The sequence below is a fragment of the Macaca mulatta genome, chromosome 3 (assembly GCF_049350105.2).
Source record: "Macaca mulatta isolate MMU2019108-1 chromosome 3, T2T-MMU8v2.0, whole genome shotgun sequence".
Lineage (NCBI taxonomy): Eukaryota > Metazoa > Chordata > Mammalia > Primates > Cercopithecidae > Macaca > Macaca mulatta.
The window spans coordinates 103047891-103182913 of NC_133408.1; the positions used below are offsets into that span (position 1 = coordinate 103047891).

Below are 135023 nucleotides of genomic sequence, written 5' to 3' on the forward strand. Positions count from 1 at the left end.
TGCGCACACACACACACACACACACACACACACACACCCCTTCCCTTCGTCATGCAATCATTTCGTTCCCCGATTTAGGTCCCAGAGAAACAAAATCTACCTAGTTTTAATCTCCTGTAGCAATCCATTCAAATATTATCCCTAAGTATTCAGGGTTTATTTTGTCATTGTAATCTAGACTGGAGAATAGATTATCCAAACACGTGCAAACTCTTCTTTTCAAGCATTCTAATTTGTAAGCAGTGAACGGGGTGGATGAGGGAGACGGAATCTTGAGTAATAACAGAAAATTTCATGGAAATCCCCAGACGTTGCAGGGAGCAAATACGAAATATAATCAACTCAAGCAACAAACAGGATTTACTGGGAGAACAAAGGTTATGAGAAAGGCTGCACTTATTTTTCATGATACAAACAATTCTATTGACTCTTTAAGTTTTCATTCCAAGACCTTTCAATATCATTCAGTATTTGATGAAGATAAAATGTAACAGGGTCACATGTCATGTCACTTATGATAACTTAGCATTATGGTTGGTTGGGAAATAACACCAGGCATATTAGGCTCACAAATTTGCTTGCTATAAATCCCCAGCACCTGTTTATAATGCACCTTTACTGAGAAAATAGCTCCAATAACATTATATAGCATGGTTCATGAATGCTATTAACCATCCCTATTGCATGTAACAAATTTAAAAGGTTTTTAACTTTACAGAGAATCCATAGGTTTATGAATTGAAAGCCACTAATATAAATCATCCTTGGTAATGAAAAGCGAAAAAAGGCATGATATAATTTCTATTTGTCAAGGTATAATGATGTCACCATCCATTTATCCTCTGCACTTAAAGGTTGAAGCTATTCAACAAATCTCTCCTCAGCCAAATACATCTGGTACCTTAATGGAGGCCACAGCACAGGCTTCTGATTAGTTCACACATCACTCACCAATTAGAATAGAAGGTAAAACTTTTTTTTCTTATCTTGAGCAATTCATTAGAACAATAACCTTTAATGTAGTGACTAATAGTGGGAACGTAAAAAAATAACTGTGTTATGGCTTTAAAATGATCTTTTTGAAGGTCATGCTTATACACTGCTGGTAGGAATGTAAATTAGTACAACCTCCATGGAAAACACTATGGAGGTTTCTTTAAAAACTAAAAGTAGACCTACCTTTTGATCTAGCAATCCCACTACAGGGTATCTACCCAAAGGAAACGAAGTCATTATATCAAAAAGACACCTGCACACATATGTTTATTGCAACACAATTCACAATTGCAAAGATATGGAACCAACCTGAGTGTCCATTGATCGATACTATTCAGCCATAAAAAAGAATAATATAATGTCTTTTGCAGCAACTTTGATGGAGCAGGAGGCCGTTTTATTCTAAGTGAAGTAATCCAAAAATGGAAAACCAAAGACTGTCTGTTCATACCTATAAGTGGGAGCTAAACTATGGGCACACAAAATCATACAGAGTGGTATAATGGACACTGGAGACTCAGAAGGGGGAGGTGGGAGGTGGGTGAGAGATTTTTTTAAAACCACATATTGGGTACAACGTTCACTACTTGCATAACGGGTGAACTAAAATCTCAGACTTCACCACCCTACAGTTCATCCATGTAACCGAAAACTACTTGTATCCCCAAAACTATTGAAATTTAAAAATAAATAAACAAAATTATCTTTTTGAGTAGTTTATAAACTGCTTTGCTTCTGGAGGTGCAATTTTTATCTCAGTCACTGCTTTAATTTATTGTTTCTTTAACCAATAATTCAATTCATCACTAAAAAGACAAAATATGGGATAAGGGGCTCCTGGCGAAGTTTTACCTTAAGGATAGCATATACTTATAGGGCTGTCATGAACAGCTGGGAAGGTTGTTCTCTGTTCAAGCAAAGGCCAAGCTGAAGGGCCAGTATGAGTTGAAATACAGCCATTAATCCAGTCAACAATCCTCAGGCCCTGACATGTGTTCCATTTTCTAGGAGAATGGGGCACACGATATCACATAGATCAGTGGTAGACTTTGTTCTTATGGGGTTCTAGATATCGAGTAATCTTAGGGAAAGCTGTCTTAATTCTGCCTTTATGGCTGCTGACTGTCACAGGAGAATGGCTATTTGCTCTGGGGAATACCAGGCCACTCCAATTCCTCACCTAGGGCTCAATGATGGTTAATTGTGAATCAAACATGCCAAAGGACCCGGGGAAGGACCTAGCATCCTTTAAGTTCTGTCATCTGGTGGAGAAGGTCACTCCTAGCACTCCCCTGGGACATCCATCTATTCTGGTTAGGAAAGTGTTTGAGAAGTGGTTGGGGTAAAAGTAGAGTCCAAGAACTCGAATCTTCAGAAAAAGGGAAATGTTACTCCAGACATTTGAAGGGGAAAATGGGAGTGCAGCTGGAAGAGGAGGAAGGAGAAGTTCTAAAAGGAAAACAGTTAGAAAAGAGAAGGGGGAGCAACATGGCAAATGCTTTATATAGTGCAATGCCACCCACTCCTATAATATCTCCCAAACATCAGTAAAGACTGGAAAAATCACGATACTTGGTACAATAGGGTTCTTGCAAAAAAACAAATACAATAAAGTGATTGAATTCTGCTTCCAGGTCAAGCTAGACCCAGAAAATGAGTCTGCAGGGGCCAGAAAAACTCCAGGGATGTGCCTTTGATTTTTCCAGCCATGAAATCTGCAGTCTGAAAGCAGTCTTAGAACAGGACAGCCCCTACCCCAACATTTGCATTACACTTCCTTGTACTAAAGACAATTGCAACATAAAAATAAACCCTAAGAACTATACATGCACCATCTCACTTACTCCTCCGGGCAATATCACCAGGCAGATGGAATTATTCATCCCATTTTGCACCTGAGGAAACTCAGGCTTATGCACCGCAGACACCAGCTTTAATTTGCCAAATGTAATGTGCCCAGAGTGACACAGTTCATAAGAAGTAGAGCTGGAATTGGTATCCAGTCCTTTCTAAATCTAGAAACCCCATTTTTTAAAAAATTGTAGTAAAATCTACATAACATAAAAGTCACCATTTTAACCATTTTAGAGTGTACAATTCATTGGCGTTTAGTACATTCACACTGTTGTGTATCCATTACCACCATCTAGATCCAGAATCTTTTCGTCATCCCAAAAGAAATAAGCAGCTCTTCTCCATTATCCCCTTCCCCAGCCCCTGGTAACCATTAATCTGCTTTCAATCCCTATGGATTTGCAGAGGTCCTGTCCTTACCCATGTGCTCTATTGCACCCGGCACCGTGATGAAATATGGAAGAGGCCTTAGGGTGCTTGTAGCCATCCTGAACTGAATGAGAGGGACTGAGACAGAGCCAGGCAGAAAGAATATGAAGAGTAATGTGTCGCAAGAGAGGCACTTCTGATAGCTTTACTTGTGAAACCTACATTTTCAATGCCTCGGTCTCCTAGCAACATGCAGGTTAATTTAAGGATGTGAGGGAAGTAGAAAGTATCCATATCCTTAGGTTATGGAAAAGAATGATAAGATTCCCATGTATCTAGTTTGGCAAGCCATGGAGGTGAAGAAATGGAAAAATGATTAAGTGAATGTGAACATACATAGAAAGGCTTGCGAGGGAAAAGAGATGCCCTCCAGGTTATGGAAAATTATTCATGAAAGTGAGAACTTCTAAGGAACACACATGATTAAAAAGTTTTTTTTTTCAAAACATCATTTTGCTTCCCATACTGTTTGGTTGTCTTAAAACTCAGAATCCACTGCCCTCCTGGCTGCAGGAGGGGCACAGGCTCACAGGCTGTGTGCTTGTGGGTGAGCAAGCAAGGGTCCCAGACACTTGGCGGACAGCCCCCCTAAATACAACAAGATGAGAAGGCGCCGCAGCCAGGGCTTTCGACTCTTCACAATTTGCAAAACTACTGGAATTTTGAAAGCGAAGAAATTCTCTCTCTCTCTCTCTCTCTCTCTCTCTCTCTCTCTCTGCCCCTCCCGAACTCCCCCAGGTTCATGGATGGCTTTTGTGGTGGTCATCTCCACTGGGACCGCTATTCAGGTCACTCCAAGAGTTACTCTATATAAGTTTGTGTAAAGTTGAAGCACAAGCAGACATCTTATTCTTGACCCAAGTAAAAAGCTCTCCCAGCACTTACTTGATTCCCAAAAACTCTGGTCCCCTTACTTTTCCCCACGGTTTTACTCTCGGTTCAAACTAAGCTACATTCTTAGGACACAGGTTTTCAACTTCTCTAAAAGAATACGACCCTCTGATTCCACCTTCCATGTCTTCATTGTCTTCTGCCCAACACACAGAAATCCCCGGGTCTCGCATGTCTTTGGTCCCTTCAGCTGTGGCTGCCTGCCCTCCAATGCTGCAAATCAGCCTAGGAACAGCTTCCACCTAGGAGTGAGAGAAGAGAGGAGCATCAGTTCCAGATGGGGTGTAGGAAGTTGGGAGGAAGAAAAGAAAAGGCAGCTTTTGTATGTGGTTACTCAGCACTCAGTGCTTACCTCTGCACAGGCAGGAGAGTGGACTTGATGGTGGCAGGGCCACTGTGTGGCACATAAGCAGGCTTCTGCCAGGGAAGACCTGAATGCCCAGTGATGAAGCCCGCCCTCCTTCTGCATTACACTATCATGTGTGCCTTGTGACCCTGAGCCCTGTCCACAGTGCTTGGCTTGGCTTCCCCCTTTGCTCTGCCAGCTCTCATACACACTTTCTTTATTTCTGTAATGCATTTACAGGCTATAAACAAGGACTCATCATGGGAAACCATTTCAAATCAGAAAGTCTTGATTCAAGTCCAACTCTGCCCGTTACCACGTGACCTCGAGTGACCCTTGTAATCTCTCTTTTAAAAATACAGACAGCAACACTTGTCCCCTCCATTTACGGCACTATAAGCATCTGATGGGATCACACATATGAAAATACATCATAAAACATACATGAACATATAGTGTCTAGTTATCAAGAGTCCAGGTTCTGTGTCTTCCAATGAAGTTGTGATTTCCTTACCAATATTAATTAATTAATTAATTTTTAAAAATAAACAATGACATCTCTTTCTAAACTAGTTTTTAAGCCAAACTATTTACTTTATCCCTTTGCTGTAAATAAAATTTTAAATGCCAACTTGAGTATGCCAAATAATTAAATGTAGGCAATTCTTTTCAGACGTCTGTCTTATTAGCCTCATCCTAAGAACCAAATTCTGACTTATCCATGATGCTATGTGGGAAAAAACCACACCCAACATGGAATTTGTATGGTTAGACAGAAACTGGAATGAGTGTATCTCTTAGAGGGTTAAAGCAGGCTAAAGGCTGCAAAACAACTCAGACTGAAAAGATTGCAGAAAAAAAAGATGTTTATATCACTAAAGAGAACAAAATTCTTGAGCCTTCTGGAAATGCCTTTTTATATACAATTTGTATGCTAATTATAAATCATTAGAATATATTAGATAAAGCAGTTTCCCTCAGGACCTAGTATTTGGTAAAATTTGCTCTTGAAAAACACAAAGTCAGTGAAGTATTATAAAAGCCAAAGTCTTTGCAATGGTCTCAAGAGCTTACATAGTCTGCCCCTACATGCCTTGCAATGTTCTTCCTCGTTGGGTCAGTTCTAGCCACATCAGCCGGGAATCCCTGGTGCTCCTTGATCAGATTCACCTGGAGGCCTTGGCAATGGTTGTTTCCTCCCCTTGGGGTGCTCTATCCATGGACACCCACATGGCTGAATGCTTCCCTTCCTTCAAGTCTTTGCCCACACCCCTTCTCAACTAGGCCTACTCTGAACACACTTGTTGAATTTGCAGCTCTCCATCCTACATTCCATTTGTCTGCTCAATTTCCCATAGTACTTATCACTTTCTAACATACTAAATGATATTTCCTTATTAAATATCTCTCTCCTTGGTAGAATGTAAGCTCCACAGGGCAGAGACTTTTGTCTGTATGGTTTACTACTGTACCCCAGCACCTAGAACAGTACATAGTACGTAGACACTCAATAAATTGTTTTGAATAAAAAGATGCTAAAAATCTTTGGTGTTTGTAACATGGGACTTCAGGGAACTATCTGGAAAGAGAGGTTTCCAGGGACATTACAAAGATCTTCTAGTAAGAAAATGAAAAACAACAGAACAGAAAAATAATGGGACAGAAAAAATAGAACAGAGAAAATGAAAAACAGTTATGGAGACAAAGAAATGGAAGCAGAACTGAGGAGGAAGATACAGCTGAGTCCCCTTTCCCTCATGGAGCCCAAGAAGGCTTTCTCCACATGCTCTATCACGACCAAGTTCAAGGTTGTTCTTTTTCAGTTTTGCTTTCTTCTAGGCTGACTGACAAGGAACTGAGAGTAGAGCTAAAAAGATCTGAAGACTTCTGAGTTGCCTGTTGATTTCTGGAGGTCAGGGAGTGGAATAAATTGGTCAAGAGCCCAGAAGGGACCCGGTAGTGAAAGCCAAACTGGAGAAAATTCTCTCATCATCGTCAAGAGGAGGGCACCTTCACCCCAAAACAGAAAAGGATGGGAGAGGGAAGGGACTGGCTGGCTCTTTGAAGCAGTCACAATGTTCACAGTAAACACCTTTGGGTTAATTTGGCTTATTAATATGAACCCCATCCCATGGGGCTTGCAAAGAAGATGTGTGTAGGTTTGGTAGAAGGAGGAAAGGTACAGAAAGGGGGACTGGGTTGAATGTAACTGACATTCCTTTTTTTAACTCATTCCTAGCAGAATTGGATATTCAAAGTCTTTATCTGGACCACTGTGTTCTTCATGAGTGGACGCAGAAGTGGTACTTTTTAAACAATCTATAATTCAGCATGCCAATGCACAGGTGAGTCTAGTTGGTAAAACTTGAGCATACCTTGATCCAAAATGTAAGCATGACCTTGGAGAAAAATGAAGGAATTAGGTTCCCTCACTTCAAATTGTATAAAGTTCCTTCTTAATCATTAAGATATATGTTAACTTCTTATTTTTCTCTATAAACGTAATCTATTTCCTAAAGCATCCTAATTCATTTCCCTGGGGAGGGAAGAAAAGAGGGCAGGAAGAAGGACAGGGAAAAGGGAAAGAAGGATAAAGAAGCAGGGAAAGAAGGAAGGAAAGAAAGGAAAAATATCATCTATTTTGTTCCTTTGTAATACCACCTTCCCTTGGCCAGGTGTAATACCACCTTCCCTTGGCCAGCTTCCTGCAGGGGTATGAAGCCACCTCTGCAGCAACCTGGCTTCCGCCACAGCCTAGGGCAAAGCTTCAAAACGGAATTGAAACTGTTAGGAAGACTCTGTATCAGTTGTATTTCTCAAAAGAGAATTTAGCAAGATTTACAGACTCACATTCCGCTAATACTTAGCAACTGCCCTCAGGTCAAAAAAATGATCCCAAATAGTTGGGGTGTGAGGCTGATATTTTCTTTGATCAAACACAGCAAGAGACATGCTGTTTCCTTATTTCTTGATACTCTCCGGTCTCATCCACTCCCAATAAGGTAAGCTTAATCCTGTTACACGTTATGGAAGTAGGTTTTCCAAAAGGAATTGTGTTACTATTGATTGCCAGCCAATGAAATTCTCATTGCTCACTACAAGCCTCTAAGATGCTTCTTATGCCACTGCTCTGGGTGACATGGTGGACACCTATGTTCTTTCGGGAGAGGCCACACATTGTAATATAGTCGCTGAAGTTTTTATCTTTTCCTATTAAGCAGGAGTTATTTCATTTCAACAAGCTCCCCCTGGAAAGAGAATATGACAAGTTAAACGACAGTCTGTCCTGGGCTTTTGGGAGCTCCTATCACAACGACTAGAGTTTCTTCAAGCACAGGCCTCTCTATAGATTAAAACATATATCTTAAGCGCCAATGTTAAAGTTAATGCAAAAGTTCAGAGGTGCAAAATAATTTAAATGTGCCCAAGTGGTAGCAATAACATCTCTAAAATCTCAGCAGTGAATTATGGATATTTGGAATATTAAAAATGCAAAGCTAACTCAATTTGCATTTGCAATGCCCCCTAGCTGTTACTGGGGAGGAGGAAATTGCTTTCTGCTGAATTCAAGGGCACACTACTTAGTGCTGTATTTAAGTCAAGGAGGAAAATTACTCATTTTTATTCTACCACTTAACTTGTGCTTATGTAATCTGTCTGGCACTGGAGTCAGTTGTTTGATATTATTTTCAATCACAGAAAGAGAATATATAATTCAGTCATTACACCTTTATTTTCACTTGCTTGGCAATCTCGCAGAGCCTTATTACCACCAGTAAATCCTAGCCTGTCATCAATCAGCGCTCAGCTGCAGGACTCTTCCTGACAGATAGCACCAGCCATCAGTATTATTATTTTTATTTTGGTTAAGGGGTCTGAGGGAAGGGCAGGGCTACATTTGCCCTATCAAAGGGGGCAGATAATGCATTCCTTTACCAGGGACCTCCCCACCATTTGCCATCTCTAGGCCACCTTTCCCCAGCAGGTAAGTTTTCATGTATGCAAAGTAGTAACTAATATATGGCAAAGCAGAAACCCACTGTCAACTGTGTATCTTCTCCCACATTGTTCTTCCTCTTTTCCAACTTGTCCTTCCTCCGACTGCTCCTTTTTGTCTTCCCTGCACACTTACCTTAGTCCATCGCTGGTAAACAAACAGGCATTACCTACACTGCCCATTGGGGCATGACACTGACGTTACTGCCACCACTCCTTGGCAAAAAGACCCTCAAAGAACAGCTCTCCAGCCGAAGAGGCAGCGATTAAAGTTTCTTATGATGGAAACCCAAAAAGAAAGACAATGTGAAGGGCTAGAGTCTGGTAAAGAGGGAATCAGAGGAAGGCACAAATAATGTGGGGCCCCTGGTTACAGGGCAAAGGAGAGGCCACACAGCTAGAGGACCAGGTTGGCCAGAAATTCTATTTCAGAGATGACTCCGTGCTGTTGGTCCATGTCTGCCTGATCTCTGTGATTATGTGTGATAGCCGTGTTGATCATAAGCTGCTTTGTTTCCCTCTCTTCACATTTCCTTGTATTGATCACTTTATCAGGGATCAGTCTTCTTTTTCACTTATCCCTAATAGATGTCATATGATCTATTGCAGTGGCTCTTAAACCCCAGCATTATAAGAACTGTGTAGGCCTCATACTCAGAAATTCTGACTCATTAGATCTGGGGAGGAGCCTAAGGATCTGCATTTTTAATAAGAACTCCTACCCACACCCACCAAGTGGTTCTATGTGTAGTTCAGCATTACTCTTTGTAAAAATGGCGTTTTTTTTTTTTTAAGATGGAGTCTTGCCCTGTCGCCCAGGCTGGAGTGCAGTGGCGCAATCTTGGCTCACTGCATCCTGAACCTCCTGGGTTCAAGCGATTCTCTTACCTCAGCCTCCCGAGTAGCTAGGATTACAGGCACGCACCACCATGTCCAGCTAATTTTTGTATTTTTAGTAGAGACAGGGTTTCACCATGTTGGCCAGGCTGGTCTCAAACTCCTGACCTCAAGTGATCTGCCCACCTCAACTTCCCAAAGTGCTGGGATTACAGGCTTGAGCCACCGCCCCCTGCCAAAAATGGCTTTTTGAAAGCTGCAGAAAAGGAGAATACTGTTGTGTAGCCTAGTCTAAGCATCTTTCCCCTTGCCTCCTTTTTCTTCTCCTTCCTGTCTCTCTCACTCACACACACACACACACACACACACATGCATTCACACACACACACACACACACATGCAAACACTCACTTGCTTTGGTCAATGTGACTAAAAGGTCAAGGTTATCTCTTGGTTGCTGCCTTAAGAAATCAAATATCTTTTTGGCAGAGTGTCATAATCGGCTAAAAACATTACCTCTACTTCCACAAAGAGAAAGAAATTACTCCCAAACATCAAAGATGAGGCACAGGGGATGCCTAGACAGTAGCCCATAAAAAACCGAATTATAGATCAAGACCAGCTTCATAAAAACAATTCCCTTGTTTTTCTAACAAATGAACCATCCTTGGATTTGGTGGTTTGGGACTTGGTAGTTCTATATAGAGCTCTCAGTAAGATGAATACTTGTAATTTAGGGTTATTTTCAAAAGCCATGGAATTTCCTTATATATTTATAATGCATATGAGTGGTGAGACAGAATAATTAGGAGTATCTTAGACAACAGAAAGCTCATTTGGTCCTTGGAATTTCAAGCAGTCTCTGGTCAGATAAGATTTTTAAAAACAGAATTCAGGCTATTGTTTTGAAAAATACATCAGATGGAAATGAGAGTGGACAAATGAGAGATTTATAATCCCACGGCACACAGTTTATAAATTGGCTGCCCTTTTATCTCTGCAGAAAAAGAAATGAAGAAATTCTGCAAACCCCAGAAGAAACAGGCAGGATGTCTAAGTTAAGAATGCAAGGGGAAGGGGACTCCCTATTAAAGCAAAATACTACCCCCTTTGCCCTGCACATATCATAACTTATCTGTTTTATTCCATTTCTAGCTGGGCTTTGCTAGGTGATTTAGTAGTTAGTCTAAATGTGGCCCTAGAAGGAGGGGCAACTACGAAGTGGCTCCCAGCTGTGCACTTCATGAATTTTACTTTCCTCTTGAAAATATTGTCCATATTGTGTCTCAAGATACAAGCGGCTTCCATTGGAGTTATGTAAATCAATTATTGACGAAAAGCACCTGATTTTAGCACAACTGAAATCAAACTCTGCCCCCACCAAAAAAAAAAAAAAAAAAAAAATTGTATAATAAGGGGCTGCCTTAGTTCAAACCCACAGCCACCTTTGAGCCAGCGGCCTCTGTTCCTTCTGCTAGGTCCAGTCTGCCTGTTCCCAAAGCTACTGGTGGCGCTTCTACTTCTTCAGGTGAGAAATTATCCTCTGCTTCTTGGAAGGTCATTGCCCCCATGGGTCTAACGATATACCTATCCTGTAGCAATATAATATCATGCCATCCATACAACAGAAATAATTAATACATACACAAATAGGCTGGTCATTCCACTGCAAGGAAAAAGAAAAGGTTTAGGTGCATGATATAGCTTGGGATGATTCATCACAGAATGTCACTAACGATAGGGCAGTATAATATGGAAGCTGGCCCACGGAGAAATTGTTACGACGTAGGTAACACTGGGTTAAAGCTACAGAAAAATGAAAAAGGAAAAATCAAGCTGTTTAAACATTAAACATTTGTTTAAATATTAAAGTAAAGTTAGCCTGACAGCAAAATCAATATTAAATCAGGCCTGGAAACTGTTTTACGACCTCAAACACCGGGCTTCTTAACTGCCAGTGTCATAAATGATGTCACTTTGCAGCATGATCGTGGCTGCCAGCAGCAGGTCAGAAATGCCAGCTTTAATTTTAAAATGTTAATTTGTAGTGTAATTTACAGTTTGCTCCCAGGGACAAATGTCGCTCTCTGGGCATGAGCCTCCCAAAGTGCTGTTGTAAGCAAAAGGCGTTCTCCTTCTTGATTTCCTCCTATCTTTAACAGCAGGGTTTCACAGGGGCCTGCAGATTCTCCTGGGTTTGAATAAAGTGTAGGAGGACAGTAATAAATGGGTCAAGGTTCTTTTCCAGTCAGTGAAAACATTTTCAAGGAAACACTTCTGGGGTAAAAGGAAAAAAAAAAGCCATAGAAAGCTGTACCTGCTGCAGAACATTCCATGCACAGGCTGGAATTTGCTGCCAACAATATGGCCAGAGTGGGGTTGCAGCAGAGGAAACAACTTCGAGAGGCTTCCTGAACCATGTGACTTGCTGGGCTTATGGACAAAGATTTCCTTTATTCCCCGCCTCGGCCTCCATTCTCCATTCTCCCACCTGAACCTGTCCTCTCTCTCCCAACATACTCCCCTGTTGGCCTTGTCACAAAAGCAGAAATGTCTATGTTACTGACTTCTTTAGTTTGAGACACTGAGGGACTAAAATAAGCTTTGCCAGTGTGCCCTGTAGAAGCCGCTGGCTTCCCCAAAGTGGCACTGCCTGCCATGGGGACACTGCCTTCAGTAAGAAGGGGTGCACTTAGTTTACATTCCCCAGGTGTGGGTTGAGCAGATACAGCATGGGGTCCTTTGCTTATGGTGATCTGGTCACAGCTGGGAGCTTTGCAGTTTAGATGGTTGCCGATGAAGGCCGGGATACAAAGGACCATGGGAAAGCTGAAGTTTGGTGAGTGTGTGTTTGGAGGAGTGGTGATGACGAGAGATTGTGTTTGTCTGCTAGGGCTGCCATAGCAATGTACCACAGATTCAGTGGCCTAAACAGAACATATTGTCTTATAGTTCTGGCACTGGAAGCCTGAGATCAAGGTGTTGGCAGGGCCACATTTCCCCTCAAGGCTCTCTGGAAGCTTCTGTTCCAGGCCACCTCTCCAAGCTTTGAAAGGTGGGAGTCTAACCCCAGCCTCTGCATGGTGTCCTCGGTGTGTCTGTCTCCATGTCCAAATGTCCCCCTTGTGTAAGGATGCCAGCCATATTGAAATAGGAGCTCACCCTACTCCAGTAGGACCTCATCTTAAATTAATTAATTGTGTTTGCAACAGCCTTATTTCCAAATGAGTTTACATTTTGAAGAAGTGTGGGCTAGGATGTCAACACTGAATTTGGAAGCACTGTAACTGAACTTATAACAGTGACAAGCAGAGGTAGGAATCAGGAGGGGTCCAGATAAGGAAACCTGCAGAGATGAGTCCCAAGCAAGAAGGAAGTGTTGGTTGTCCAATAAGCAGGAGACTCAAAGGCAAGACCTAGCTCAGGAAGGAATGCTGCTTGGAACAGAATTCCATCTGCCCATCCTCTTGTGGCAGGCCCTGAGATACCAGTGAACACTCCTCAAACAATGTAGTCATTTATGTTATAATCGTATTTTCTACTGAAATTGGATTGGCATTCATCTTTGTCTTCTGAAAAAAATCAAAGGACCATGAGGAAAAAAAAAACTGAAATATTTGGGAAAGAGATTGGGGTCAATTTATATTCCCCTCCAGAGGCAGAAGAAAGCACAAAAAAAAGTATATGTGAGACCGAGAACCATGCAAGATATGGCACTGTGGTTGCGGCACCGCCACTCGGGAGCACCTCTTCCAGCAAATACACTGTCTTGACCCGAGGTGAGGACATGCCCAGGATGGGAGCCAGGTCAGTGGGAAGCCACGGACCTCCAAACAACTACAGAGAAGAAGGCAAACAAAAGAAGTCGTTAGACACTACATTTGGAATTATGGAAGCTCAGTTGTTACACTCTTGGAAGCAGTTCAGATTTCCACAAATAGCATGGAGTCGCTACATGATAATTTTTTAAGTCACAAAATTCATCTCAGCCCAAAATTTCTAGACTTGAAATTTCTTTCTATAATTTTTATCCATTTGATTTTCTACACAGCTTAGAATAGGCTCCTCTGTCCCCCACTCCCCAGTAGATTTTCCTACACCTCTGCTCCTCCATAAACTTATGGACACCATCCTTCCTGTGAAAGAGATGTACAAGTTCCTACAAATATTGATTGTAATAAATGCCTGTTTTCCGTCTGCCCCAGTTCTGTCAAATTTGTGTTCACAAAGAGAGGTAGACAAGAAAATTATTCAAGAAAGACACAATTTTTAATTAGAACAGAATAAAACAAAACACGGCCTTGTTTTACAGGTGAAAAGCAATGTCTTCAATTCATGTTCTATCCAAACAGTCCCCTGGAGAACATGCTGTTTTGATGAGCATATCTGAAATATGAATGACCGATGTTTTGCTTTGGGGGTAGCAGTGGGGGGATCCTTGCAGAGGGGTTATGGGAAAGGGTAGCCTCTAAAGACTTTTGTAAGAAAACAAAAAATAAAGTTTGGTTTTGGGTTTTTGTTTCTTTAAGTGTATGCTCCTTGACGGCTTCCAGTACAACAAGGAAAGGCTATTCTGCAAACAAAAGGTGATTTTGCATTCAGGCTTACAAAAGCAAAAATGCTTATAAACAGTTTTAAGAGTAAACAGTGTGGTGAACTCCTATGGTCACATCACACTCAAACGCTTCCAGGTAACTCTGACAAAGGATTTAGTGTCTGCTCTGTGGAAATAATTATTTATGTGAAGTGTAGCTTAACCACTGTTAATACAGTGGTCTATTTTCACATTGCTATGAAGGATGCCACCTGAGACTGGGTCATTTATAAACAAAAGAGGTTTAATTGACTTACAGTTCCACATCACCGGGGAGGCCTCAGGAAACTTACAATCATAGTGGAAAGGTAAGCAGGCATGTCTCACATCGCAGCAGGTGAGAGAGAGGGCATGTAAAGGGGGAAGAGCCCCTCGTAAAGCCATCAGGTCTCATGAGAACTCACTCACTATCACAAGAACAGAATGGGGGAACCATCCCCATGAGCCAACTACCTCCCTCCCTCCACATGTGAGGACTACAATTTGAGATGAGATTGGGTGGAGACACAGAGCCAAACAGTATCAACCACTTTTGTCAACACTTACTAGATCCTATTTTAGTTTACATGGAGGTTAAGGCAAATAAGAAGATTTATTTCATCTAGGAATCTAACGTATCAGGCTTTGCTTCTGAGAAGATCCAATGCTTTGCAAAATAAAGGTTATAATGCAAATTAGTGTAAATGTTTCTTTTTCTGATGATGCTAACTGAATCAGCTTGTATTAGTCATAGATGAGATACATGGTAACTCCTGGCCTTAGAAGGAGCTACAGGTATGCGAATCAAGAGGAAGCCACTCATTGCTCATTGAACGGGCATGTGAAATAACACCAACTGCATACAGAAGAGCATTAACAGGACTGGGATCCAGTGTGTTCCAAATGGATTGCGGTGACCTGTGCTCTGGATGAGCCCATTGAAGAGAGGAATCACCTGCTAATTATAGGCAACAGTGTCCATTCTGGTTTTATAAGTTTGGTACTTAAGTGGATTACCTTACCTGGGCTCTACTGTAATAAAACCAAATGTCCATTTATTAATTGAGTTGCCTTTACTTATAAGTCACTGAAAACCCAACCAAACCTGCTCAAAGAGCAAAGAATGCATGTTAGCCTAGGTAACTGAAAAGTCCAGAAAGGTAGAGTGGCTGTAGATGTGGATTCCCACTAAATCAAAGCACTCCTAGTGAGCCTGAAGCAGCCTTAGGACAGAAGCATCACCCTGGAGCATGTGATCATCCAGGCAGTTTGTGAGTGGCAGCTGTTGCCAAGATACTTGCCAAAGGTCCTCCTCTCCTTTTTAGCTGGAATAGCAGAGGCGTTCACTAAAGCAGCAGCTGGGTCTAATGAACCCGCACAGAGCAATAGCAGCAAATTTCCATGGCCTTACCAAAACCCTGGTGAATCATTGTTTTACTCAAGAACATTTATTTTCAGCAGTCTGGGTTTCTAGTTTTCAAAATTTTCAAAGATAGCATTTGACATAGCGAAGTAACACCCAACATGATAATAACAAATTTGCAAAAATTGGGTTGGAATTCAGGTTGCCCTTGGACCACTCAAGAAATCCACCCAATCTCTATTCAGACAGAAGAATCTGGGACCCCTAAGAAGGTTCCAGGTCCCCACTGTGCCCCATCTTAACTGCCCATCGGAATGAACACGGCCCTGCTGGCAACAGTGAATAATCATATTCATCTCAACTGTGCAGAGATGGCTTAGTGTCCCTCCAAGAACCCACAATGGCCTCTTCTGTTATCACATCCATGAGGATGCTAGTTTCCAATTTCAGATGTCAAAGGTCTCATATGGTTGAAACTAGAGGCTGAGTGGAGAAGGCTTCCAGGAAAGAAGATAGAACCTGCGAAGTAGAGATAGATAACTCTACTTTGTAAGGACATTGAGTAAAAGGATCAATGCCCCCACCAAGCTGGCCTCTCAATCTCCTTGGCCCCTAAATAAGAAGAAGAAAAGACAGGGAACAGTTTCATACTTTGGCGGAGACATGGGGCTGGAGATTTTTATGGATGAAAGGTATTTGTCCCCCCGGCCAAGCCACTCACAGCTCAAGTCCCCTTCTCTGAACCCAAGTAATACTGAGTGACTATAAAATACCCCTTTGCTCAAAAGCACCTGGTTTGCATTGTATCCTAATGCAGACTGTCATGCATTCTCCACTTTGGTGTATCTGGTGCCCAAGAATTTTTGTTTTTAACAAATTCCCAGATGGTGCTGATGCTGCTGGTTCAGGGACCGCACCTTAGGGACCACTGCCCTATATTGGAGTATGCATCATGAATTGCACATTGGAATCATCTGGGGAATTTAAACCCCTGATGCCTAGGTTCAACTCCCAGAGATTCTAACTGGATATTGGAATTTATTTTAAAAATACAGTACTTTTAGGCATAGAGGGTTATGACTGAAACCGTTGTGATTTAGGGTGACAAAGTCATTCTCTGTATACGCAAGATTTCTTCTCAAGGGTAGATCATAGAGGGAAGGAAAGAAACAGGTCATTTTCATTAGCCATCCACCCCCACCCAAAGAAAAACCCTAGAAGCTGTTTTCTGGTGAGGATGACTACATTGGCCTAATGAGCCAAAGCATTTTTTCTTGGCTACCTTTGAGATCCACAGGAAAAGAAATCGCTACTATAGTAACAGGAATGCTTGTACACAGTCAGTCATGGGGGGCAGTGGGATGAATAAATACTTCTGTTTGCACTATAACCCCACGGCCTTTTCTCAGCCATTCAATGTGAGGGGACACTCCCCTACTTTGTAACCTCAGAAACAGAGAGACTTATGCCTGCTGGCTTGCCATGGTAACCAGCAGGAAAGAATTGAGGTTTCTGTTCATCCAGGGCAAGAGACTCTGGATTAGCTAGACAGAAGCTGGGCTATAAAAACCATTAATATAGTGTGGAAAAGGCTAATCATTATGCCTCTTGTCAGACTCTAGGATAGAGGCCGTGTGAAAAAAGAAGTTTAACTAGCTGTGGCCTTTACTTTATTTGATAAAGTGTAGTTTACTTTCTACTTGAGGTTTTTATTGACCATAATAATTCTAATTGAAATAAACATTTTGATTACAGCTCTGTTCTGCAACTGCTTAATAGGGAACTAAAATAACTTTCAATAATCATTTTGTGCAAATGGGATTCATTTAGCCTGACAGTTATTCCAGGCATTTATTGGCATGCGGCAGGCTGGGAGGGTTTCCGAGCATAATTACGGGAACATTTTACACTGGGGTTAACCTTACCAAAATGACAGACTGAAAAGTGGTGTAAAGGAGCAAATAAAACCCATAATCTGCCATAGAAACTCATAAATGAATCCCCTTTCTCTACTGTTTCTGATGCCCAGGACTCTAGTTAAAATTAAAAGGAGTTTTCTTTTGAAACTGACAGTCTGGCCACAGGAGCACACTTTAATGAGGGTACAATGCAAACCTGGCACTTTGGGGTAAAGGGATATTTTATAGTCACTCACTCAGTATTATTTGGGTTCAGCAGAGGAGACCTGAGCTGTGGGTGGCTTAGGGGTACAAACACCTTTTGTCCAGGAAAAGCTCCAGGACCCTTGTCTCAGCCAAAATGTAAAACTGTTCCCTGTCTTCTCTTCTTCTTAGTTAGCAGTCAAAAAGATTGAGATGCCAGCTTGGTGAGGGCATTGACCCTTTTACTCAATGTTCTTACAAAGTAGAGTTACCTATCTCTACTTTGCAGGTTCTATCTTCTTTCATGGAAGCCTTCTCCACCCAGCCTCTAGCCCCCGCCACATGAAACCTTGGAGATCTGAAGCATCCTCATGGATGGGATAACAGAAGAGATCATTGTGAATTCTTAGAGGACTACTGAGCCATCCCTGCACAACTGAGATGAATATGATCACTCATCATTGCCAGCAGGGCTGTGTTCATTCTGGTGTGCAGTTAAGATAGGACACAACACTGATCTGGAACCTCCTTAAGGGCCCCGGTTCTTCTGTCTGAATGGATATCAGATGAAATCTTTGAGCAGTCCAAAGACAATCTTAAGTGCAACACAATTTGAGCAAGTTGATTATTTTCATGGCACTGGCTGATCTGCGTTTTAACAAGCCTCCAGGTAAGTCCAATGCATGCTCAGGTTTGAGAACCACTACTGTAAGAGATTGTCCTTAAAGAGGAGGAAAATAGAGCAAAGATGTTTGTAAGTAACTCACCTGTTAAGAGAAGCCAGCATTAACCCCTAATGGAACAGATGCAAGATTATATGCCAACAATGTCCACTGACTGTCTGAATAGTAAGACAAAGGACATAAGAGAAGAGGTGGTAAGAATATCGCTTAACTCTTACCTAGATGAGTGAGAAGGATCTCTGTAAATCATCATCATAAAAGCTGGCACTGGTTGAATAACAAGAAAATTATAAGAAATAATGAGTTAATAATAATGGCATATTATCTCATGATATAATATATATAATGTAATTATTTAATAATAATGGCATATTATTAACTCATTCTTATAATTTTCTTATTATTCAACCAGTGCTGAATTAATATTAGCATGAGTTAATAATAAAATAATAATCAGCTAATAATCATAAAAATAGCAAGTTCACAGAAGCTGGAATGGATACGCTAAGAGGCAGAGCTGGCTCAAAAGCAAAAGCTTGAGTCAGGCAAACGTTTGCTTCCCCTTTCCTCCCTACCCTGTGTCAGTTCTTCTGATGCCTACTTCTAGGTTCCCAAGGTCCCCATGATTCCCAGAGATTCTCAGAACAGAGAAAGGAATTCATTTATGCTAAGATCTAAATGACTAACAACTTTGTGTTCTAACTTTCCTTGAAGTATTTGAATTTTACAGTTCCATGTTCAGAATCCTGTGCTGAACTTGGAGACCTATGCAGCATTTCCCAAAGGCCAGGCCCTTTACATATATTAACTCCTTCACATCCATAACAATACTATGAGATTGGTACTGGTTTACAGCATTTCACAGGTGGAGAAACTGAGGCATGGAGCTGTTAAGCAGTTCTCTCAGGGTCACGCAGCTGAAGCATGACTTCGAACTTCGGTAGTCTGGCTCTAAATTATAAGCTCTTAACTATTATGTTCAACATCCTCTCAAACAAGCGGACTCCTGGTTTAGGAAGATTTGGGAAGGAGACGCTCTGGGAGAGCTACTCACTCCACACCTTGTGAATACTGCCAATTCTACCTACATATAAAGTCAGTTTTGGTCATGTGTCAATTTGGGATATTATTCTGTCTTGGAAAATACGTGTGTCACCCTTGCCTTCATAAACTTTTCCTGTCCCTACTATTTCCATGAATATTTGCCTAATACAAATAAAAATCCTGAATTGTTTTTAAAGGATTTGTTTTTCTTATTCAAAAAAAAAAAAAATATGACCCAAGTCAATGTAGTGCTTCCAAGATGTGTTTCTTCAAACTCTCAAGCATCCTAGAAATCGCAGGTTGTATAAGTTTCTCTGAGAGGTCCAACATCAGGACCGAACTCCAGCTTTTGGAGAGAGCTCTGTGGCCCAAATGGAAGGGGGCTCAGACAAGGTTGGAACTTTTTTCCTCCCACATTTTCTCCCCAAGTCTTTGTCAAAGCCTCTTTCTACATAAAGTCTTGAATTTGATGAAGGCATCATGCTCTGGCTTCTGGCAAGTCTGTCCAAAATAGACTCTCATCCCATTTCAGTGTCATCTCACATCTAAAGACCACGGAATAGAGTGGCTCTGTGTTAGCCCATAAAGGACTTACTAAATATTACACATCTGAATCTTCTTGGCAAAGGCCTTCTCCAGTTGGCTGGGTAGGGGTGGAGTGGCAGCTCTGAGTAATCCTCAATTCTCATCCCTTGACACTTTAATTAAAGTAATTTAACAGCCTGTTAGGCACGATGTGCAGAATTTCCTGCTAGGAGCCAATGAAGAAAGAGTTGGGGCAACAGGAAGATATGTGTGAGGATGGAAAACCAGGCAGCCTAGGGATGGAGGAAATCCTGGTTATTACTCAGCCCAGTGGCTGTGACTTTCCCAAGGACACACAATTAATTAGTAGCCTCCCTGGATCCCATACTGGATGAGGAGCTGTGGGATGTTAAATAGGACTATATAGGCGTAACCGATTATGAATACTTTTCTAGAAAAGTACAGAGTCTGGGCTTCTCAGAAATTAATGGTCAGCCTAAGAGGACCCTTGAGGTCTGAGAAAGGCTGGCAATAATATCAATGACTCAAGATCCTGTGTTTCTTCAGAGTGAGAAGTTGGCCAGTTGCAGCCAGAGATCCTTCTCATCCATCTCCTAGTGATATGTCATGGGTACCCTGGAGACATGCTGGGGAGTCCCTATGCCTCTCCTTGTTAGGTAGTTAAGAAAACTGCCTCCTAGTCAGGCTGGTGCAATCACAAATAGCACCCATGCCATTAATCCTTTTAATCAAGGAGCACTGTCCAGCTCTGACATTCAAAAATGTTATTCTTTGGCTAGACTTTTTTTCCAAGACCCTAATGATCTTATTTTTTAATTCCACCATTTGAAAATAAGAAGTTTTAGGCTGACAGATAATATGCATTTCATTCTAAAAGTGGATAACACTTTTAGTGGATACCCTGTTCTCCAGAAAGTATACCCATTAGTATATCCATGTATGCTGAGCATGAATCAGGATTCAACTGGATTACTTCCAGCTTGATTAGTCTGATGCATGTGTGTGTGTGTGTGTGTGTGTGTATGCATGTATATGTAATCCCTATATATGTATGCATGCATATGTATAATATGTATATGTAAAATATGTATGCATATATATGTATACATATATAGGGATTACATGCACATACATATATATATATATATATGCAGCAGACCAATCAAGCTGGAAATAATCCTATATATATATGAGATATACATATGAATAGGGATTTAATATATATATATATGCATATATATGTATCGAAGGGATTATATATATAATCCATCATGTCAAATGATGGATTTCAAATAGGCTTGTAACATACTGAGGACTTCATAATGTAAACTCTCAGATTCTGGGTATCACTCGCTCCTCCTTTCACATTTGAGAGTCAAGACAAAGGAGAGGACAGTTGCAGGCTGAGAGGCCAAGCCTGATGAAGGCCAGGAGCAGAGTCGGCCAGTGGAGGCTGCTGGAGGGGGATATGCTGGGGAAGTGGAAGAATCATTAGTTCTGGCTTATTTTGCAGGCAAATGATCCATGGCTTTAAACATTTCCTGATTCTATCATAGCTAGGAAAAAAAAATGCAGTGAAGGAAAGAAATGTGTGCAAAGTCATGAACGTGCAAAAGCAAAAGGGACTTCAGGTCACTGAGAAGCTCAGTTAGATGAGGTTGCTGGCTGGGAGGTGGATGGTGGGAAGAGGCAATCAGAGTGTGATGAGAAAGAAGTGAAGCAAACTGGGTTTGGATCGTGACAGTCCCCCTCCTCCCTCAAGCTTTCTCTGGCTACACAGGCACAGAGTCACATCTTCCTGGGAAACCTCCAGCCTGTATTATTGGAATCTTAAACCTGAAAGGGATATGAAAGGTCACTAATACTTAGTCATATGTGACAGATTCCATACTCTTACTCAACTCTGTACTTTGTGTTCTGTGTCTGTAGTTTGACTCTTTAAGTACATTATCAACAATTTCATGGGAGGAACCTTCCCTTAATATTAACTAATTAGGAACAGGCACAGTGACTTAATCAGCAACAGTTGTTAAAGCATTTCTACATGCCAAGAGCTCCCTATGTATTATATTTAATCCTCAAAATAATTCTGAGGCACATATTATAATTATTTCCATTTTATAAATGGGTAAACTAAGTCAGGAGAGCTTAGGTAATCTGCCCAAGATCACAGAGCTCATAAATGGAGGAATCAGGATTTGAAACCAGGTTGTCTCATCCTGGAGTTTGTGTTTTTAAACCTCAGTACTCTGCCTGCTTCCCTGGTAAACACTTAAGAAGGTTTTGCTGAATGAATAGAATAAGTGGATGTCATAATTATTTTTTAATTGAATACTTGTTAATTGAAATACTCTTAGTACATTATTGAATTCTTCAACAACTAAGCGATTTCCTTTATCAAGTCACCAGTGGGCTTCATAGTCAAAGAACGTAAAAAGCCTACCAGTGTTTCTCAGAGGTCTGTGACAGACAAGCTGCTTCATTAGCTGGCAAAGCACCAACTCTGTCCAGACCACTGGGTTCTTTTCTCTAATACACATGAAAGCTCCCTGAGTGTTGAAGTTCCTCTCTTTCAGGGTGTTAGGCAATCATATTACTCTACATCTCAGAAGTGTCTCAATCTTAAAAGCAAGAAAGCAAGCAAGATCAAGAGAGGGCTTGGGAGTGTACATCACTGGCAGTTGATGGTGGTGAAGGATCAGACAACTCTCAAATTCAGAGAATAGCCTGGGTGGGGCCCTCATCTCCGGCCATCACCCAGAAACCACTAGGAGCCAGGAAACTCTGAGGGAAGGACACAGCTAAGATTTCTATTTGAACCCTAAAATAGGAGGAGTGAGGGTAAAACGATTGCCCACTGCTATTTCAGAGCCAAATGCAGGCACTTGGGAATTTAAACCCATTATTACTTATCCTTGGCTGGGAAACGGGATGACCGAAAAAATGAAGGTGCTGACAGCTCTGTTTTCAGACAAGTACCAGAGCAAAATCAAAGACAGGACAAGCATCAAAAGAATGCAAGCAATGTGACATTCTTGCATTATTTAGGGATGTGAAGAGAAGGGGAGGCTGTTCTCCTGAGGAAGGAAAAGCCCTCTCTCTCCTAACATTGGCCAAGAGGAGATGCCTTGCCATGCAATTCCCCTTCTGCAGAGCAGCTGTGCAGGAAAAGCGCCCTCCTTTCCCATGATTCTCATGTGTTTTGACTGATGCTTGTGGAATAGTTTAAACTCAGGCTTTCAAAGGTTGGCCAAACAAATCTTGGACAGAACTGTCAACCTTCAACAAACTATCATGTCCGATGTCTCAATTTCAGCTCAGTGTTTAGACTGGAAGGAAAGCAGATGAATAAAACAAACAATTTTGTGTTTACATACATACATATTTGATAACCACGAAAATGACCTATTGCCAGATCACCAATGGATATAGGTCACAACAGAAGCACGTGGAAGGTACAACTACAAAGCAATGAGACTTTAATAAGTATGCCATAGTTCATCATATGAATGAAAAATGTTGTCCTTGAGAATCACCATGGAAACCAGTCACTTATTCTAACAATAGTGCCATTGGTAAAACATAGGGAGAGTTTGTGAAACATACACAACAAAGTATTGCTTTACAATGCTGAAAAGCTCAAACTCCATTCTGTCACCAACTAGCTGTGTGACCTTGGAAAATGTACTTAACCATACTCTTTCATATTTTTATTGATAAAATGTGAACATTAATTCCTTTGATGCCTGAATAAAATACAGCTGTACATACATTTTTGACATCATTAATGATGTCAAAAATATCATCATTAATGATGATAATCAGGAACAGGAATCAGCCACAGGAATCAGCCATTTAAAAGCTATGGAAACTTGAGCAAGTGCCTCAACCTCTCTGATCCTCAGTTTACTCATTTAAAAAGCAGTTAGAGACTGGGCATGGTGGCTCCCGCCTTTAATCCCAGCACTTTGGAAGGCCGAGGCAGGCCTCCACTTGATGTCAGGAGTTCGAGACGAGCCTGGCCAACATGGCGAAACCCCATTTCTACTAAAAATATGAACATTAGCTGGGCGTGGGTGCTACTCAGGAGGCTGAGGCAGGAGAATCACTTGAACCCAGGAGGCGGAGGTTGCAGTGAGCTGAGATTGTGCCACTATACTCCAGCCTGGGCAACAGAGCAAGACTCTGTCTCAAAAAAAAAAAAAAAGGCGCTGTGGGGGGCTTATAAAAAGAAGGTATAATAACATTTCATAGGGTTAATAGAGAGATAAATGTGAACATATGCAAAGCATCTAACATAGTCTCAGCTACATATTTGATGCTTAATACAAATTCTCCTTTTTAGTGACACTTTATAGAGCATGATATGGTATTTACTCTGCAAATTAAACAAAAGTCAGAATAATGTATCAAATCCAGTTTTCTCCAGAAACTATTTATCTTGCTGTTTAAAACCTTATTCTAATCTATTTGAAACTAAAAGTAAAAATTAAATCCTAGTACAGATTAAATTTGTAATTGGAAACACAACAGATAATAAAAACATCTTCTTGTGTGTTACATTTACAATGCAAGCTAAATAAAACACCTATGAGTAGTAAGATATGAGAACATGGATCTTAAAGATGATAATCATGGGAGTTTATAAGACCTTATATTCAAGTTATTACATAAATGTAGTGCTCTTATTTCAGCAGGGAGGCTATAAAAGATGCAAATAACTACCAAAAAAAAAAATCCAGGCTTTCACTTAGAGTGCAGGATGATCAGGAATGCTAGAAAGAATGAATAAGTCTGTCTTCATTAACTAAGAGTCTAATAAAATAAAGTCCCCTATGGCTATGAAAAAGATCAAAAGATTTTGAAAGTCCTCTTCAAAAGCTTTTGACACCAACCTAGTGTGAAATTCTAAAGTATGTTTCAGTCGTCCACACTCTGGAGTGTTTTAATTCTAGGTTAAATCAAGTGATATTTTCAAAATAGAAGCTAGAGGTAGAGGTAGATACGGCAGTAATGGGAATGGATCAAGACTGGGAATGAAGGACTCAATTGAACCTACTACTCAGTGATCATTTAAATGTTCTATTTTCTTAGACATGAATACCACAATGTTTTAATATGTAATGAATTTTTTATTATACAATTTTAGGAAATCCTTGAGAATACTAGTTTCTCAATTAACTAAGTTTACTGTTAGTAACTAAGCCTATCTGTTTAGATAATTAGGCAATCAATCCAAATTATAGAGAGCACATGGGAGAAAGTAGCCTCTTGATTGCTGAGTGTGTAAATTCAAACACATAAATTGTCCTCAATATAGGAGATACAGCATCAGTATCACCGGTAGGGTGTTTTCAAACTGCATGCACATGTGTGCACACACACAACACACCCTACCCACCCTCCCTCAGAGATTCTGGCCACCTATCTAGATACTATGTAATTTCCTCTGGGAAGGAGAGTGGTTTGTAGGTTAGGAAGAAAAAACCACACAGATGATTCTGATATAGTCCCTCTTCCCACCAGAGACCTACTGCTAAAAATTGATGGCACATGTCACGGTTATTTTGTGTATATTTCCGAAGAATCAACATATTTGCTGTTATTGTAACAGACTCTTATTCCAGGAAAGGCTGTAGAGATACAATTGAAATGATGGTAATTGACTTTTTCAACCAAACACCCTGTCATTCTCTTAGCAGAAAAAGCCCAACCCGACGATTTCATGTTCTTAGGCAGGGGCATCTGCAAAGCATGTGTCTGACCAAAAGTTGGTCACTTGAAGAAATACATGAGCAAGTTAAAATATAATTCATAGCATGCTTCTCACTACACATGGATCTGCTCTGTGGTGTTTCTACCCTAGCCCCAAGTTCATAATGCCTAGGATACCAGAAAGAGTTTTAGGAGGATGTTGTCAGGTCAAAAGCAGCAGAAAAAATGTTGAATTTCTTTTATATCAACTATTTCAGTATATTAGCACAAAAAAGTATGAGGGTCTACTAGAGATTTTTCATGCATACATCTTTTCTTTCAGTCTTGATGTGCAATCTGTCAGCAAACTTTGCTTTGCTTTATTAGGCCTCCTTCTTGTTATCACTTCATTGTCTCACAGCTTTCTGCCCATTTCTGTTGTGATTAAGTTCTTCTTGCGTGCCTGTATGCCTGGTTTGGGAAATGATGCTATTCACATTTTGAACTGTTAGTATTTTGTCATAATGAATTTAAATGAAATGTAATAAGAAACCACATACCCTGAAAAGTAAATGATGCTCAGAACCAGACAGGCTGGAGAGAGATGCTTGTGGTATGGAAGTCTTATCAGAAACCAGTTTTATTTCTATTTTAAAAATGTATTTGCCTAAAGAATAGCTATGGTACACTCTAGATGTGCCCATCACTAAGACTAAGGCCAAGTAAATCCATTCAGTTTCTAACGTGTTTTCCTTCTGACACTACATTCTTGCACTCTCTTCTGAGCCCATGTTTTCTCCCTAATATATTAGTAGGAGCAAAGACTTTCTAAGGAACAAAATGGATCCACTTTTGGAAGTTTAGCACTGAAAACTATTTAATCTGATGCCATAATGAGAAACTATTGCCCAACATTTTTTTCTTTCTTTTGAGACGGGGTCTTACTCTGTCACCCAGGCTGGAGTACCATGACATGATCTAGGCTCATTGCAACCTCCATCTTCCAGGCTCAAGTGATCTTCCACCTCAGCCTCCCGAGTAGCTGGGACGACAGGCGTGTGCCACCATGCCCGGCTAATTTTTTGTATGCTCAACATTTTAATAAGAGCTTTGATCACTGATTTAAGAAAAATTAAAGTGGTAGTATTTGTAGAATAGCAAAATAACTGGTTGAAGAGATACATTTCTAGCCATAATTATCTCCTAGCCAGTCACTCCTTTAAACTCTCAATTTACACGGGTTTTCAGTGTGCAGTTCTAACTGTTGTTATAATAATTATTTTAACAAGGTTTGTAAAAATAATTTTCAGTTATTGGTAAGTCCCAATTGCCTGATTGGCTAAAAACTCTCAGCCAAATTTCAACCTTGCAGAAAGCAAAAGTCATAGTTTCATATTCTGATGTGATAGTCAGATAGGTAACAAAGACAACGATCAAATACAAAATGTCATACTTCAGAGGCATTTCAGGCACTCAAAACAGCCTCTTCATACCCAGGAATTTTCAAAACGTTATGAGTGTGGCTTTCTCCACAACTCTACAGCAGTCCATATGGAGTATAAAATGTGCTTCATGCATGGACTTTGAACTTTTTAACGAACCATTTATAGCAAAGGTGCTAAAGTTATGCTGGAATTTAAGACAAGAGTAATTGATCAGGCTGGAGTTACAAATACAAATGTCCTCAGCGCTTGGATAGTTTCATCACCAAAATGTCTCCATTGGAGTGGAATTACACCTAAAAATCAGTTAGGAGACAAATAATGAACTGACTTGAGATTTTTTCTATAATGCTTCATATTTGCAACGCCTATTGCAAAGTCTTCATATTTAGAGCATCAACACATCTGGTCTGCACAATAAACCTTTTAGCATGAACAAATATGCAGGGCCGTAATTCAAATATATAAAATATTAGACTCAGTTCTGCTCCCTCTTAATCACAGTCCCGTGGTAAACTCTTCGGAAATGCTGATGGCTGAAAACCTCTCCTTCAGCTCCGTCCTGGTTTTCCAATGTGGTTATGCCTGTGATGGCAGCCTCTGCGGGGGACACAGTGGTAAGTGAAAAGAGTGAAATAAGTGTGCTCATAAAAGATAGTAAAAGAAGGTGTTGTACACAATGTTCTTACCTCTTAATAGTATTAATTATGTTTATTGGAATCACTCCTGATTATAAAGTAATTATAGGCTCTTTGTGGGAAATATGAGGCAAGCATTTTTTTTTAACCTCATCTACTTAAAAAAAAAAATGCTTCTAAGGCCAGGAGTGGTGGCTCACGCCTGTAATCCCAGCACTTTGGGAGGCCGAGGCTGGTGGATCACCTGAGGTCAGGAGTTTGAGACCTGCCTGACAAGTATGGAGAAACCCTGTCTCTATTAAAAATACAAAATTAGTCAGGCATGGTGGCGCATGCCTGTAATCCCAGCTACTCAGGAGGCTGAGGCAAGAGAATCACTTGAACCCGGGAGGCAGAGGTTGCAGTCAGCCGAGATCGCTCCACTGCACTCCAGCCTGGGCAACAAGAGCAAAACTCTGTCTCAAAAAAAAAAAGAAAAGAAAGGAAAAAAATACTTTTAAGGTATATTTTCCAACTCACTCATCATACCAAAGTTTAGGAACTGGCCAAAAATGAGGTCTCCCAGAATGCAGGTCTAAGTTAACCCTGGGGGACTCCTATGCAAAATGTTGACTGACCTAAACATAAATCTTCTTTTGTCCTTACCCTTGTATTTTCTCTGAACCACAAATGCTAGCAGAAATAGGTGCCTTAAACCCTTCGAGCAGGATGCCCAATAAAAGCTAGGTAAGGAAGAAAAGAAAAAGATTCCATGTGTTCTGGCAACAGCTTCCATGACCACCGCTCGTGATAAGTTCTAATGGCTTACGGCTGTCAGTGACGGCTAGAGATCCATGATGTCTATCCTTATAGGAAGATGGGCTTATACGGGAGGTTGACATTGGTACTATCCCTTTGCCTATCTCCTGCTTGAGCAAAAACTAGTACAATGAAAATTGGAAGCAGGACAGGGAAAGACATAATAAACAGTTATATTACCTAACATTCTAACTGTCAAAGGGTACATCATTTTCATCTTAAAATAAAATCTAAAACCTTTGTGACAATTTGAACATAAAATGAAGACTCCCTTCATAAACCAAACCTCCCTTCTTTGACATTTCTATTATCACTAATTTTCAATAATGTACAGTAGATCTTGCTAAGCAATAATAAAACCACCCGTGTTACAAGTTTAGTTTTATGTAACACTCCATATGGTGGATTCATAATAAATTTCTACTGGGAATACAATCATAAACCACTAGTTTCTGCTATAAAAAACCATTAAAGCACAGACATGCACAAACAAGGTAATCTGCAATAAATTTGGAAATGTTAAAATACTACAAATGTAAATGTATTCTGCCCCATTGCAATGCGTGTAATTTCCATAGCTTTATTAGAAATCTTGCCTTAGCAGTGGTTTGGCCGATATGTTATAAATATAGTAGGAATGAGTCAGCATGCAAATCCCTTCTGTGAAAAAACAATTTGAAAGGTTTTATAGCCCAAAGCTGTTTATTATTTTGTAGGAATAGTAATGCAAGTTTCTGTTTGGAACCCGCTGAGAAGAGAATTCTCGAAACATCTTGTTTATAAAACAGCAAGGGGGAAACATCGGCAAATTTAAAATAAAAAAGAACATGATTTATGTAAGGCCATAGAGATAGGATTTCCCAAATAAAGTCTGTAACTGATGGAGAGTGCACACATTAGGGTTACACAAGAGGTAATCAACATATCCCACCGCAAAGAGGAGAGCAGCATTAACCTGGAACATTTGAATCCTGGGCAGATAGGTAAATGTCTCTGGAGATGGGAGGAGATGAGGTTGCAGAGGTGAGGAATTGAGAAGTGAATTAAGGAAAGAACTGTCAGGAGCAACTGTAGGACAGCATGGCATGAGGAAGAGAAATTGGCAGAGCAGGGGGTCATCGTGATACAAAGAATCTGAGACCAACACAAGGGCTCTGAAGAGAGCAGCAAACTATAAAAAAGTTTATAGCCAGTGAAGGGGACAAGACCAAAGATGCAAGAGACAGAAGGCATTCCCAACAGGGTGTGAGGTTCAGGCGGGACAAGGAGGAGGTAGGCTCAAAGACGGAGAGGGAGGGATTCCTTAAGACAGGAGGTGGAGCTCATTTTCTTAGAAAGGACAAAACTACCAAAGATAAAATCTGCAGAGAGTAAGGAAAGAAGTTGGTGGAACTGAGGCCCGATGACTTTGGACGACTTCAGAAAACCAAGAGGCAAACTCATCTTACGACTTTCTTAAAGGTATAAGTTCTTTTTGGGGTGAACATAAAGAGGGTTTGTGTGTATGTTGTCAAGGAGTCAAAGACTATAAAAGATTCCAAACCATCTAAGCACATATGTGCATGCACGTACACCCACACAGCAGAAATGCGAGCCCTTCCCAAAACTAGGTAGCCCTGCTTATTGAACTGCTCATAGAACCAACTTATGACCCTTTCCCAATTTCTCCTTTCCCCTTGAGAGGCTCTTTCTAGAAAACTCCTGCCCATCTCAAGCAAGACAGAGCTGAGCACCAGCCACATACAGAAGTGCATAAGAATCAGCACTTGTCTGCATACCAGGGCCAGGAAAGGACCTACTTAGCTCAAATTAGTTGTGGAAGGCCAGACATTTTTAAAGAATTGGAAAAAACAATGTTAAAAGAAAGACAGAGAAACAAATTTTACCTCATCAAATGAAAAAAATTGGTGCACTTTCTAATCTAATTGTATGAAAAGAAGAGGACAGTGTGAACATGACCAGAAGGATATATGGGGATACTATTTCAGAATTCTGACCAAAAAAAATTAACATTCTTTTATATTAAGAGGAAATTGGAGAGGACTGCAAGGGTATACACAAAAATACCTAGAGCTCTTTACTTAAAGGGAATTTAGAAGAAATTAATTAGAAGAAAACAAAGTGGTGATGTGGGTGAGCACAGAAAATTATTTAGGGAAGGGAAGAGTCAAAAGCATGAGCAAAAAGGTAACCAGAACTCACAGAGCTATTTTGAGCATGAAAACCAAGTGAAAAATATCAAGTATAAGATTATTCTTATTTGACATTTTTATACAGCAGCAACTTATAAAAACATCAAACACTGACATAATCCTTCCTCTAGCATTTTAACACATCATTATATTGTTAACAACGTCAAATGGCTGTAGCTATTCATGTGACTTTTTAATAGATTACTTTTATCATAAAAACGTCATTTTTAGGATAATCTGCATTCTCACATTTTTATGTTCAGCTACGGTCTTAAAATGTCAAGTATGGGAGATATCTGTGTCTGCAACTCTTGAAGTTGTCCTCGAGATCTTGAGACTATCAGTATAAAACAAGCCTTAATCTGATGTGGCTGCTGTACTCAAATTATTTTTTTCTACAGTTTTTCTCCTTTTAAAAATAATTACAAGGTACAAGGATTTGGTAAAGATGAGATTGTAGGTTAAAACCAGAATAGGCTGGAAATTAAGCCTACTTTGGCCCACATCTTATAACATGTCCAATCATCCAGGGTTACATTCCCATAGGCGTGATTATATACGCAGCATTTGACCCTCTTGCTCCGTTAGCAATGATGGTAATGTATCATTTCACTTCCAGGGGCTAACGTGTGCCAAATGTCCAACCAAGTTTCTTTGACCATTCTTCTTAAATGTGAGGAAAACAAAGCAATTAAATAATGTATCAAAGATTAGGCAGCAAGTCGGCCACAGAAGGGAGATTAGAACTCAGCTGAGTCAATAGTCTAGTGCAAAGATTGGCAAACGTTTTCAGGAAAGGGTGAACAGTCAGCTTTTTAGATGTTGCAGGCCAAACACACTCTATCACAGATACTCAACCCTGATGCTGTAGCACAAAAGACAGTAGGGACTGTACATAAACAAATGGGTGTGACTGTGTTCCAATAAAACTTCATTGACAAAAGCAAGCAGTGGACTGGATTTGGCCCATGGGCTGTAGTTTGCTGACCTCTGATCTCGTGGACTTATCTATACACTCTGTCAAAGATTACAGCTCAATCCTAAGCAAACAATAACTTCCTTTAGATTCAATAACAATATCTAACATTACTGAGATCTTATCAAATGCCAAGCACCATGCTAGGTACTTTATACAAATTATCTCATTTTCTCCTATTTCACTAGGTACTGTTACTATTCTCACTTTGCAGATGAGGAAATTCAAGTTCAGAGAGATTATATGAATTGCAGAGGGTCACTCAGCTTAAGTAATACAGACAGAATTTGAAACTGGGCATCTGGATCAAAGCCTAGGTTCTAACCACCCACTGCTGTTCAATGCATGTAACTTATAGGTGTGAAGAAAATACGAAGCCATAGAAAATATAAGCATTTTCCCAAAAGAGGATCGTGATGTGAAGTGACCTGTCCTCTTTAAACTGACAGAGCTAGACAGGAAACACTCTTACTGTCTAGGCATCTTGAGTTGGCCCCATCCTGATCTCCCTAATCATGACTGTGCTACGTTAAGCCCAAAAACACCACACTGGAAAACAAGACCCTCCACAAGTTGAATTCTGCAGCCAGCTGATGCCCAGGTCAGTAGATGCTCTCAGCTGCCACTAGAAAGAGGCTGTTGACTAGGGCAGCAAGAAAAAACACAGTAATAAGTTTAAATAACAAACAAAACTGGGGAAGAACATAACCCAGTACAGATACCTACAGAAAGGTTTGTGTACTAGATCTCTCACTTCATCCTCCACCACTCCATAGCCCTATGGAGATAAATGAAAGACTCTCCACATAACTGACAACCAGTATGTGCGGTTTCCAGCACCTATTCATCTAGCACATTCCTAACTCACAACACCCTCTGAAGCTGGCAAGTTTTATTTTAGCATTGTATTACAGATGGAATAAGAGGGGTCATTACGATTGAGTGAACTGCTTAAGGACACATGATAAGAAAAGACTCAATCCTAACCTTCTAAGTCAGTTTCGGGCCTCTTTCCACTCAGACTGCCTTCTCACCTTCCAAGGTGTCCCACGGTGATAATTCGGAAAGGCCAACCATATCAAAAATCAAACGGCATTATACAAACATGGATATTTGTTCTTGTTCTTGAATTGAAAACACTGAAAAGACATGCAGAGTAATCCAAATCTTAGGTAATCCCCTCATCATGGTGAATTTCAGGCAGACTGTCCATCATAATGAATTAAGGAGGGGGGATCTCTGGTTAAACTGAGCCCCAGAGGCCCGGAATGCACAACATCAGCTCTCAACCCTTTTCACCCAAAAATACTCCTGGGATCAGGGCGACCTTAGTTGCCTTGGTCATGTCATGTCCAAGCCAGTGTTTGAGTTGGAGGTCATAGGAGGAGGAGGGGAGCACCTCCACTCAGCCTCCCTGCATCTTTCCCATCATCACAGGAATTTACTCTTTGCCCACCTTCCCCAGCAACTCACTTCACTCCCAGACCCAAGGCGAAGAACACAAAACATCAAAGCAAGATCTACCTTTTGTCAACTAGATTATTTGACTATTCCTTCAAACACTGAGACAAGCCTCTAGTCTAAGCAAAGTTAGTGGGAGCTGCATATAAATAGCTGAGGACAAAGCTTGTCCCTATTTATACAAGATAAAAACTGTTTATCATTTCTCCTTAAAGCAGATGTGGGTGCTCTTTACATGCACACAGAGGCATTGCTTTTTCAAGTTTCCTTATTGAAGAACAAAATGCCTAATTTACATGTACAGCCCACAAATTATATCCATGCCAGACAAGTAAGCAGATGAAGATTGTGATTGATATTCCAAAATTTCCATCCTGATTCCCCCATCCTCAGAATTAGCCACTCTATAAATCAAACCGACATATGAACATCTGATGTCAAAACCAATAGGTCACATCTGCAAAAAGCATCAGAAACAAAGAACTAGATTATGTTCCTTTGAGTCCAAAGACTACTCCTACTATCCCCACCACCATTTCCAACATTACCTTAAAATATCCTGTCTCTTCTCAGGAAATATAGGTTTTCATATGTATATGGGTATAAACAATGGCCATTTTTTTTTCCTTCCTTGGTGAGCAGAAAACTGGGATTGGCACTATTTTCCAAGGTAAACCTGAATGAAACCTCAGCTGTTTCTAGGTAAACAACCAGTAGTGAAACACACATGTATATTGTTGACCAGTAACCTAACAGAGATGAAAATCCTCATCTATTATTATTTGGTAACAAACATTGCCTATTTCCCGTTAGACTATGGATTCAATCTCTGAGGTCTATGAACTTTGACCCCTACTAACTGTGGAAATTCCTCATTTTTCAAGAGCATTTCTGCTGACCTGGATAGTGAAGTATTTTAAAGTTAAAGGCACAGACTACAAATACAGGAGCGTCCCCTTAGGAAACTCACTTAGTGATTCTGAGCATCAGGTCTTCTCTCTCTAGAGGCTTTAAGCATGGAAAGCTGGGCTGTTTCTCCTGCATGAGCACAAATTGCTGACCTGCCATCCTCAGAGCATGTGTTCTGAGCTCTTTTCCAGTAGCGGTGATGGGTTTATAATAATAAAATTTTTAAATTTCGGTCCTCTTTCCACTCCAACTGCCTTCTCACCTTCCAAAGTGTCCCACAGTGATAATTCGGAAAGGTAAACCACATCAAAAATCAAATGGCATTACACAAACATACTCACAGACCATCACAACCAACTTTCTCATTTACAGCTATGGAATCTGAGCTATGAAGAAGGTGATTTCAAGGTCATCTACCTTGTAGTCAAGCCACCCAGGTCTCCTGATGTCCAAGTTCCATTCTTCCTCTCCTCTTTCTCCATTTTCAGCTGAGTTATCTGCACACTCACAAGGCCTCCTTGATGACCTTGGCACACACTTGCCAAATGGCTGGTAAGGATGAAAACAAGCTTTGGTCTTTCTAAAGCTAACTAGCCCCCGAAGCATCATGAGGTGGTCCATGGCGCACTCTTACTGCCTGACCCAAATGACTATAGCATGATGCACATGGTGTGAACCCAGTAAATACTCGTTCAGTAAATAAAATAAGCTGGTTAGCCCGGACCATAGAGCCTGATGGTTTATTTGGTGGTTATAAAGAGGCCAATGTATTAGTTTGTTCTCATGCTGCTAATAAAGACATACCCAAGTCTGGGTAATTTATAAAGGAAAAAGGTTTAATGGACTCACAGTTCTACATGGCTGGGGAGGCCTCACAATTATGATGGAAGGCAAAGAAGTAAAGGCATGTCTTACATGGCAGCAGGCAAAACAGCATGTGCAGGGGAACTGCCCTTTTATAAAACCATCAGATCTCATGAGACTTACTATCACAACAACAGCACAGGAAATCCTGCCCCCATGATTCAATTACCTCCCACCAGGTCCCTCCCATGACATGTGGGGATTATAGGAGCTACAATTCAAGATGAGATTTGGGTAGGAACACAGCTAAACCATATCAGCCAATACATTGTATTAGAGCACATTGTAGAAATGAATACACCTTTCCCCACATTGGGTTGGCTGTGTAGGAGCCATCACCAACTTCAGGGCCACAGAGGTCCTTGCTTTCTCATTTTATGGCTAAAGTTTCACATGTTATGGGAGAATTTCTCAAATGCTGCACCTTTTTCTGTAGTCTTACTGATTTACCAGAGCCTTCTGCTTATTGACCCTACATGACTTCAGTCCTCTATCTGAAAGACTCATCTTTTTTAATATGTATATCTTATGTTGACCTGCAATGTAAGTGTTGTCCAACCAGATCATCCCAATCAACCTAGTGATGGATGGAGTAACATCTTGCATCTAAATTGTTCTCATGATCCATTGGTTTGCTAACTGGCTTAAATTTTTTTTTAAGTAGAGAAAAAAATCCTACAGAAATAAGGTCAAGTAGGAAAGAACATTCTCGTGTTTGAGAAAAAAGTTGGCAGTGTGGCGTCAGCAACCTGGGCTGCAGTGCCAACTCTATTAGGTAGTAATTAATAACAACAGCCAAGCAGAATGAGTGTGATGACAGGTGGCTTCATTTATTGCGTATTACTTACATGCCAGGCTACATTCTTAGTGCTTTACACACAATCTCCTTTAATCATAGTTTTCAATGTAAGCAAATTGGTCTGATGCCTTTCTCTTTCTAAGGCTTTGAGTCTCGGATCTGTCATGCTGAAATAGTAGTCACATCACAAGATGGTTGTGAAAATTAAGTGAGATAGTACAGACAAATGCAATTATTAAACGCTAAAGTGCCTTAAAATATTCCTTAGTGTTATCTTTATTATTAGAAAGGTTCCATTTCTTCCGGGAACGTTCAAATATAAAGTCCGCAAGCCACCGCTGAGTTCTGACCGAGTGTAGAGATCTTTGGGTTACATGTCTCCTGGCAGTGGGCCTTGTACCCTCAAACACAAACCAAGGAGGCCAAGTACCATATTTGAAAAACCAGCTTTCACAACATTTGACAGAAGCTTCTGAACTGATCATTCTAACATCAAGATTGGAAAAGTCAGTCTTCCAACGATGACGCTAAAAGAATCTGCCTTGGTTTTGGTCCCCAGTAGATGTTTCCATGACAGTAGGAGGAGATACCAGCATCCAAGTGGGCTTTGCTCTCTGGAAACATTCCCAGACTGACCATGCCCTGGAAACCTGCTCCCTCCCACAGACTCCCTCCAGCAGGGAAGGGTCTCTTAAAGAGGCTTCAGACCTGAGTGCTTCTCTCTGGGCTGCTTGCTCCAGAATAGAGTGTCCTGGTACGGAAATACACCTTGTTTTTGAAACTGTTTTTAATGGATTTTTTTTCCCTGCTAGTTATGATTTTAAGTGTTTTCCCAGGATTTATTTTTAAAAATAATCCCCTGTCCCTTCAAGAGCTGAATTGAAAACTTTCACATTTTGCCTTGTTCCTCCCAGCACTGAGTTCCTGAGAAAGTGCCAGACTGAGTGGTGCAGTCCTGCCCGAAGAGACCCTGCACGGCGCTGTGTTCTCAAAGGAAGGAATGCGTTTCACATGTCTACACCTCTGCAACTTGGGAGAGTGTAGCTTTCCTATGTAAGTTGCCTGTTTAGGTAAAATTATTCACTTGAAGACATCAAGCCATATGCTCTACTCTGTTGGATTTTCAAGAGGCCTCGTGACCACCCCCTTAAAGCACTGAACACCATCAACTGTGGTGGAGAAAAAGTGTTGGTCCCCCGACCAACAAATAAAATACCACACAGAAGTATGATATTCTGCCACCATGATACTGATAGGGCAGAAGAAGACCTTAGAGATATATTGTTTTTAAGGGGGAGGGGACTCTGGGTTTGAATCCCAGTTTCACTCCTTATTAGCTGTGTGACCTTGGGCCAGCTATTTAACTAACCTCTCTGAGCCTGAGTTTTCTAACCTGTAAAATGGAAACAATGACAGTACCTACTTCATCACATGGTCATTAAGAACAAAATAATGAATGTAAAAGTTATTTAGGATTGCAATAAATATTAGTGCTGCTGCTATACCCACTGTATTAGGTTCCCGTGGCTGCTATAACAGATTATCACAGACTAGGTGGCTTAAAGCAACAGAAACTTAGTCTCTCACAGTTCTGAAGGCCAGAAGTTCAAAATCAAGATGTTGTCAAGATTGGTTCCCTCTGGAGGCCCTGTGGACTGCCCCCAGGCCCCACAGTTGTAAGATCACCCCCACCCAGTTCTATAAGCCCATGGGGGAGGCCAACATGTTTCACACCTTACTCTATGCCCCTGGTTAATTCTAAAGGTCACACTGATTTGGCCATAATGGGGTTCAGAATGCATTACCCCAAAATATGGCACTTTGACATTTGAGAAGCAGAAAGAACTCTCTGACCTCCTCCTGCCCCTCTCCCATGAAGCAGGCCATAAAACCTAGAAAGAGTCTTCCGACCATCTCCTAAAGTAGGTAGGTGAGAGGTACCTGTTAAAAGAAAAACTTTAGCCAAATTAAATTTAAAAGAGTTTAACTGAGGAGGGGCACAGTGGCTCACACCTATAATCCCAGCACTTTGGTAGGCCGATGCAGGTGGATCGCTTGAGCCCAGGAGTTCCAACAAGACTGGGAAACATAGGGAGACTTCGTCTCTTTAAAAAAAAAAAAGAGTTTAGTTGAGCAAAGAACCAGGCAGCCTCCTGAGCCAGAGTAGGCTCAGCTACTCCAGTGTGCAGCCATGTGGTGGGAGAAGATGATTTATGGACAGAAAAAGGAACATGACAAACAGAAAACGGAAGTGAGGTACAGAAATAGCTGGATTGGTTGCAGTTTGGTGTCTGTCTTATTTGAACAGGGTTTGAACAGTGGCCACCTTTGATCCACCAAACCTCAGTGGATCTTGGCGGGAGAGTAGGCTACGGTCTGTATACAACTCCATTTAGGTTATAGTTCATGATGTATAGAGAAGCCTTTAGGCCAAACTTAAAATATGTAAGGAGGCAGCCTTAGGCTAAACTTGATTTAACGTACCCATCTTATACAGAGAGGAAAGGAACATTCTTATCTCTGAAGACACAGAGACAGAAGAATCTGAATTGGCCACAATTCCTCTCCTCCACCCCAGTTTATTACCATTAGATCATGCTCCTTTTGCCCAATCCTACTTCTCCACAACTATCCACTTTTTCATCAAACAGCGTGGAAATGCACAGGTTTCCCTATTTCTTTGGGTCCTCATTTCTGAAGGCTTTTGCGTCACATAAAACTTGTATCAGATAAATGTGTATGCTTTTCTCTTGTTAATGTGTCTTTTGTTCTAAGTGAGAAAAATAAACATTTTTCATCCTCTACAGTTTCTGGCACCCAGCGAGGGACAGTGGAGACACCCCATTCACTCCAGGTTCTGCAGATGAGATCTGGGACAACTGACAAAAAGCTGGAGAAAGGTAAGAATTCTTGCCAAAGTCAGCTCTACTGGATCTTTATCTGTGGCACCCCATGGAAGAAGAAGTTTAAAAAAATTTTTTTGTCCCCTACTTCCCAAATTCTGATGATCAAGAGAAAATCATTTGTTTGAATTGTGACTCCTATGTAAATGTGATTTGGGGTACCCATTCATTATTGATCCTTTCCCTCCCAGGGACAGCTATAACTTTCCTATTTGTCTTGTGTCCTGAGAGCGTAGCTTGACTTTCTACCTGTCAGGGCATGCAAATTGTTGGCTTTGTAGTCCATAAAATTAAGCTGTAAATAGCTAAAGTTAGACCAGCCAGGATGTCAATCAACTTCTGCTTTGCTTTGCTTTTCTGCATTTTGGGGTACATGGAGAAAGTCTGGAAGATGCTGCCCTGTCTACATAAGGACATTACAATCTTGTAACCTCATCTGAATCTTTGGCCCTATAGTCTCTCATATTCTGAAGATTCACCTGGTACCCCAACTGTTTGAAACTCAAATACTCTGTTCTCTTGAATCGATGTTAACCATGAGTAAGTTACTAGGCTACAGGCCTTACAAAACCATAATGACAAAAAAGAAATCAATATGAACAATAAATAATCATAGAAGGAAAATTTAAATTAAATTAGAAAGTTAATTCCTTTATTAATTTGCCTGGAATATTAGCTTGAGGAAAAATGGACTTAATGAAAGGAATATGAGGTGGAAGGAGCTCTGGATAAAGCAGATGAGGACTTCTGGGTATTTTCAAGGCTTTAAAGGTCAATTTTATTCTATTCCATTTTGAATTTATAGATTTTTTTCCAAATGAAGAAACATTTTATAGCTCTTTACATTTTTTAAACTGCGTTCAACATGAAGTTTCATTTATGAGAGCAACCAAATGAGTGGAGATTTTATAGAGCAACCACACTAGTTGAATTCCAGCAACTGATAAATTGGCAGTTGGGAAGAGATTACTGCTGCCCTAGCTCAAAACCTCACTACCCAGAGTTGGTCAGGGGCATCAGCATCACCTAGGATCTGGTTAACAATGCAGAATTGCAGCTCCTGGTCCTAGGGAATCAAAATCTGCATTTAACAAGATCCCAAAGGGGTTCACAGGCAGTTTGAGAAGCAGTGCTTCTGCCACTGAACAAGGGTGTCTTATGAAATAAAATGTCTAACCAAGGGAAAGTGCTCTTAAAGAATATACACTTGATTTTCATTTCCAACAACAACATCGCAAATTGAGCTAAGATCCTCTTGACAAAGATACTAGAGGTGTAGATAAACTATTAAGTGTTTTCTAAAAGCCAAACTCAAAAGACAAAGGGAAATTTCCATATACCCCCCAAAACACAATGAAATTCATAGCACATGAACTAATGCAGCAGAATCCCAGGGGGAATCAGACATGGTGAGAGGCTCTAACAGCAAGGGACTAGAATAATGAAATCCCCATGAAAATCAGAGATGAGGCCTTGAACCCAAGTGTGAGCTAGAACTCACACAATGCCTGCTTTGTGTAAGGGGAACAGGAGAACTTCCCAAGAGGGCCCAGGGTAGAAGCAAAGATGCTTCTTTGGGGTCTGGTGGTCCCCAAAGCCCTAGTGTGTGCCACATAATCAAATAAATATCATCCACATGGTGTTGGAATCTTAAACTCATAAAATACTGCAAAAATTCATCCTAGACAAATGAAACCCTTGGGATACCCAGCCATGGCAAATATAAAACCTCTAAAGATATTTCCACAGAACTGAACATACATGATTCACACAAATCAAAAATAATTCCAGTTGAGAATGAGCCCACACGCAAAAATTAAAGCCACATAAAAAAGGGATTCATTATAAGGGGACACTATCAGGTACTACAAGCAGTGGATTAGCATACCCCAGAATATGAGATAATAGAACAATTCAAAAGGGACTATAGTTTGAGTTTAGCTTCAAAGCAATTTACTAGCAGACAATTGATAATTTTTTTTTAAAACGTGAGGCTAATGGATAGCTTACAGATGAGGAAATTGAAGCTGAGAGAGACAGAGTGCTAATAAGGATTGAGAACTTATAATAAATTTAGTCCCAGTGCCTTTTCTACCATATCACATTATCTGTTTGTTTGTTTGTTTGTTTGTTTCTGTCTTGTTTCATTTTTTATTTATTTATTTTGTAGATACAGGAACTCACTATGTTGCCCAGGCAGGTCTTGAACTCCTGACCTCAAACCACTCTCCCTCCTGGGCATCCCAAAGGGCATTACAAGTGTGAGTCACCATGCTGTGACACATTATTTGTTTCTAATAAATGTGTAACTCATACCTACCAGTTGAGTCAACTCTTTGACTTGTGTAAAACAAAAGAGAGAAGTGATTCTTAAATGTAGAAAGGAGAATTCTCATCCAGTTTATTTGGTCTCCATCGGTTCTATTTCATATACACAGAAAGCAAACAAATAAGTAGGAATCTTTGTGTGCCCAAGAATTTTTGTTGAGAGAAAAAGGAGGTGACAACAATTTTGAGACAATTGAACAAAATGGGAGGTAATAGGTAAATAGACAGCTGAATGTCCAGGATGTTTAAACGACAAGGATTTAGACTTAGGAGTTGCTTTTATTTTTCCAAAGCAGAGTGTCAGGTAATCGCTGTAACCTGAGCTGAGCTGAGCTGAGCTTTTGCCTTTACTTCCAGAGCATTGGCATAGTGTCTCTGAAAACCTACTGCAAGCAGCAGCTCTGACCCACCAACCGTCACACAGGGTGCTAAGGAATTGTTGTACAGCTCAGGCATTGTCGCAAAGTTGTAATTTCTCATTTCTTACCCCTTCACTAAATTATAATTTAAATTCCATCATTCAAAACTGCCTGATCTTGGGCCAGATGCATATATCACAAAAAGGCATTAAAATCTGACCTTTTATATCCCCAATAAGAAATGTCATGAGTCCATCACAGAATCATAACTCCCTCTCGAATTAGAGCTAAGAAAGATTTGAACTTCAAAGGGGAGCTCTTCAATTACAGGCAAATCTGAGGACTTTTCTGGTAACCTCTTAAAATTCTGAATTCAAAAAAAAAAAAAAAAAAGAAGAAGATGATTTGTATTTCAGAGCAAAAGCAACCGTGAGTAAATAGCAGTCTGTCAAAGGATGCTACATGTGAAAGCGAGAAAGGAGTTCATTGGTGCATTTATTTGAAGTCCGTCCCAGGATAACTGGCAAGTCAAAAATCAGTAACATTTCAGCAGAGGCCCTAAAACCCAAAACAATTATCCGCAGGCTCTTCTGCTGGCTAAGATTTACATCTAGTGGGTTCATCAGGACAGATACCACAGAGGCTCTGCAAAGAGTACCATGGGGCTTAGTGACTTCAGAGCTTGCTCTTGGAATATTTATCATTTTAGCTCAGTCAATAGCTAGTCCTTTGCCAGTGGGGAGATAAGCAAGCAGTCTTATCAGTCTTGATCCTTTCAAAAGATTTTTGTTCCACAGAACACTGGGGAGCAACCATCTTCCCTCCAATGCCTATCCAAGCCTGGGAGAGTGAACGGGAGACATTTTAGACCTTCATAAAAATGATTCACTTAAATAAGAAAGAAAAATCTTAACTAAATAGGAAGACATCAGGATAGAAAGCATCCAGAGAGACAGGTTTAAGAGCAGTACCAGTTTGTTTTGGCATGATGGACAACAAGGCGGCTTGTTCTAATTGCAACTTGTGGGGCAGTTCTAGTTGAGGAAGGTAGACCGAGGCACTTCCACCTACAGCCACATAAAAGCAGAGCTGGTGTCCAAGGGAAAACTATGACGGAGCAGGATCATTTCTCACAATGCATTTTTGTCTTCATTCATTTAATAAATAAAGCTCCAACTCTGTATGGATTCATCTCTGACATATACAAAATAATATTTGAGCTAAGCTTTAAAGCATAGGTAAGATTTGGACATACAGACAGACTACTAGAAAGTACACTATTTTTCTCTGTACAACAAACTAGAAGCCAACTAAATCATTGGGCTAGAGTGTTTGCCACCTTCACTGCATCTATGAATCCCCTGGGGAGAATGTTTAAAAACCAATGCTTGGGCCCCACCCTCAGCTATTTTGGTCTAATTAATCGGGGATGAGACCCACGAGTAGTTTCATTTTTTTGAGGACTGCCCAGGTGATTCTAATGTACAGCCAGCACTGAGCATCTTGAGCTAGAACATAGCAAGCATGGAACCAGTATTTACCTTTGGAAGTCAATATGTTCCTACTAAAACTTAACAAGAATCCAACTGCCAGTGTGCCATGGCTCATGAATTGACACAGTTTCCTTATAGATAAGAGTAGGGGGAGAGACAATAATAAAACACTGACTTCAACATAGCCAAAGTCCTCTGCGAGTTCCATCTCTCAGAAGAGGGAATAACACAGAAAGTTAATGGACACCATTTGGTGCTCCGGTGGACTTGCCGCCAGAACAGCTCCTAGTGAGAGGAGCTGAGGGAGGAACTGGCCACGTGGAGTTACAGTGGGCAAGCTCAGGGTGTGCACATGCTGCTTTGAAACCAGAGTCAGGAGCACCTGATGGTCTCATCATTGCGATGGCCTCTGTGACAATTTAATAATGAAAACATGGGATTTTCTCAGTGAGAAGGAATCTTTCGAAGTTTGAACTTTAAGAGGTTATAATGTTCCAATCTTAAATGAGTCGAGTGCTTGCACTGGGCAACCACAGCGAGTCTTATGTGTGAGGCTTGGGACCATGTCTGCAATGGATTCACATTGCTTTCAAGTGGCCTCCTACTATAAATAGGGTAACTTGTGTTCTAGTTATCTATTGCTACATAACCATCCACCCCAAACATTCGGTGGCTTACTATGTTGTTCTCTCTGAGTTCTGTGAGTTGCCTGGCTCAGTCGGCTAGTTCTCCCTTGGTTCTGTTACACAGCTGTGGTCAAATAGTGGCTACAGTCTTCTGAACCCTCAACTGGACTGGACATCCAAGATGAAGCACTCACATGGCTGGTTAGCCATTAGCTGGGAACTCAGTGAGAACTGTCCACTGTAGTGCCCATGTGAAGCCTCTTTATGTGACTCAGTTCCAAGAGACAGGAAGTAGAAGCTTCCAGTCTCTGAAATCCTAGGCTCAGAAACTGGCAAATACTGCTTCCACCATATTTTATTGGTCAAAGCAGTCACAGAGCCTGCCCATATTTACAAAGAAGAAATGAGACATAGACCCCATGTCTCAAGGGTGAAATGTCAAAAAACGTATAGCAGTCTTCAATTCTCCACAACTTGTGAGTAGATTAGCCCTTCTTATTCTCAACACTGTATATTTGAGCTTTAAAAAGATATTTTTACATGGTTCTCTGATAGCAACTCCCACAGCAAATATAAAAGGGCAATAACTATACTATTACTCATTGCAGATGCATTGCCTGTAAGTTTGAGTTGTTTTTTCCAGCAGTCAGGATGAGTTGGTGTCAAGCATCTCTTCTCTCTGTTCAGTCCCCTTGGTGGCCAAAAGCAAACGTATGCAAAGACAGGTAACCAGGGTGAGAAACAGTCAGTGAACCACGGCACAGGTCAGAGCCACACACAAGGGCCAAACCCATAGCTTGGGCCTTATAGCCACTCTAGAATTTTTCCACAAATTGTGACTGTTGGAATTCTGCCAACGTCAGCCCCACAGTCCGTAATGATCCAGTGCCCAACAGTTTCTGCATCACTAAATGTTTGTGGGCTCAGAAATCAATATTTAATCACACTTAGCCAGAGCCCAATATTCTGTGCACTCAGCAGTGTGTGTTTTTGGTTGCTGGGTATATAAAAGTTAACATGAGAAGCAGAACATTCGTTAGAATGAGCTGCATTAAAAATATTACCACTGTGGTACAAATCACTGTTAATGACATTTATTGAGTGCTCATTTTACAAGGGTCCCACTCAACCAAGAGTTTTAAGATGGTACAAAGGAAATGGAAGACAGTTTTTTTTAACCTCAGAAGCTAATGTTTCTCCTTTTTTCCCTCAGCCCTTCACTAGAAACATAACAGCTGGATTACTTCCCAAAATCTTTGTCAGTTTTAAAATCCTGTTCAGAGTAATGGGAATATCAGCTACACCTGATTTCCTGGTAGGCAATTGCTAGTTCGGCGAGGAGCGCATTGAGAGACCAAATAGGCTTTCTCAATACTCAAATCTTCTGAACTGTTTGAAAATCACAAAGATCTAAGAATCCTGATATTACAGTCCGGTCCAGGGCTGGTTGGCATGGGTGTTTTAGGCAACATGCTAATGAGGTAAGTCCAGTCTTCAAGTGCCTTAATCCAAAATTCACATAGCAGGTCCTATAGTTAAAACATAAATGAGGGGAGTCTATGTGAGGAAGTGAGAGTAATTAGTACAAGGGCTCCACTGCGCATAGCAAACCCACCCAAAATTCACACTGCCCAACTGCAGATATTGACATGGAGGTCGGTGGAAACACACACACTCACAACTGTGGAAGTTATATTCTGCAACTTTGCCTTGTTTCTCTACATAAATTCATCCTGAGGAAGAGAAAAGTAGGTCTCCAACATCCCAGGAGATAAACTAGTATGATTGGGTAGGGCTTGACCTTCTCCTGTTGACCATAAACAATTTCACAGGAAATCAACATCAGACAAGACCACTCCATGGCCATGTTAGAACAAGATGAAACAGGACCACTCGGTAACTACATCTGAACAAAACCAAACCATAAATACCAAAAATCCCTCTCTCCCTGCTTACGTGAGTGAGTTCTGCTCTGTTCCCAGTTAGAGCTTTAGCTTTGCTGCTCTCCCTCAAGATTTACTGATGAACGTCCAATTCAGAGTGAACTTCCAATCCTTGGATCCTCCCCAAGTTACCCAACTAAAGCCCAGATCCTACAAATCATTTCCAACATTCTCTTACTGAAGCTTGCCAGGCTCCCCGTGGAGAGATGAGTAATAAACACAACTTTTTCAAGTACAGGTGTGGTCCTTCACCAGAGAGCATTGACAAGAAATATAGATTTGGAGTGAAGGTTGGAAAAGTAGGACCATGGATGTCTTGCCTTTGGGGCAAGACACGATGGGGCACTATTAATAGTGTAGCATAGCTGGTGCTTTAGTCAGGGTTCCCCAGAAAAATAGAACCTATAGGATACATAGTGAAATATCAAAGGGGGCTTATTAGGGGAATGGACTCACTTGATTATGAAGGCTGAGAAATCCCATGATAGGCCATATGTAAGGTGGAAAACCAAGAAAGCCAGTAGCATGGCTCAGTTCAGGTCTGAAAGCCTCAGAACCAGGGAAGCTGGTGGTGAAAGTTTCAGTCCAAGGCTGGAGGTCTTTTGATGCAAGTCCCAGAGTCCAAAGACCAAAGAACCTGAAGAGTTTACATTCAAGTGAGGAAGGTCATCCCAGTCTGGCAGAAAAATAAAGTTCACCCTTCTTCTGCCTGCCTTTTTGTTCCATCTGAGCCCTCAGCTGTTTGGATGGTGCCTGCCCACATTGAGGACATATCTTCCCCACTCAGTCCACCAACTCACACATCAATCTCTTCTAAAACACCTACACAGGCACACTTGGGGCAGCCCAGTCATTCTAATCTAATGCAAAGCACCCTGGTTTCCCTTTCAGCAGAAGTATGGGCTCAGTGCCTACTGAGTATTGGGAATAATTATTGCTTTACCAGCTATTTGAGTATTCCTTAACCCAGCCAAGGAGGCATGCAAAATCAACCACCACAACTGGAAAAGTGGCTATGTAGCCATTTTCTTCCAGGTTGCCATTTTACAACTGCATAAAAACATCAGTACTACCATTGATACAATCTGTATGAGTCTATGTAAACATTGGCTGTGCAGTTGGAATCTGCCTTCACCCCTTAAAAAGTAGATGTTCTCTTCAGTCCAAATTGGGTTTCTTTACACGTATAATCTCCACACCTTACATGCTATGATGTATCTTTATACTCAAAGACTTCTATATTTTTCATTTTGAATACAAAATAATGACACCCAGACTCTCATTTGAAGATTTGTGGCAGACTAGAGCACCACCTGTTCTTGATTTTTTTTCCCAATTAAGCATTTAAATTGTTTCTCATCTAAATTGAATTTGTCTTTTTTTAAAATCCTTTTTCTTTCCCACAGCCATCAGCCATATCTTTGTAAACAACTGTTTAATATGCCTAAGAAACAAAAGTGTAGTTGTAGGGAGGTGGAAATTAGAGACGATAGGATAGAATGGTGAAGAAAAACTGTAACCTAGTACTAGACCTGGAACTCACCTTGTATAAGGTGAGCTTGGACAGGACCCTTCGCCTCTTTGGACTTTAGTTTCCTCCTCCATAAAATGAGGTGAAGATGAGGTCACTAAACTTTCACAAGGTAAAATTGTCACTGTACTCTCATTGCCCACTTTCACTTCCTCATGTCTCAGAAGAAGAGCAGGAGCTCCTTCTTCATTCTAAGACTTTCCCTTCCATTTAAGACCCAAGTTCATCCTCCCTGGCTTCCATCATGATGTTGTTCTTTCTTTGAATCTTTAATTCCTTTTTTTTTTTAATTAGCTTCTTCCCTTTTTCTACCAAAAGCCCAGCTTCCAATTCACTATCAAGAACCACTAACCACACCTGTGGTCTGTGGCGCACACCTGTAATCTCAGCAGTCATCCAAGCTGAGGTGGGCAGATAACTTGAGGTCAGAAGTTTGAGACCTGCCTGACCAACATGGCAAAAAATTCACCAGGTGTGGTGGCACATGACTGTAATCCCAGCTATTTGGGAGGCTGAGGCATAAGAATCACTTGAACCCAGGAGGCAGATGTTGCAGTGAGCCAAGATCGCACCGTTGCATTCCAGCCTGGGCAACAGAGGGAGACTCTGTCAAAAAAAAAAAAAAAAAAAAGCAACCAATAACAGTTGACTTCTATGGCTTCTTTCTCCACAATTCAACTAGTAGATTGCCCACTGGTTCCACATTCCTTCCTTCACAGCAGATCCATTTGAAATCACCCCAGTTTTTAAGTGACTGGGAAAACAGGAATCAGAGATTCTGATGGCTCAATTTAGACTCAAGGAAACATTTTCTTTTCAAATGCACATGTGTTGGAAATGAATTAACACAGCAGCATTACAAGGTATAATAATCAATATATAATTGTGTTCAATTACTTGTTTGAAGCAGACCATATTTCTATTTTTCCATTAAATTAATTAGAAGCTTTAATGAAAACCTGTTTGGAACACATAATTTGCACGAATTCAATTTTTAAAATTGAATTGGCATTTAAGCAAGCGGTTTTTTTTTTCAACCAGCTAGCAATTCATTTCTCTTGGTTTATGGTTTCATTTATGGTCGATTTTGTTAGACTAGAAAATTATGGTAATTTAGCTCTTCCCTAAAAGAAGCTAGATGGAACTTACAAGGCCTATGCTGGTGAAAGATAACAGAAAATCCAGTTTTTTGTAATTTTCTTTAAGATAGAAAGTATGGCATTTACCCATACCTATATTTTGGGTGTTATCCAAAATAACAGGTAAGGAAACTCTAGGTTTGTCTCCTCTGCTCCCACACTAACCAAGCCCTGGATCTACTTTCCTGACAATACTCAGAACTACGGAATTGGCAATGAACAGGACTGGCCAAAGCTGTAGCAGCTTTCAAATTGCTTTTAGTAAATAATCTCATTCTATCCTCATCACCCTGGGTAATCAAAAGGGGCAGATAAGCAATCGATTTTCTCTTCCCAGTTTCCTAGTATCATATAAAAGATCATCTTCCTCACCTTCATTCATGAATTCCAAAGACATTTATTGTGCATTTACTGTATGCCAGCAGCTGTTCCAGGTCAGTGGTTCTCAAAGTGTGGTCCCCAGACCAACACCATCAACAATACCTGGGAACTTGTTAGGCACATTTTCAGCCCTACCCCATATGCCAGACTTTGAGAATGGCTATTCTAGACTTTCAGATACAAAGATGAGTACTCATGTCGTGGCTTCAAAAGATAGACAAGTGAATAAATCACTGCAGTATAATGAGCTACATCCACAGTAATAAGAACATAGAAGAAAAGCAAAGTGAGACAACCAATGGCATTCAAGAGAAGGCCCAGCGACCTAAAGCATGCCCTGTGAAGACCACAAAAAAAGGAGTAGAACAAGCAAAAGCTCTCTAACCACGTGTGGGGTCTCAGGTAGACATCTACCTCCCTGGGTCCCAGGGTGCTCACCAAGGAAGCGATGACCACATCAAAGGTGCTGAAGCAGAATCTAGTCCAGATAGATAATCTATGAAGCTTCTTCCATGTTCTGTGACTCTCTGCCCCCATTTCCAAGGAGATTATGGTCAAATCTGAAGTCAAACATCAAGAATACATGAAAGGATAAATGAAGAGGTTGTTGTGGTTCATTTTCTTTGGGGAAATTCTCTGTGTGGATGGAAAATGAGAACCAGAAGAGCCTTTCACTTTGTTCAATACCAGTCCCTTATAACACCAACAGCTTCCTATTGGGTAAAAATGCAGTGACCATCCTCATCTTTCTGACCTTGGCTATGAGAAAAGGGGCCTGAAGACCTTTCTGTAGTGTTCCTCCACACGGACTTCCTGGTGGGACACTCCGTGCAAACGTAAACACATATTCCTTAGGAACAGCTGCCATCTGGATAGTGCTTTTCCATTTTTTTATGCTTATCAACAGTCCTGTGATCCAAATATCTCTTTCATTTCTCACTAAGAAGAAAACTAAAAAAACTCTGAAGGAGTGGTGTTATGAGTTCAATTGTGCCACCCCCTCCAAAAAAAATCATTCATATGGGGAAGTTGTAACCCCCAATGCCTCAGAATGTGACTGTATTTGGAAAAATGGTCATTGCAGATATAATTAGTTAAGATGAGGTCATATGGAGTAGGGCGAGCTCCTAATTCAATGTGGCTGGTGTCTTTATAAAAGGGAAGATTTGAGCACATATGTGCACACAGGCAAAATGCTATGTGACAGATGATGGCAGGGATGGAGATGATGTTTCTGCAAGCCAAGGAATGCCAAAGATGGCCCGCAAACCACCAGGACTGAGGCAAGAAACATAGGTCAGATTCTTCTTCACAGCCCTCAGAACGCATCCTGCCCACTCCTTCATGTTGGACTTTGTTCCTCCAGAAGTGTGAAATGATAAAGTTCTGTAGTTTAAGCCACCCAGGTTGTGGTACTTAGTTACGGCAGCCTTCACAAACTAACACAAGCAGATTCACCAAAACCTCTGAGGGGCATTGGGCACCAATGGCTTTCATGCTGCCCCATTGGAGAAGACACAAAGAAGAATCAGTGCCCCCCAACTCTGCTGCAGGCCACATGAAGCTCCCGTGTCTCAGGGACTCCTGTCATGAGCAGTGATGCCCAGGCTCATACTCAAAGGAAACAGCAGAACTGGCTGGCACACTGGGGTGCTTGAGGGACCTAGCAGTACCCAAGAAGGAAGAATCCAAGTTGAAGGGAAGAGGGAGCGCTGAGGCTGCCACTTGTCTGGGAAGGTGTGTGACAACCTCATGCCCCATGGGAGTCCCATGAACATATTTGGGGGTCGTTACCTAGCAGGAAGCACAATTTCCCCATCAATAAATAGACTAAAAGTCACTGAAACAACCAGTTTAATCTGATCAACATTTTAATTAGGAAAATGACCCACAACTGTGAGTTCTCTGCTGGGATTGCTCTGTTCATCTTGGGAAAAGCAGTATAATCTCACTTCCTATATCATTAACAGAAAGTTGTTAACCGGAATCTTTTTGCGTCTGGAGAACACGGCAGTTTGGCAGGATTGCAGAGAGGATGGGAGGAAATGCGTTCTGAAAACATTAACAACTTCAGTCAGCTATTTTGACCACCAGTCAAGTATAGCTTATACAACTATTTCAAGATGAAAAATGGGAAATAAAATGAGAAAAGGAAAAAAGAAAAACTAAAACAAAATTATGATGTAAAAATATTGAGTCAGTCACTTGCAATTTTCTATGTTTCCTAAATAAAATGTATGCTTCATTGCCAGGTAGGGCATTTTTTAATAATGCAAGATCTTGTTCCTTTTATAGAGTCTTAGAGCAGGGCCATAAAAAGGAGTGTGGGAAACATTCAGAGGGAAGCAACAGGCTGGATAACTAAGCTGTCAATAAACGTAAAATATATTATGTACGTATGTAAATTCAGGGCCCCCCAAATCAGTTTGTGATCAGAGGCTCTCATGGAGCACTTGAGAATATTAACTTAAGTTCACAGCAGACACACGGAGAATGGAGATTCTGGTGGTTTAAAAGAAGATATAATTTACAAATATTATTAAAAGTATAACATTTCAGGGTGTGTATTAATTATATAGTTTTAAAAGATATTTGAGGCCGGGCGCGGTGGCTCAAGCCTGTAATCCCAGCACTTTGGGAGGCCGAGACGGGCGGATCATGAGGTCAGGAGATCGAGACCATCCTGGCTAACACGGTGAAACCCCGTCTCTACTAAAAAATACAAAAACTAGCCGGGCGAGGTGGCGGGTGCCTGTAGTCCCAGCTACTTGGGAGGCTGAGGCAGGAGAATGGCGTGAACCCAGGAGGTGGAGCTTGCAGTGAGCTGAGATCGCGCCACTGCACTCCAGCCTGGGCGGAAGAGCGAGACTCCGTCTCAAAAAAAAAAAAGATATTTGAAATTATTTAATTATAATTATGTAATACTATAAGAAATAAATATCATAGAGGTTTTCATAACCCAGTACTGAAAACTTGCTAAAAACTATCAATTCTGGGTGTTAGAAATATTTGTTGCTTATATTATTCTTTGCCATTTTCTGTTTTTAAAAACGTATCTCTAAAGCATTTTTATAAAGATCTCTTATCCTCCTGTCTAACAAACATTCTGACTGCAGATCTGTCATTTACTAGCATTGTGAGTTGGGGCAAATGTTTTACTCTTTCAGCATTGGTTCTTCAACCACAAAGTGAGGTTCATGATAGTGTAAGGTTACTATGAGGATTAGAAATGTTGTATATAAAGAGGTGATGGGAATAGCAAGCATGCCCCAAATAGTGATTACTCTTATTCCTGAATCTCCTCCCCAGTGTATAGTCATTCAGCCCAGCCAGGAACACTTTGAACTCTGATGAGAAAACCTCACCTTCTAGGCCAGTCTGTTACGTTTTTACATTCTTCATTGTCAGAAAGTCCATTTACTGGTCTTCCTATAACTGTCACCAATGGTCCTTGGGGTTACAAAATTCTTCCACTCAACATTCTTTTGGCATTAACTTCAGCTAAGAACCTTGCACTCCCCTATACCTTTCCCTATCTCCAAAGCTTCTCTTTTCCAGGTTAAAATGTCTTAATATCTTTATCATCTTAAAAGACATTTAATTTTTTTTTTTTTTTTTGAGACAGAGTCTCGCTGTGTCTCCCAGGCTGGAGTGCAGTGGCGTAATCTCGGCTCACTGCAAGCTCCGCCTCCCGGGTTCACGCCATTCTGCCGCCTCAGCCTCCCAAGTAGCTGAGACTACAGGCGCCCGCCACCACGCCCGGCTAGTTTTTTGTATTTTTAGTAGAGACGGGGTTTCACCATGTTAGCCAGGATAGTCTCGATTTCCTGACCTCGTGATCCACCCGCCTCGGCCTCCCAAAGTGTTAATTTTGAGTTCCTGTACCATCATGGTGAGTTTCCTCCAAGCATACTTTCTCTGACCTTTATCTCTTTAAATTGCAACACCTGGAGCTCAGAATGAAGCTGAACTTGCCTCTCCGTCCCATATCTTTACTCTCAATCATGGATGGGCAAACATTTTTTATAAAGGGCCAGATAGTAAATACCTTCAGCTTTCCCACCCATACAGTCCCTATTAAATTACTCAACTTTGCCATTGTAATGCAAAAGCAGCCATACCCTGATACATGGGCATGACTATGCTTCAATAAAAGGTTTTTTTTTTGTTTTTTTTTTTTTTTTGCAAAAACAGTAGGCAGGCCATATTTGACCAACAGGTCATAATTTGCTGACCTCTGTGTTTGATGATATTCTCCCATAAAGAAGGAGTCCCTGTGGCCTTTTTCAATAGCTTCATCACACTATCATATCTTTTGTCATACTTGCCACTGAGCTATGTCTCCAACAACATGGCATCAATCTGAGCGCACTTCTAGGTGCAAAGAAGGACATAGATAAAAGAATAAGAGTTCGCCAACCTCATTGTTGTTACATGTAGCAGAGAGGAGCATGTCAGAACACTGCAGAACAGATCCTTACTGCCAGTTTCTGCACAGATACAGCAGCAACTAGTCTGCACATATCCATCCAGATGCCACCATAACTGAGCTTAACACAGACAGAAGTTAATGAAAGTTTTCTACAGATATGCAGGAGATTTGGAGATCACAAATGGAGACCTTGCCTTCATCTGTTACACATTATCTTGATAGATTCAGTTCACCTCTCCAAACTGTTGGGTCGTTCTTGGATAATCATTTTATTATCTAAATGTGTAGAGTCACATCTGTTCTTCTCTGTTGTTTATAAATTATTTTCTTCATTATTCATAAGTTGTTTGCATCATTCAGGTATTTACATGGTAGTAATTAATTAGTTGCTAATGAGGCACAAAAAGTCATCCAATTCCTTTCAGCAGTAGCTCATAATTCAATCCAATATTTTTTGTTTACTCAGACTCAAGAATGCCCTTAATTAAGATTTGCTGTAATTTCCTACCTAGATGATTCAGCTTCTATAGCGTCACCACCCTATTACCAGCACGCAAGTGAAAAGAACACTGGAGTGTGAGTCAGAATGCAAATACCAGTCCCATGTCCGTTATTTTTTAATTGGAGAGCTTAAGTAAGCTAATTAAGTTCTCTTCAACTGTATCTCTTCATGCATAAAATAGGGAAAATAATACTTTCCCTTCCTTCCTCACAAGGTTAATTTAATTGTCAAACACGGACATGGATTTGAAGGTTATTTTCTCCGTATATGTAATGTGCTTATTATATAGAAAGATACTTACATATACTGTTAGCAGAGAAAGTAGGTCACAGACCAGTATTACCATATAATCTCAATTTTTCTAGAAAGAACCACAAAAAAATGTTAATAATGGTCATCTCTCTGTAGTAGAATCATGAGTGAAATTTATCTTGCTGCATTTTGCTTATTTGTAATTTCTGTTTTTCTACAATGAGAAATTACTGCTTGTATAAAAATAAAAAATCAAATTTTAGAACTGTTTATTGAATTATGAAATAACACATGTTAATTCTATAACATTAGCAAAATACAGAATTGTATAAAAAATCACAGATATTAAAATGCCCTTGCTGGACTGTTTATACAACCCAGAAAGGAGTTGCAGTAAGCCATCTCTAAGGCTGAGTTCTTACATCCCACAGTTCTTGATACTTGGTGAGTTATCCTAAGCAGCTGAATAACTATATGCATCAGTCAACATTTCTGGTAAATTTCCACGGCAATTTAAATAAGGAATTAAAACTACCATGGCCCATATAATTAGAGTTGAATCATAGAGAGCTATTTGGGTTGGCACTGCTAAAACTTCTGTTGTGATGCTCTTAAAATGAACAACAAATAAAAAGGTTGGTTTTTGGAGGACCTACATTTTAAATAATTTGGAATAAATAAATTTAAATATATAAAGAATATATTTTTAAAAACCAGAGTAAACAAGACACTAATTCCCTTAAAGAGAAGTGAGTTAAAGGTAAACTGAAAAAGTCAGATCTTACATTCTGTGCTGGAATTTTTTCAAATGGCTTTTAAAGCCTAGCTATTCCATCAGAGTCACAGTCACAAAGTCTAGCTATTCCATCAGAGTCACTCTAAATCAGTTTCTAAGATTAAATATGGATAAAAACACTAAGGCTAACGCAGAGTAATAGGAGCTTATATATGGTACAAACAAATTTCCTCTCCCTCTTGTATTATCACCAAATGGGGAACAGAATGAAATTTGTGATTGAATTTTTTAATAGAAGAAGTGCACTTTTCATTCTCCTTACACCAAAAATCCCTGAATGGAAGAATTACATTGTGATCATAAATGCAGATAGAATCACAGCATTTTTTTTCTTTAATTCTTTTCAGAAGCCTTTCTGCATTAGTTAAAGCTATTAACTAAAAATAAATCCAAAGGGAGAAAATATTTGCAAATTATGTACCTGATAACAAACTTGTGTTTAGGTAGGGTGCATTAAGAAAACCCTTATAACTCAATAAGAACACAAATAACTCAATTTTAAAATGAGCAAAGGATCTGAATAGACATTTCTCTAAAGAATATATACAAATGGCCAGTAAGCACACAAAAGGATGTTCAGCATCATTGCCCATCAGGGAAATACAAATTGAAACCACAGTAAGACACTACTTTATATCCACTGGATGGCAATAATCAGTAATATGGAGAATATCATGTTGGCAAAGATGTGGAGAAATTAGAACCTGCATACTCTGCTTGTCAGAATGTAAAATGGTACAACCACTTTGGAGAACAGTCTGGCAGTGCCTCAGAAGATTAAACATAGAGTTACTATCTGACCCAGCAATTCCCCTTTTAGGTATTTACCCCAGAAAAATAAAAACTTATGTCTGCACAAAAATATGTCCATGAATAGCAGCATTACCCACAGTAGCCAAAAAGTGTAAACAACTCCATCAAGTGATGAATGGATAATATGTATAGCCATACAATGGAATATTAGTCTGACACTAAAAAGAACAATGTACTGATCTATGCTACGACATGAATAAACCTTGGAAATGTGCTAAGTGAAAGAAGCCAGTCACAAAAACTACATATTGTATGATCCCATTCACATAAAATGTCCAGAATTCACGCCATTGCACTCCAGCCTGGGAAACAAGAGTGAAACTCCGTCCAAAAAAAAAAAGTAAAATGTCCAGGATAAGAAAATCTGTAGAGACAAAAAAAATTAGTGATTGCCTAGGGCTGGGAATTTTCTTTTTTTTGAAACGGAGTCTCATTCTGTTGCCCAGGCTGGAGTGCAGTGGCACAATCTCGGCTCACTCCAACCTCCGCCTCCTGGGTTCAAGAGATTCTCCTGCCTCAGCCTCCTGAGTAGCTGGGATTACAGACACCTGCCATCATGCCCGGCTAATTTTTGTATTTTTAGTAGAGATGAGGTTTCACCATGTTAGTCAGGTTGGTCTTCAACTCCTGACCTCGTGATCTGCCCACCTCAGCCTCCCAAAAGTGCTGGGATTACAAGTGTGAGCCACCACACCTGGCACTATACAGAAATCGTCTAACTTCTTTCCCTATCTTTATTCCCATTCTCCATACTCAAAAGTTCCACCTCACTTACCAACTATAGAGTCTTCAGGACCCACTCACTGAGGAGCTGGCTTCCTCTCAATCCTCAGTCTAAGGGATTTGAGATAACCCCGTCTCTGTTCCCATGGAAATACAGACTTCTTTTTGAGAAAGGAAAATGTCATTTGGATCTAAAATTAAGTATTTTGCTCATTCAGACACTGTGCTATAAATCCACCATCTGAGTTTATAAAGAAGCCATATTTATGATTGAGGAATCTCAGCAAAGACTAAGGTCAAGGTTTCAAGTAAGATTAAATTGAACACTCTGCTCTATCTTACGTGGCAAATTTTCCCTGTTACATATCCCTGTAAAGAGATTTGGATTCCCCTATGGCAAATTATTTTACTACGGAACTTATGTTTACCCATTTGAAATGTAAACCTTTATGTTTATATGAACATCCATGTCAAGATTTGTATCTACTGCTATAAACAGTAATAGCACAGGAACTGCTTTTTAATGTGCATGTAAGGTGTTACTGAACTTACAGGTTTATTAAATTATTATTATTATTATTATTATTCATTTCCTACCTAGCCCTAAGCCCTTTGCTTTTTAATACTATAAAAGCCCCTACACATCTTCTGGTTTTTGAAATGACTGTTTTAAAACTGTTAACTGTCTGCTGAAGCATTTTGCTAAAGTTTGAATCAAAAGTGCTTCTGATATTGCTGAAGCTAAAATAGGAGGGGGAACTTCATCTTTTCTCCTACTCCAGTGGCCTTCAGCCCCTCTTCTCTGCAGACTGTCATGCCCATAGTCATACCTTAGACTCTCCTCTTGCTGCTAGATGTTGGAGAGAGCTGTCCATGCTATAGAGAAGATATTTACCAACAACTTGTGGTCTTGGCCACCCTTCCCCAAACTCTGTGAAACAAATATCTTGGGTTGGGCTACAGCATGAGGAGCACCTTTTCCCCATGATCTAGTAAGCCTCACATTAAAGCAGAGTATGAGGCCCAATCTGCATCTTGGATCTCTCCACACCCCAGGCAGCTACAAAGAAGAAAAAGACAGAGTGTGAGCCCACAGTGTTAACCTTTTTAAGTTGCATAGACAAGAAAGAGAGATGAAGAAAAGATGGGCAATGGTCCTACAGAATAAACCCTGGTCAGCTAACCACTTTGGTCACTTGGGTAGAAGAGAGAAGAGAGTAAGTCATATCCATGAACTGACATCTTTTTTCAAATTGACTTCACCCTGAGTAAATGTGGCCTCATCAGTACCCTGGAATCTGCCGAATAGATTAGCATGTTTTCTACCTTGAGGAAAGGAAGAAGGGCAGGGCATAATGGAGCCTCCCCTCTCCTAGAGGTCTATGATTTAGAATATTCAACTTCTGAAATCCAATGAAACCAATAAATCCAATAGATCACTAACCTCCTTCAACACCTCCATTTCACTTCCACCATTCTTTCCCAGCGTTCTTGCCCCTTTGTCTCTCCATCTGACCTACCTTGGAATCCCCAGCCTTTGTGAAGACAAACAAACAGCTGAGCCGAGCTGTAGGAGACCACATTGCACAGATCGGCGACTCAGAGACACGTTGCACCACTTCTTTTCAGATTAACACCTTCTTCCATTCCACACAGATGTTTTTCCAACTCTCCAACACTCTTATGAGCCTTCTTCCTTTTTTTCTATCCACCACATTTTCCCCTAGCAGATGTGCTTTACTCCCTCTCTACAGCAGAAATAGGCCTGTGAAGGAAAAGCTGGTGAAGTTGATGAAATTCTTGTATCTGAACCAGTTGTGCTTTCTTCCCTCCAGTCTTGCAGAAGAAGCTCCTCTTCAAACCACTAAGCAATATCCATGTTGTCTCTGAGTAGCATCTACTTATGCTTTTGTGATGTTGCTAAAAATAGAAGTCCTGATCTTACTGTATGTTTGATGTGCACTTCTTTTACTATGAAGGAGGACAAGCATCTTTTAAATGGTTTTATGTACATTGAATCTTCTTTACGAATTCCTTCCAACCAGCATTTTTCTCTCATTCTTTTTCACATTCTTTTTCTTTCCTTGTTATTTTTCTTCCTTTCTCAGTTGGCCCTCTATGTTCTTTGCTATATTTGAGCACTGTCTATTCTCATTTGCTTTCTTTCCACTTTTGCCTTCATTTCTGTGATGGTTTTACCTTTTTCTTACATTTCTTTGTTGAGTTCTTCCAGCTTACATTTTATCATCTCCTATGTCTCACTACCTTTTCCTTGGGCTCTTACATATCTGAAGTTCCTGTTTCATAAAAGCAGTTGCTTTATTGATTATTTTTAATTCACACAATATATATGCAGTGTTTATCTGCTTCAAGGCAGTATTTTTCTCATGAGTATTTCTTGTCTAACACTTTTTCTGTTCCTTCTTCCCTTTCCCTGTGGTGCATAGTTAGGTGGATTTTCACTTTTTGATTCTTCATTATTGAAAGAGATAAATTTTTTCAGACCAATTCTTTGCAGGTGCTTTCTGGGAAGAGACCAGTGCCAGGCTCCAACCTGGCTAGAATTCCTCATCCCCCAGGGTTTTTTGAATGGTGATGATGGGCAGCGGTGGTGCTTTCTCACGATAACAACTTTCTCTTCTCCCCTGATGTCATAGAGATGGTCCATTTTCTCTACATACAACCTTTCTGTGTGACTTCTCATTTGGCTCTGCTTTCTCCAATTTTTAAAGGCAAATAGTGTGCAGAAGCACCTCTGCCCCTTATCTGTGTACCCTGTTGCAGTGAGGGTTTGGAGTTTTGCGCCTCAAGGAGTATTCCTTTTACCTTTGATGGCTCTTTGAGATCTGCAATCTCTACATTCTCTCTCTCCATTCTTATCAATTCTTACCTTCTCTGTTATTGCTTTGGGAATTTACAGCTCCTTACTTTAATCATAGTGGAGTTCATATTTTTGGTTTTCGCATTCATTTTTTGCCTTTGGATGATTTTTAGGAAAAGCTAGAGGAAATGCCAAATATGTGCTTTAATATCTAAGGCAGGTCTGTCCTTTTATACTTTCTCTGAAACCTCACTCTGTGTATATTTTCAAGCTCTTCTATTTTTTTCTCAAGTTTATGTAAGGAAATAAAAAGTCTCCCTGGTATCCCTTGTACTTAATGTCCTTATCTACCACTGTGTCTCCTCTCATTCACTAAATATTTATTAAATGCCTACTATGGATTGGGCATAGCAGCTGGTATTAGGGTTTTAATGTTGATCAAGGTCAATGTCACCTCTGCTTCCTCTGAGCTTTTAATCTAGGAGAGAGGCAGCTGAGAATCAAACAAGCAATACAAATACTTTAAATTCACTCTCCCACCTTTCATTTACTTTCCAGTTCTCTGTAATCAAGCGTCTGTCCCTCAACTCTGCTAATATTGTTCAGACAAAGGCACCAGAGAAAATTCCATTAACAAATCCAGTGGAAGATCTTCAGTCTTCAGCTCACCTTTCTCCTCCATGGGGCAGTTCACCATTCCTCTCTCATTGAAACGTACCCCAGATTTCCGTGACCTCTCATGCTCTTTGCCCTTGTCATCTGCCCTTGATTTCTCTGTCTACTGACAGCTCCTCCTGCTTCTCATTAGCAGCGGGTATTCTAGGAGCACTGCACTAGCCAGCATGGAGGGACATGGAGATTCTGAGCTGACCCCCAGCTGCAGCAGGCTGCGCCCCGGTAGTGTTCACAGCAGCTGTGCTCCCTCACAGGCCCTTCAAGGGTGGCTGGATGGGCACCCACACTAAGTATTTAGAAATGATGGAATGAGGGACAGGAGATGACATCCAAGTTTATACAGCATTCTTGGTTTACCTGGACCTCATGGAGAGTAAAAGTTAGCGTGAAGTCAATTGTGTGTGGGAATGGCAGAACTGCAGCTCATCTGCCTTGCACTGAGCTAGAAGGGGAGGGGCTGCAGATTGCAGTGTCTACCCCCTTCACTGCTTCCCTCAGCCATAACCACTCAAGGGAGATCTTGAAGGCATCTTGGAACACAAAGATGTTCCAAGTGGCATTACTTTTAATAGCCCAAAATATAAACCACCTAAAAATTTAGGTCAGGAGTCAGCAAACTTTTTCTATAAACGATCAGAAAATAAATATTTTAGGGTTTGCAGGCCATACTGTCTCAGTCATAACTTGTCAACACTGCCGTATGTAACACAAAGCAGCCACAGACAATATGTAAACAATATGGGTATGGCTGTGTCCCAATAAAACTATTTATAAATGTGGTACCGTTGTTTGCCATCCTCTGGTCCAGGAAACAGTCAATAAAAGGATATATATGAATGGTACATTAAGTACTCTTTGAAAATTAGTAATGAATATTATTTAAAACATGAGAAAATGTTATATTAAATAAAAATTGCAAGATACAAAAGCGTATGAATGGCTGTAATCATGACTGAAATAACACATCCAGCACAGGATAAAAAGATGACAAAGTCAATCAAATTACTCACTGTGGTTGTAGTAGGATGGCAGGACAGTAAATAGATAACTTTGTCTTTTCTCAATATTTGTTTTCATTTGTATTACTTTTATAATAAGAATTTTTTACCTTAAAAAAATTGTTTTAAGTGGGTATGCACTCCAGAGCTTTGTTCTTGGTCCTTTTCCCTTTGCATTCTGTGTGTCTTCCCTAGATATCTTCCTGCACCCTTACAGTTTACTCTACTTTCTATGACAAACAACGGTCAAATCTATGTCTTTAGCTCAGGCTTTTCTTCTGAGCTCCAGATTCATATTTTAGCCACTTACTAGACCTCGATACCAGGGTGTCCCTCCTTCAATTCCAACTAGACAGATATAAAACTTCAAAAGTAATAATATTTGAAGTAATAACTCTGAAGTAATATCTCCAAAACGATTACTAAGCCAATATCCCCCTGTCTGGTTTAGTGATTTTTCTGTATTCTGCTTTGCCCAAAACTAAAGCCAAGCATTTACTCTAAATCCTTGCCATTTTCTGATAACTTTATATGTATTTTATTTATTTTTCCTTTTTTCTTCTTTTTTTAACTGGAACCACTCCACCTGGATTCTCCCCTTCTTCCTCACCCAAAGGAAGAGGAGAACGACCATCAGTGGCAAGTGGCAGTAGCAGCAAAGCAACTCCACTAGCCAGCTTCACACTCAGGATCACCCTGCACCTTCTCCTTGTGGGTTCTGCTGCTCTTCTGCAGCTCTGTACTCATTCAGAGAAACTTCCCTAGTAACAAACTATAGAATTGATCCATGAAGTATAATCTCTCAATGTATTTTAATTCTGCTCCCTGGCCTCCAAGCCCACTTTGACTGCCCTGGTCCAATCCCTGGTTGTTCCAGGCCCAGACAACTGCCATCGCCTCTCAGCTGGTCTTCCTGACTCAGTCTCACTCTCTTCCAGGCAATATTTCCACCAATCTCAGGGTGATCTTCCTAAAATCCAAATTGAATCACAACAGACTCCTATTTAAATCCTTTAATTCCCCCTGCTCCTTCTTCTGGATAAAATATAAACTCTTATCATAATTTTAAAAACCTTGTATGATCTGGCCTCTGCCTACCATCCCAGAGTGATGTCCTGCTGCTCCCCTCTGTCCCCTGCCCTATACCTTACGTGCTACTATGCCTCATTACTCCTTCTCAAACCCACCATGACAGTTCAGCCCTGTACCATCCAACATGCTTTTTCCTGGGATACACTTCCTGAAATATTTCTTTTCCTGGATCACACTTCCTGTATTTTTCTAGCTACATGTATCATTCTACAGGATTCACCTCAGTGGCTCCCTCCCCACCGAAACCTGGCCTGCCCCACAGCCCACCCTACAACCTTGTCTCCTCTGAGCTCCTGTTTTATATCCTAGATGCATCTGCCCCATTGCATTGAAATTCAGTATTTGTTCATCTGGCCTTTGACTAGGCCAAGAGCTTCTTGAGGGCAAGGACAGGGTCTTACTTATCACTGCACACTTAGTATATTCCAAACAGCCTAGGGCTTAAATGCTTGTGAATGAATGAAGGAGCAAGAGATTGAATGAACTGTAGTGAGATTATGATGCAGGGAACAACCCACACTAGTCAGTGGGGAAGGCATTTTGTAGCCTTGGTGGTGTTGAAAGATGGGAAATACAGTCTTTCTCTCTGGCTATTAAGTGATTTACAGCAGATCTTTTCTGAAGTGTTAAAAGTTAAATCAATTTCCAGGAAAACATGACTGGTGATGTAAAATATGTCGTGAGGGGAATATTTTCCCTCCTAATACTTTCCATGCACATGAAAGGGAAAAGTGCCCCCACCACATATGCATGATGCTGTCATCTAGAAGTTCATGCTGTCATGTTTCTCTAGGCCCTTATGTGCAGGGTAGCAAATGAGTATGTTGGCCAGGGATCAGTTCACGCACAAAGTTGGCGTGCTCTTTGCTGTGTAATGAGTCATCTCCCTGTTGGTACCTGGTCAGCCCCAGCTCTGAGACAAAGCAGATAGGAAGGGACCCATTTGACATACATCCTAGATGCATCTGTCCCATCGTGTTTGAATTATACTGTACTGATCTGGCCGGGCATGAGGAATAGTGCTCCATTTAGGCATGGAGTCACCCCTAGGGCCCTGTCTACTATAAAAGACAGCTATTGGATCCTGGGAGTGCCCATGATGAAGCCAAAAGAGGTATCAGGCCACACACATAAGGAATCCACGGGTGTTGAAAAGTATTGATAAGATGGACATTGTGTCCTATGATGGAAGTCCCACATGAGAGCAAAGGCAGAACCTAAGGCCATGGTCAGAAGTCAAGGTACAGGTTCAAAGTGGACCCCAGGGAGCAGGCAAGGCAACAGCAGTTTCCTTAAGAAACAAAACATACACTCAAGACAATGGCAATATGGTATTGATCCTGGTATTTTTATGCATATAGATAAGGACTGTGTACTGAACATTGTTTTGGTTTTGGGTGCCCAGAACCATTTCCTCATATGGTAGGTAATAGAACCTATCTTTCCGGTGGAAAGTGTATTCCTGTGACTTGAGTGAAGCTAACCTCACCCAGCCTTGACCCCACGGTGGGCACATGGCCCAGACCTGACCTCACATTCCTCCCCAGGATGCTGGGTCTCCAAGGTGGTTGATTGTAAGTGCCAGGCCTCTGGCAGCCATGTTGCTTTCCCGTCTGAAGGATGAACAGGCAGAAACAAATACAAGTGTGAGATGCAGAGAGAGTCAGAGGCTGGAGAAGAGCATTTGACCCCTGAAGCAAGAAGCAGCACTGGAATTTCTTTTTAAAGTCTGAATTGGGTGTCTGTGGCTTGCAGCCAAAGGAATCCTCCCTCTAGAGGCCAACGCGTGTTGCTCTTGAGAGGCGGGCGGACTTCATCGATGCTTGGGGCTGGATTTGCAGTGTGAGCAGGGCACCAGATCTTCTGAGAAATTTTCACAATTCTCTGTGTGACCACCACATTTTATGCTGAGATTTTGTTTCCCAAAAGATAAGTCTAGATTTTTAGTCACTGCTGTTATATTCTTTCCTATGCCTTTGTGTTCCCCATCCTTATCACACTCATGTTCAACCCTCTGAATGAGAGTATAGGAAGGCATTGGCTGTATAGCAACTTTAAGACCACTTGAAGCCACCTATCCAAAGGATACTAGAAGTCATCCTCTGAATATCCAGGGTGTTCTTGCTTAGTGGAGGGCAAGGGACTCCTAGACCAGAATTACCTGTGATCTGAGAAGTCAGCCTAGGTCTGATCTCCTTTAGAGTTTCATTTCACCCTGAAACTAAAGCTGGAAATAGAGCTCTCCTTAGTCCTCCTCCTGCAGGATCACATAATGGTCCTGTATAATTAGCCTGAAGACATTCCCTGCTGTTAGTTTGTCACAAAAACAAGCAGAAAGCACTAGAAAGAAGAGTAGTTATTTAGAAGTAAATAGCAAGGGAAGGCTGGAAATGTTTGATCTCATATATAGATACGGCTTTGGGTTCTCCAAGTAATTACTTTTGGTTTACTTTTTTCGTAAAGTGCATTGAGATTGGAAGGTTAGTAAAAATGAACAACAAAATTAGGTACTAAAAACAAACAAGGCTCTCAAGGGATAGAGTCAAATAAGAGAGAGAAAATCTTGGCCCTACACTAGTTGCAAAACAGAGTTTTGTCAGCCCCTTCGACATTTGTCAGACCTTCCCTGCTAACACCAAATGAGAGAGGCGATCTCAAAGTTTGGGTCAAAGCCTTTGATTTTCAGATAAGAGATCACATCAACTTTCAGAGAAAATCTCAGATGTCCCTGATATTTCTTTACTATAAAACCTCCTCCAAGGTCTCGATTCCAGAAACGTTTGAATCGCATTTCTGCAAGGTACAAATTAATAGCCCTTACAAAGACTGTCAGAGATTTCATTTTAAAACACTATTAAATGTAGAAGGTGGTAGCCAAATTGGAGAGGATGTTTGATCCTCTCCCAATTTTCCGCTGCTGCAAAGCAGAGACTCATAGTAAATCATTCTTTGCTGTCGGTTCTCCCGTTTTTTAAGAACAAGAAATAATTTTAGAAGTTTTTCTCTTTTCTTCCTTGCAAGAGCTTTATAACATCGGCACACAGCTTGTGAAATAGAGGGAGAGAATGGAAACCACATCCGGAAGTAATCATCTCACCAGCACTGTAATGGATTGTATGTGTTAAAGGGGCCGTGGACTACATTAGCGTGAGGGTATTTCATAAAAAGTTATGTAAATCTTAAGTGGAGGTAATGCTCTTCTCCTTAAACTTAGGGATGAGGAAACGGTAGGCCCCAAGACCTTGCTACAAAACAGTAGCTTTGCTGCTTCTTGTGCCACTAGATTAAACAGACAATTGGAATGAAACTATCACCTCATATACTCACATAAACTAAGTTTTATTGTCAACCTGGACACACTGAAAAGCATGAGACTAATGGAGCCAAACTTCCCACAATTGTTCAGTCAATTTGCTATCCTTCTATTTTTTAATTTTTGGTGGGGGAATAGGGAGGAGCAAAGTTGCCTTTTTCTCAGCACCTACTCAGTCTGTAGATAATAGAAAGTTCTTATTCCTTTTAAACTTGTGAATGAGATTCTTTATCTCAGAGGCCCAATCACCACTCCAAAGAGAATATTTTTATTTTCAAGAGATTCTGCTTTTAATTGGCTACTTAGAAAGTCTATTTTAGAAATAGACTTGCTGGAGTTAACTTGTTCTATATGGTTCAAAAAAGAAAAAAATCTACCAAAAGGAAAACAAAATGGACATTGAAATGCTGTTTTCAGGGATAATAATACTTAACAACTTGGGGGGTTGAAGGAAATCAGTCCCCTTAATATCTCAGTTCACACTTTGTCATGTTAGCACTATGCTAGTCGCATTGTGCTCAGAGGCAATCAGACACTTGCAACGATTGCTTTTTAAGCACCACAGAACTACCTGCAGTAATTTGGTTGTTTTCAACCATTCTCCAAATAAAAATATCCCTTTAACCCAAAGGTTCAGAGTTTATGAGTTTTTTTGGTTTTTTTGTTTTTTTTTTTTAAGAAACTAAGATACACATTCCCTTGCATTTTTATCACCTTAGGCTAAAAATATAACAGAAGCAAAGACTGAGAAGGAGCTGGAAGAAATTAAGAAGAGTGCTTTCCAACGTTTGGAAATTCCTTGAACAATAATGCACATGTAATGTATATGCAATAACTCTGCAGTAAAGGAAAAGACATAAAGAAATGAGGGACTGCATAAAAGCCTGGGCAATTCTATGTTTTAAATAATAAGGTGAAACAGCAAAATGTTTTGTTCTATGTGGTACCCGTTCAACTGTAATTCTATACTCCACGTGATGTGAAAATCTAAGTTTGAGCAAAGTTGGCCTTCTTTTTTTCTTTAATCCACACTGATATTGTGCCCAGAGATGGGGCTCTAGCTGTTGAGAGACTGGAAGAACTTCAGGGAGTGAGTGATCGACTCATCACCGAATCCTCTGTGTGCCAAGAGGATCACTTTGACCCTGAAGCCATTGCAAATTGTTGCTTTTTCTTGTAAGTAGCGTCTGCCCCCAAGTGGTGAAAGTGAGAGGCTGCTTTTTACATCCCAGGACACCTTCCTCTCGCTTCTAGGGCAGCAATTTTTATAGAGACTGGCTCCCTTTTACCACCATCCTCTCTGAACTACTCTTTGTTCTTCCCTCCCCTCTGTCCTACTTCCCCCTTTTCCTCTTCTCCTTCCTTTCGTCTTCTTTCTGTTTCTTCCCCTCTACTTCTTCCTTCCCCTTTGCTTTCCTGAGCCCTCCACTGTATTATTCAGTGGCCCAGACCCCCTGTCTGGGGGAGGATCCGGACTCTAATTTAAGGAATTCAGAAAAAAACAGTTTCAATAAATAATTAGCGAATAATCACTTTAAGGGATAACAACATGACATCGTAGATCCTGAACCAGAAATTGAGAGACCTAGCTTTCACTGGCCCTTGGCTCTGTCCCAGAAATAGGATATGGATATGACATGTTTATATGCAAAGCAAGAAATCTAGGCATAAGCCCAGCTTCATAGAGAACCAGGAAACAGAAAAACAAAATGGGTTCATCTGCCCTCTTTTTTTAAAAAAAAAAAAAAAAAAGCAGTAAAGACACAGAATGCTGATCCCACCGGCTCCCGCTGAGCCACTCCAAATACATGCAGTCTAAGCAATCGAAAACCAGGGCTCATATGGCAATACAGCCTCAAGATAAAGCTCCTTGTTTCCCTCATGGTCCTATTACAGGCAGCCTGTCATCCCTTAAGGCCATCCTGAGCAACCAGTCCACCCTGGACATCATTTTCATCATGTCACATCCCTACCCAGAAATCTTCAAAGGTATATTGCCTTCAAAGTTCAAATACCTTGTGCATTATTCAGGATATCTCTCTCTCTCTCTCGCTCGCTCGCTCGCTCGCTCTGTCTCTCTCTCTCTCTCACACACACAAACACACATACACATACACACACACACAACCATAGTCTCAACCTACTCAAGTTCTCTACTCCAGCCACATTTCCCTCCTGGGCATCCCCCAATGTCCATCTTTTTCTTGCCTCTGTACTTTTACATGTGCTGATTCCCAGCCCAGAATAGTCTTACTCAAAGCCCACAGCCTTTTGTGGAGCTTATGTCAATCTGGAAGTCCTTTTTTTTCAACATTGAAACTGCATTAGTACACAAAGCAAGACATGTTACCCAGGGAGATGGAAGTTGAGGGCGCTTTCATACCCATATGAAAGCCTCATATCAAGATATAATACATATATTTTAATACAACTGTAATTTACAGAGCTATTAATCTTCCAAGGCAGGAGGTGGGGTGAGGGTAGGGAAGGGCAAAGTGTTCATAAACTACCAAGGAAGAGTTCTAGTGGTTTATGCTATTGCCAGAATCCTGAGATGGAATTATGACCCTATAACTCAAAGTTAGCCAGCTCTTTCCATTCTCTAATGGATGCCTTGGAGACGTGGCTTCCTGCTCAATTTCTTTGTATATTCCAGATTTCACTCCCTTCCAAATGCACCAGGGAGCCTCCTAACCACCTCATATGACAAGTTGTTTGAGCTATGTCTTCGTTTGGGAAATGCAGAAGGAAAACTCCCATACCCCTTTCAATGTAAAGATTCTGCATAGGATGGGGGCAGGAAGATCTCTCTTCCATAGCAGCAGATAGAAACCATGAAGCACCCACCCATGGCCTCTAGATCTGGCAAAAATATCCACAGGTAAGGGAAGAACTAAATACCACTTAAGGGTTGCCCATCATTTACCTTCTGGATGCACAACTAGTATAGTATTACTCACTGTAATCCATGAACCCTCTGCATCGTAATCACCTGGCATGGTTCTTGGAAATGCCGGTTCCTAGGCTGCACCTCAGACCTATACAATCAGAATCTAGGGGGTAGAACCTCGACATATGGAGGTGTTATTAATAACTGAAGTCATTCTTACCCATTTGAGCATTTGAGCATCTCTCTTTCAGGTATTCATTGTGTTTTTCTTCATTGTGCTGAAGGCAGTACTCCAGACAGGGCCTGCCTCATACAAAATCACAAAGGGCTAAATGTGTCAAAACTGCTGCTTCGTGAACCCACATCTGCCCTTGGACCTGCTGCTCCCAATCTCTGGCCCTGTGGCTATGTCAGTGCGCTCATCCTGACCCGGGGCCCACTGAAAGCCAGCCTGGACTTATCTTGCCCATGCGAGCCTGTGTGAGCACCCAGGCCATTCCTTTCACCTTCCTGTCTAACAAATTGATTTGATTTGTGCCTGGTTTTCCCGAGATTTTGCTATTCATTAGATGACGGTTAACCAATTTAATTTAATGACTAATCCATATTAAAGGGTTAATGTTGGTATTTGTTACTCTTTGGCTGAGTCGAGGGACATATTCTGAGACAGATGAAGAGGGGCTTGGCCTTCTCAATCACACCAGTTAGGTTTATCCTGTCTCTACCATTTGCTAGGAGGTCTCAAATTCTATGCAATTTTTTTCTAAAGTGGATTAATAATCCCACCACTTATCCCCAAAGAGTGGAGCTTCAAAGCACTTTAGGAACTGAAAAGTAGTACATAAGCAAAAGAATTTGTTATTATTCATCTCAAGATCAGCCCTGATTTATGGATATTGTGGAAATTGTTTTCCTGATTTTCACTCTCCTGGTGGTAATAAAAAAATTCTGATGAAGGCCCTTCCAGCCAAGTCTATGTGGAATATGTCATTTGATAAGGTGGCCAGCGTTCCCGGAGCTGGCCCTGCCTGGGCTCATCCTCTGTGTCCTCTCCAACCTCATGACACTTAGGCTTATACCAGCTGCACCACGTGAATATGGCCTATTAAGAATCACCTAGGGAGTCCTACCCACCACACTGCACAGAAAGGAAACAGCTCCAGAGAGGTGATGGGAGGTACTGGCAGAGATGGAACCAGAACCTGAACCTTCTGACTCCCAGCACAGGACACTACACTGCCTTGAGGTCACTGTTTCCAATGTATTTTCAGATGTCTTTGGGACATTTTTATGGTTCTTGGGGATGTGCCCACCTCATCCGTTTCCATCCCTTGATGTCTCCCATTCTCCTCATCACCATGCTATGACAAATTACCCTCTAGATAGTTCTTCTCCTCAGCTTTCACTTTTGATATTAAGAACATCCTCTAGGGGTGGCACGACACACCCAGATTCTCTGTGAGCAAAACCCACACCCTGTGCTTTGCTGGCCGTTATCTGTGTGTACTGTTCTTTCTCTGGAGTTTCATGACACGCTGACATTTGGCTTCCTACTTGCTGCTGAAAGGCTTACGTGATGGATGAGCAGTTAGACTGCACTAGTCTGCTCTGTACACAGCTACGGCCTCACATGGATGATAGGAAGAGCTGGAAGGATGGGAAGAGATCTTAAAAGTCATGACCAACTCCTCCAAAGAGATAGACAAGAATCCCACATGGAGTGTGTTGCAATATGTTCAAGGAGCTTTTCTAAAACCTATATTTCAAAAAGACTAAGTTCAAGCCTCTGCCCTTTAGGCTACATTAGAACACTGAAATGAGCCCCACAGATGGCCTTTGTACATGAACTCCTGGCATACTGGGTTTTTTTCAGCCCTAGAATTCCCTTGAACTTTGGAAAATGCTAATTGAAATACAAGGCATATGTTCTTTAGTGTGAGCCAGTGAGAGAAATCTAAGGGCTGGACAATGCTGTCAAATAAATATGATGCACAATAACAGTGGCTGTGAGTAACTGGTAGTGAATTTGAAAACCAAATCTGAGAACATTTGGTGGCTTGATTAATTTGCTTTGCCTATCCGCCATCTGTTGTTGTCTCCAGGAGCTCAGGATGGGGTGCCTGCTTGGTTCTGCTGACTTAGGCCACCTGGAAGCTCTCCTTCTATAGGGAGTGGGGGTGGACTCTGTGGAACGAAAGTCCCCAGCCCTGCTCCTCTGATCCCACTGTGCAGCTGGGAAATCAGGTTTGTAGAAGCAGCTCCTCCCATATGCTTCAGAATTACCTTTACATCCTCTACCTCTGTTTAAAACCAGTGTACATTCATAGTTTCACCTGTTTTATTTCTTCCCATGCTGAAAACTGCAGAGAAAAGTGAGGTCACTTGGTGACAATCAGCCAATTGCTTCTTTTGAGCTGAACTGTAGAATGTCACATTTGAATTGTGCCACCCGCCCCACCCTTTTTGGCTGAATTAACTCATTCTTTTCAGAGCAAAGCTTTTCACCAAATGCCTTATACAAACTTGGTGTATAGTGCCCTTGATAAGAAAGCTCAGCCTTGCTTTCTGAACTAGGTCATGAAAATAATGCTCATCTTTGCCCTTGTCCTGCTCCCCCGACCCAGACACTTAACTGCCCCATTCATTTCTCAATAGAAACATAGTGAGTGTTCACATGTGAGCTAGATACTGGGGAGTCAGAACTGAAAGCTTAGTCCTTGGTCCTCACGGGGCTCACAGGCTAGTGGGGAAAGATAAATAAATAAAAATACGCTGCAGATATTTTGACAGAGATTTACTCAGGCTACTTGTGGCAAAGATTTATTGCTACCCCCCAAACTGATTCCACTCTTCTTCCATATTAATTGAAGAAGCTCCACACCATACCTCCTTCCCTTCCCACAAACTCCCTCCCTGCAACTTGGTGTGGTCATATGACCAGCACCTCCCCATCAGGAATATGAGTTAGAAGTGATGTGTGCCACTTCCAGGCCTGGGCCTTCAACCATGGCACACGTCCTCTACCACTTTCTTACCCTTTCTGGTGAGCTGGAACATGATAAGGCCTGTAAACTAGCATCATCCATGTAGAAGAGGATGGTGCTCCAGGTGGTGGGGAGAAATTAGATGGAAGGAGCCCTTGTGACTGCACAGAGCAAATGGGCCCCCCTACCGGTTCTGGATTGCTTCAAGAATGAGAATAAAGGGCTTTGTTTCTTAAGTCACTGTACTGTTGGGCCTCTTTGTTACTGTAGCTTAGCTTTCATTCTAATCAGTACAATTCTGTGTGCCACACTGAAGCACTGTCTGAAATGGGAGTAAACAGTCTTCTTCTGAGATTACACACAAAGGATCTCCATATTTCCTCGATTCACATACACCAGATGTTAATGCTTTCCCATATTTATCCATCATTCTGTTTGTATATGTAAACATGTATACATTTGTGTGTGTATTTCCCCTGAAATGTTCATGAGAAAGTTACAGACATAAATATTTAAGTATTTCTATCAAAACCAAGGACATGCTCTTACATACAATAGTACAGTTGTTAAAATCTGAAAAAGTAACACTGATACCCACCTTATTATGTTAGCTAAAGACCTTATTTCATCATTAGACTAATTGTCCTAATAATATCTTTTACGCAAAAGAGAGAAAAAATGTATTATTCAAGGATCCAATCCAAGATCATGTCTTGGGTGATCATTTTCTCCTTTTCTTCTTTAATCTGGAATAATTTCTCAGTTTGTCTTTGTCTTTTATGACTTTGACATCTGGAAGAATACAAGCCAGTTATTTTTGAGTTTGTCTCTCTCAGTGTGGGTTTGTCCTCAAGATTAGATTCAGATTATATTTTTGACAGGAATCTCGTAGAAGTGATACTGTGTTCTCATTGCCTCCTATGAGGTGGCACAACATTTCCATCTGTCCCATTACTGGTAATGTTAACTTTAATTACTTGGTTAAGATGCCAGATTGATCCATTGTAGTAACTATTTTTTGCCTTCAAAATAAAGATGAAAAAGGGAGAGAAAATGAAAGGAAAGGAAGGAGTCATTTTTCCCAAACAATTTTGAAATCCAGCAGGGCAAATTCCATTCACCTTTAAGGAATGGGAATGATCCCCTGGGCCTGAAGCTTTGCCATTAGAGGCATCTTTCTTTTTTCTTAAAGGGCCTCACATGTTTGCAGTTTTTATTAGCCCGCTTCCTGCCTGTAGAATTTTGGAAGTTCTATAGCCTTCTTTCACTTCGTCTTGTCCCTGTTTCTCTCAGTCCAAGCTGGCAGTGTTTCTGCTTATATAACATTCTCAAAAACTTTATGGGTCTCCTGTTTAAGTCATAGGGATTCATACCATTAGACAAGAAGGTTATTTACAGATCTTTCTTTGATAACCCCATATCTATTCCTGGCTTCTTCTTAGATGGCTTATGAGTCACATCTAATCTCTTCACAGAGCCCTCTGTGTGACTGAATACTCTGGTCTTTTCGTCCCTCTGATGCACTGGCAAGAGGTTGTCCAGCCACACCCTTGGCTTTCCCTTTAGAACATACTTTCTTGACAGTAAATCTCCTCATTTTAGTGTCTTTTGAAATATGGATTGGCTGAGAATTTCCCAAACTATCAAGTCCTGGTTCCTTTTTGCTTTCTGTTTCCTTTCACATCTTACTATAAGCAGCAGGAAGAAACAAGGCTGCACGTTCAACTGCTTGCTTTCAACACTAAGCTTTCTGCTACCAGATAGCAAGGATCACCTTTCTTACAGTTTTCAATAAGGTGTTCCTCATTTCCTTTGTTCCTCCATCAGCAGTGATGCTAGCATCCACATTTCTATCAATGGCCTATTTATGGTAATTGAGGTATTCCCTTAGAAAACATAGGTTTTTTTCTACTGTGCTCCCCAATTCCTTCTGAACCGTCACAAGTCTTTAATATCAATATTTTACTTGCAATCTATTCAAGACAGTCTAGGCTTCTTCTATTATATTCCTCAAAATTCTTCTAGCATCCACTTGTTACCTATTCCAAAGCAACTCACACATTTTTAGGTATTTGTTACAGCAGCACCCCACCCTTAGTACCAAAATCTGTATTCATTTCTTAGTACTGCTGTAACAAATTGCCACAAACTTTGTGACTTAAAGCAACACAAATTTATTATCTTATGGTTCTAGCGGTCAGAAGTGTAAAATGGATCCATAGGACTGCATTCGTTTTGGGGACTGTAGGGGAGAATTTGTTTCCTTACCTTTTCCAGCTTCTAGAGGTCTCCTACATTCTTTGGCTCATGACCTCTTCCTCCATCTTTAAAGTGTCTTCTCTCCTCCCTGACCTCTGCTTCCGTTCTTAAATCTTCACCACATTTCTGTCCCTCCTGCCTTCCTCTTGTAAGACCCTTGTGGTTACCTTGGTCCCACCCAGATAATCCAGGATAATCTCCCCATATCAACATCCTTAACTCAATCACATCTGCAAAGTCCCTTTTCCCTATCATGTCTTGTATTCACAGGTTCTGGGTATTACAATGTGGACATTTTGGGAGGCCAGCAAGAATGTTCTTGAAGGTCTGTCTATTGTCCATAATGACCCACACAAAAGAAGGTAGTTAATTCATCAACTTAAAGGTGAATTCGTTGAATTAGAGGTTAATTAGTCAGTCCTTGGTATAATCACCAATAATTACAGGGAAAATAGTTGGGTCAAAAAGGAGCCCCCAACACAAATGGTGAGACATTTCATGGTCCATTCTCTTCCACATACAAACATAGAACCTGAAAGTTTCCCAGTTACTCCAATTTGATATTTGTTGTTAAACTTGATCTCAATCACAAGTATGTTGAGTTAAAAAAACATGGGCAGTGTCACTGAGCAGTTACAGTCATAGGTTATTTAACCTAACACTGCTCAGGCAGCAGGAAAAACATATGAATTTACAATCAGTCAGACTGAAACAATGTTGTGCCAGACTGTGTGTTTGTAACCACTGATAACATCAGACATAGCAGAATAATCCAGGACCAATCATGTCCCAGGTTTCTTTTGCCCAGGCTGCCACCTGGAAAATGTACCAATCAGGTTGACCCGGGTTTGCTATTAGGGGAAGGAAAGACATACCATGTCCATGAATGGTCAGAATGGAATACCAAATTGTCGTAACAGATCTATATAACTCTGTACTCCTTTTGTACTAATTATTACCCAGGAGTAACCAAAAAGAATGAACTTTTCTTGAGACAACCAAATTAAGTGACCAAATTGCCTTACTAAAATATGTAGACCGGGAAAATGTACCCAACAAAGAGTCAGAAACATTTTTGTGTTAATTTTTGAGAATGCCATTCTAGCACTCAGCAATATTGAATATGGTAAGGAATATGGAATGTCCATTAAATTATTTGACTATTATCTCATTGTTAGATGTTCTTTGCAAATGATTCAGAAAGCCTAATGCATGACACAATTTCATTTTAAAGCACAATGGTGGGGCTACAGTCAGCAGATTGGACTGAAACAGCAATAGCATAACCTTAAAAAGAAAAATGTCAAAGCAGTGAGACAACAACGGTAGTCACAAAAGGGGGTCAAAGATTTGATATAGTCAATTTGCCAGGAACAGACAGAGGTAATGTCCTGTGCAATGTGGCCTACTTTACCACAGAACAAACAGGCCAAAATTTGGCAGGAGTCGCAAGTCTGGTATACAGTGGAAGCTTCTGCATCAGAAACACATGGTCTTTTACAGTGTCTAGTCTGCAATGGTGGATCTGTTGCCATTTCTGATGAGGTGAGGACACCAGGCAGCAATAGCAGCAATCTAGGCATTGCACGCTCAATCAACAGCTCAATTCTCATTGTTCCCATCAGACAAGAGGCCCTTACAAGGGCATCAACATGAGGGACCCAGACTCTCTGCTTGGGACACAATTTGTTTATACAGTTCATGGCCGCAGAGAGGGATGTCTTTATCTGCCCGTCTCAGTCTTCCAAGTGGCAGACCACATGGCTAGGCCATTGGTAACAGCCTAAGAGTCAGAAATAGCCCTTAGAAGTACTATCTAAGGTGAGGGTGTGGCTTTCAATTCAGCCCATTGTGCTGCAGTTGGTCTTACAGAATTGTCACTGAGGCTGGATGGTTGCTGCCACCCAGTGGACATTATCAGATGTCATCTTAGCTAAACCATCATCAGTGAAAGAGCTCAGGGTTACAGACCAACCTTGATGAATCAAGGGCCCTATTGAGCCAGCAGCTTTCCTTCAGGCAGTGGAGTGGGAGATAAAGTTTCTCCCAAAGAAATGACTGCTACTGTTTCATGTAAAACTCAGTGGCCCCTCAGATGCCACTAGAGCAGCACTCTTAAATATACTATGTCTATTTGATAAGACAGGCTCATTGGGCGCTTCCCACCTTGTTTTGTTGAGTCCCATTTGACCCATCCCAAATGGGAATATCCAGCCTGAGAGTCACAGGCCTCTGTTGGGAAGATTTTCAGTTTAAACAAGAGCTTAGTAGCAGGTTAATAGCTGCCAATAGGGAAGAGTCAGGTGGGAGGAGTACTCGGTGGCTGTGTGAGAGAAGTGGAGCTATTGTACTAAAGAATGGCCTCTCCTAGTACTCCAGCAGTCACTATGCCTCACTAAAGCTGACATTTCCCTTTCTCCCCCAGGTTTATATATTGTTTCTGTTGGACTTGCCGGACGGTACATGTGGTCATCCCTGAACAGGAAAATTCCCTCTGATATTTGTGGACATTCACAGTACAAGCATACAAAACATCATTACTAATCATGCATTCAGCCATGCAAACCACAACAGGATTAGCCCAGAAGTCCCACCCAGTAGGCCACATTATCTTCCCCTCCCTACTTCCAGTTGTGTCCAAATCCCACAGGCTGCAAGGAGCTGACCTGAATACATGTCAAGATCCACAGCAACAGCCTCTAGACCATGCTGTTTCCCAGCTGAGAGGGCAGGGGTTGAATGCTAGCAGGGAGGATAAGGCTATGGTGTTAGCCTTTTCATTTTACCTCTTTCGACCCCTCACCCCCAGGTTGGTGCCCAAGCACCAGCACTACTTCCTCTTCATATAACCCCTGGCATCCAGCGAGCACCAGGGCTCAGTGTCCCCTTTCACTCTGCCCTGTAAACACCCTGGCTACAGCTCTACCATGCTGTTCTGAGGGCCTTTGGAGACCCCTGTGCCTAGTGCCCACCTCTCACTGGCCAAGTTGAACTGTGGCAAGGACCAGGGACATGACTGCAGCACTTCAATGCTACTAAGCAAGGTTCTATGTTCACTTTTCCTTCTGAGCACTCTCCTGCTCATGGCTTAACTGATGTTTTCAGCTCATTTAAACTAATGGTTTTGGTTCATGGAAAGCTCTGTGTAAATAGCAAAGTCCTCATTGCTAACACCAGTTATTTGGCTTTGAGGACTCCTGGCTCAATGTCCATAGAGACACTGTTTCAGCTGGGGCCAAGGAGCTTGCTCGCCCGTTGTCCTGATAACATTCCTGACTCTGCCCACCAAGAGGAGAGAATGAGCAACAATCAAGCACCATTCAGGTGGCTTGTTTAATCCTGGTTTTTGCAGCTCAGCCTCTAAGCATTAATTCAACTCATGTTTATTAACAGATAGAACAGTGGCAAACCCCTCTTCCACCACCACCTTCCACATGCACAATCCTCCCCCTCCCAACTACCTGGGCAAGAACATTTGCTAGCAGATCCCAGTGAGTTTTCTCATCTCTCTGATCCTGGTTTATGGAATCCTTGTTCTTCCTTTTCAAGAAAGCCAAGTCCCTTGGGCCGGGTGCGGTGGCTCACACCTGTAATCCCAGCACTTTGGGAGGCTGAGGTGAATGGATCATGAGGTCAGGAGTTCGAGACCAGCCTGGCCAGCATGGTGAAACCCTATCTCTACTAAAAACACAAAAAATTAGCTGGGCATGGTGGTGCACACCTGTAGTCCCAGCTATCTGGGAGGCTGACACAGGAGGATTGCTTAAACCTGGCACGCAGAGGTTGCAGTGAGCAGAGATTGTGCCACTGCACTTCAGCCTGGACGACAGAGCAAGACTCTGTTTCAAAAGTAAATAAATAAATACATAAATTTTAATTTAAAAAAAAAAGGAAAAAAAAAGAAAGCCAAGTCCCCATCTGCGTTCCTTCCTTATCACCAAAACTGTCAGGGCTGCAATTTTATTTTATCCTACTTTTTTAAGCCACCCTGTTATGGATACTGGCAGAAAACACAAGACTCTGGGGTCAGAGACAGCAGACTTTATTACTCACAGCATAGCAAGCATCATGAGCATCAGTATGCTTACACTGGTTCCCCTTGCTTGTATGTCCCATGATGGCTACATGGCAGGTCTGCATATGCAGTATGCTGTGTTATGGAAGAAAAACATTGAGCTTCAAAAATCTGCCACTTTTATAGCAAGCAGTAAGCAAGCCTGTTCTTTGTCTCAGAGGGAGACATTACCTCATCTTTCAAAGTTATTCACTACAGATGAAACCCTGAGAAATTACCTGGGTAAAGAGAAGTCAAGGCACATTTTTGGCATACCCAGCAAGATGTGTAAAAGCACAAGAGACCTATGGAGGGGTTTCTTAACAACAATCAGCCCTCTTGTAACCTCCCAATGGGTTCACCTTGCCCGCTCCCTAGACAGAGCCCATTTATCAAGATGGGGGAATTGCAATGGGGAAAGAGTAATTCATGCAGAGCCGGCTGTGTGGGAGATGGGAGTTTTATTATTACTCAAATCAGAGGAGGGGCTTGGAAGTGGGGAGTGCTGATTGGTCAGGTTGGTGATGGAATCACAGGGGGTTGAAGTGAGGTTTCCTGCTGTCTTCTATTCCTGGGTGGGATGGCAGAACTGGTTGAGCCAGATTACCATGGTCTGGGTGTCCCCAGTGTCAGGTGATCCATCCAGTGCAGGGGCTGCAAAATCTCTCAAGAACTGATCTTAGGTTTTACAATCATGAAGTTATCCCCAGAAGTAATCTGGGGAGGTTCAGACTCTTACAGCCAGAGGTTGTAACCCCTAAATCATAATTTGCATAATCCCTAAATCATAATTTCTAATCTTGTAGCTAATTTGTTAGTCCTGCAAAGGCAGACAGGTGCCCAGGCAAGAAGTGGGTCTTCTCAGGAAAGGGCTATTACCATTTGTGTTTTAGAGTCAAACCATGAACTGAATTCCTTCCCAAAGTTAGTTCAGCCTATGCCCAGGAATGAACAAGGATAGCTTAAATGTTAGAAGCAAGATGGAGTCTATTTGGTCTGATTTCTTTCACTGCCATAATTTCCTCATTTATAATCTTTGCAAAGGCAGTTTCAATCTGGGAAAAAAAGAAAAATAATTTGTAAAAGTCTGAATTATCATCTTTGCCAACTTCCTGGTTTAAATACTCCCACCATGGCTGACTTCAAACTACCACTATATCATCACTCAACTCAGAGTCAGGAAGAGATGTGCACATGTGCTGGCTTGACCAACCTTTGATAATTCTTGCTTAAATCAATCATTACTATGATTGTTGTCCTTGACTTTAAAATCCATATCTGAATCTTTCATCAAACATACACATGCATCATGTGACATACAATCATCTCCCCTGTTTTCAAAATGTATCCCTGCATAACTTTCCAACTGTATACTATCATCTCTTTGTAGTTTGCTTACAAGACTGAATACAAGAGCATTTCTCTTCTGAGGATCTCAAAACAATTTCTGGAGAGGTTTGGAGGGAAAATCTTGGGTTATAGTCATGGCTAAAATAGAACCCAGAAAATCACAATGCTAAGAACTGGGATGTGACAGGTCCAGCCTCTGGCTAGTGGTCAACCTCCCTCAGTTCTTTTTGCATCTTTAGTAAACCATTATACCTGTGTTTTTAAATTTCTGAATCTGTGATCATCTTCTACAACATTATCTGATGTTAATTTTCTTCATAGTATTTATCATTCTCTTAGATTTCCTGGGTTTTGTTTTTGTTTGGTTTTGTTTTTTTTAAACATATTCATTGACTGTCTTACTGCCTTTAGGGTGCAAAAACAAGAATTTTGTCTATCTTGTTTACCACTGTTTCCCCAGCACCTAGAACAGTGTCTAGCATGTGAAAGATACTCAATAAACATAGGATAAATAAATAAATTCTGATTCCTGATTTGGTATCTATTCCACTTCATTATCTTGCTTTTTTGATAGCAGGCATAGAAGATGGCAATCGAGAAGGCAAACAGAAGCTCTAAATTTTTCCTCTTGTAATTAAAACTTCATTGAGTTTCAGGACATCTGATATCCTAATGCTGCCTCTCATACACTATATAAAATCAAGGAAGTCATTCAACCATTCCATGCCTCAGCTTCCCCCATCTAAAGTGCTCAAGGATCTCTGAAAGAATTGTTTCTATTTTCATTGTCATTTCTGGGACCATGCCATGCTGGGTACATATCAACAAGTTTTTGTCTCTTTCTGACAACATTCATCTTTCTGGAGGGTAGTGGGCGAGTAGAGATGAACAGCTGTAGTCTTACATTTCTGTCACTATTGGAGAGATTCAGAAATTCTTTGAAGGCAATTTCTCAGCTTCTCTCTAACCAAGATCTAAACCATCACTCTGAAAAATTTCCCAAACTTACCACTCATCCATTTTCTCATCTATAAAATGGGGCTAATAACACCTACATCACAGGGTTGTGGCATTAATTAGATAACCTAAATCAATTGTTCTCAAAGTGGGATCCCTGGACCAGCAGCACTCGCATCCCCCATCAGCTAGTTCGCAGTGCAAATTTCTGAATCCCACTCCAGACCTGCTGAAGCAGAAATGCTAGGGTCACCACCTGCAGTTGTGTTTTAATAGGTATTCCAGGTGATTCTGATACATACTGATGTTTGAGAATGGCTGACAGATGAAATCACCTGACACTTAACACACAAATGTTTGCTTTTCATTTATTCATTCAGATCCATTAGCCACCCAAACCAATCCCAGATATACTACAGAATTATTCATCCTCAGCCCACTTGGTAGATGTAACCCATGGGTGGGAGACTTGGGAGCAGACCCTGCTCTAAAACCCAACTGTAAATGTTTGCTTCAATTGCTGTTCCTCTTCTCCACAATTTTTGCAACTTGACTGAAGGTTACCTCCATGATTATACTTTTCTTTTTCCTATATCTTGTTTCAATAGGCCACTTTACACACACATGAGTAGCTAATTGGTCACCTGCACAGTCAGATTCTAAGAAGGCCAGTAATGCTTAGGGCTGCTGGCTTCGGAATCAACCACCCTGGGGCTCACACCATCCAGGTAGCACTAAACAAGTTAGTCTTGGTGGAACCTAAGTTTTTCAAATGAAAAACTGAGTTAACAACAATAAAAGTCTCCATTTATTGAGTGACTACTATGGGCCAGGCACTATGCTAGGTATGTTACATTTGGTATATGTTGTCTCATTTAAACCAAAACAATGAATAATCTTTTCTTCAAACATCTCATAGTTAAATACTTCTAACATTTTCAATATGGTGTTGCAACATTCAGGACCCATCATATCTCCATTTTTATAACCAAATGATAGTAAAGACATTTTGCAGAAAAACAAGAACTTCGTTAATTACTAGCTTTTCAGCAAACCTGTTAGAGTGCCCCAGTTCCATTAAGTGAGCTGTATCAGTTGGAAAAATGGGGTTAATTTTGCTGCAGGTTTAGAGAAAGTGGAAATAACTTCTAAATAGTGGTGTATCTGTGCTTTGTGGTAGAAGGTTCCTCGTTCATACTTAATTGAGAAGGCAAGTCACTGTTGAATTGTGAAAATCCTGGAAGAGTTTTTAAAGTAATTTAATGTAGCATTTTATGGTAGCTTTTGTAAGTTTCAAATTTGTGATGGATATCGAGGGATGTATATGCCTTCTGATCCCTTAGATTTAATCAGACTTCTCACTTGCTTGCTTGCTTGCATAATGGTTTATGGTACCTTTGATGATTTGCAGCCAACCTAGCACTTTTAATAATTTACTGTAAAAGCATTTAATTTTTAATGGACAAGAATGGGCTAGAGGTAACTTTTGCATTGATAAGTGTTCTCATGAAGAGTGGGAAAAAGAAACAGTATATTTTAAATTCCAAACGTTACTGAAAAGCATTCGTCTTTTATTACAAAAATCAAATGCATAATTGAAGAACATACCTAACCCAAAATCATTGTTCATGCTTTGTTTAACCGTAAGATAGCATTGCTTTCATGATGCTATCATGAGAACATTTTTTCAAATTCTCATTTCTTTCTTATCTTCCATAGTTTTCAATAGGCTGTCCCACTAGAAAAAGCATACTTGCCACATTTTGTTACAACTTGCTAATCGAGAAGAGCCCAACAAAAGAATGGCTTGTAATGTCTGGTACCTATTAATAAAAGAAAAAAACTATCATTTTATATTCATTGTCCTTCAAAGTTTTTCTAAGAGTTCCTTCCATATAATGTGCATACCTAGGAATGACTTCACAACTAGTCTTTAAAAATATGAGAGTTTCCATGTGGAAAGAAAAATGGGAAGATGCCAGGATAAATATTTTTTTAAAGACTTGATGGAGCACAAAACATATCTTGCCTGCAGAGGCACATAAAACAAAAAATGTTGCAATCACCAAATAATCCCTTTTTCAGATATGCCATATGTAAAAATAAGAATAGCTTCACAGAACTGCTTTCTGGGGAATCAACTAACAACCTACAGCCCTGGAAAGTTTTCTACTCATCTAACATTCCACAGCTGACTGTCCCCACACTTACCCTGAAAGGGGCTACAGGGAGAACTCTGATGGTCAAGGGTTAGAGTCTGTGAGCTCTGTTTCTGGAACACCTTTTAGAATTCAGGCATCAGAGCAGTTGCTCGAGAATGTGAAACTCATTCTCTTTGTTTTGGCTTTCAAATAGCCTTAAAGCTAAACCCTGTTACAGAGGATTGGCTCCCAGGAACACTTGGTCCTTAGCCAAGGAATTTGTGCTTGGTCAAAATTAACCCATCTAAAGATAAAAGTTTCAGCATACAACCCCCATTTCCATGCATGGTTTGCTGGGGTGAACCTGCAGGTGCAAGACTTAGCTGGTTAAGAAGGACTCTTCTACTGCCTGTGATCTATTGGCTTCCTGGCAGGGGTTATATATAACAGTTCCTTTCTCTATTAGCCAGATTCTCATCTCCACCCCAGCTAATGAACAGAAACTTCTAGAGCTAGTCAATTGTCTCCTGGATTTGAGGAAGAAGGAATTGCCCCTGAGCAATTAAGGGGCAATTTCTTGTTAACTTAGCTATTCTGAACTGACAAGTTCAGGGGCACCTGAGTTGGATGATCTTTGCCAATCATATCCACACATCTCTTTTCTCCAGCTCTCTCAAATTCTTTATCTCACATCACCAACAGAGTTTTGGAGGTAGAGAGCCCTTAAAGATTATTCCACAATCCACAAATTTTTTTGCAGGAAGAAACGAAGAGCTAGATAACTTGCTCAAGGTTACCCAGAAGCTAGAAATCAGAAGGCAGACTCCCTAACTTCCAAATCAGGTGCTTGTCCCATTACTTTATATGGTCTCTTTCTCTCCTCCCTCCCTTCCCCAACTACTATCATCCATTTTGCTTTGGTTTCAGGCCTTGCCATGGTGCCAGGGGTGCTGAGGAATGTCACTTCCCTGCAGTGGTAGACTTCATTGCTGCGGGGGAGGAAATAATGGGTGTTCCTGACCCCAAGCTAACAACCTTTCTGGCTTAACTTTTTTTCACTCTTCCTCTTCTAATCAGGTTTGCTACCTATTTTTTACATTCTGACAACCTACAGAAAGAGTTGACTTAATCCTGCCTAATTTGCCATCCTAGTCTCTATGACAGAAACATAATTAATTTTTTTGGACACATTGATTCTCTTAATATCCTTACCAGGTTATAAGTTTATAAACCATCTTCAAAAAGAGAACACAGAACTGTAGAAAAGGATGTTATAAATGTAGCCTTCTAGCCAAGCTCCATCTTGGCCTGAGTCCTTACATTTCCCCAAATCTATGCCAACCAAATACACGAAGCCATGTACCACAGTGTTAACATTCGTCATGCATGGGCGTAGAACTGCAGTGTAGTAGAGCCAGAGAGGGAGATTATTATCGTCATTCTAGCACATCTTTTAAAAGGTTTTTTAAAATGAATGAAGGAAGGGAGGGAGTGAGGAGAGAGGAAGGAAGGAAGGAAAAAAAGTGAAAAAGAGTGCCCAACCCACAATAAAATTTGAAGCCTCAAACCTAGACTATATCAGGAAAAAAAATTAAGTATTATAAATTAAAAGGCTAAAAGCATAATATAGTCAAATCTGTAATTCCATAAATCTATAATGCCAGCTTTTTAATGAAAGGTAAAAAGGTCTATAAATTCAATTTTTTCCTTTAGCAGGTAAAGAAAAAAAGAGAGAAAATTCTGAGTTATAGACTGGTAGTGAGTATAGATAAAAAAAGGTCTCCGCTATGAATAGGTACTATTGTTCATACAAGGGGGAAAACAGACTGAGTAACAGTCAATCTTGCATTTTTGGCAGACTAAATGATTAACCATTTCACATCAGAGTCTATCTCAATCCAATCAACTCTATGGAAATTAGTCACTATAATGGAGAAAGTAGTTAACTCAAAAGGGTTCATTCATTAATCACACATCAACACACCAGAAAGATAATCTTTCTGCTTAAGCTCCCAGGTTCTATTTATTCATCCATTCCTTCAGCAGACCTTTGTTGAGCTCTTGCAATGACCCAGCCACTCTGTAGGGCACTGACAATAAAAATACACTCCTTAAAATAAAGGCAATTATAGATTATAAGGGGAAAATAAAAATAAATAAGTTAGTTCATGATCTGAACATTAACATAGATCTGCCACACACACACACACACACACACACAGACACACACACACACACACACACAAAATACTAAAGGAGCAGGAGGCAAAAGGGAAAAATTGCACATCCGTTCTAGGACAAGTGGAGAGATCTTCACAGTGGAAGTAACATCTGAGCCACGACTTGAAGGATGAATAGGAGTTCACCACAAAGTTTCCAATGAAAATCAAACCCTGAAAACAAAAAAGAAGAGGCCAAGTTTATGAATACTTCCATTTAGGCCAAGATTTCCCAATTGTTTACAGATCTTACCTGTAAAAAGGGATTCCACGATGGGGCACGGTGGCTCACGCCTGTAATCCCAGCACTTTGGGAGGCCAAAGTAGGCAAATCACCTGAGGTCAGGAGTTTCAGACAGGCCTGGCCAACATGGCGAAACCCTGTCTCTGCTAAAAACACAAAAATTAGCCAGGTGTGGTGGCAGGCACCTGTAATCCCAGCTACTCGGGAGGCTGAGGCTGGAGAATCACTCGAATCCGGGAGGCAGAGGTTGTAGTGAGCTGAGATCGCGCCACTGCACTCCAGCCTGGGCAACAAAGTGAGACTTTGTCCCAAAAAAAGAAAGGGATTCCACCATCAAAATAAAATTTAGAAAATGCTGGATTCTACAACATTAAACAGTTTTCTTCACAGAACCTCACATCTCACAAAATGTATGCCATAGGTTAACACTGGTTACTCCATGGGCATAAAACTGCAGTGGAGGATACTCCGTGCACATTATGAATCTAGAAAAGAGGGACACAGTATGCAGTGATATCCAGGCTTAAGGAAAGCCCGCCTTTTTGATAGAACTTGAGGGTCTACTTTTCTGTGTATACACTTTATGTCTGTATTTGTAGTCTGAACTTATTTTCATGCATGTTTTAGACTAAGATAAGAAAAGATGACTGTATGTTCCATTAATGAATGTGGAGTCCCTCTTGAAAAAAACAAAAAAGTAGCAGCCAAGCTTTATTTATTATTACTAATATCAACATTGCAAATATTCTCATACCAAAAAGGTTGTCCTTGCCATACAGGATCCTAGGAAGATGTGCTACCATTTTGTTTGGCTTTCATTGTTACGAGAAAACTAGAAAACCCAGAGTAAGATGCTGAACAATGCAATGCATATAATTGGTGATTGTGTACGAGATAGTTATACCAAATAGCAACCCAGGAATTACTTTTCTTCTTTGGATAATCCTCAACAAATAGATGAATAATGGATTTTTTCCTTCATATCCACTTCATGTGTGTGAAATAGTTTCTATTGAGTTCTGCTTTTTTTCATTTGTGAAAAAAGTACAACCGAAGTATATTTTAAAGAGTGCTAAATATTAATAAAAAGTAAAGGGGGGAAATGCAGCTGGCTGAGGTAACATGGTGAAAGACAAATGACTCAGTCAGTCACTATTCCTGTGAACAGAACTTCAGAAACTACAGCTAAAGAAAGACTTCAGCCCTCTTATATGACGCTATTTAAAACCTGTACTACCCGTATAATAGGCTGGAAAGGAACTATTCAATTGATGAAAGGAGATTTAGATCTATGACTTACATTACCATGATGAATCCTCTATTAATATTAAAGTTCTATCCATCATATGGGAAATTTCCCTCTAGAGTTTTTAACATGTCCCTGGTGGCTGCCTTAATATATAAATCATTGCCATCCCAAGAAGTCAGCACAGGATCTCTGCGTATAACTTTTTCTATATTACATCTTTTCCCATTTTATTTCTGTGCAAATTTAGTCCTTTTTAGTTTTAGAACACAGAAAGTCGCCCTCTTGCAATTATCCGTGTCCACCTCGCGCTCACAGATGCTCTCCTTCCGCGTTTGATACTGTTTCCCCTTTCCCTTTTGTTTGCGGACAGTAAAATTAGCAGCAGTAAGAAGTCTGCCCTGTAGGTTTAGGAAATACGGCTCAAGCTGTCGGTACAAGCAATAAATGCTGGCCAGCTTATATTTTGTAGCCTGTAAAAATTTGGATACCACAGCTCAGATTCTTTGGTCGGCGGCCACAGTCTGCAAATGTCACATTTTGTCAAAATCATTTCAGCAACTGTTGTTCACAGGCATGTCCAAAGACGGGGTGATGCAACAGGATCCTGTGGGACTGGACTTGGAGTCTCTCGGCCTCATTTCATCCGGTAGTAAGAACAATGCTGTCGCAGGTTCTCAAGTGTGACAATAATTTGGGAATCTCCAAATTCAACATGCTCCAAATCCAACTAATTTTGAGATTTTGGGCAGAGGTTGGGGAGGAAGAATAACAGGCCAAGAATCATTCAATAGGCCTGGTTCTCCCTTCTGTGCCAGGAAGAAAACCTAGAATATAAAGGTTCATCTTCTACCAACCTTCAAAATTATGCTCTCCACCCTTTCAACCTGCATCTCACCTCCTCTTCTCTCCACCCACAAATACAAACACACACACACACACTCATATATACACACACAAAGTCACTAATTCTGGAAGATTAGAAGAATAATAGCAGCAGCATTAATGCCACCAGTAATTAACATTCACTGGGAGCTTACTAGGCTGAGCATTTGCTCAACTTTTTCTTTAAACGGGTTCTTCAGAAACCTTAACAGGCTTACGCCTGTAATCACGTGGATTGCTTGAGGTCAGGAGTGTGAGACCAGCCTGGCCAACCTTGTCTTCACTAAAAACACAAAACGTAGCAAGCGTGGTGGCGGGCGCCTGTAATCCCAGCAACTCAGGAGGCTGAAGCAGGAGAATCGCTTGAACCCAGGAGGCAGAGGTTGCAGTGAGCCAAGATCATGCCACCGCACTCCAGCCTGGGCAACAGAGCGAGACTCTGCCTCCCCACTCCCCAACTCCAGAAAAAAGAAACCTTGACTGGACTTCTGAACAAAGAACACGTGGACACTGAATAGCTGCCCTTCACCCCACAGCTTAGTTTTGTTACAGAATGTGGCCAACCCACATGACCCTCTTCCACTTCAACTCTTGTCATAGTTTACCCGTCAGAAGGCTCCCCAGAGACGGAATGTGTTTCCTCTGCTCAAACTCACTCCTGAGGGGGAGGGGTCAGCATACCTCAGAGCATCCCAAATGTTCTTTGCTAGTATGGAGTTAGAGGACGGAGGTGTGGAACAAAATGGCCCCAGCCTCTTAGATGGCGGGCACCCACTGCTAGCAATGTAAGGGAGAAATGACCTGCCAGATTTTTCATTCAAAAAACTTTATAAATTTTTAAATCTTACTCTTTCAGAATGAGCCATAAATGGGTCAAATGATACAGAATAGTCTAATAGATGTGGTATAAATTCTTTATAATTATGGAAATGGTAGCTTCCTTATTGGTCACATGAGTCGTGTAACATGTAATTCCCTGTCTCAAGTTATTAATAATGGATACACAGTTATCAAATTGTTCTAATGAACACTTTTAAAATACTTTCTGTCACTGAAAGCAAATATTTTATTGTAGACAGATATGCTTGTATGAGTGAACTTAAATGTCCCATTATTACTACTGCTAATTTAGTGTAAATCCTGTTTTTAAAAAAAATGGACAGCAATGACACACCAATTACCAAAAGAATAGATACTTACATTTGGAATTATACACAAGGGTCTTATTTTTACTATCTCTAAAATAAACACTCCTTACTGATCTGTACACATCAGTATATAAAGAAAATAAATTTGGGATTGTGTCTCCAAGGAAGACTACCCAACTGTCAGGCAGAGATTGGCAAATCTGCCAACTTAATAGAAAAATTAGCTTTCTTGCTCAAAAAAAAATTCTACTTTGGGTCATAGAACTTATCCCACCTTGATAAACTCAGCGGGAAGAAATAAGGCAAGCTAGTACCATCATAGCAAAATAAAGGGTGTAAAATGTTTAGGAAAGAGGCCCAAATTGAAAAGAGTTAGGACCATTTAGGGACCAAACCATCTGGTCCCGGAATTCTCTGAGCAGTGCTTCATATCTGGTGTGAGCATAACGCTGGAAACAGGAGCACCTCCAAATGCCAAGGAGCAACACCTGAGCCAAGGCTTTCACCTGCCAGGGGAGACCAGGAATCTTATAAGCTCTCAAAGTTGGCACTGCTTTTGATGGATATATGGAGAAACAGCTGGGAATTGTGCCCTCAGCTGCCCCTGGGGAAGGAAGATCTAGAATTTGTTTTGTTTTGGAATTTTTTTTTTTTTCCATCAAAGCTCCATATGAGCCACAAAAATATCGCACAAGAACACCTGCTTGCAAAAACAAAGATCCAGATGGCACAGCTGAAAGCACTGTTTCCTGGTATCACCAGGCTAGAATAAAGACCTCCACAGCATCTTGAGAGAGACACAGAGAAATAGCTGCAGTAACAGAGAATGGTTAAGTCACCCTCTGATTGCAGGTAACAACTTAGGTTTTCACCAGCTAAGGAAATAGTTTTTCTCAGCACAAGGAATTGGAGTCAGGGAGAGATGAGTCCAGATTCTCCCTGACCTGCTCTCTCTCTAACTGTACTGGACATCTTTTGTATTGTCTTACCAGTAGTGCCGCCCACCCCCAGCACTTCTCAGAGGGTTATAATAGGATCTTCTATGGTAGTACAATGTAGACCACCCCTGGCCACAGATGATTGGTTCAGATGGGGCACCTTATCTAGACTGGGCCTATCAGAGTCATCCCCTGGTACTTTGAAACTGAGAAACCTAAGGCAGTTTTTCCTAGAGTAGCCAGAATTGAGGATATGTAAACTCAGGAGGTTTTGACAAAAAGATAGAGAAGTTTAAAAATCTAGATAGTAGTAAGAGGGGATAATGAAACAGACGCAGAGAAGAAATGAGAATCCAAAAGAAAGTCTCGATGGTGATTTGAGTCTTTGGTTCCAGATGTTCTATAGGCCCTAATCCCATTTATAAGACATCCCAGTATCCTCATAACAAATTCCTCATTTTGCTTAAGTGCATTAGAAATTTCAATAATGTGCAACTGAGGAGTACTGAGTAATAATATATCAGGTAAATGAGAGCCCAGTTTTGCAGCTGTGCTGATAGGAAAGATTCAACTACACAACATTTACAAGAATAGGAAACTTGGCTGGGTGTAGTGGCTCACACCTGTAATCCCAGCACTTTGGGAGGCCAAGGCAGGAGGATTGCTTGAGTCCAGGAGTTTGAGACCAGCCCAAGCAACATAGCAAGGCCCTATCTCTACACAAAATAGATAGATAGATAGATAGATAGATAGATAGATAGATAGATAGATAGGAAGTGGGCATGGTGGTATGTGCCTGTGGTCCCAGCTACCTGGGAGACTGGGGTGGGAGGATTGCTTGGGCTAGGAAGTTCGAGGCTTCAGTGAGCCATAATTGTGCCACTGCACTGCAGCCTACAGAGACAGCCTCTGTCTCAAAAAAAAAAAAAAAAAAAAAAAAAGAATAGAAAATTGCCCAAGAGGCAGGGAGGGCCAATGTGTGCCCACAGTGGTTTCTCTCCTGTTCCACCTCTCGCTGTGCCCTGCTTAGTCTGTATGTTAGGGGCTCCCCCTAGTATTCTGGGACTCCTTCTCCATGGATATTTTTATCCGAGTAAGATCAGATTAAAATATACATCAAAGGAAGTTTGGGAGTGGTAAATATAAATAAGCAATCAGCCTAAAGTGTATGAAAACATAGGAAGAGCTATTCCACCTAAAGATTGGGGCATGAGGCATGGACAGAGGGGGTGTTCACTGAAGATCCACATTGCTCTCCTAATTGGATGCTTCTAGATTGTGAATCACCGCCTACTTCCATCAGTGAATCAGAAAGACATCTGAGGCAAAGGTCCCACTATTCTAAAACTGCTCTGGGTCATTCAAGTCTATGTTTATAATAGGCTATCATCCCTAGAACTTCTGTGCCTACTTCTGCGTTTAAATATTCTCTAAAACCTTTACCAACTTATTTTATTTTTATTATAGGTTCTCAAAAGAGAAATATCAGATCTCCTAAACTCACCAGTTTAAAACCTAGGAAGTTTTACAACCCAGTATATAATTAAATCCATTAGGTATGTTAAAAGAAAAACTTGAGACAAATTAAATGTAATAGTTTAGTTGAACAAGAATGAGCCTCAAAACCAAAACAGCTTCAGAGAATATCAGCCTGCAACGTAGTCTGGCGGCATTTATGGACAAAAAATGTAAGTGAGATACAGAGACAGCTCGACATTTGCTTTGTTTGAATATGGTCTGAGGGGTTGGCCACCGAAGACTGACTGAAGCTCAACTGCAGTGATTGGATATGACTCAGTTGTGTATTACAAAAGTACTCTCCTAAGTTAGGCTTTCATTTAGTTTAGGTACTAACTTAGGTTGTAGTTCTTTATGTGAGGAATCAAGTATGGAGGCATCCTCAGGCCAACTTAAGTTTCATTTAACAGGTATTTAATACTGATTATATTCATATTTATGTAGCTCATTTTACCTCAATTAGCACAGAAAATTTCACTTTAGAGTTTGTCTTTTAGAATCAGGAGATGGCCAGAAAATCTCCCCCGTTAATTACATTTATACCTAAAGTTGCTAAAGGTTTAAAAGTGTATTTTTAAGTACTCCTCCAAAGACAGCAGTAACATTTTAGCGGAAGCTTTTCCTGTTTGCTTGCTTGGACTTGGTTGAGTTTTGTCATGGAATTGCTTGAGAACTGCTGTGCTGTAATTCCTGGCTGTAGCACGAACCCATCCCTTTGTGGAGGTCCAATGAAACTACTGTTGAAGGGAAGTGCCAGCTCCTCAGTACTGAAGGGCAGTCTCTCTGACTCAGGTGAAAGAGGCACCCACTGGGTATGAAGTACCCACAGGTGCTCACAGGTAGAGCAGAGGGGCATGGAGTGTTGCCAAAGCCAAAGGGCTACAAACAGAAGAAAGTCAAAGTCCCAGTGTGTTCATGCAAGGACGGCCAGAGCCAGGCCAGCTGCTATTCAGAATCTAGGCAATCACATGGATGCTATGTGGACCTTTGAGGAAGTTCTTATCAACAGCACTCAGGAGCCCAGTACCAACATGGCCCCCCATCAAAAAGAAAACAAACAAACAACAACAACAACCCCTTCATATGCGCATTTCAATCCGTTCCCTTTTCACCAGACGTGAAAGAGCAGCTGGGAGGACCCACATTAGTGATGATGTTCATTCTGCCTTTATTCCTATGCTGGAGATGGGAAAACGGCTGTCCTTGCAAACATCCTCCACAAGCCACATCAGTGTAGGTTTAAGCAACAGATTTCCTCCCCAGTAAAGATGTGGCCTGGCACCAGGCACAGTGGCTCACACCTGTAATCCCAGCACTTTGGGAGGCCGAGGTGGGCAGATCATGAGGTCAGGAGATAGAGACCAGCTTGGCCAACAGGTGAAACCCCATCTCTACTAAAAATACAAAAATTAGCTGGGTGGTGTATGCCTGTAGTCCCAGCTACTTGGGAGACTGAGGCACGAGAATCGCTTGAACCCAGGAAGTGGAGGTTGCAGTGAGCTGAGATCGTGCCACTGCACTCTCGCGTGGAGACAGAGCGAGACTATGTCTCAGATAAATAAATAAATAAATAAATAAATAAATAAATAAATAAATAAAAATAAAATGTGGCCAGGCTTATGGAAAAGCGCAGCCTAAGGATTAGGCTACGTCCTTCCTAAACCACTCAAAGTCTTAAATTTTCGTTTTTTGTTAAAGCAAATTATTACTTGAAGAGTACATTCTACATTTTAGAGCAGAATCCTTCAAAAAAAAAAAAAGATAAATCAAAAACCCCCAAGATATTGAAAAAGCACACACTTTACAAGAAATTAAATTGTCCTGCTCAGGTTAGAATGACAAGATGGCTGCTTGCTTATTCTAAAAATATCAAAAGCAAGACTGGCCAAAAAGAAAAAAAAAAATACGAGGGAAAGTTTTGGTTTCCATTACCTATATTTGTGTAAAAGCTATGTGTTGTTTTAACTAAACATCTGGTCTTTGTCTCTCATGTACAGAATTCTGAGTTTTCTTGACACTTTGGCAAGAGGTACCACAACCCCCTGCCAGGCCAGTAAAAATCACACATTTTTCCTGCAAGAGAAAAAAAAGTCAATAAAAATGAAACATTAAAAAAAGTAAAAGCTTGAATTGGAAAGCTGTGCTGTAGAGAGCCTCCTTCCTAATCAGCTTTACACGATTGCTTTAAAAAAATCTTTAAAAATACTACCATTCTCTATTGTTTGAAAGATCTAATAGAGATACTGAATGTTTGCTCAACATATTGCTCTAAAATACATCCTTTAGATATAGGGACCTTGCCATTGATTCAATTTTCCAGAGTAAATCATGTGAATTAATTTTTATAAATATTTAATGTTTATTCTTGTACAAACTGATTCTTTAAGTTACTTCAACTCGAGATGAATTTCAACTGCTTTTACTAGATGGCAGAATAATCTCTGTCTTACATTCACATCAGCACCTTCTAAAACCCTGGCATTATCATCTGTCATAGTAAAAAGCAGAGAAGTAAATACAATCCTGCTCTCCAAATATGACAAGCTCATTATAACAAGCCACTCATAAATCCTGAAACAAAAAGTACTACCATACATTTTTTAATAAGAATTTTTTACAATTTGCATAGGATGTTTTTATTTGGAACAAAGGCAGGTATTTCTTTCTCCTTGCCACACATTATGCTGAAATGAATTATGTGGTAATACTACCATCCGCCTCGCCTCTAAAGAAGGCCTGAATTAGTTCACAAATGGTTGCAAAATACTTTGCAAACATGAAATGCAAAATAAGACTCTAATGCCTATAAATACTTCCTTATAACAACTAGGTTATACTTAGATGGAAAAGAAGAAATAAACATTATAAAAAGGCAAGTGCCCTGGAAGTATGCTGCTGGGTTGAGGAGAAGGGCTCCGTAATGGGGCTCCTCCAGATATTAAATTAACCACCTTTTGGTAGCCCTCACTGTGACCTCAAGAAGCATAGAACTATGCATAGAGTGAGCTGCCCCTTCTACATAAAGATTTAAGTAGAAACTTGCATCCCATGGCACAAAACCTCTTATTTTAAATATTTACTAGAAGTGCAAATAGACAAGAACCTTACAAAGTCAAAAACCCAAACTTAAGTCAGCTCCTTTTCTGACTGGTGAAATTGAATTCCCATTCTACCTGCCTGCCCGAAGTTAGGATGGGTCTAGTGGGCATAGAGACATGGTAAGCAAGCAGAGAACCCTTTTCTGTTCTAAAGTGGGCCTGGTGGAAGACCCTGAAGCATCACCAGGAAGCACTCCCTGGGACTGCGCAGTCTCTGTTCCTACCTGTCCTGGTGTTTGGGCAAAACTGACAGCCATCAACACAGTAAGATCCATCAGAACATATTGAACTTATGGAGCTGCATATTCAGCCGGAAACAGAAAAACCAAAATTCACATTCAACCTACTTATACTTAATTGTATGGAGCTCAGTCTGGGAAAGTCTTCAATGTGAAATCCCAAAAAGATAATGTTAAGACATTATGATTTCACAACAAGCCACAAACCTAGGCCAACACTGGGGAAAAATAAGTAAACAACTTCAGTTGTAACTCCTATTTCACATAATAATAAAAAATTATCAATTAACTTAGAAATAAAATTTCCTGGGCATCTGTGCAATAGACAATGAAAATACTCCTATGTTCTACACAAGCAAGCTCCTTCCCTCACAAAGTTTGCGGAGCCATGGATGGTTCAGGACAAGTCAGAGTGATAAGAGCAATGATTAGCAAAGAAAAACCAGTTATCTCTTAGAAATAGAAGTCAAGAGAGACTTTTCACAACATATCATACCTCAGCTGAGGCCCAAACAGTGAATAGGTGTGAGAAGGAGAGTGGCCAGTGGACAAACGTTACATGCACCGGAAAATCATGGGCAGAGGCCTGGAGGTGAGAGAAAGCTCATCTATTTGGAGGAACAGAAAGAAGTTCATCATCAAGCAAGGAGCTGGTAGGGGGTGTCAAGAGTCCATGCGGGCAAATAAACAGAGATAAACAGAGTACAGATCATGAAGGGTAGGCAACCTGAGTGATTCTGAGGGAAATGGGAAACAACTGAAAGACATTAAGAAGGAAAGTCATAAATGTACTTTGGGATGCCAAAGAGGGTGGATCACGAGGTCAGGAGATCGAGACCATCCTGGCTAACATAGTGAAACCCCATCTCTACTAAAAATACGAAAAATTAGCCAGGCGTGGTGACACGTGCCTGTAGTCTCAGCTACTTGGGAGGCTGAGGCAAGAGAATCCCTTGAACCCAGGAGGCGGAGGTTGCAGTGAGCCGAGATCACATCACTGTACTCCAACCTGGGCAACAGAGCAAGACTCCATCTCAAAAAAAAAAAATTTGTCTGATTGCGCCATGGAGAAAGAATTGGAAAAGATCAAGAAAAGGATCTAGGCAAGAGAAAAATGACAAACTGAGTTATGGCCATGGGAGTGGAAAGAAGCAAGCAGATTTAAGAGCCATTTAGAAGTTGGAAGAGAACAGACTTTATCAGGCAGACTAGTATAGTCATTAAGTTCAGACTGCTTGTGTTCATACCCTGGTTCTGACACTTACAGGGAAAGTTGTTTAATCCCTCTGCACCTCAGTCTCCCTTTCTGAAGAGCAGGCACAATAGTAGTAGCTGTTCATGGGATTATTATGACAGATGAGTGAGTTAATTCACAAAATACTTAGAAGAATTTGTGGAACATGATAAATGCTTTAAAAAATTGGCTTTTATTATTATTGAGTGTAACAGTCCAAAACTAGAAACACAATTATCATCAACTGTAGAATAAGATGTGGGAGGAAAAAGGAGGAAATAGGGATCTCACAAGGGAATTTAGCCTGGATAAATGAATGGATGATAGTAACCTTGCCAGTTATAGACCTGTTGCTGCTCAGCTCCACATCTACCCTTCAATGCGTGCTTCGAGATAAGGGAGATGGACCCAGTAAGCATTTCTCCTTTGCATAAGGGATAATTTTAAGTTCTGTCAGTAGAAGGTACTGAAGGGTTACTAAAGCAAAGAGGTACTTTTCCTGATCTAATCATGCATCCACTTGCTTGCTTCTCTGTGTGCAGTGGCCAGTAGTGCATGTGGGGTCATCCAATGGTGCTCACCCCCATCAGGTTTCAGTGAGAGATTCCTAGGAGTCTCACAGATATTCTAGAAGTTGCTTGGCCTACCTACATTCCAAAAGGTCTCCTGCTTGAGACTACAGATAAGTTCTGGCCTGGAGCAACACAGCAAACCTCCCTGCCATCGCACTTTCTCCAATATGATCTAAATTCCAACCAGCTTGTTCTTTCCTTGGATATTGTCTCTCAACTGTAGTGTATTCTTCACCCCTTTATAGTTAATTTCCTGTTATGATTAATAATTATTTATATTAATCACTTTCTGTTCAAGTTACTGTGTGTTTTCTGTCTCCTGATTGGACCCTGACTGATGCAGTACTATTCATCATAATGAGAAACATAGGAGGAAAAATAGGTATGGAAAAGATAAATTCCATTTCGGACATACTGAACTTGAAATGCTTGTGGGATGTCCAAACAGCACTGTCTGGTAGGAAGCTGAGTGTCTGGGGGGTTCAAAAGCTCAAGAGAAGTGACCAGGCTGGAGAGATAGGCTTAGAATTGAGTAGTCCTAGAGCCACTAAAATCTTAGCAAATGAAGCGTGTATTTAAATGTCACAAGTCCGAGAGACAGATTTTTTTTTAATTTTTCATATGCTTATATGTCTCATCAAGAGATCCTAAACCAATTAATCTGTATGTATGTATACAGTAGCACATTTCAACAAAAGATTTATGGTGATTTCATACTGTATATGTTCTATATCTGTTAACACTATCAAAGTTAAATGAAGAGATAATTGAAAAGAGCCAAGCCCCATTTTGTTTGTTTGTTTGTTTTGTTTGTTTTTTCTTTTTATTGAGATAGAGTCTCACTCTGTCACCCAGGCTGGAGTGCAATGGTGTGATCTCAGTTCACGGCAACCTCCGCCTCCTGAGCTCAAGCGATTCTCCTGCCTCAGCCTCTCGAGTAGCTAGGATTACAGGCATGTGCCACCACTCCTGGCTAATTTTTGTATTTTTAATAGAGATGAAGTTTCAGCATGTTGACCAGGCTGGTCTCAAACTCCTGACCTCAGGTGATCTGCCCACCTCAGCCTCCCAAAGTGCTGGGATTACAAGCATGAGCCACATGCCTGGTCCAAGCCCCATATTAATAAGAGAATTCTAATTACCTTCCAAACTTGGAGACCCAACCTGGTGAAGGCAGGGAGCAATTAGTCATATGTGGATGCTGACTGTAATCAGGAAAACTCTAATGGATATGCCAACACCCCAAGTAGCAGCACTGAAAACTGGTGAGCTGCTAAATTTGCATTTTATTTGAAAATGACAACTAGATAAAAATATATTTTGAAAAAGACCCAGGCTGATGCCTTCTGCTTTTTCTGGGGTATGAATTCAGTCAATAAAACTTGCCCCTTGATTCATCCATTTCTCAAAAGTTTGGATCTACTGACTACACACACACACACACACACACACACACACACACACACACAGAAATTCCATCAGCATTTTGCAAAAGAACAATTTGGAAGAGGAATGTATTAAATCCTCAGGGAAATTAAACCCAAATAATCCAATAATGGCATTACAAAATTAACACTAGACTATGAATTGAATTAATTGCCTCCTACTGTGGGGTTCTTGGCTACCACAGACCAAAACAAATGAAGCCAATGATGTCAAATGCCTTAAGAGAGACCACAGGCAAGTTTGTATCACAAGAGTTCACCCACTGTGGTTTTTCAACTTTCTGGCTTGTTCTGGAGATCAATACGAAGAAAGATCTTCACTTCTGCCATCTCATGTCTCAAATTACATACGGTAGGTTGGTGAGAGATGTGAGAGGTGGCCCAGTGCTAGACACAACAGAGGAATTTTACGACTCTTTGTGAATTACCTCTAACTGTCTGTGTCTAGAAGTAGCTGGACTGTTGGAAATCCATGCAAGTCTTTTTCTCCTGAAAGGGCTGAGGGACTGGTGGGAACAAGTAAAGGTGTCTCTAGAACCCAGGCAGTCTAGTGATAAGGCAGATATTTAAGAAAAATCAGCTGCTCCAAAAGAGATTCGCTTTGGCATTTCAGTAAATACGCATTTATTTCTGTAAATTCTCTTTTAATGCCATGATGTCAGCATGCCTTTGGCAATACGTGATTACCTAAATAATATGTGTCCTGGGACCAACAAAATTAGCATGTATATGACTTACCAGGCCCCTGCTCATCTTCCTAAGGACTTTGAGAGGGAAGGAAGGATGCAGCATCTTGATGGAAAGAAAATTTTGGTGATTTACACAGCTTTACAAAATAAGACCCCTAGAGCAAATACAGAGGGTCTGACTGCCTCCAGCTTCTCTTGAGACTCCAGTTTGTCAAAATGCCTCTCGAGTATTTGCTCGTATACACATCCTTCACGCTACAGCTGACACTGACCCCTGAAGCTTTTTAATTACCAAATAGCATTTTACAAAAAACTAATTCATGGCATTTTGTTGGGATATTATAATTTTTTCACATTCTTAATTTTGCTTGACATTTTGAAAATACTATGCCTGACTCTTTTGTGCAGATTAAAGAAAAAAAAAAAACCATCGCTAGCATGGATTAAATACTTCTTTTTCCTTCCCTCAAGAATTGACACAAACACCAAAAACAAAATACTTTTTGTTTAAGCTTAGAGAAATGAAGCATTCTGTTTGTTTGGAATCTTAATTACTATCGCCCCAAACTTACCTAATTAGAAACTCTTTTATAATGAGGAAAATTATTTTCAAAGTTAATGAATTTGCAAGCACAAGCATTGCTGTCTTCCCAGAATGAATTATTCACATTCCTTACATGCATATTTTAGTTGTACACTCTAATTAATATTAGTACTTAAAATGTGTGAGATGGATTTCACTGTTAAAAAAAAAACTTGCCTTTGTTTTTAGACGATATAAAAACACCACAATTTTTTTCTCCTCTCATAAACATTGGGCTGCACATAGAGACTTAATTTTAGATTTGGACAAAATGGAAATTATTTCATCAAAACTATTCATTTTATTGACTTTAGCCACTTCAAGCTTGTTAACATCAAACATTTCTTGTGCAGATGAATTAATGATGTCCAGTCTTCACAGCAAAGAAAATTATGACAAATATTCTGAGGTAAGTTTTTAAAGTCTCTCTGAGTAGCATTAATTATATAATATTAATCCTAAGTCTAATGATTTTGTAAAGAGTAAGAAGTAAGTTGGTGTGTACTCTGTTTTATTGTCAAACTTCAGCCTTCCTCTGACAATGTATACATGTAACTTGTATTATTTAGCACAGCAGCGATCAGGCTGGCTTCTGTCATAACAATTGTACTGGTGAGTATGGTACTTAGCAAGCATACAGCACATTAATAATTTTCAATCAACTCACAAGTGCATATTTGTAGTGAATGGTTGGCAGAACTAAGATTTGGATACATTTCAGCTGGACATTCAAAGTGTTTTAAACTGAAAACAAACAAAAAAACACATTTATTTTGGGCTTAGCAATTACAAACTGGCCAATGTGTACTAAATCTATACCTTAATAAAGTGTCTACCCCTAGATGGTAAAATTGCAAATTGTTTTTATGTTCTTTTACATGTTTTGCAAATCTGCTGAAATTAGTGTGTATACTCATTTTACTCAAGCAATAATCAGAAAACAATCATTTAAAAATCTCCATATGGACAAGCTCCTATGGTAAAGACTAAATCTAATTAAATATTCTCTGTATTTGAGATGGTTCCTACAAAGTTGGCTTATTTGTGATGCAGTAACCCATAAACCAATGGGTTCTTTACTAAAAATGTATTTTGTATTCTAATAAAAATGCAATTGGTTTCTTGAGAAAGCTTTAGAGTGGAACCCTCAGTAAGATGGAATAAAAAAAAGAAATTCACTGGGCCTCCTACAACTATACCCCAAAAACTGGCCAGCATCTCTGTTTCGATGTACCATGTTTCCATGTGCCACTTTGGCCTTTAAAGAGAACCATGAAAAAGGAGTGGGAAGTTTCTCCAAAATCAAATTACAAAAATATATAAAATATTCCATAAACAATATGAATCAAAAAAAAAAAGAGAATAACTGCAGTAAAATAAACTTTTGCCTCATTTCAGAACTTCATTATGTTCCTGCTGCTTGAACTCATTGTTGTATTCACTATATATATTTTATAAATATTTTATGGTTGTCTTACAATAGTCTAGGGACAGAGAAACTAGATTGCTTTAAAAAGCTTAACACAAATTATTTATTAAAAAATTCTGCACATAAGAACACAAATTTTGTTTATAGCTTTAACAATTCTGCAGATTAAAGTCTAGATTTCAGTTAATTGGGGGCTTAAATCTATTGCTTATAAAAACAGTATGTTATTGTAATGGTTATTTCTAATTATAGCCTAGAGGCTACCCAAAAAGGGAAAGAAGACTCAATTTTGAGGAATTAAAAGATTGGGGACCAAAAAATGTCATTAAGATGAGTACACCTGCAGTCAACAAAATGCCACACTCAGTCACCAACTTGCCATTGAGATTTGGGAGGACCACTGAAGAAGAAAGAAGCGCTGGAGCAACAGCCAACCTGCCTCTGAGATCTGGAAGAAATATGGAGGTGAGCCTCGTGAGACGGGTTCTTAACCTGCCCCAAAGGTTTGGGAGAACGACAACAGCCAAAAGTGTCTGCAGGACGCTGAGTGATTTATGTCAAGGATCCTTGCATTCACCATGTGCCAATGACTTATTTTACTCCATGACCTGCCAGCACCAAGAAATCCAGAATCCTGATCAAAAACGATCAAGGTAAATACCTGAAAACCAGTCAAAGTGCATGGGCAGTTATATAGAGGTGGTCTAGAAACTTTAAAAATGACTACACCTTTTCAACATAAGTTTCTAAGACAGTAAGTTTCCTAGAAGGAGAGAGAGGCAAAGACACAAGGAACTGAATACCTGTACATTGGGAACTATAGAAGGCCAGGTATAATAAGCATGGCTCAAGGTATAAAATCATAAGATGGCTTCCCCTAAGCCACATATGAGCATCAGTCTCATTATCCTATAGCTGCTCACTAAGTCCATGCAATGACAGGATATTGTCTGACACGGGACCTCTCCCACATAAAAAGCCTCACAGGAGAGAGTCGTTCAGGTGTAAAGGACCCCATCTCAATAACCCAGGTCTCAAATGCAGCAGGTTTTCTTTCCTGACTTTTAATCAAAGTGTTTTCTTTTTTCTGGATCTCATCTTATAAACTCTGTTATAATCATTATTTATATTAATTAAGAAATATGTATTATCTCCTATGTACACATCAGAATGTAAGATTTAAAAATTAATAAGCTACCCACCTATTATTTTACAGTAGAGAGTGTATGCTTAAAAAAAATTTTTTTATATGAAGTAGAACATGATGCTTTAGTTAAGACTTGAAGAAAGTACAGTGGCAGACTGTGTCACCTTATCTGAGAGACCTTCTCAGGACATTCCAGGTTTGTTCTTTTCCATGGTACTTATCCTCATCTGACATATATTTAGGGTCCATGTCTTTTCCATTTCTTTTCCATGTGACTTATCCCTATCTGACATATATTTAGGGTGCATTGCCTTTATTAGAATTTCGGTCCTACAAATCCCATAATTTTAGTCCACTGCCATTTCCCCAGAGCCTAAGAACTGTGTCTGCCACATAGTAAGCCCTCAATATTTGACAGAATAAATGAAATAAGAGAGGTACTAATAAGGTCCTGCAGAGTCAGAAAGGTCAGAAAAAAAGAGGATGTTTCTGTATGTGGAAACCTGCCTTTGAGAAGCAGCTTTCTCTTGAACATTCAGAGACTGGTGGGAAGAGGGAGGTCATTTTTAGGCACTAAAGCAAGGTGAGCCAAGAACAGCCGAGGCACCCTTTGGCAACAGCAAAATGTATGCGAAGAGGAGAGAAAGAAGGCTAGACAGAGTAAGAGCAGAGAGCGCAGATATTGAGGACCTGGACAAGGACTTGGGGCACCATTCATCAGGAGAGGGAGAACCGCTGACATTTCTGCTGAGGTTCTCGGGTGTCATACAGTGGCACAATTGACAGCTAATCAGATGTTGGGAGTGGGGCGGTATGGAGGGAGAGAGATGAATCAATGATAAGTGTTTGGGCCTGAGTGCCCATCACAGATTCAGCATCTCCCCAATATCTCACTCATGTCAAGTGCAACACAATTCAACTCAAGTATAATTAGGCAGTTAGGACTATGGCTTGTATTTGTATGGACTCTTGCATGCTGTTGTTCTGATGGGTGAGAACATTTTGCACTGCTTACATTTTAGGAGACTGGTATTCCAGAAAATGGATGATGCAGAATTGAAACAAGAAAAATAAGAAACCTGTAGCCTGTCCCTAAAGCTGTGGCCTGTAATCTACAAATGGCTCTATAGCGAAGACCACAAGGAAGAGCAGCTACTTACATTTCATCAGCTATGGATCATCAACGGCAATTTTTCCTTGTCAGTACGACTATAATAGTATCTTGAAAGTTGTAAAAATTTAAAGCATATTTGTTATGTAAAGTTAAAAGGATTTTTGTCTGAATAAAAAAGAGCATTGCAAATGCTTTAGAAATCTCTGGTAATTGAGAGAGAGAGACAGAAGACCCTCCTCACTACCCTATATAAAAATCATAGACACAGTTACACTTAATTAAAAGAAAATTAAACAGAAGAGCACCGTGAAAAACATTATGATGGAAATTAAATAATTTTCCAGAATAACATGGTTGACAAATAAGTGAACAAGGATTACAAATCACTTATAAACATGTTTCTGTACACCCTTTCTATCATGTCAAATGTTAATGAATCTGTGATCAATTGAAATGTAAATGTCATGTAATACTACAAAATAAAAACTCTTAGACTTTAGGGAGATAAAAGAAAAAGGAAACTATGACTTACCTCTTTTAGTGTCTCCTCTGTCTACATCCAGAAATTTGCTTCTGGTGAGTTTCTTTTCTCCTCATTTAACATTTCAAGTTTTTGGTTTGCAAAAAGATCTGGCTATTTCTCAACTAAGAATTTATAAATTCAGTACCCCACAACACAAATGCACAGTGACCTGCCTTTAATCCTGAGGATATGAAGTCCTTAATCAGATATAACTAGTTTATTGAACAGTCTCAACTCCACTGGGCGCACACAGGAAATGGTTTTATTTTTCTCCCATTGTGCCCCCCGCTGGGCTGTGTTGAATCTCCTGCCCCTGCTGATCAAAGTTCCCTTAACGATACCCTGGACATACTGCATAACTCCCTCAGTCACTTCCTGATATTAAAAAACTTTGTCAAGTCCAGTTGAAGACGCCAACCTCATATCCAAAAATAAAATGTCCCCACCCACCCCCATGTCTGGCTGGGCTGGAGGAAAGGCCTAAAGTGGGAAAGGGGCAGGTCTGCTCTTTCTCCCTTCCTCCCCTTTCTCGCCTGAGAGGTAGGGTGCTGGGAGGGAACATGGTAGGCTCTGAAAAACAATCTCCCCTCCTATCTTCTCCAGGGCACAGGAGGAATGGGGATAGTGGGGATGGTCAAGAGAAACGGTCTCCTCCTCTCTATATAAAGTTGCTGCTTCTACAAAAGCATTCTTCGGGAAGACTTGCAGGGGCCTTCACACAGGTCACCTACCTGGGGGCTCTGGGTGCTACTTGATCTCTTCCAGCTACCCCCGTCTCATCTGTTCTCCCCATAGTTTTTATTGCCAGACAGAAAAGCTCAAGCCAGCCACCCTCCCAGTGCCCGCTTGATGCATAGAGAATGCAGACATCCCAGCCAGCCCAAGGGTGGACTGCAGGTTGCCACTCCACTGCCCCCCATTGTCTCCACCCCTCTTATCCCTGTTTAGGAGGGGGCAGGCCGGTCATAAGTCTACTGCCTAAGCAAGCAGCCAGTCAGAAGTAGCATGCAGTGAGCCTGTCAAAACCCCATATTCTAGAAGTGGTTTTCTAGGAACCACTCTTACTTGGCTTCTTGGGGGAGCAGCAACTGCAGCAGGCCCCCTCCAGGGCAGACTCTCATACCTGCACATGTTGGAAGGGCACGGCCAAGGCAGGGAGGGCTGCTGTGGCTCTGCCAGGTCTTAGCAAACCACGAGCGGGTGTCTGGCTCCTGCCATCCACGGTTCTCTTTACTTAGCATCTCTTCTAAAGTATTTAGCCTCTCTGTACACCTCCAGTTGTGGTCCGCAGTTGCCAATTCTGAGTGATAGAGAGAGTGTCCTGCAACATCCTGCTACACTAATAAATAAAAGACCACCTGGTCCTGTGAGAGTGTATGACACAGGGAAACTTCTTGTTATAAAAATGGGTTCTTTACCTAAGTCCCTAATCTACGGGAAATGTTAGCTGAATAGCCAACTGTTGGCTGTCCCCTCATCTGCTTGGCTTATTCTGTTGTGCCACCACACCGGCTCCTTCACTGGCTTCCATAAGAACCCCACTCACGTAACTCAATGTGGAGCTTGCGATTTTGCAGAGGATTTGCGGGATTGCATGGTGCAGCATTTCACTGGGAAAGTCTCCATCAGGCCTCTTCCGGGTCCCTCATTAACTGGACCACTGGCAAGTTCCCCTCCTCTCTGACCTCTGTTATTCACTCCAGAGTGGCTTCATGGGTGTGCAATCCCTGCAGTCACACAAAGCCCCATGCTTGGCTCAGTGCTCTGCTGTCATTGTCTTGAATTTCTTAAGTATTTCAAGGGGCCCCACATTTATATTTGCACTGAACCCTGCATATCATGTAGCCTGTCTTGCTTCCCCCAGACTCAGCCCTGCTGGATCCCACAACACCCGTGTTTGTTAATCAGAGCAGCTTCCATTTTCTACATCAAACCCAAAAGCCAGCTTCATGCAGACCTCCGAGGTCTGCTTCCATCCTACAGTGGGTATCAAATACAACTGTATGATTCATGAAGTGTGCTCAAAATGCAAATTTATTTTTGTGCCCCACTGCCACTTTCTAATACAAGGGATGGGGAAGAGGGTGTGCAGAAATCTTCCTCTGACCCTCAGTGAAAACTTGGCCAGATGCCATGAACTTCACCTCTCTCTTAAGTAATGGCAAGCCTTTGGCCTCTCTGAGTCAAAAACACACAGTCTCAATTCCATTGTCATCAACCTTTCAGCCTGCGTTCAGCTGCTCATACATTCATTCTGCACCCTTCCCTTGTTGAGGCCTAAGTCTGGAGACAGGACCGTGGTTGGCTTCTGTTCTCTCTTCCACCCTCATCTGCTGCTTCTCTCCCTGGCTGCCTTTTTGGACTGCACTGGGAGTTAAGAGAATTTGGGATGAGAGGAGAGGGGATGAGGTAGTTCTCACCTGAAGGGACTCACTCTCAGGACTCAGGGGATGGCGCTGCCAACCATTACCGGACCCTCTCCCTGCCATTCTGTCGTACTGTGAAACCTTCCAGGCCCCACCGTGGCCTCAGCCCTCAGCCCTGGGGCATGGGCATCCACTCCATACATGCTTATTTCTCTTCCGGGGTCCTCCTGAATAGGACTTGAAACATCTCCAGTAACTCTCTGCCTGCCGCAGCCTGTGGCTGGTTGTGCGCAGCTCACCCTCCACACCTGGCTGTGATCCCAAATGGCTCCTCTGTCCTGCTGCCCCCAGGCTCTTCAGCCTTTTTGGCTTTTGTTTTTCTCAACCTCATAGAATACATTTCCTTATCCTGTGGAAGCCCCTCCCTGATGAAGGGTGAGGAAGCAGTAATTCCAGACCCCTGGGCAGGGACACAGGTACCAGCTCACAGCGACAATGTAACAGCTCTCTCCAAAGGAATCTCTCCTGAACCCAAACACTATCCGTTTATTGTCTCCAAGTCAGCGAAGGAAATGAGGACTGGTGGAACCAGTTTCCAACCACATCCTTTAGAAAGTCTGCAAATAGTGATCTGACTTCACTATTAGACAACTAATAGATAATTGTATATCTATTAGTTTTGGGGGTTTTGGTTAAAACTTCACTTTTCACATCCTTTGCAACAAAGATGAATCTCTCCTTAAGCGGAGTGCTCACGGCTGCTAAAATGATGTTTTGTCTGAATCCATAAGCGTATATATATATTTTTCTGGAGAGAGGGTTCATAATTCTTGTGGAGATTCTCAAAGGAGTTTGTAAACCCATAAAGTTTAAGAATCACTATAATAAAATATTATGTCTAGAATTATTTTAAGTTAATATCTAATCCAACTTACAGACGAATAATGTTATCTGACTGGCCATTTAGGTGTTGAGAACACAATACCAGAACAATCAAAATCATTTCAGTAATTTAGCTTGAACTTCCTCCAAATACTGGCATTGACAGTGGGATAAAATAGAAGTGAGGTGGTCATTGTGTTTTTCTCCTTAATGTGCTTTTCCAGGCACTTCCTTCCAAATATCCATTCCACCCTTCTCTTCTCTTCCAACACTTCCCTTTCCCAAGGAAACTCCCTCTGGACTGGTCCTAACCCAAGCTTCAGCTGGCCTGTGAAGGCAGCAGAGTGCGGGGCTTCAGAGGGACGCTGGGATGGGACACACCAACACACAGCAAGGGTTTTCATGGAAGGTGGCTTTCACGTGCTCTCAGGTCCGCATTTCATACATCACACTATGACAATGACCTTGAGAAATACAAAAAGGAAAAAAAAAAAGTATTGACTCTGGGACAAATTTCTCAGTGAGAAAAATGAAAGGTCAGTGTTCACCTGACTGTGACCAACAAAATGAAATGGACAAGGAAGGTGAGTGTGTTGCCCTCCGTGTGTTTATTCCTTTTTTCCCCTTGAAGAGCTTCTTGGGAACATTACGTGAGGCTCTGTGACCCAAGTTTTCTTATTACATAATTAACACACCAATCCACAAGTTATTTCCTGAAAACATGCACTTTCACATTTCCGTGCCTTCGTTCCTGCTAGTTCCTTCAGCTCAAAGGTCTTTTTTCTACCAATCAAAATCCTTTGAGACATAGGTCAAATTTGGATGTAACTGCATATAATAAAAACCTAAATAACACTATTTTAACCAAGAGAAACTTTTTTTTCTCCTCACACCAAATGGTCGGGAAGGAAGCAGTTCTGGGCTGGCATGGGAATTCCACACCCTCATCCAGGATCCGGACCCTCCCATCCTGCTGCTGCACCGGCCCAAGTACACGGCTCCACCAGGCCGGCACGTCCCTTTCCAGGCAGTAGAAACAAAGGGGCCGGGTAAAGGGGTGCTGGCGCGGTGGCTCAAGCCTGTAATCCCAGTACTTTGGGAGGCCGAGGCGGGTGGATCACGAAGTCAGGAGATCGAGACCATCCTGGCTAACATGGTGAAACCCCGTCTCTACTAAAAATACAAAAAAAACTAGCCGGGCGTGGTGGCGGGCGCCTGTAGTCCCAGCTACTCGGAGGCTGAGGCAGGAGAATGGCGTAAACCCGGGAGGCGGAGCTTGCAGTGAGCCGAGATCGTGCCACTGCACTCCAGCCTGGGTGACACAGCGAGACTCCGTCTCAAAAAAAAAAAAAAAAAGCCTGTTTAAAGAGCACCATCCAGTGGGGTGGAGAGCAAGGGGAAGGAGAGCATTAGGACAAATAGCTAACACACGCAGGGCTTAAAACCTAGATGACGGGTTGACGGGTGCAGCAAACCACCATGGCATATATATATACCTATGTAACAAACCTGCACGTTCTGCACATGTATCCCAGAACTTACAATAAAATAAAATAAATAAAGTGCACCATCTGACTACTTCCTCTTTCAAGTAATTGATCACCCCACTCTGCAGGTGAGACTGGGAAATGTCGTTTCTCCATTAGGCGCATTGTCTCAACCACCATTATATGAAAAAAGAGCATGAATATCAAGTGGACAACTTAATGGGTCCCCCCCATACGTGCTCACTGCTTTGTTATAGAAAATATGAAACATATATTAATGGTTTTTCTTCACTAAACCAGGGTTAACAGTGGTTCTATGGACATCTGGGACTGTGTCATTCTTTGTTGTGGGGACTTCCTGGTGTATCGTAGGATGCTTAGCAGCATCAGAAGCCTCTAACCACCAGAGGCCAGTAGGATCATTCACCTATTGTGACAACCAAAAATATCTCCGGACATTGCCAAATGCTCCTGAGGGTGGAGTGGGGGGTCATCCTTAATTAGAAACCACTGCACTAGACTCCTGTAATCATCTTTGACCCCCCTCCCCCCAGCTTAATAATAATAGTGATTATTAATTGTTATGATAACTACGTATTTAAGCATTTAGGGCTATTTTAACCACTTCTGTTAATACTCATTTTTATGCATGAGAACTGAGCTCAGAAAGAACTTTCCCAAGAAATGAGAGCTAACAAGTGGGTTCAACCAAGGTCTGATTTTTAAGTGTTTCTCTTCTGAACCATCATCCACTGCCCTGTTCACTACCACACAACCACCTGCCATCCAACCCTGCAGCATAATAAGCATTCAGGAAACATGCATTGAATTATGTTTAAATAAGAAAAAAATAGATACACTGAAGCCCAGGAGTAAATCCCTGGCATTTTAAAACACTATATAAAGATTTTAGAAGGAAGGGAGGCAGGCAGGAGCGGCGGCAGAGAAAGGAAGAGAGGAGGCAAGGTACGAAGAGGGAGAAGAAGGAAGAGAGGGGAAGGGAGGAAGAATGGGAAGAAAGAAGGACCATAGATTCCTGAAGAGCTTTAGTTTAGTTGTTCTTTAAGGTATCTACTTCTACAGCAGGCAAGGAGATGCCTACCTTACCAGTCATGAGTGATTGTAAAAGGTAAAAGCATCACAGAATACAAACCTGACCACTTTTATCTTGGACTCTCAAGGAGCAAGTCATGTTTCTTGATTTTTATCCTTTAGCAAACAAGGTGCTATTGTTGATGATAAAATGTGACTGTCAGTTTCTGCTTCAGTAGTAAAACTGAAGTGGCCCAAGCCAGGCATGGTGGCTCATGCCTGTAGTCCCAGCACTTTGGGAGGCTGTTGGGTAGATCACTTGAAACCAGGAGTTCGAGACCAGCCTGGGCAACATAGTGAGATTCCATCTCTTTTTCTTTTTTTAATTTTGTTTTAATAAAAGGAAATTGCAGCCATCCAGAGAGCCACTGAAATATGCAGTCATGGCAAATGGAGTGAAGGCAAAGGCAGTCAGTAGGTAAACTTCTGCCCGGATGGGTCTTGCCTCCCTGGCTTATTTGCGGTCTGCTACAGATCTCACTTATGAATTAGGACAAAGCAGTAAAGGAATTAAAATCAATCAGAAGTAAGTTTGCTCCTGAGCACTGGCATGAATCGTAGCAGCCGTCCCCTCCCTCTCACTCAGATGGGCGTGCGAAGCTGAATGCTCTGTGGAAAACAGAATCACTTGCTTCTTGGAGTCAGGCCTGTATTCGGAAAATAGTATGTGGTGAGCATTTGTCCCTCTTTATTATATCCAGTGTTTACTTGGATTTCTTATTAAGTGCCCCAGAGTTCCTGAAATGTTTATTAGATGTTGTACATTTTATTCACCATTGCTATAAATATTAAAAATCAGAAAGATTTCATTTGCCCTTTTCAAATTTTTTAAATTGTAGTAAAATATATATAACATAAAGTTGACCATTGTAACCATATTGATGTGTAAAATTCAGTGGCATGAAGTACATTTCACTTGCCTTTTTACATAGTCTGATGCTATTCACTAATTATGCTCACACTATTAATACCTACAAAATCACACCCAAAGCTTAAGTGCTATTTTAGCTACCCCACACACACACACACACACACACACACAAATCCTATGAGAAAAATAAGGATTTATAAATGACAGACTCTTATTTAGTAATGCCACATTTTTCACCAGAACTTTAAATTTTTCCTACAGCGCCATTAAGCCTGTCTTAAAAGGGGGTAGTTGTTGCTAATCTTTTTCTCTCCTGAACTCTTTTATCATCTCACCAGTTTATAATGTATTAGATTCACCTGAGACCACAGCGACTGCTTCTTTGGAAATGCCTGAGACAGCAAAGGTTTCTGTTAGCAGTCAGAGATGGACAGACATTAATTTCAGCACAGTAATGAAAATGAAGAGTTGATTAGTTTAATTTTCCTAAGAAATGAAGAATGGTCAACAACCACTCATCTGCTATTTTATAGCACTTTTCTTTGACCTTCTGGGCTCCTTCACATTCTTCCTAATAGCCTATTTGTACTTTGCTTCTCATCTGCTTCCCTGATCTTTTTACATTGCAGTCAATAAAATTTAGAACCTTTGCACTTAATATCTTAGAATATATAATAATAATAATTAGTGAAATAGATGCCCAAGAATAACTAATAAAAATAATTGCTCATAAAACATGCCACAGCATTTTCCTTTCATAATATAACACGAATGTGATACGTATAATCCTATGTGTAGCTTAGGAAATAGAAAGTATTATCACCCATTATTCTCTTCCTAAATATAGGAACTAAAGTATGAAAGAAGCTAAACAGGAAAATCACGATTAGAATCAGGAGCGGAATTAAATTATAACTAGATTAATGTCAAATTAATCCTCTCTTTGTAGAAGTAGAGAAATATTATTTTAATCCTGAAGAAAAATTATCTTATCTTAAAATTTATTTCCCTTCTTGCCAGATTTCTAAGCATTGGTATATTGTGGTTAATAAAACATAAAACTATTGTTTCTCTTTCTTAAAATATGCAACAACAATAATTAGCTACAGCAATGCACCAACATAATTTGCAAACTGCTTTTAAAATATCACCTAGCTTCCTCCTTTGTAATTGAAAGCACAAAGATGTAACCAATATTGCAAAATTACTTTTAACCACTAGAGGGCAGAAAATACCCCACATTTGTGCATAATTAATTTTAAATTCTTAGACCAAAACAACAATAAACACCACCAGCACAACAAAAAGACCTTCTTGTTTTATACTGTACACTTAAGGCTCAGTTAATAACCTTAAAACTTTTTAAATTTTAAACTAAAATATAATTCCAACAGTTTAAAGAAGGCAAAAGTAAACATGTTTGTTGCATCTTAAGTCTAGTTACACATTAAGGATCATTTCTTAGCAGCAAGGAATCAGCACATCCTCTAGAAAAGGCAGAGGACTTAAAACAGCACCCATTGAGAATAAGCAAGACTATTTTTACATTAAAATATCTGCAGTGGAATGTAAAGGTGGTATTTATTATAAAATTGAAAGTCACCAAAGTCACAAAGCAATCTAATGCGAAAATACTTACATTTGAATCTTTAATGTCTATATGTATTCTCTTTTACTACAAACCAACTAATTGTGGCAAAGATCTAATTGTGGCAAAGATAGTTTTAGCTTCCTCCTAATTTATCTATGTGACCTAATTAACTTTTGCTTCCCTCCCAATGAAGCCATTTGCATTTCAGTAACTAAGGCATTACTTTGTTTGATTAGAAAGTACAACCTCTTCACTTTTTCACTCTCATTAATTAAAACACATCATGGTAAATTAAGCCATTTGGATTTCAGTGTGGGTGGGTGACATTTTAACTACTGCCCCTTCAACCTTCTCTCTCTGTCAATCTCAGCTATGTCCTACATCATGGGAGAGTGAGAGGGCAATGGCAGCAGGCTGATGGGGGAACGGAGCCAGCAGGGAGCCAAGGGTTATACATCACTGCAGACGGTGACTTCTCTGATGCATGAGGCACTCACTTGCCAATCAAACCTGATACAGCTTTTACCTTGTAGGGTTATGCGTGACTTTATCCAAGACATTAAATCATTTCTGAGGTCTGGTTTCTTAACCTACACAAACCTGCTCTCCCCACTTTTCAAGTCTCCCCGCTCTTCACTCTAACACTAATAAACACAGCACAGTGCTACAGCTAAGGTGGGGTTGGGACAGGGTGGAGGTGTCACTCCTTGCGGACTAAGAAAAGCAATGCACTTTTAAAAGCAGGGCTAGTCACAGAAGAGAAAAGCTTCTGTATTATCATCTATTGGTGGCAGTTACAAACTGACAAATTTGAAAGAATCTTCTAACAATTATAGCTGCCCAGAAATAGATCTAACATGAGCCACAGGAAGGTGTTCCAGGATGGTTATACAACAGGAATATCACACATGTCATTTCTGCATGAGATGTGAAGATTTATGAGTTGACTTCTAAACCTTTATAATTCTTCTTTTAAAATTAATGTTATCTTTCACAAAGAAATACATGTATAAAGATTTAAAATTCCAAAGAATTCCACAAGGCGAATCACCCCAGTTTCCCAGGGACAGTTCTGATGTATATGAGTCAGCTTGAGCTGCCACAACAAATACTGTAGACTGGGTGGCTTAAACAACAGACATTTATGTATTTTTCACCATTCTGGAGAATGGAAGTCTGAGATTGGGATGCCAGCATGGTGGAGTTCTGGCGAGGGCTGTCTTCCTGGCTTGCAGATGGCCACTTCTCACTATACGTTCGCATATCTTTTCCTTGGTGCATGTGCATGAAGAGATCGCTACCTCTCTCTTCTTCTTCTTAGGAGGACACAGTCCTATAGGATTAGGGACCCATCATTATGACCTCATTGAACCCTAAGTACTTCCTAAAGACCGTCTTTCCAGATACAATCACATTGGAGGTCAGGGCTTCAACATACGAACTTGGGGCAGTGGGGTGGGGGGAGGCACCACTTAATTAATAGCACAATTTATGCCTATTACCCCAGTGTAATTATTAACAGTGATCCCTTTCACTCTCAAAAATGTCTTAGTTGGATGGAAAATGACCATCCCAAGTCCCAACTTCATCCAATCCCAATTCCTCTTCCCCAGAAGCAACTACTTGCCATTTGTTATGACTTCCTCTATTTGGCTACAATCGTCTAAAAATCATTATTATACCAGGTGCATCAGTTGAAAATTGCATTTGGATGGCCAGGCATGGTGGCTTGCATATGTAATCCCAGCACTTTGGGAGGCTGAGGCGGATGGATCACCTGAGGTCAGGAGTTCGAGACCAGCCTGGCCAACAGGTGAACCCCTGTCTCTACTAAAAATACAAAAAATTAGCTGGGTATGGTGGCGGGCACCTGTAATCCCAGTTACTCAGAAGGCTGAGGCAGGAGAATCGCGTGAATCTGGGAGGCAGAGGCTGCAGTGAGCTGAGGTTGTGCCATTGCACTCCAGCCTGGACAACAAGAATGATACTCCGTCTCAAAAAAAAAAAATGCATTTGGATACTAATTTAGAGACCAAGGGGGAATATCATTGACTTAAATAGAAAGGAGTTCCCGAGAGGTAAGTTTCATGGAGATTTATTTATCTGAAAATAAATTGTCCTACCTCTAAATTTTGTTAGAATTTTATACCCAACCAAATTCTCAGCAAAGTGAGGGGATAGGAAAACTTGTGTCCTTGTTAAGACATGATACCTACACCTCCCTTCACAGTAGGATTTGCTAGCCAAGCTGTCAGATTTAGCGGGGAATGTTCAGCTGCGAAGAGCTACCTGGCCCACCAGAATGCCTTCCCAGGTCAATGGCATCCAATACCTTGTCAAAAAAGGGGTATAAATGCCATTTACACCCATCTGGATTGCTCTGGCAGGCCATATGTGCTCCGGAGCATCACAGAGGGTTAGCCAAGGTCTTGCCAAGGTTTCTTCACAGATGGACTTCTTTTTCTGCCCAGTTCTTCTCTTCCTTATCTTTCTTCCTCAGGTGTTGATCTTCATTAAACATCTTGTACTCCAAACTGCACCTCAGCATCTGCTTCCAGAAAAACCAACCTGTACCAAATGAGCAACACAGTTCAAAATTCAAAAGGTGCAAAAAAAACACCAACACAGCACATGTATACATATGCAACAAGCCTGCACATTGTGTACATGTACCCTAGAACTTAAAGAATAACATATATGTATATGTAGTGAAACCTCTCCCTCTCTCCATTCAATTCTAGTTACCAATTCCCCTGGCCAAAGTCAACCCATGTGGCCAGGTTCTTGTGCATATTTCCAGAAATTTTCTATGGGCATATAAGAAATTGTGTGTGTAAGTAATTTATAAGAAAATATGACTCTCTCCTCCTGCCACCCAAGATGCTGAAAGGAAAGAAGGCCAAGGGGAAGAAGGCGGCTCCCGCCCCCGCTGTCATGAAGCAGCAGGATGTTAAGAAAGTGGTGAGTCTCCTCTTTGACAAAAGGCCTAAGAATTTTGGCATTGGACAGGACATCCAGCCCAAAAGAGACCTCACCTGCTTCATGAAATGGTCCCACTATATCAGGTTGCAGCGGCAGAGAGTCATCCTCTATAAGCGGCTGAAAGTGCCTCCTACAATTAACCAGTTCACCCAGGCCCTGCACCACCAAACAGCTGCTCAGCTGCTTAAACTGGCCCACAACTACAGACCAGAGACAAAGCAAGAGAAGAGGCAGAGGCTGTTGGTCCAGGCTGAGAAGAAAGCTGCCAGCAAAGGGGACATCTCCACTAAGAGACCACTTGTCCTTCAAGCAGGAGTTTACACCGTCGCCACCTTGGTGGAGAACAAGAAGGCTCAGTTGGTGGTGACTGCACACGATGTGGACCCCGTCGAGTTGGTTGTCTTCCTGCCTGCCTTCTGTCGTAAAATGGGGGTCTCTTCCCCTGCATTATCAAGCGGAAAGCAAGACTGAGTCATACAGTCCACAGGAAGACCTGGACAACTGTCGCCTTCACACAGGTGAACTCGGAAGACAAAGGAGCTTTGGCTAAGCTGGTGAAAGCTATCAGGACCAACTACAACAACAGATACGATGAGATCTGCCATCACTGGGGAGGCAATGTCCTGGTCCCAAGTCTATGGCTCACATTGCCAAGCTTGAAAAGGCAAAGGTTAAAGAACTTGCCGGCCAGGCACGGTGGCTTACGCCTGTAATTCCAGCACTTTGGGAGGCCGAGGTGGGCAGATCACCAGGTCAGGAGATCCAGACCATCCCGGCTAACGCGTGAAACCGCATCTCTACTAAAAATACAAAAAATTAGCCGGGTGTGGTGGCGGGCGCCTGTAGTCCCAGCTACTCCGGAGGCTGAGGAAGGAGAATGGCATGAACCCGGGAGGCGGAGCTTGCAGTGAGCCAAGATCGCACTACTGCACTCCAGCCTGGGTGACAGAGTGAGACCCTCTCTCAAAAAAAAAAAAAAAAAAGAACTTGCCACTAAACTGAGTTAAATGTACACTGTTGAGTTTTCTGTACATAAAAATAATTAAAATAATACAAATTTTCCTTCAAAAAAAAGAAAGTATGTAATTATTTTATTATCCAAATGGTAGCATACCCTATGACTATTCTATACCTTAATTTTTTTTTCCGTTAAGATATATCTTGGAGGCCAGGAGCGGTGGCTCACACTTGTAATCCCAGCACTGTGGGAGGCCAAGGTGGGCAGATCACCTGAGGTCAGGAATTTGAACCAGCCTGGCCAACATGGCGAAACCCCATCTCTACTAAAAATACAAAAATTAGCCAGATGTGGTGGCTCACACTTGTAATCCCAGCTACTCTGGAGGCTGAGGTAGGAGAATCACTTGAACCTGGGACGAGGAGGTTGCAATGAGCCGAGATCACGCCACTGCACTCCAGCCTGGGAGACAGAGTGAGATTCCATTAAACAAAAAAAATAAAAGTATATATATATATATATATATATATGGGAGGTTTCACATTAGTACATAAAATGCATCATCAATAACGCAACCTATGGGATACAACAAAAGCTTTCCTAAGAGGAAACTTTATAACAACACACACCTACAACAAAAAAGAAGAAAGACTGTGTAAAATTTGTGACAGTGAAAAAAAAAATGTTTTTAAGGGGAAGACCCTAAATAAACCACCTAACATTACACCACAAGGAACTAGAAGAAGAACAAAACACAAATTTTTGTTTTCTTTGAGACATGGTTTCACTCTGTCACTCAAGCTGGTGTGCAATAGTGCAATTGGCTCACTGCAGCCTCTACCTTCCGGGTTCAAGCGATCCTCCTACTTCAGTCTCCCAAATAGCTAAGACCACAGGTGTGTGCCACCATGTCCAGCTAACTTTTTATTTTTTGTAAAGACAGGATCTTGCTGTGTTCCCCAGGCTGATGTTGAACTCCTGGGCTCAAGAGATCTTCCCACCTCAGCCTCCCAAAGCACTAGGAATACAAGTGTGAGCCAGTGTGCCTGGCCTAAACACAAAATTAAACAGAGGGAAGAAAATAATGAAAAACAGAATAGAAATAAATCAAATTAAGCACAGAAAAGCCATAGAAAGAATTGACAAAGCTAAAAGTTTTTTTGAAAAAATAAACAAAATTGACAAACCCTTAGCTAATTTAACTAAGGGAAAAGAAAGAAGACTCAAATAAATAAATCAAAAATGAAAGTGAAGAAATTGCAATAGATGACTCAGAAATAAAAAGGATTATAAGAGACTATTTGGAACAATTATTTGCCCACAAACTGAATAACCAGAGGAAATAAAGTCTTAGAAACATACAACCTACTAAGACTGACTCAGGAAGAAACAGAAAACCTGGACAGACCAATAATAAGGAGAGAGATTGAAGAAGTAATCAGAAACCTCCCAACAAAGAAAAGCCAAGGTCTGATGGCTTCACAGCTGAATTCTACCAAACATTCTAAGAGGAATTAATACCAGTACTTCTTAAACTCTTCTGAAAAATAGAACCCAAAGAAATATTTGCAAACTCATTTTATGAGGCCTGCATCACCTTGATACTTATGCCAGACAAAGATATCACAAGAAAATAAAACTACAGACCAATTTGTCTGATGAAAATTCATGCAAAAATTCTCAATAAAATATTAGCAAACCCAATCCAACAACACATCAAAACAATTATACATCATGATCAAGTAGGATTTATCTCTGGCATGCATGGCTGGTTCAACATATGCAAATCAATCAATGTCATACATAACATTAACAGAATGAAAGACAATCACATGATCATTTCAAATGGTACAGAAAAAGCATTGGACAAAGGCCAACATCCTTTCTTGATAAAAGTTCTCAACAGTTTGGGTATAGAAAAAAGCTTTCAACATAATAAAGGCAACTTACCAAAAATTCACAGCTAACATTATAATCAATGGGGAATAATGCAATCTTTACCACTAAGACCTGCTACAAGGCAAGGATGCCCACTCCCCTTGCCTTATAAAAACAATCCTAATTATGCAATGATTATTGCATGTAAAGTGATTATGTAAAGTGATTATGCTCGAATTTTCATCAATTATAAAATATATGGCCATTATCCCATCTGCTTTTCTTTTTCTCTTCCTTCTCTATTCACTTTGTCACATAAAAGGATTGATCCTGCAAAAAGATGTACATGGCTAATATTGTGAGATATTAATTTACATATTTAGACCTCCCAGTATTTCTCCTTTGCTCTTTCCTATGCTGCATGCCTCAGGGCAGGTATGTGGTAAGGTGCAAAGTAAAGAACCAACTTTCTAGCCCTGTTTCCTAAACTATATGCCTCAGAGCAAGGATAGCGGTTTTTTGTTTGTATGTTTGTTTGTTTTTTAAGAAGAAGCAGCAGAATGTCTGAAAAGAGGAGGATGGAGCAAAGCATTCCTTCAAGCTGAGAGGAGCAGAAATAAACTCGTGGATCCTGAAGCAGTGGGAACCAGGGCACTGGAGTGAGGCCACAGCCAGTTGGGTTTTCTGTGCATCATAGAGTGAAGACATACAAATACAGAAAATTGACATCACAGTGAAAATTGCCAACTTGACTACCAGAATGGTCCTTCTGGTCACTGCACAACACCCTCCACCACCTCCATGAAACCCAGATGAGGGAGGATATACCCAAGTAACTGATGTAAAATCCTCCCACGGCCTGCAGGCTGACAGCTCAGAAACAAAATTAAATTTATATATAAAAAAAGATACAGTTTGGTTTTGAGCTCCTGAATGTTGTATCCTAAAAGATATACCCCCTACAATAGAAATAACTAAGTTGCTCTGGACACAGAAAGTCAAGATTGTGTCTTGGTGCTATTATTTTCCTCCATGGCACAAGAGACAATGTGGATAGTCCTGATGTGGAATTAAGCAATGAACAATGATGCTTGCATTTTCCATATCAGGCAATCGAAAATCATTCCCTTCTCACTTTACCCATGACCTGCATCGGATAAGATGCTTTTGTTATAGCTTTGCATATTAGTCAGATTTGCTGACAATAATGTTGATAATTTGGCTAGCTACTCTTAAATTTGCCATTTTCCTCATTGGAGCACCTATTCACCAAAGGCCATTAGCTTAATAATTAGTGGCCAGTTCTCAACCCTGATGTGGTCATTCATTTATCTTTTAGAATAGTTTAAATGTTTTGAGATAAATGGTTTTCTTTTCCTTTTCTGACATCTGATCTTTATCTTTCTTGCAGAGAATTGCCTTTCCAAAAGGACAAATCACCCAAATGTCTGTCAGAAGAATAGCACTTTTTGGTTGTTACTGTTTTGCTTTCTTTTATTTTGGACATCAGGTGCTTGCAGACAGTTGGGTTACTTGTACTCCTGAATTCAGGGCATGCTATCATGCCCCTCTCATTTTATATTCTTCCCTTTATCACTGACTACCACTTCCACTCCCTCTTTCCCCGAAAGGCTCTAAATGGATTCAATATAAGTCTTCGAATATGCATGCATCCTAAATCTGTGTGTGTTTAATTCAACTCAGTGATACAGTGCTTTAGATCGCATTCTGTTTCTTACTGTTTCAGTCAACATTGTTTTCTGTCTATCCATGGTGCAATATGCAGAGTTAGGAAAACAGAAACCAAACTAGGCATTTCAGCAGAGAGAATTTAATACAGAAAATTGGTTATACAGATGTTAGAGGCCTGAAACAAAAGCAAAAAGAGGACATAGGAAACCAGAAATAATAATGACAGTAAGCAGATAACACCCATACAGCTGGGGAAGCAGAGGAAAAACTAGAAATTAGCAAATCCTAGAAGCTCAGAGAAGATGCACGGAGCTTGGATTCAGACCTCTTGGGGTATAGAGTCTCAAACGTAGAGCAAGACTCCAGGAGCCTGAGAAGAGAACAGTTGCCGGAAGAGCAAGTGTTAAGCAGAGATTCTGGACACTTAACAGTGCTGAGGTGACAGAGGGGTTCAGGCCCAGCCAGAGGGACTTTGATGAACATCCTGACCCTTTAGTTGAGATCCTTTTGTAAAAGACCGTGTCCTAGCAGTGGGGCAAAACTGAAAAAAACCCACCCTAAAGCCTAAAATGAAGCCTCAACAGAATCAAAGCAATGTGCTGGTGATTTAACAGCTGCCAAAACAAAACTCAACACTTTTTAAAGGATCATAGCATAATCCAAAGCTTCTACAGTCTATATCAATAATATTTGCAATACAATTTTTAAAAACTTCTAGACATGCAAAGAAGAAAAACATGTCTGATAAGAGATAAAGCAATCACTGAAGCAGACCCAGGAACAATCCATATATCAGGTATTAAAATAACTGTGATTAATAGCTTTTAAATAAATTAGACTCCTAATTCCAGCTCTGACATGTGAAGAGAGTAAAAGGTGTCATTCCTGTTCTTACAATAACAGAAAAAAAAGCTGAAAAAATGGAAAAGTAATGACTTTTCTTGGACCCATTAGGCAATTGAGGCAACAGGGAAAACCACCATCCTGAAATCTAAAGAGACATTTGAATACAAACACACACACACACAACTAAGGTTATGCTTACCTGGAGCAGAAGCCACTGGAGCTGTAAACAGGTAGTAACACACAAGTAGTAATTTTGACAAACTGTTGAGAGCTGAGTGTAGATTAGCATAAGAGTGAAAAATTCCTGGGGGCTACAGTCTGAGATATAACCTTTTGTAGATTTTACCTCCTCAAACCCAACCAAGTTCTTATGGTCCACAGTCAAGAAAGATCCCCTTGTGGCTCTAGCAGGAGAAGGGGAATTATAACCATTTATAACCATACGCCCAATCCTTGTCTAGCATTTCTGTCTCACCTACTCGGGGGAGGAGAGTGATGGCTAAGTAATACTCCTGAAGGACATTGTCCAGGAACACAGGCCCACTATAAAAATGAAATTCAATTATAATATTATTGATAACTTCCCCTCCCCCTACACCATACCACCACATCAACAGCCTCCAGTATAATAACAATGAATTATATCTGAAAGAGCTGCAGGGTGCAGATTCTATTTAAGAAGGCATTCTGGCCGGGTGTGGTGGCTCATACCTGTAATCCCAGCACTTTGGGAGGCCGAGGCGGTCACATCACTTTGGCCCAGGAGTTCAAGACCAGCCTGGGCAACATAACGAAACCCCATCTCCATTAAAAGTACAAAAATTAGCCAAGCATGGTGGCACATGCCTGTAGTCCCAGCTAATGGGGAGGCTGAGGTGGTAAGATCCCTTGAACCTAGGGGGTTGAGGCTGCAGTGATCTGAGATTGCACCACTGCACTCCAGCCTTGGCAACAGAGTGAGATGTTGTCAAAAAAAAAAAAAAAAAAGAGGGAGTTCTTAGAGAAGGCCAAAGACAACAGAGGAGAAATCATGGACACTGGAGTAATTTGAAGCCTCTGGCACGTACAGCTATAGAAGCATTAAATACACCCCAACTGTTAGCCAGATTAACATAAAACTTCACAATAAAGAACTATTCCTATTATCCAACCTAACATAGCTCACTTTAAACAAAAATGTACAAGACATGTTGAAAGAAAGAAAAAAAACACAGTCTGAAAAGACAAAACAAGCATCAGAACCAGACACAGATATGGCACAGACTTTGGAATTATCATATAGGGAATTTTAAATAACTATGATTAATATGTCAAGGGCTCTGATGAAAAAAGTAGACAACAAGAAAAGCAGATGTAAGCAGAGATGTAATTTAATGTAAGTAGAGGGAGAGAAACTCTAAGAAAGAATCAAAAAAGAAATGCTAGCAAGAAAAAAAAAAAAACACTGTCACAGAAATGAAGAATGACCTTGATGGGCTCACTAGTACACTGGAGATGAATAAGGAAGAACCAGTGAGTTTGAAAATAGGTCAACAAAAACTTCCCAAACTGAAATGCAAAGAGAAAAAAGAATGGGAGAAAAAAAAAAAAAAGAATAGAACATCCAAAAACATGAGATAATTGCAAAAGGTGAAATATATGCATAATTGAATAACAGAAGAAAAAAGAGAGAATAGAGCAGAAGAAATATTTGAAAGAATCATAGTCAAGAGCTTTCCAAAATGAATGACAGACACCAAACCACAGATCCAGGAAGTTCAGAGAACATCAAGCAGTACCTAAAAAGTCTACACCTAGGCATCGCATACTCAAACTGCCAAAAACCAAACACTTGAAAAGAGCCAGGGGAAGACAAATAAATTTTTAATGGGTAGAATGAATAAAAACATGGAGTATTTTAAAACATAATTTAAATCTATTAAAAAATCAAATTAAAAATTGCTAAATATGAAATCTGAAATTTAAAATTCTTTGGAAGGAGCTTAACGACTGACTAAACTCAGCAGAAGACAGCATGGGTAAACTTCAAGCAGATCAATAGACAGTATTGAAACAAGAGCAGAGATGACGAATAACAAAAATAGAACAGAGCAGAAGAGAAATGTGAGACACAATCAGAAGATCTCCAAAGGGTAGGAGAGAATTTGATAAAGCCAGTACTTAAAGAAATCCTGGCTGAGAACAATCCAAAACTGATTAACTACATCAATCCAGCGAGTCAAAAAGTTCGAAGAACCCTAAGCAGAAAAAATAAAAAAATAAAAACAGACCTACACCTATGCACATTATAATCAAAGTGGAGAAAAACAAAGTTATAGAGGAAATCTTAAAAGTAGGTTGGGCGCGGTGGCTCACGCCTATAATCCCAGCACTTTGGGAGGCTGAGGCAGGTGGATCACCTGAGGTCAGAAGTTCAAGAGCAGCCTGGCCAACATGGCGAAACCCCGTCTCTACTAAAAAGACAAAAATTAGCTAGGCATGGTGGTGTGCTCCTGTAATCCCAGCTACTCTGGAGGCTGAGACAGGAAAATTGCTTGAACCCGGGAGACAGGGGTTGCAGTGAGCCGAGATCATGCCATTACACTCCAGCCTGGGTCATAGAGCAAGAGTCTGCTAAAAATTACATGTTATTTTCAGTGGGAAAATGCAAATTACAGTTAACTTCTCAACAGAAACAATGGAAGTCAGAAGACAATGAAGAGATACCTTATGTGTACAAAGAAACAGTCAACCTATACAGTGAAAACATCTTTCAAAAATGAAGGTAGTCTCCACTCCTGTAATCCTAGCACTTTGGGAGGCGAAGGCTGGTGGATGGCTTGAGCCCAAGAGTTTGAAAGCAGCCTGGCCAACATGGTGAAACCTCATTTCTACAAAACATACAAAAATTAGCCGGGCATGGCAGCACCCACCTGTAGTCCCAGCTACTCAGAGGAGAAGGAAAGAAGAGGAAGAAGAAAGCGGCAAAGTAAATAAGTTGTCAGACATTCTCAGACAGACAAAGGTTTAAAGAGCTCTTCACCAGTGTGCTTAGTCTACGAGGAATACTAAATTCTTCAGGCTAAAAGATCATGTTCCTAGATGGAAGCATGGAAATGCAAGAGGGAGTACATGCCAGAAAAGGAAAGTATGTGGGTAAATTTAAGATTATTGATCATTTAGAGAAACAATAATAGCAATGTCATGTGAGCTGTATAACAGAAGTCAAATCAATGACAACCATAGCAAACAAGGTGAGGTTGAGGGCAAATGGAATTAAACTTTTGCAAATTTTCTGCATTGTTCAGGATGCAGGAAAAGCACTAATTACTAATGCAAACAAACTGTAATAAAGATATGTTTTGTAATTTATTTTGCAGCCACTAACAAAATGACACTAAAAGATACAATAAACAGGTTAATGGAGGAGACAAATTGAATAACACAATCTAGATTAATACAAACAGCAGCAAAATAGGCATGAAGGAATACAGAAGAGACAAGCTAGAAAACTAAGAGCAAGATAATAGACCTAAAAGTATCACTTTGACTTTTGATTGAAATACAGGCTGTAGATGGCAAAAAAGGAAGCAAGGAGACTAGTTAGGACACTTTAAAAATAACACAGGGAATAGACAATGGGAAGTTGGATCAGGTTGGCATTGTCAGACGTTGTGTAAAATGGCCAGATTCTGAGTGTATTTTGAAGGTAGAACTAATAGGACATGCTATAAATTGGATGAGGGATATGAGAAAAAGAGAGGTGTTGAGGATGACTCCAAAGTTTTCTACTTGAATAACTAAAAAAGATAGAATGTGAATCTAAAAGAAATTTAACGGAATGGTCAAGAATAGAATCTATCCATGAACCAAATGGTGCTATTATGCTGTGGGCCATTATTTTGAAGGAAATCAAAGCTTTGTTAAACACAAAAACATATCAAAGATATTTGAAATTGATAGAATTTTTTTAACATTTTATAATATTAATAAATAAACCAAACTACAAAAAATAAAAATAAAAAAAGGAATTTCCAGTTTTCCCTATTCCCAAGACTCAACAAGAGCTGACTTGCTCAATCCAATGGCAAATACTCAACTGAATGCAACGGATTTATTAAGCACCTACAGACGTGTTTCCAGAGTTACTTGCCTCATTGGCATTAACTGCAAAGATAAAACATCCAACAAGTTGTTCTTTTGGTGGACATTTAAGTGCCTGTTAGGCACCAAGCACTAATCATAGGCATTTGAAACCGAAAATGAATAGAAAAACACAGTTCCTGCTTTCTAGGTACTCCTGGACAAACTCCATATAAACTGGCCTGCAGCCAGGAGCAGTGGCTCACACTTGTAATTCCAGTATTGTGGGAGGCCAAGGTGGTATGATCTTGACTCACTGTGACCTCCACCTCCTGGGCCTCAGCCTTCCGAGTAGCTGGGATTACAGGCGTATGCCACCATGCCTGGCTAAATTTTTTTGTATTTTTAGTAGAGATGGGGTTTCACCATGTTAATCAGACTGGTCTCGAACCCCTGACCTCAAGTGATCCACCCACCTCAGCCTCCCAAAGTGCTGGAATTACAGGCGTGAGCCACCACACCCGGCCAGTCTTAACATTTCAGAAGAAATCAAAAACAGGTTGGTCAGGCGTTGGAGCATAGAAAAAAAGGTTGCAGAAGCATCAATAGGGACCATGCAAGCTTTCTCGGTGAAGGAGGAGCCTTAGCAATGACTTCAAATATTGCAATCCCATAAGAAGACCTGCACCGTCGTAGCTAGAGACCATTAACTTCCCTAAAACCATTAACTCTTCACATCAGCCAACCCCCATGCTCTGGTTCCATACTCACAAAGCAACCTCTGACAATTATTTGGCTTCTCGTGGGGGTCTGTGTCCAGGGATAGAGTGCTCGAGAACAAAACAAACATTAAAAATTCTCATTTCCCATGGCAAAATGAAACAAAAATGGTAATATTATACGTAAGTACTGGCCAGGTGCAGTGGCTCACATCGGTAATCCCAGCACTTTGGGAGGCTGAGGTGGGTGGATCACATTAGGTCAGGAGTTTGAGACCAGCCTGATCAACATGGTGAAACCCCATCTCTACTAAAAATACAAAAATTAGTGGGGCATGATGGTGGGCACCTGTAATCCCAGCTACTCAAGAGGCTGAGGCAGGAGAACTACTTGGACCCAGGAGGCAGAGATTGCAGTGAGCTGAGAACATACCACTGCACTGTAGTCCGGAAGAGAGAGCAAACTCCATCTCAAATAACTAAATAAATAAACAGGCCTGCTCATGTCACAAGGGGGAAGACAAGAGGGAATATTTAACTTTCCAAAGAGAGGAAAGGAAAATCAGGATAGCAGAGTGGACAAGAGCACAGCTTTGATGCCCAGACAAAGCTGGACCATTTTTCTCACGTGTCACATGGTAATAATATCTATCTCACAGGGCTGTTACACAATTTAAAGCTACATATACTTACACATTTACAGACATATAATTGTATCACAGCACCTGGCATGGGTATACATTAAATCAACTATCATTATTGTTACGGTGTGTGAGTTATCTGTTTATTGACTCTCAGCTCCAAATCAACTCTTCTTCACTCTGCTTTGTGAGACTCTGCAAACGTTTCTCTTTTCTCAGCTGGAAGAATTTTAAGCTTCACCAAAAGACAGCTGGAGTGACCTTAAAAGGCAAAGTTAACAGGAAGACACCTCAGTTTCAGGTTCTCATCTTCTAATGTTTTTATTATTACTCTTATTATTATTATTATTATTAATTATTCAGCATGGGAGCCCGGTGGCCTCATGGTAGAGTTCCAGTTCTGCCCTCAGGCCACTCCCTCCACCAGCAGCCACATCCACCCACACCCTCCAGCAATGGCAGGCCACATCTACAGACCAGTTCTGCTCGGCTCACACCCTCCAACAACAGCGGACCACTTCTAGAGACCAGTGCCACCTGCACCCTGGGAAGTTTCTTCTCCATCTGAAGACTTGGAAGCCATGCTGTCTTCCAAGAAGTTGGCATCTCAGCCTTGATTGAAGCAGGGAGACCCTCTGGTCCTAAGTTTCTTTTTTGTTTACTCTACCTCCAGCCTACAAGTTATAGCTCCTTAAAGTCCTCTTTGGCCTCTCTGAGTAGTTAATCACTTTTCTCTAGTAAACAAGCCTTTACTTATTAAGTTTGTCTTGTTCAAATATGTGGTTTCTGTCTCTTTACTGAACACAGACTGATACATAAGGTTTACCAAAGAGAATGAAACTTGGTATGAGTGAATAGCAGGTGGAAAGGTGTAGAGACAAGAAAAAGACTGTCAGGAAATTGCAAGTAGATGGTTCAATAGAACTGGAGGGTGGACTGTGGGTGAGACAGGGCTGTTGAAGACAGATCTGATTCTGAAGGAATTTTTTTAAGTTATGAATTCAGCTTTCATCCTGTAAACAGGGATCCATGGTAGATTTCAAGCAAGATTCATGACAGATTCGCATTTTAGAAAAATCTCCCTGGTGGCAGTGTAAGAATAACAGCATGAGTATAAAACGTAGACGTAGGCAGAGCAGTAAAAAAATACTGACTGACATTTCTAGAACTCACGAACCCCTCCACTGCCTCTATTCCCAGGACACAGGAACATTATACTTCCCAGACTATTAATGTTATGCATGGCCCCATAATTTCCTTTGGCTGCTGAATTATGAAGAAACTGTGTAATTATGTGAATTACTTATGAGTCAAAGCAGTTAAGAACTGGTGCTTAATTATCCATGCTCCCTTCTTCTGCTGATACAAACCCTGAAGCCTGATGTTGAGAAGACAGAGTAAGGAGACGGTGGACTCCCCACCAACCTGGGCCCTGAATGACACAATGTGACAATACACAGCCCCTTGCTGTCTTGGTTTAAGGAGCATAAGGAGAAACAACCCATTGGGATTTTAGGCCACTTAGATTTGGGACTACATGTTCCTGCAGCATGAACTCGTCTATCCTGACTCCAGACAGAGACTTTCTTCTCTCTCTTTCCAGCCAGAATGATAGTTAAACATGGAGTTTGTGACACAGATGACAAACTCTTGGATGAATACACTGAAGTGTCCCTGAGGTTAATACAGAGTTCTGTCCCTCTCAATATGGAAACCAGTCTTGAAAGAGTAAACACCAACTTCTTGGCACTTCACAGCCTTGATTCAGTCATGGTTGTCATCATTTGCCATCACATCAGTTCACACAAAGATCAAATACTGGTGAGCCACACCAGCTTAAAATCATCTTCTATATATACATATACATATGTATGTTTTTTCTATATACTATTGTTATTAGGAAAAGAATTTTACAGACAGCTTTAACTTGAAGAGAGCAAAAAAATCATCCAAGCTGAGTACTGTCAAAAGAATTTCCCCTATAGCTCACAAACACTGTCCTTAGAGCACTGCTATTCAAATTGTGGTCTCTGTCCAGTAATAAATACAGATCCATGACACAATAAGTAAAGAAATTGAGCTGACTATTGGTGGCCAGGCACGGCAGCTCACGCTTACAATCCCAGCACTTTGGGAGGCCGAGGCAGGGGGATCACTTGAGGTCAAGAGTTTGAAACTAGCCTGACCAACATGGTGAAATCCTGTCTCTACTAAAAACACAAAAATTAGCTGGCCGTGGTGGTGGTCACCTGTAATCCCAGCTACTCGGGAGGCTGAGGCAGGAGAATCACTTGAATCAGGAGGGGGAAGTTGCAGTGAGCAGAGATCGTGCCATTGCACTCCAGCCTGGGCAACAAGAGTGAAACTCTGTCACAAAAAACAAAATAAAAAAAACTGTTGACCATCATCTCTCCAAACTGTTTATGTTGTCCCACAGCTTTGGTGCCCTATTTTTTTGTTTTGTCTTGTTTTTACTCTTTTCTTTGTGTCTCAGTTTAGGTTGTTTGTTTGTTTATTTATTTATTTATTGTTTTGAAACAGGGTCTCACTCTGTCACAGTTTAGGTAATTTCAATCAACCTTTACATTCACTGCTTTGTTCTTCAGTTGTGTTTGACAGAGCAGGAACACCATCATTTCAGACAAACACCATCACTTTAAATCCTAGCTCCCTTTCTAGCCTCAGGCATTTCAAGGAAATCACTTCCCTTCTAACTACTATCAACCAGAAAGAGCAAACAGTAAAACAGAGATAACACAGCTCACAGAGGAAAGTAGGGGAAAGTCTCTTGGGTAACTGCCAAACTTCACTCTCATACAATGGGCCCAGTAAAACAGTGGGCCTTAATAAGCACATTCCTTTCCCTTCAGGTGCACTAAGCTAGGGAAGCTAATCGCAAACTCAGGGGGTAGGCCTGCAGCTGCAAAAAAAAAAAAATGTGTGGAAACAAACTCACAACTCTCCCCCCACAAATAAACACACACAAAAAAAACACAAGAGTCCAAGCCTCCAATAAACTCTCCTACCCTAAATCCTTAAACACTCTTAGTCTGTAAAAAAAGTGCCTCCAACCTAACTCATCCAAAAGCCCCTCTCAAGTTCGTTTTCTCTAAAATAAACCTGTCCTTAACTGCCAAGCCACCTTTCGTGCTTCTTTCCTTTTTCTTTAATTCTTACAGGGTTGAGTCTACTGATAGGCCTGTCAAATGCATACTTCGTCTCTGCTACCATCGCTTTTTTTTCTTCTGGCATTCCCGTTAGACTCTTCTTTACAGCTTCCATCTCTCAGTTGACATTCCCCATCTATTCATGCGTGTGGTCCACCTGAGTCTGGTTCTGTTGATTGATTTTTCTCCTGATAGTGTTTTTAGTTGCTCTTGTGTGTCCTGTGATCTTTGATTGAACGTTTGACATGTGTAAGACAGTAGAGACTGAAGCAAGAAGTATTTATACCTGGAAATGGGCATGCCTTTCCTTCTACTACCTGCTGGTGTGAGGGGTTGAGTTGATCTAGTGATGAGTTGAACTGGGTCTGGGTTTTGCTGTTGCCATTTTAGTTCAGTGCACCACTGGCTTCAAATCCCCCTAGTGCTACTGGGTTCCTGGTAAGGGCTGGGCTCACAATATTCATGCTCCACCCTCAGCTTTGTACCTTCCCTGTGTGCCCATCCACATTTTTTGGCTGTCCCTTGCTGTAGACTGCTATTACTTGTTACCTGGTGCTTGCTGACCTGGTGTGGGGTCAGGGCCACTGTCTGTCATTTTGTTCCAGTCTCAGTATGAGGCAGGCCCAGTGTTCCAGAGTCCAGAGAATGAGGCTTTTTTATCCATCCTTCCTTCCCCAGGAGGAGGGGCACTCTAATGGACTGGGACAATTTCCTGCCTGCAATTGCAGTGGAGGTTTTTCTTTTCCTTCCCAGTGTGAACCCCAAAAATCTGAGACAGGTCTCAGTTAATTTAGAAAGTTTGTTTTGCCAAGGTTGAGGATGAGCACCCATGACACTGCCTCAGGAAGCTCTGATGACATGTGCACAAGGTGGTAGGGTCAGCGCCTGGTTTTACACCTTTTAGGGAGACTTAAGACATCAATCAATATGTGTAAGAGGTACATTGGTTCAGTCTGGAAAGGTGAGACAACTCAAGGTGAAGATGGGACAACTCAAAGCAGGGAGGGTGCTTCCAGGTCATAGGTATATAAGAGACAAATGGTTGTATTCTTTTGAGTTTATGATTAGCCTCTCCAAATAAGGCAATCAGATATGCATTCATGTCAGTGAGCAGAGGGGTGACTTTGAACAGAATGGGAGGCAGGTTTGCCCTAAGCAGTTCCCAGCTTGACTTTTCCTTTTAGCTTAGTGATTCTGGGGCACCAAGATTTATTTTCCTTTCACACCACCAACCTCAGTGAGATTTTTCCTACAGCCTGAGGCCAGCAGGGTTTGCTGCCCTTTCCCCAGAAGGTATGGCTTTTTTTTTTTTGTTCTGGAAGAATAGTCTGGAAGAGCTTTGTGCATTTCTTGCAGTGGCAGCTGCTCCCCTGCCCCAGGCTGGCACTGTTGTGGGAGGCTCTCTCTGGTCTCCCACTCTGTGCCCAATACATTCATGTGTGAGGAAGGCTCAGTGACCATCTATAGAGAAGCACCTGCAAGCGAGTGTGAACTCCACTGTCCAAAAATCCCAGGAGGTCCACACTTGCATGCTGACTCACACACAGCCTTCAGTGATTCTTTAAAGGCATCGACTGAGCCAGTCTTCCCCACCTGTGTGGCAGGGCTGTCTCCTTCTCATGTTTGGCCACAGGGAGCCGTGTTCACACCTCCTCTCCTCAGAGGCTCCTGCCTTCCTTCAGCCTCAGGCTGAGTGTTTGCCCTGTGTCTTCAGCTTCTGATAGGTTCAGGGAAAGGTATGATCTTGTAGATTATCCGTTGTTTTACTGTTACCAGAGGAGTGAGGCCCATTCTGATTTTCTACTCCTAGGTGGCAACTGGAAGCCAGAGCAATGTTTGCAAACATCAGTCAGATTACATCTCCTCATTGCTGAAAACCATGCTGAACACGATCAGAATGAAATCTCCATTTGGTGCAGGGAAGCTTTCAAGCTCTATACGGCCTGGCCCTGGTGTCCTTTCAACCTCAGCCCTCCTGACTCTCCAGGGCCCACTGTCCCAGACCATATGAAGCTTATTCTCGGAGAAGTCCTCCACTTCTCATTCCTGCCCTGAGGGCTTTGGCTGGCTTTTCCCTCTGCCAGGAATGCTATTTCCTCCTTTCTCACTCAGGTCAGGGGGGATGTTCCTTATCCTGGAATCCTCAGTTTGGACATTACCCTCTCTGAGAGCCCTCCCCTCTTTCTAAAGTTTCCCCTCTTTCTAAAGTTTCCCCTCTCCCTGATCCCATAAAAGTTCAAACATCTTACCATATTACATATGATTTTGGAAACTTCCCAAAATTTATTTTTGGAATAAAGGAGATGGATGAGGACAAGGTTTCTCCCAGCCATATTTATTTGGTCCTCAATATTTTGCTCAAATTATCCAGGTTGGTAGTTCTCAACCCTGGCTGAGACAACAACGTCCACCTGCCGAGGGTGAAGGCCCACGATAGGCTGTTCTGGGCACCTGGAGGCAAATGGGGTCAGGGACCAGATGTCTTTATAGGATCAGCCTCCTGGGATCATTCAGGGACCACGAAGATATCATTTTCTGTAGGAAGAAAGACATCTGGTGACTGCTGTATTCTACTTCAATCCTCACTCACTCTCACCAGTGAAGCTGCCTTAGGAACAAAACCAGCCAAGCAAGGAGGGTGTTTGGTTTGGGGAAAAAATGATCTATTGATCCAAAGCAATCTCTGTGCTAGTGGAGACCCTGTCTCAAGAGGAGGGATGGCAGACTCCACAGTTCCCAGCTATCAATATAGGAGGGAGCTTCGTTTTCCTGAGTCACTGAAAAAGAACAAGAGAACTCTGGCGCCTTGGTCCTGGAGAAGACTCAGGGGGAACGTCCCTCTCAGAAACACTCTGGGCAAAGGTTGTGGAGTTGTTTTTATCTATAAATGTCCATATCTGATAGTTCAGGATTTCTTGCTTTTTAGGGTTTCACTGAAGTTTTAGGTGACTAAGAATAAAAATTCTAGTTAACACATACTTCTGTATACAAAATATGCTAGAAAGGGTTATGTTATAGGTGAAAAAAAAGAATAATTTTGTCTAATTCAGAAGTTATCTACAAGTTAGTTCAAATTACAGTTTTGAAAAGGTTATTTATGAAACAATGTAGTAAGGAATCATTAAGTAGGGGAGAAAGATGCGAAAAAAAGTTTAAATAATAAAACATTCTTCAAAACCTGATACAGAATTGGAGATATTTGGCGAATTAACACTTTCATTGTTAAAGCCAAGTCTTGATTAAAGTAAAATAAAAGTATTGTAAAGAAATGAATCAGCAGTTTGGCAATTCTTTTTTAAATATAGTTAAGCATGAAGCTGGATTGAGTGTGGAGCCAAATTTCACATCCATGCTTGCATTGCTTCATGCTGTTTACCACTTTGCTTGGATAGTGCTGGAGTACTTGTTGGTCATGTGCCTAAAGTGAATTTCTTGATTGCACAGAATTTATAATAATATTGATGAACTTAAGGATATTAACTTTTGTATCAGGAATAAAATATGTAATATGTAGGTTTTGGGGGTAGGTAACACTGTAGCCTCCAAGGTATACTGAGTAGGAAAATTTAGGGTTGGTCTCCTGTTTTTTGTTTCTGCTTCTAGTTTTCATTCATTTGCGTTTATTCTCCTCTAGCTTTGTGTGTATGTGTATGTGTATGCATATATATATAACCAATATTTTTTTTTAGTTCCTAGTGGAAGGCTTTTACTTGGTTCTGTGAATAGTTATTTTGTTTCCTATGCATTTCTAGCAAATCATTATGTGTTCCATTTATCTGGAATTTCTATGCTGCCTTTGTTGGACCACAGGAGTTAATGGAGCACACCAGCTTCCTATCCTTAAAATAATTTTTTGGATTCTAGGCTCCCTGATACTTTAAGTGTGTTGAGTATACTCTAATAAATAGAATTTGAGTCACATTTCTCTCTCTCTCTGCCTAATTTCTCCAAAATTTGTAAACGATTTGTGAATATTCTTAATTCATGGCAATGTGTTTGTTTGCATACAGTCAAGCGAGGTCAACTAGGGCTGGTCAGGGAGAGAGAACCCAGAAACGTGGCATGCTGGCAAAAGGGTAAGAATTTCTTACCAGCCAGTCACTGGCCTCTTTCTCTCTGTACAAACTGGTTAAACAAATAGTAAAAGTCACTGTTTATCTCCTCTGTAAAGTTTTAATTAATATAAAAGAGCTTTAATTAATTGGTTTAATAATAATAAGAGCTTAAATCAAATATTTTGTCAGAAAAGTGAAAAATGTAATGCCTTTCCTTTAGTTCATGTGACTTGAGTAATCTTTGGGAAATAAAGACAGTTTTAAAGATTATTGGTAAAATACAAATGTCTTCAAAATGTAAACAGGTGGCCTAAGTTATGTTCAAATATTAGGTTTGCTAAATGCTTTAAGGTCATAAACTGCTTCTTTAGCTTTTGAAAATTGTTTAACTTGTCTGCTTTCCTCCAGGTGAGGCCTGAGGACATGTGGAGTTGGCCACGCCCCTAGCTAATGCTGGAAATAGTCAAACCTTATCAGAACATAACTTACCAGGTTTCCCATTAAAATTAAAATTGCTGAGAGTCACCATTATAACACGTAATTAAGACTACTAGAAACAGTTTTACATGCAAGGTGTATAAGAACAGTAGAATTTTTTGTAAAAGATTATAAAAGTTTTTTGCTTCTTTAAAATTTCTGGGTTATAATTTTGGCAAAATAAATAATTTATGGTAATCTGGAATTCCAAAATTAAACTTCAGTTTAAAAATTTTCTTTCCTAATGCCTAGTTTTTTGAATGGATCAGGGGGGTCCTTGAAAACATCTGGAAAAGAAGTAAAAAAGATTATTTGACATGGTTAGGTATATGGGATTGCCAAAATGATGTTCAATCTTCTTTAGGTTATATTTTTGTGAATAATACTAATATATATTCCAAAATTATATGGGATTTCTAAAATTCTAATATGTAAGTATATGCTACCAATTATCATTATGGTTATTGTGTTAAGTTACTGTAAACCACAGAAATAACTAAATTTCCTTATATAAGGGAAATTTGTTCTACCCAAGTAGAACAAAAAAAATTAAATACCAAGAAAAGTCATATTTTCATGTTAAACCAGCTGATACTGAAATTGTTTAGATATACAATTTGAATAAATTCACAGCTTAAGTCAAATTACCTTTGATAACTCATCAGTTAGCAGTGCTATGCACCTAATTTAGAAAAATAACTGGTATTCAAGAGGATATACATCTGATGTTAATAAGCATGGACTCATGGAGAACCAGGATGACCACCTTGTCCTTTTTGAGTCCTTAAAGCTTTTATTATTAAAAGTTCTGCATTCCATGACTCATCATGGAAAAGATAAAATAATCCAAAGTGAATACATGCATGTAGTAACTTATAAATTACTAAAATAGTTTATAACCAATGTTTGGCTCTATATTCATGGGAAAACAATTAAAGCTTCAGGTACATTTGGTCACCTGGTGGGTCATTTGAACATTTTATAAAGGGATTTCGCTCAATTGTTATTTTCAGTGCATGTTTTCTGGTTGTATAAAAGCTTTCCTGGACAGGCAAGGTGGCTCACGCCTGTAATCCCAGCACTTTGGGAGGCTGAGGATCACCTGAGGTCAGGAGTTCGAGACCAGCCTGGCCAACATGGCGAAACCCTGCCTCTACTAAAGGTACAAAAAGTTAGCCGGGCATGGTGTTGGGTGCCTGTAATCCCAGCTACTCAGGAGGATGAGGCAGGAGAATCACTTGAACCTAGGAGGCAGGGGTTGCAGTGAGCTGAGATCACACCATTGCACTCCAGCCTGGGTGACACAGCAAGACTCTGTTTCAAAAAAAAAAAAAAAAAAGAAAAAGCTTTCCCATGCCAGAGGGCTAATGTTTTCACAGCAGATTATTATGCTACAGTGTAGTTTCATCTGGTAAAGAAAACTTTTTATGGTTTGGATCTTCTGAGAACGTCAAAGAAAAACTGTCCTTGCCATCCACACTCTTACAAAACTTCAGGACCTTGAACTTTGGGTTCATAATCTCACAACTGAGAAGCGTCCCTCATCACTCTTGGAACCATACACCCGTTGAAATCCTTAAGGTAAAACTAGCCAGGAAAGTTTCTCCCCAGAAGAAGACGGCATCCTTGATGTGAACTGCTTTTTCCACGTTCACAGATTAAGACTTCTATTATCATGAAACTCTTTTCTTTGAATATTTTTTCTTGCTTATGCCTCTATAAACAATAGAAGTGAAAAGGGAGTCAGTCTGTTATGTGCACTTACTGGGTATAGTTTTATTTGTGAGGAAGTTTACAGCCAGCCCTATACATGGAAAAACTTATACTTTGATAGATAAAAGATGAAGGCCTAATGTAGGTACAAAACTTTAATGGTACATACATTGCCTCGTATTCAGTTATAAACAAAACATTGATTCATTCCTTTTAACCCACATCATGGGTTAAAAAGAACACTGCCAGGAGGTCTTCACTCTTCTAGAAGGGCATCGTTTGTTAGGTCCTTTTTCCATGGTTTAAAGTAAAAGAAGCAATGATTAGAAATGTATCCCTCGTGATAGACTCTAGAGCAAATTATACAGTAAAGGACACAACAAACTTTAAATTCTCTTGTAAAAGTTATAATAGAATTAGCTGAACAAGAAGTGTCTGTTCCGCTGCTGGCACTTGTGGCCTATGGAAAAATACATCAGGTGAAAATTATGGAAATTCAGTGGCAGGGGATTAACAAAGAGACTACTTATTAAGTGAGTAGACTCTTTATCTAGCTCATTCTTTGCTCTATCTGATTTTAGGAGGTTTGACTTATGGAGACCCTGGGTAAGGACCATACTCCAAACTCTTTGTACTATCCTCCCAATAGTCATGAGAATAGTCTCCCTGGTGCACTGGATTCTCTCGAAGGTTTTATTGCTTGCATGCAGCCATCTCTAGAACGTCATATGGTCTCTCTTCAACTGGAATGACAAGAGCTGAAAGAAATGTGCAACCTTGAGGACACCGCAACCTATCAATGAAGTGCTGAGACCAGAAACCCAAAATGATGGTAACTGAGAGTGGTGCTAAGGCCCTAAGTTTTGGCCACACTCTCACCTAAGAGAGAATCTGACCAAAAAGGGGGAATATTTTTAAACAAAATTATGGGATGCTATTGTTTTAGACTAAGACCATGCACTAGGCCCCAGCAGACCCAACCAAGCCAAAAGGGAGTTATTGATGCTCAGAGTTTAAGGAAACACATGGATTCTAGAACAGACCAGGTTTTGTTTTTTCTCCTGCAAATCTCTATAACAAACATTCTTGACAACATAGATATCCATCCCCTGAAGTTCCCATTAAATCTTTTAACCAAATTCATTTCCTCTCGCCTAGAGACCATCAAGCTTCAGATAGTTATGCAACAAAGGTTCTAGCCAGTTCCAGGTGAAGACACCACCCCTGGCCATCAAGGAGCTACTCTGCCTCCACTAGACAGAGCAGGGCGAGAGTTCTGTGATCGCCAACAGGTAGGGACTATGCCCCAAGCCAGCATGAAGCAGTAACAGAAGAAAGACCATTGGTCCTTCTGCCTCCCACATAGATTTATGGGAATCACATCTCTCAGGGGGAAAATGAGGCAAGAAAATAGGAACTGGAGGCAGGGAACATAAGGCCGATTCACACTTCAGCTACAACAGCAAATATCCTCTCCATAGGGTGTACACCAAGTAAATGACTTTGTAACTTTAATTCATCCTCTTCATTACATAAAGCATATACCATGTAACCAATGGAATCCTCTAAAGGATATTTAAACTCCCAAAAATTCTGTAACGGGGCCCTTGAGCCCCCATCCTTGGGCCCTCGCCCAGACTGTAGAATGTACTTTCATTTTCAATAAATCCCTTCATTCCTTCCTGGCTTTGTTTGTCCATTTTGTCCAATTCTTTGTTCAAGACGCCAAGAACCTAGACACCCTCCGCCAGTGACACTACCTGGAGCTTCCTTCTGCACTTCTTCTTCCTCCTCTACTCAAAGACAGTCACATGGGTCTGCTGGTCCTCAGGGCAGGTGCTGAGCACATGTGTGCTGGACATGCTGGATGCTGGGCAGACGGGTTGGGGGTCTGTGGGCAGGACCCTCCCCAATACCCCTTATCCACTTTCCACTTTGTCCCCCTCCTCCCTTCGAAGGGCCCTGAAGAGCACTGGGGCAGTCGGACCCATCTGTGGAAGCCCCAACTCCTACCTCCTTAGAGAGCAGCAGGGACCCCTCACTCTCGAGTGCCCCTCCAAGGCTGGCAAGACAACAAGCCCGGGA

At 40.8% G+C, this 135023-nt stretch overlaps 1 protein-coding gene, 1 long non-coding RNA gene, 1 other non-coding gene and 1 pseudogene across 5 annotated transcripts; 2 read left to right on the forward strand and 2 right to left on the reverse strand.

Annotated features, from left to right (window-relative positions):
* The first annotated feature begins 17698 nt into the window (after positions 1-17698).
* Positions 17699-101449, forward strand: NPVF (neuropeptide VF precursor). 3 transcript variants are annotated; one of them, XM_077994509.1, is made up of 6 exons: positions 17699-18057; positions 36348-36486; positions 38241-38333; positions 97600-97655; positions 98928-99328; positions 100845-101125. In XM_077994509.1, exons 3-6 carry the CDS (start codon positions 38297-38299, stop codon positions 100894-100896), a joined length of 546 nt encoding a protein of 181 aa, XP_077850635.1. In that variant the 5' UTR covers positions 17699-18057; positions 36348-36486; positions 38241-38296; the 3' UTR covers positions 100897-101125.
* On the reverse strand, positions 45358-49002 carry LOC144340153 (uncharacterized). The gene is made up of 3 exons (XR_013415904.1): positions 48891-49002; positions 48575-48696; positions 45358-45722 (listed from the first exon to the last, which is right to left on the reverse strand). It is a non-coding gene; the product is annotated as an uncharacterized LOC144340153 (long non-coding RNA).
* On the forward strand, positions 59318-59751 carry LOC100429821 (tRNA-splicing endonuclease subunit Sen15 pseudogene; annotated as a pseudogene).
* Positions 60725-60950, reverse strand: LOC114677308 (small nucleolar RNA U3). Its single transcript, XR_003728578.2, has one exon. It is a non-coding gene; the product is annotated as a small nucleolar RNA U3 (small nucleolar RNA).
* Positions 101450-135023: the final 33574 nt, after the last annotated feature.

Excerpts from the sequence above, each read along its gene's own strand:
- NPVF (XM_077994509.1), top strand. The coding sequence starts at position 38,297 with ATGAGATCTGGGACAACTGACAAAAAGCTGGAGAAAG. Across the intron at positions 97,656-98,927 it reads ATTATGACAAATATTCTGAG|CCTAGAGGCTACCCAAAAAG; the intron begins GTAAGTTTTTAA and ends TTCTAATTATAG. Across the intron at positions 99,329-100,844 it reads CCTGATCAAAAACGATCAAG|GAGACTGGTATTCCAGAAAA; the intron begins GTAAATACCTGA and ends CTTACATTTTAG.